The 144,179-nt window shown below is 33.2% G+C and overlaps 2 protein-coding genes across 3 annotated transcripts; one reads left to right on the top strand and one right to left on the bottom strand.

The window, feature by feature from the left end:
* The first annotated feature begins 26,235 nt into the window (after window positions 1–26,235).
* LOC124353135 (G protein pathway suppressor 2-like) lies at window positions 26,236–57,430 on the top strand. Of its 2 annotated transcripts, XR_006921570.1 has the most exons (11): window positions 26,236–26,418; window positions 29,489–29,640; window positions 31,572–31,788; window positions 34,945–35,077; window positions 39,625–39,715; window positions 48,087–48,140; window positions 48,803–49,033; window positions 51,622–51,752; window positions 53,514–53,591; window positions 54,163–57,039; window positions 57,120–57,430. XR_006921570.1 is itself a non-coding variant. In XM_046802987.1 (10 exons), exons 2-10 carry the CDS (start codon window positions 29,538–29,540, stop codon window positions 54,283–54,285), a joined length of 1,161 nt encoding a protein of 386 aa, XP_046658943.1. In that variant the 5' UTR covers window positions 26,236–26,418; window positions 29,489–29,537; the 3' UTR covers window positions 54,286–57,430. The 2 variants fall into 2 exon arrangements, 1 of the variants encoding a protein (XP_046658943.1); XM_046802987.1 differs by having other exon boundaries at window positions 54,163–57,430.
* A 6,407-nt stretch (window positions 57,431–63,837) lies between these two features.
* LOC124355138 (methionine adenosyltransferase 2 subunit beta-like) lies at window positions 63,838–134,927 on the bottom strand. The gene is made up of 6 exons (XM_046806111.1): window positions 134,760–134,927; window positions 83,778–83,905; window positions 69,509–69,696; window positions 66,436–66,588; window positions 66,033–66,223; window positions 63,838–64,323 (listed from the first exon to the last, which is right to left on the bottom strand). Exons 1-6 carry the CDS (start codon window positions 134,925–134,927, stop codon window positions 64,015–64,017), a joined length of 1,137 nt encoding a protein of 378 aa, XP_046662067.1. The 3' UTR covers window positions 63,838–64,014.
* Window positions 134,928–144,179: the final 9,252 nt, after the last annotated feature.

Raw genomic sequence — 144,179 nt, 5'->3', positions numbered from 1 at the left:
CTATTGTTTTGTATGGAGAATTGCAAAAGGAAAATCTGTCAGTGTAGCAACAGGAATACATTAGATCTATAATTTGAGAAAGATGAAGCTTATAAATGCAATAGCTTTCCTAAATTGACTATCAACAATCGGAAGTGTTACCAGAGGAAACGCATTACCGCCATCGTGGTTAGTGCGCTCACTCGCTTAGCAGTATTTATCAGTTCTTGTCAATAAGCTGTACCGTTTCTTAATTTGTGGTATATATATATATATATATATATATATATATATATATATATATATATATATATATATAATTTTCAACATACCCCATTGAATATTTATTGAGGAACTAATGAAATCTGTGTGGACATAGGTAAGAACGAATATGCCACCATGGATTAGTAAGGACGATCGCACCAAGAAAGAAACAGAGCTAGAATTGGCACCATCTGCGGTCGAATGCGGAATGCAACACTTAGACTTGGCGGTTTTATACTGTAAAATCTCTAATATTCTAAGAAATCTCTCGGGTTATGAATAAAAGTATCCTTTATTCAAACCTTCCACTTTTCAAAGTCGAGTGGACTCTAACTAGATAATAATTTAGGCAATAGAGGTTTACAGATTGTTTGGAGTCAATCTGTTTGACATGAATCCTAGAAATTCATTTTGCACTATTCACTCAGCCAAAGTATTAGTATGGCAGGGTGGTATAAGATGTCAAGTGTAGTGGTAACATCTAGAGAAGCAACTTGAACCTGACTCAACTGCGACATCCACAGAGATAAAATAAGAGCTTTTATTGCATTAATTGTGTAACTAATACAATCAAAGATAAAAGTAAGGACTTCGAGATTAGTGACTAAGGCACTGAACCGTATAGAAAACTGACTAAGGAAGGCGTTCTAAAAATAAATATAATATTCCCTTACTTTTTCTACTCTTTCTACAATGCTTATTTTAATTATTAAATATTTTACAAACTCATCGCTCAATTTGAAGTAACATATTTCACATAGCACAAAACATTGAATTTAAATTAGCCAGTATAATTTATCATATACAAACAATGCAACAATATTGATAAATCTCTCCCAATAAAAATCGTCTAGCATCGATACATCAAACAGCGAAAGATATTTTAAAAGAATGACTTATATATGATAATGCGACGCCTGCCAGTTTCAAGCCACATCATGACCTTAATGGAAATGTAAATACGTTACATTGACATGTAGATATTGCAGCCCTCACTAACCGTGGTGTGATACGTGGCCTACTTCCGCTCACAGTCACAGTTACAAAACTACCACACCACAATATCATTTGTTGATTCCGTGTTGTTATGTATTGTTCGAAATGATTTAACACATTCATAAATAGAAAAGCTGCATAATACTATGTAATGACTAAAATCGACTCAACTGCAATAAATTAATTGTAAATACACAATACTTACTGCTTTTAGAGACCACATACTGATTAAAAAACACGTCAAAAGTATAATCTAAGTCTAGTTTAATTTTTTTTTTTTTTAATTAAAACTGAATTCAATTTTGCTAGACACCACCAGACACTGAGTGCTGGGTGTTTATGAATAGTGAGTTTAATTGATGTAGATTACATTACTTGATTACATCAATCCTTATAACTTATTTGTTGGCGTCGTGTAAGTTATTAAATACGGATATGTGGTGGGATGATGAAGTCCTAATTCGATAATCTTACATCATGCTTCCTAAATCTATGACCATCGTAAGGGTAAAATGTAACATATAGTGCTCATAAAAAAATTTGTTTATGCACATTGTTAAGATATTGACATTTGAGTAGATTTACGTCACCTCAAAACTCTGTCCGCCAATTTATGATGCATTCTTACTAAAACAAACATCCCTTCCAAGTGACAGGTGAGAGGTTTGAGTCATTTATTTCGTGAGTGACTCGCGGCACGGATGGGTTTGATAAATGGTGTAAGTTTTGTTCCAGAACAGAGCAGCCAAGGCGCGGCAGCCTTCATCAGTATGTTGTCTTTAATTCTGATTTAATTTATGATGCCTATTCTGACCTATTTATTTTATAATATAAAAACTGTCAAAACTATACAGTTTAGAAACTGTGAAATTATATTACTAAGTACTTTTAAGAAATAACAATTGTAATACAACAACAATATTATCTTGAATATAGCAGCGGATAGTAGATATATATTTTAGTACAATTAAATACCATTATTTTTCCTTATTACGATAACTCTATGATATTGCTGACTTACATACATCGCTTGTTAAGGATAACATATTGTAACACAGACTGCAATATAGAACTATAATTTACTTGGAATTAAAGTCCACAATAAACCGAGATGCACGTGGGTATAAATATACGTACAAATATGGTATTTTTAATTACTCATAAATAATATAAATCGGCATTAAAGAACATTACTCTTTGTTCTTTAAATATTTTGTCTGGAAAAAAATTATGTTTTATTAGTTTTTACATTCATAATATGATTGTGTAGTTTATATTTCGTGAAAAGTAGATTAAATATCTGGATTGAATACTAATATGTTAAATGCTTGAAAAGCTTAGAAAACTTTATCTAAGACTACATATCTGAAAACATAACAGTTATATATTAAACCTAATTTATCATTTGTCAACTATTTCTTTGGAAATAAAAAATGTCTAGAATGCTAAAGAATAGACAGTTCAAGAAAAAACCAATTTGATGTGAAGAAAACAAGAATTTTTTTACTTGTTTACATAACTACAACATAACTTGCAACATAAATGCAAAATATTATTTATATATAAAATTTCAAATAGTTAAAAACCGAACAAATCCTAGCATTTTCTTCTCCCATCAATACGCGGGTAGGACATTATGGAAATGTTTCCCTGTAATTGGATCCTATTCCGATTTCCTTATAAATTGTCACCGAAAGTTTCTTTGTTACTTTTCATTACTTTTTCAACACTTCTGCAACACTGTGACGTTCATTATATACCTTACTACCCCATCACATAAATAGTATGTTTGAAATATATGGGATATATTTTATAATATATTTTATCCTATTTGTAGGTCATCCGTGAATTAACCACAACACATGTAGTAAATGATTTTGCTTTATTAAGTAGGATGTATACATTAACACATAAATCCTCTTAAAAATGTGTAGAATTGACAATATTTAAATCATTTCCGGTGCAAATATATTTTATGGGTGACATCATTTCCGCTAATAATGACTACAATGATACAGATATTTGATCTTTAGTCAAAATTTACCTATGGTAGGAGTCAGATAACTACAGTATGTTTAAAAGATTTTGAAACATAATTGATGGCAGTAATGTCTTCAATTTATAATGTTCATTTTCCATTTCTTTACTTTTCCCTCTTTTCTTTTGCGTATGTTGCTGGCTTTAAAATGAAATCATTAATCAAAACACCAAGTCTAGTAGTTGCTTCATGAAAATACAACCATACTAGCAATTACAACAGATGTTTTCTACCCTTTTGGTAAATTACTGTTTCAGCGGTAGAAATAACTTATAAGCTAAAAAATATTGTGAAGACGTTATTGCTTTCAGTATAAAATCTGCTACGTGACAACACCTCGACGCCTTCAGGTGGCATAACTTTATGCGGTGGTAGAACTCAGGAAATGCCGCCTCAAGTAATGTCTGTTTATTGGTATAGTTTAGTCACAGTCACGTTTCACATTCTTTTCAAACCTATGCGTAAAAATTAACCTCTATGTCCTTTATTAAACTTGTTACATGTACAGTGAGTGATGTTTAAATTTATTAACATTTCATAAAATAATTCTATATATAATAATAATATATCTGTGCAATATATATCTTTATTTTAAAGATATTTATATTTCACTTAGTTGACGATTGTGGTCAATATTACTGTTTCCTTTTTGTATATAAGTTCTTAATACATTAATATATATCAGTTAATAATCAATATATACAAAACTAACAATTACTCGTGGCTTGGGGGTTTATTAATTTCCTATTCAACATCAAGTACGTCATGCTCATATTCGTTTTAAAAGGCATAATGAACACTCCTAAAACAAGAAAGAATCCATGAAAAATACTCCACGTCCTCATCCACTCCAGAATAATTAGAATTTAAGTTTAAAGATAAATGTTTTTGTGTCCTGAAGCAGGAAAGTGAAACAGTTTTTTATGAGTAACAATGAAATAGGAAACCTTTCTCTGCAAAATGCCATAATATTTAAATTAATAACTCCAACTATTCCAGGCCTATTTAGGCCATACTGGGTACTAAGTACTTAGTGAAAGCACTTTTTATGTAACATTATTGAGACTATGATAATTTTGAGTCGGGGATAGACATGTTTAAGGTACCTATTATAACAGTGTAATTTTTTTAAAGATTCATGTGTTATTGATCAGGCTCTTATTGAAGGTTTAGCGAGTGAACAAGTATTTTTAGTTCGAGAGTAACCACCACATAAGAATTAATATGTAAGTACTAAAGTAAACTAGAGTAAAACTGTTATTTTTAATAAGAGTTGTTGGTGTTCACAGTAGAGTGTAGTACTATGTTACATTGCTACGTTACATAAGTATATTTACTTTGTTGATTTAGTAAAGTTCTTAGAAATAATTAGATTAATAACATAAAAACATATAATTAACATCAAATGATATAATATACTAATGATTCGTTATTAATCGAACTCAGGAACACCATGAAACACAGAATGAGGCTATAAAACATGCACTATGATATAAAATCTTATAATGATGTACTAAAAGTATTCTTTTTCCTACCAACTTCCCAGAATTATTCTTAACATAATACAGTCCAGTATTTAATGTTATCTGTCGTTTTGAGGCACCAAAATGTGCCGATTGGATTTCCTCTGTGTGCTTAGCAATATAATTTTCAGAAAAATCTATCCTCACTAATAGTTCTCCTTCTGTCAAATTAGCTTTAAGTTGCTTTAATTTTGAAGATTGCTGTATGTAATAATACACATGCTTCTTGAAAGCTATTAGTTCATTATTGAGCTCATTACGTAGTTCTGAAACATTCTGTATATTTTTCTTCTTTACAATTTTTACTATTTTCTTTCTTTTCCCCTTAATGACTTTCTCTTCTTTAACAGTTTGCCATTGATAAAACTTCACTTTAAAGTCATTGTCATATTGGTAAGATATGTGCGCATTCTCACATTTCTCACAGAGGTTCATCATACAGAACTCATTTCTTGGATCACAGGCAATGGTGTCAATTACATCATTCGCATTATTTTGGGATATAACTTTTAATTTTCTTAAAGCATTTATTTTCAGGTCTATATTTTGGTGTTTGATGCAAGCACAAGTTTCTCTGTCGGCTGCTTTTGGGGAAGTTATCCAGAACGGGCATAGTCTAGAAAATGTTGATAATGAAATATTTATGTTGCTTTCAATGACAAATCTTTTATGCAAGTTCTTCTTGTAATCCAACAAGACTCTGCGTTGTTTTTTTTTCTTTGTTTTTTATAATAAAATCTCGTTTGCCAGGACAAATACGGCTAACCGTATCGTCTTCATAAAATTGTATGACATTTCTTGCTTGTTGGTCATAAATACATTTTTTCCGCTTACGTTCGTACTTCATTTCTTCTGTTCATTTTATACGATACTAGATCTTTAAAATGGCTCTGAACTCTATACCTTTTTAAAATTTTATTCCCTATCATCTTAGTAACTAACTGGTGCTCTTTGGATTTGTTATTTACTCTAGATACCTGACTTTTTAATTGTTTTCTTAAAGCATATCCTAAAAACAACTGTTTCTTTACTTTTTGTGAAACCCTGTCTTTACCAATTAACATGTTCACTTGTTTGTTTGGCGAGGGGGAACCTAATTGAGGCATATCTTTCTGTTTGGATTTTGCCCTCCTCAGTCTCATTTTATACTTCTGAAGTTTGCTTTTTAGTTTTTTAATTTCTTCCTCCTGTATTTTTATTTTTCTATGCGCTTTGCTCCTATCTTTTCTTACTATCTTACGTCCCCTTTTCTTTTGTTCCGAGTTAGGAGGGGACATTTCAGGTACTGCTGCTAGTAATTTCCTCTTTTTGTTTAAATTTGATATTTTTTTTCCGATCACGCCATTGTTTTTTTATTCGGCGATGTTCACGAGGTGTCATGTCTTTAACTTTTTTAATTTTATTTCACTTTTTAGTTTAGCATATCGTTTTCTATCTTTACTTCTCTTTAACTCCAACTCTTCTTCAGTCATTTTCGCCCTATGCTTACGTTGTCTTTCTTTTGCTAAATCTCTCTGTCTCTTCAACGTTTCACTATCTGATGTTTTCTTTGCACGTGCCATTTCTTCATTGAGTTCAGCCTGAAAACATGCATATTACTCGAGTTGGCGCCACAAAAGCATATTGGATAAATATATTCAAATATTAAGTGCTATTATTTAAATAAATCATTTGTAGCTATTAAAATCTTAAAAAAATATGTGCCTAACAATGATTATAGCAGTTCATTTGGATTTTAACTTGAAACCCTAAGTGAGGTTAGGAAGAATTTTTACAAACAAATTAAAATTGATAATTTTATAATTTAAAATGTATAAAACACTTTGTATTTTACATATCTTTAACAATAACAAATTGCGTCTTGTAATTAATTATTGCAGTTTAGTATTTAAATCATATTAACAAGAAGTAATTCATTTTGTAGGTCATTGTAACGTTAAATATTTGTATCGGCATAATTGTAGGCCAAAATAATAATTTTCATTAAACGTAAAAGTAATGTATCTAGTAATGTATACATAGAATAATAGATATATCTAATAATATAAGTTCACTTCGGTCACTCCATTCACTTACGGTCACAACCACGTTCACATCGGTCACTCTCATTCACGCCCGGTCACGTGAGAGAAGAGAGCGTGACCGAAGTGAATATTTGTAGTTCAGATAGCGCCACTGCGCAGACAGCAAAAACCAAACCGATTTGAGTTTGAGGTTATGTTTTAATGCAGTCTCTAGTATTGAGCAATCGAATTAGTTTTATTATGTGTTTATAAGTTATTGCTTTATATAAGTGACCGAAGTAAAAGGTAATTAACATACGGCAAGTTTTTACCTGGAATTATGTAGAAATCCAAAGAAGATTGTAACAAACTAAACACAAATCACAACGTAAACAACACGTACGCTCAACTTCTTACTGACTGCAGACGAAAGTCGTGGATCGAACCGCCCGTGTCGGTTATATTGCTATTTTTAAAAATGACGCTGACTGAGAAGGAAGTGAAGGAACAGACGTTCTATGCATTAAAACAGTTTGTTATTTTACTGTCATGCGTGTGTTATACTTGTTCTCACAAGCGCTTAGTATAAACTAACTTTTACTACCTTTAATTCTTTTTTATGTCACAAAAATATATGAAATGTTCAACCCTCAAATTACGTACACTTGATGGTAACGCGTGACCGGACGGGAATATGCCAAACTAAAACGGTTACTGTAATCAAATAAGGAAAAATTTTAATAAATATATATTTCTTTATTTAAATTTAAATACTGTCACACTTGACATATTATAATATGTGTACTATAATAAACTACTAGTGTTTAATTAATACATTTTACAGATTATTTCCAGTTGAAAATGTTAGTACTACTCAGGCGATCCCTCAGTTTATTTTGATATACTTAGATCGAGTTTTGGATTCCAAAATTGTTGAGTTGTATGCACGACAAAAACTGAAGTAACCCCAATTTGGAATCAAAACGTATCTGCTTTTCAGTCATAAAGGCCCTAAAGTTTCACAGTTTTGTTTATAATAATGTATTTTAAAATGCAGTTTTTAATACTTTTTCCAAGGATCAGTTAGTGGAATTGTCAGGAGCTTCAAAATATTGCTCATTCTTTAATTGTTATTATTTCATGTGGTTTAAGACCGAGACTCACCTACTTATTCACACGATATATGCAAGTCACTAAATATAATATTAATGATTCACTTAACACGCTTTACAGCATTTTCAGTGGCAGAAGGAAATTGAAAAATATCTTTGACAGAACCTTGCAGAGACGCGATTAAAGGCAGTGTAATGAGTCAGCAACGATCCCGGCGGGTGAGCCGCAGCCTCTCCTATAATAATCTGCGGACTTCGCCTTCGCCTGTGTCTCTTCCGGCTGTCATTGCAATTGCGGTAAACTGTTGTCCTGGATTAAGAATTAGTTTTTAATATTTAATATTATTGTTCATAATTCCGCTACCAGTGCAGTGCAAAAAAGTATTTAAGCTCCAACGAGTGTACTTTTACAATATAGTGAATAAGTAACTAATTCTTACTATTCCATATTTATAAATTCTATATAGTTTTTTTTTTTTACTTTTCTATTGATAAATCTATAGTTGTTGAACTTAAAATGCAAGTAAGCAGAAGAAAAATAAATAGCATTAAATTGTCACCTAATTTATTTTGAAGAAATATCTGTATATCAGATATAACTTCCTTGAGGAAGGACAACTGTAATAATTGTGAACACATACAGAGGGTTGGTATATAAAAAGTTAGGTTTAATTTTATTTCTGACGGAATATAAATCGGTATGCTGAACAACCGCATAGTATTAAATAAAATTTCTCATATACAAGTCTATTATAACTTTCAATAGGTTCTAAACTTCATATGCATAACACGTAGTTTTAAGGAGGCTGGAGTTTGCAGTCTTCCCTAACATGGCTAATACAACATATTAGAACTATTGAGAATTATATCATACATAGTAATATACGCTGGGTATTCACAAAAAGAAGTCACAAATTGTGACAAATATTTGTAAGAAGAGACAGGAATGCTCTCTTACTCGTGCTCCGTGGTTTGATCTTACCTGGCTCTCTTTAATGAGGTTTTGATCTCATATTTCAGTGATTTAACCATCTAAATAGCTTCGGCGTATTGCAGAAAGCTTGGGGATTGCGGGAAGGCACAAGCAGTTATAAACTTGGACACACGTAAATAGTTTTACCTCACATGATGGTAGACTTAAATATCTTATTGCAATTTGTATAGTTGGGTACTACAGATATTTTTGTTTTCCTGACGTAGGCCTAGAAATTTGGTTTTCTAATACATTCTTGAACATAACTATAAGCAGACTGAACTGCTAGACATGACGGTAACCAGACTATACTACTAGTTTTAGTAACAATGCAACAAAGATTGTGTTTCCTAGAACGCGTCCAGAGTCAAACATTGCTTTGTTCATCAGGAATCATTGGGCTTCGTCAGTAAAATAAAATAATGCTTTCTTAAAAGTGAGTACTAAACATAATCAATTCATTGAGTAATTTAAAATACCAAGCATTAAAATATTTGTGAAGTCTAATTACTACTGTCAAATATTATCTTTATAATAAACTAGCTGACCCGACAGACTTCGTCCTGTCAAAAAGATTTGTAATGTGGCAGTTTTTTTGCCTACGTATTTAAAAAAATTCTCCTGAACAGAACCGTCACCCTGGTGATAGGGCGTTGTGAATAAAAAATAATTAAATAAAACATATATAAGGATTTAAAAGTAAGTAATCGCTTTATTGTTAATCATGTGAATCTTAATTATTATTATTATCATTGTAGTGCTTTGTGGTATACGATGTTTTTTGTTTGATTACCTGGCGCATAGATAAACAAATCTGATGGTTTTCCAACACGGGAACAGGCAACATACAATTGACCATGTGAGAAACATGGGTTTTCTAGATTAATACCACAAACACTTAATGATTGCCCCTGGGACTTGTTTATAGTCATAGCAAAAGCAAGCCGCACTGGAAACTGTAGTCGTTTAAACTCAAATGGCACATCAGTCGGAATCATTGGGATGCGCGGTATGAGAACATCCTCTCCTTTATACTTTCCTTGAGTATAGTTGCTTCTATCACATTGTTTAGTAAATTTTTTATCGCTAACCGTGTACCGTTGCAAAGGCGCGGTTTGGTTGATATTTCGCAACATTATAACCACCGATCCAACCTTTAATTGAAGATTGTGAGGTGGCAATCCTGGCAAATCCAGCGAGTTTAAAAATTCCGGTGGATAGTTGACTACATCATCTTGATTAGTAGCCGAATCAACTGATTTATATATCCTCAATTCGCCTGTAATTTGTTCTTGAATTTTGAAATTTAATTCATTTACATCTATGTTTTTTTGCAGCCAGTATAGCTCGTTCGCTCAACCAATCATGGTTTCTGTAATTTTGAGAAACATCTGGAAACACCTTCTGAATAAGTTCATCTTTTGATCGAGTTAACTGACAAAAACTTTGAGGAAATTTAATGCAGCCAGTCAACATGTCTATAGGAAATTTGCCATTACCAATGTCAATGAGTTGTTTAGAGAATATGTTTCCAGATTGGTCATTTTGCAACTCGACACGCATATTCTTGCTTAAATGAAGTACTTTGACATGTTTCCACAAATTGGAGGACTTTAGACATGCATTGAGTTCATCAGCTGACGTTGATCGTGAAATCACTGGCAATGTTTGACGAAAATCTCCTGCTAATAAAATCATTGCACCACCAAATCGGTTATTATTGCTCCGTAGATCTTTTAAGGTTCTGTCTAAAGCCTCCAAAGATTTTTTATGTGCCATCGTGCATTCATCCCAAACAATCAATTTACATTGCTGCAAAACCTTTGCCATTGCAGAGTTCTTCGAAACGTTGCAGGTTGGAGTTTCATTGCTTTGCATATTTAATGGCAATTTTAGTGCTGAATGGGCTGTTCGACCACCTTCAAGCAAAGTTGCTGCGATTCCCGACGAAGCGAGTGCAAGTGCAATTTTATTTTGTGAGCAAATTGTTGCTAATATTAATGAAATAAAAAAAGTTTTTCCTGTACCACCAGGTGCATCTAAGAAGTAAATCCCTCCAGTTTCATCATTTGTTACTTTCATAAGAGTTTCAAATACATACTTCTGTTGTTCATTTAACAGTGGAAGATTTGTTTGAATTAATTCTTTCAAAGCGTTGAAATCATACAGTTTTTCTCGATGCAACTCTTGGTTAAAAGCGTCATGCATTGGACGATTGGGCGCGGTCAGGCCTAATTGAATTAATAGTTTGTTTGACATTATCAAGCACATGTCCTCAATTGAAATCAATGCTTCATTGTAAATTTCTTCACTGATTTGTATATTTGGATTTCCCATTCTATTCCGTATTTGATACAAAATATCATCACACATATGATCTTTGTACTTGATCCACAAATAAATTGGGTTTGATGGGAAGCATGTAGATATGATTATAGAAAACAATGTTCGTATTTGATGAGCGTGTGATGATATTACAGCATCATTGAGAGTTTGATCTTAATGAGCGTCATTTTCAAGCAATTGCAAACGTTGACAGGCTTCTCTGTAGGATCCACACAATTCACCATCAACAGTTCGTAACTGTTGGAATGATGTTGGGCCACGTACATTGACTAATAGCAGTCGTAAATAAAAACATTCATCATTGCTTGGATGTACTGAATAAATCCGGCCAATCGCATCGGTGGAATATACATCTGTATATCCTGGAACTGGTTTTCCTTGTTTCCGTCGTATAAATCTCCTTGAGGATTGATTCCAGGTATAATATTTTGGCATTTCAGAATATAGCAATGTTTGTGCGAAATCATCGTTTTGGCATGTCTCAAAAAAACTGGTTAATGTAGTAGATGGTGGCTGAGCAGCTCTTTGTACTGCGTTCTGTGCTGTAAAATACACTCTTTGTCCATTTTTCTAAATGCACAGCTAAGTGAACAACAGAAGGGTGTCTGTCATGAATAGGAAAAGAAAATATTCGCCAAACTGCTTCATTACTACTGACATAGCGGCCCATTTGGTATTGGGTAACTTCATCATTGGAATTCTCTGCACCAATTCCAATCACAGCCATATCACTCCCTTTGGTTACATATTTGCAAATGTATTTAATAGATTTCACTGAATGGCAAGATTCAACGTTGATGTGTGCTTTGAATGTCTTTGATAAAATGGGTGAATATGGAACAATCCAACGATTATCTATTTCAATATCTTGTTGATTTAATTTGACAATTGTTGATTTTCCATTGCCTGCTGTCGATCTGCGACGATACAATGGATAACCGTCATTACCAGTAATTGTTTCCGATATTAATGTCCGTGGATATCGTTTTGAACATTTACCATCCATCATACACGGTGAATTTTGATTAAGAGTTCCACAGGGACCATGTATCATGTTTTTAATAACTACCTCATGCAATCCAGGATCTACTTGTACATTAGGGATTTCAGCTGATATCACTGCATCAACTTCATTTGGCCTTATCTTTTCAACCAACCAAATCAAAATGTGTGCATGTGGCAATCCTCGTTTCTGCCACTCCACAGAATACATCCAGCAGCGTGTCTCACCAAACACATTATGTTTTACGATGAAATCCATTCAAGATTTCAATTTTTGTCTAAAGACTCTGGCTGTAATATCATGACGATCAATGGGTGATTGCCCAGGGAATAACTCCTGCTTGATTTCTATCCATTGCGGATTGCATGTAAATGTGATGAACAAATCTGCTGTACCATAATGACGAACATACGACATGGCATCTTGAGCATATTCGTGCATATGCCGAGGGCTTCCGATGTATGTTGCTGGAAGAATAGTCATCCGACCGACATTCTGTGCATTTCCATCAGTATTAATCGCATCTCGAAGGTGAATATACTCTTCAGATCGGAGTTTGGTTTGATTCAACCTGATGAATGTTAATCTCTCCGTTTCAATTTTAACATACATGTCAACAACATATTTGTGATATAATCGCCGACATTTCAATATGTGATTTTCTTCATTTTCCCGAATCATTAGTCGGTATGAATAATAGTTCATTGAACTGACTTTTTTGTTGGTTTCAGAACCTGTAAATATATTTTGTTTTAATAAAATTCAAATATAAAATTAAATTATACATAATATAATGACTGAGATATTATCGCCATAGCTAAACTAATATTTTAGTTACCTGTAATGGGATTTATCATTTTTATTGAGAAATCGTAGCCATCTTCACCTTGCCAAAATATAATGGGATATTGCAGTGCATCATATGAGCGGTGTGTTTCCTTTATGCGTTGTAATTGATCATTCCGACGATGTAAAACAATATCACGGGATTCCAAGTTTTCTCCAACTACAACGATAGCAACTTCATCAATAGTTGGTGCATTAAAACGTCTTGTATGTTGACCTGCAGGTGTTTTATCAGCTCTGATTACAATTTTGTGATTATCGGATAGCATCAGATCCAGGGCAGTTTTAAACAATATAATCAATTGATTGTGTTGATGAAATAAAGTTTGTAATTGTTCTACAATAGACCTCTTTACTAAATTGTTATGTGCACAACGCAGATCAATTTCTTGTGGTGAATTGCCCATAAAATAAATTTGCAGGAATTTGTTGTCGCTATCTGACACTGGTAACAGTGAACCTGCTCTGTGATATATTTGCCCTTGTATCTGTAAATAAAAAAAAAATATTATGGTGTGATATAAATTAATGGATTGTCAGTGATCAAACTTAAATAATATTTGATCTTAAAAAGTATATATTTAGTTTTAACTAATATCTATCAAATATAAAATATAATAAAAGTGTCACTGAAACTGAATCACCATATAATATGATGACTAAGTGATATATAAGTGATTAAGAAATTAAAGATTAGTGACACATCTTAACTTTGGTGACAGAAAATTTTGTTCGCTAAAATAATTATGAGTAACTGCTATAATACATACCTTGAAAGTTGGCATAAAATTTTCCCGAACTACATTTGTTGTCCCAAATGAAGTAATTTGAAAGCAATTGTTATATTGTTGGATATGTGTCAAAAAGTGTATAGAATCTGTTCATATTCCTGAAACCAATGAGTACAATGGTTTCTGGTGGTGGATCCAATGGTATCAATTTTACTTTACCATTTGCGCAACACAATCCATTGGCTTCGTTTTTGTATTTTAATGCCTTACAGTGTGAGCAAACCGAGTTCATAGAACCAATAACAACACATTGGTAGTTACTGTAGTCAATTGACACATCGTAACTGAAAGCAGCTCGATTCAAACTTGCGCGATTATTAGTTGAATGTCGCGCTCGCGAACAAGAAAATATCCGAATTCTTTCACGTTCATTTCCGTCGTCACGTTCTTGTGCAGTACGATTAGATCGGTAATTAGCTTGGTTTGTAGCATTTCTGGTTCTTCTACCTAAATTGCTTCGTCTTATAGGAGGCATATCAAATATAAATTATTTTTTCACTAATCACGAACTAAACAAACACTAACTAAGTAAACACTCTGCACAAAACAAGATATACGAATTTGTTTCGTGTATCAGTTGACAAAAGAAAACTCAATAGATTAGGTCACAGATATATTAATGTTTTATTTACTATCTGCATTACACGATCACGCACTATTTATTTATTATTGGTAACATTTAAATGTAAGCAGATGTTTCAGAAAGTTTGTCGAACTATAGCTGTCAACAGCTGTTTAGTGCCAGTTTAATTTTAATTATGAAACGTACAAACTACAATTTTTCCTGAATTCCAAAATATTCCAGATATATTTTCTTAACTTTTTCTTCATAAAAACCTTCCTCGGATTTCAATGAACATTTTACAAAAAGAATTAACCGAATCCGTCCACCCGTTATCGAGTTTAGCGCTTAACCAACACATTTCGACATTCATTTTTATTTATAAGATAAATAAGCCTTGTAATAAAATAGAGAATAAGAATGAAAATAATAATAGGAATTTACGGAGGAATTTAAATATTTTAATAACCAAGTACAATATAGAATTTAAATTAATAAATCAAACTCAATAAATGAACATTGTTAGAAAAAAACATTGGATTTATTTGAATATTATAATAAAATCAAAAGCATTTCAGATTTAACTCCAAAGTCAGTGCGGTTATCATTCAATGTCAAGTGACAGTGTTTGTCTGTCTGTCTGTGTATCTGTCATTGACAAATCAATTCTGTTAGTTCTCCCTCTTGCTGGGGCATCGTCCAGAACTCTGTGGAGGTTGTATTTAAATCTAAATTTACATATAGTTACTGAATGAAATCAAATATATCATTGTAAAATCATTGTATATATCGCCAACGAAAGAATAAACAAAATAAAACTGTATAAGTTTGAAGAAGCTGCAATAAATTCCTAAACATATTGACACTACTTGTTACTTACGTACATTACCAGTAGAGTATTTTAAAATTAATTCAATGCTCTGTTTCTGCAAATTGGAGCAAAAATGTGGTCTCCATATCCAAATATTAATATCACCAACCTAAACCGAATTATTTATTTTCTCGTGGTGTAGGCTGACCGCGTACTAATCCATAGAAATAAAACTCAGTTACTTCTATTAACTACAATAATGGATTTTTTAATGCAACTGCGCCATTGAATGTATGAACGCTGTTGCTATGCAGGCTTATCCCTTCTCCTTACGACTAATTGTGATATAGTACAACACCAAAAAACTAAACATTTATATAAAATTACATCACTTTATACATTTATCTTCCACAACCTTTTATTCCAGTTCATTAATCTCTTCTTTTACACGTTGATTAAAATCCTGGTCTTACAAACAAACATTTTGTTGGAAACAATACTTCCTATTACCACCTAAGTTATCAGGCAGACTGTACAATTAATAGCATAAAGCCATTGGGATACATATTTTAAATGTAATTAAAATTTTAGCAATTAATATTTCCATGCACAAAAATAATAACCAAGTCCAAGCATTCATAACTGGCGGTTAGCTCCTTAGGCGCGAGAGAGTATCATTCTGTTAATTGGATATTGCCGTAACGAATTAATGCAGGTTTTAGACAGGAATGTTTTTAACAATTGTGAAGAAGACGTTTGGACTCTCTCCCCCACTGGTGAGGGGGACATACACGCGCGTGTAGGAAATGCACTCAACACGTGTTGTAGTAGCTAGAGTGTAGGTCAACACCTCAACGTTATTCGCTCTTCTTATGCTATGAGTTGAGAACGATGGAACTATTAAACTCCTGTATTAATAGTTGTATTACTACTAGTAAAGAAACAACATTAGGGTTTTTGCGATATTATCTGATTAAATTTAATCGCTTCAAAAAGTAGTGTAGTTTCAAATATTTTTGGGATTATTGAAATTTATTTATGTCTACAGCACTAGGTAAAAAGAAAATTAACTACAATATACAATTAACCGTCATGTTGATTTAATTCCAAAATATCTAATTTGTATTGTTATTGAATAATAAACAACTTCGGAAGTATTTTTTAACAATAAAATACGTTGAAAATGCCGTGGTATTGTGTTCAGTAGTCTTAAGTCGGTAGGTTTCTTCCTATACTGTAAAATTAATTGAATAAGGTTGAAAACACTGCATACATTATTCTCAATATACTTGTACTAGAAGTTGCAAACAAAATTACTGTTTTAAAGAATAATTAATTACTGTTTATTATGCTACAATCTTTTAATAAATAAAATTGTTTAGCTATATCTTAACCTTACCTATTTCTTCAAGGGGATCAGAAATATGCTATGTTGCGACGAAAATGTAGAAATAAATTTCGAATTTGTTCTCAAAGACCGTATATAATAGTTTTATTAATTACAAAACACTACTTTTTGAAAGAATGCAACGGTTACTACTTATATTAATTCAAGTTTTTAATAATTGTAAACATTTTACTAAAACTCATACATTGTGAGGTGCAGAGTAAAAAAGAAACCGCTTTGCATTAAAAAAAACCATCACGATTACAAAACACAAATGATCAGTTTCAGACTGTGTTCGACAAATGAACCTGTTAACGCTACATGCAATAAGCCTGAAACCACTGCAACGATATTGTAAAAGTTTGGAAACGCTCTGAAACTCTGAGTGCTCTATTCAGGGAAACTCAAGCTGAAGTGAACTATCGGTCAGAAGTAAACTTTGGTTGAGCACTTGTAACAAGTACCTCCCTTTAATGTACCTCCGGCTTCTTTTCTGGGTCCGTAGATACAATATCCTTATGAACTCAAGCTGAAGTGAACTATCGGTCAGAAGTAAACTTTGGTTGAGCACTTGTAACAAGTACCTCCCTTTAATGTACCTCCGGCTTCTTTTCTTGGTCCGTAGATACAATATCCTTATGAACTCAAGCTGAAGTGAACTATCGGTCAGAAGTAAACTTTGGTTGAGCACTTGTAACAAGTACCTCCCTTTAATGTACCTCCGGCTTCTTTTCTTGGTCCGTAGATACAATATCCTTATGAGAAACGAGCTGCAAGTAAACATACAGTGAATAATAGCTTGTTCTTGGTGTGTCTAGTTCAAAGGTAAATTTTGCATTTTTGAAATACAAGTTTCATTTATAAATTTTTTAAAATAATCAAACTAAATTTATGAATTGTATAGATCAAGACAATAACTATATTTAAACAAAAATAACACATTAATTAAAGTCTAATTTTGTGTGTGTATAATTAAAGAATTAATTAACTGTGTATGCATATGCTACAAGTTCGTTCTAAGCAAAAAAATGTACCACCTGTATATTTACTTTGATATATTTAACTATTTTTAAGTGATAATGGTTTATACTTCTCTAGTTGTCTATTTTGAATATAATTTTTGTATTTCTACAGTGTTAAACATTTTTATAATAGATAAATTTAAGTAATATGTTTTTACGTAGCAAATTATTATTACCACAATTGAATTAGAAACGCCCAATATTATTGCTAGAATTAAGTGTTACAGAGAGGACTACTGATAGTAAATAGTAAAATTCTGTTCATTTATGTTAAAAAATATATATAATATTTTAAATGATAACGAAATCACTCGTCATCGTTCATATTTCTCATTCCAGAAATACTCATATAATATTATTTTATATAAAAACTTTGTTGTTCTGTGCTTGCCGTATGTCACCGACAACAAAAATAATACTTATGTAATGCTAAATATAATAATCTCTTACATAAAAATACTTTAAAAGACGCACAGAACCGACTGTAAACACAACTTACAAGAGTGACAGATATTACACATTGGGGTGAGCCCAGCCTATTTAGATATGGAACAATACACTTTTAAATGTACATGAATGGATAAGAAGATATCTTTCCTTTAAAATGTGTATTACTTATTTCTACACCTTCAAAAGTTATATTATAATAGCAACAAACATTGAAAAATGTATGAGTTTATTTTGAATCTGAATAAAAAAAGAGCGACTCTCCTGAAAGTAAATTTTTTTAAGTAGGTACAGTAACGTAATCCCCTTCAGTAAATACAAAACCAACTAACTGTATTAACATATTCCATTGAAGTATTAGTATATTCATGAGATGAAGTGAGGAAGTAAACTTTGATTCCTATGAAATTTTAATACGTAAAAGTTTCTGCAGAACCACTTTTGGCGAAACAAAGTTGGTAACTTTGCGCAATATGGCGGCTCGGTTGATGAGTAGTTTAGTCTTTTTAAACAAAATATAAATTGTTCATCACATCCATTTTACTACGCCAATGCTACATTATGCTCAAATCCAGCATTTCTATAATGCTATCGTGCATTTAGAATGCTGTATTCTGTTCAACAATACAACACACTTGCCTAAACATTGAAATAGTACTCTTGACCTAAGAATATAAATTAAATAACTGTTTATTGTTTCATGAAATTGTTTAATGATGTTATGGAAAAAGAATATTCAGAACGTATATGCAATCCTTAATAAAATTTATGTGGTTCATACCTACATATTTACACCTAAAAATGAACTAGGTGTTGACATTTATATACTAAAAAAAAATTCTAGAGATTCTAACTATACACCTCAACTAAGAACTTCATAAATCAATTTTGTTTTCAAAATAACAGAACATAAATAACAATATATATGCATTTTTTTAATTTCATCCGATTAGCCTTATCACACGAATAGTATCTTATTATCCACGTATTAAAATTTGACTACAAAATTAATTTCAACACTGTTTTAAGTTTTGAAAGTTAATGTTTATTATACATGGTATTTACGTACTGCCATATCAACATAAAGTATACAATAAATAATAAAACGAAAGGAAATGGAGTGTTTGTTTTTAATTTAAGTAATATACTCCAATAAGAAAAAAATAGGTACAATGTACTCGGTTACTTTTAAAAATTTGTGATAATTTTACCAATCATGATGAAAATATCAAAAATCGGTAAAATAAGTTCTGCTGGTGATATACCACCCCTACATAAGTTTTATCAAAAACAATCTTTAATATGCTGTTTATGGTAATTAAAATATGGGTTATTATGAGTCATTTAAATAAGTTCCTTTAAACCATTTTATTGTTACATAAAATTACGATTCTTTGCTAAAACTGCTAGTTCTTCCTATTAAATCTAAACCATTCCTAATATTGGTATAATTTAAACGATCTACTTAAGTTAATTGTGACAAATTCATTTTCTTGGAAGCTCGTCATATATCGGCAGGTAGTCGACTCCTGCAAGAGATGGACTGTGGAAACTAGCAAATATATCTGAAAGAGGTGCTGAATGTATTAGTGCATGTGGTAAATATTTTGAGGATCAATCTCAAGTTGAGGCTGTAAACATATCATGGGTTCTTGAGAATAAGAACTGAAGAAGGATTTAGAAACTAGACGAGTTCGAGTACAAAGTCAAAAACAATGTAAGTGATGTTCTGTGACTTTTCCCCGTCTATAAAGTTTTTAGATTGTAATGTCAATAAAACGTAGCTGTAATAATATGTTTCAGGTAAAAACTTGGAGTACTTTTGATGCATATATAACTATCGCTTTAAAAATATTTGGAGACATTTTAAAAGTAGATTATCTATTGTAGATTTTGAATATAAATAATATTTTAACAGCCTGAAGTAGATTTTTATTGTAGAAAGGTATATCAATATGTATAGAGTACTTAAAGCTGTAGAAACTAAATTTTATTTTGGTAAATATAAAGGTCATCAACAAGAGGTTATATTTGCAGCATTATGTCGACATCTGTCACAATAACCACCACATTTAACTCTTGGATTGCTGTTTTATAACGAGCAGAACTTCCTATATCCTGGTAGCATCAAGAGCGACATCAATATGATGTCTGTTAGGAAATCGAACATTTCTTGGCATTGTATCCCCCTCCCTCGTTATCTCCCTGTCTAGATCAACTAGAACCTTCCTGATTGTGGCATAGGCTTGTCAGGAGCGTCTTGCCGACGAATACGTAATGTAAGCTAGTAGTAAGAGAAACAGTAGGTTGGAAGATTGATCACTAAAACGTGTTAAGAACTTCGGGGATATGATATTAATGATGAACTAAAAGACAGCATAATTTTGGAGAAAACCAATCTATGAAGAAATGCAAATACCCTGAGAACCAGATGCTTCTCCTACCTTCAGTTGATACTTAGCTCACCTACAATATAGCCTTCTGATTATTAACATGTAGGGGAGAACCTGATGAACCACTGCTCATAAAAAGCCTCCAACGTCACCATATACTGGCTTCAAACTATGAAATTAAGTTATTTGGCCCGTAGTAAAACCTCCATACTCATATAAATACTCCATTCGCAAACTCATTATTACTCTTGGTGTAAATAGGAGTAGTAATGCATTTAGAACATTGTCTTTATGGTGACATATTTAAGGTTCATTCTCTTAAACATTTAGATGTCTGATTCCTCGGAAAATGGATTAAGCATTATTTAGGTTCTTTTAAATAATTTAAAAGCAATATATTATAATTATTCATTGAAATACTTAAGTTACGGCTCAACAATAATAAAATATAACAGATTTATTATTTTAAAGACCATTGGTAAATTGGAAATTGTATTAAGAACTAAAAAAGTTGTACAAACTTCATTCCAATTTACCCACTCAATTTCTAGTCCCTCCGTAGCTTTGAATTTGTTATTTCAAATAACTCCTTGAAAGAAAAAATTAACTCTCATAGCGAAACAAGAAAACTTAATGAATTATTTGGAGATGTTAAGGCTGTTAAATATATAGCGATAGATTGTATATAACAGTGTTGAGTATTTGTGAATTCAGAGCTTAGATACATTGAAAGATACTTTATGTCTATAATAATTAAAAAACAAAGAATTGTTTTTCATGAAAAGCGTTCAATGGTTGGTTCTCCCTGAAGATCATAACCCTTGAGGTACCATAAAAGGTACCTTGAGGTACAATTATAAAAAAAGTCTAGAAAATTCGGAGGCATGATAGATATTAGAAATCAGTATTGGGATTACATTAATTTTAAAGAAATGTTATTTTCATTGTTGAAATATTATTTCAAACAATACTGATCATAGCTGAAAATAAAATTAAAAATACCAGAATGGAAATCAAACACGTGTTCTGATAATAAATTTTTTATAATTGTATATATTCATTCAAATAATGTGTCTTAACAATATAATACAACTATATTTGGTAAATAATAGTTTGTTGCTTTCAATAAAAAAGTGGAAGATGTATGCCTATTTTTAATGCAGTAGTTTATAAAGTAGTGGTATATATCCACAAGAGCAATGCCTTTTAAGTATATCCTCAGGTAGAAGTAATGACAGAATGGTGTATGAATATTTATGTCCTGTTTGGGAAGTCATCTCTATGCAGACGTCATCTAGAAGAGCTGTTTGCGAGGTAATGGGTTATATCCAGGAGATCAGGATGATCATACCTTAGTGTTTTCCCAAACTGCCAATTTACTTTTTATTTCATGGCCGTATTTTCATACTGTGAGAAATGTTTTATAATCTGGTGACTTTTGTAACATATTAGTTTGGTATAAATCCAAGTTACGACGAAGTGAAATCATTTCAATCAGTAAAGCTTTATAACAAGAACAGCGTGCCTTTTACAAACTTGACAGTAATCAAATAATATACCCTATTTAATAAAATAATGAAAAATTTTGAACGAAACAGAATTTTGATTGCATCGGTTATGTAAAAAAATAACACTGCGTTTCGAAATTTAGAGTCTATTAACTCCTTCATGTATTAAAACACTCAAAGTAAGACCAAATCAATTTGGCTGCGAACTCGTAAAATATAAAATACTCATACGAATAATTCAAACACATACCTGTAAGTGCTGAGCATTTTTTTTATATGACTCTCGCAAGCTGCGGAAACATGTAGAAACATATATTGTACGAAATCTCTTGCCTTATTTGGTATGTATAGCAAGTTTTGTGCAATGCACATTCATTGTGCAATTATATGGGTTGTGTAATCATATGGGTTGTGCTTATTCTAGACTCTCTAACTATATGAAAATATATTTTAAAATATTTTTTATACGAGACTATGGTCTTAAAATATGTGATTAATGTACCATTGGAAAATAAGCCATTCTTTGTACAGGAAATCATGGACCAAGCGCATGAAGTTTTAAAAAAAGAGCGAAGATAATGTGATTTTTTTGTTTAAAAGTTTGAAAAGGAATAAAAATCCATTTACGATGCAGGATCTCATAGTAGATAAAATAAGTCGCAAATTATTCTGTGTGTACATTCCAATACCAGGCTCTGCTTGAGTATTAACGTTTTTTTACATATGGACTAACTCATAAGAACATTTAATTACTATTTAAATATATGCCATATAAGTATATCCTAAAATTGTTCGCTGTATAAATTATCTACGGTCGAATCAAATAAGTTTCCCATTTTTCATGCTAAGTATTTATATGATGGTATTCGATGTTTTCTGTTATTAAATCCACACGGTGCCAACTAGCCTATTTATTGCGTTTTAGCAAGAACTGGATGTATAGACCTGATGTCGTTTTGGTTAAAATAAAGATTTTGTCTCGTTAAATGTTAACAAATATAAATATGATGTCGTGGAGGTTATAAAACTTAAAGTTTAAGTTTAAACTTTCTTCATTGCATTATATAATATTTACAATTGTTTTGAATTCGACGGTCGTATAGTGTAGCCTATGCATAATACGATTATGTAGTTTTTTGTTGAGAATTAAAAGTTCATTAATTTAAAGTGAAATTAAATATCATTACTTTTACAAATTAAAATTAGGTTTCTTTCTTTCCACACAGAGTTAAAAAAATATACTCGTAGTATTAATCATAGAGATTTGTCATGTACCGTCAATTGAATAAAACGCATCCGACGCTAAAATAAATTTTAAACGGTTTTTGAAACGTTTCTCTGTTGCCTATTCTTTGATAACTCCCCCCTCCCCTTCCCACCTTAGACTGTTAAATCACTTTGTGACATCAACTTGAGCGGGAAGTTGTTCAAAAGGGACAGTTGTGTGAGACTGAATTCTCAAGTTGTTCTTAATTCCCTACTATCTATGACGTCACTGTCCTATATCAACTCATATTTGTGTCGACAATACAGGGACACCGCCAGGAGATACAGGGAAGGCAAAGTCAGTAATTCCGACTTTCTGAAGAGTTATCTGCATGACTCAATTAATTTTAAATTTGCAGTACTTCTGACTGCCTTCTTTTGGACACGAAATGCTCTTTAAAATTTCAATTCTGCGCAGCCAAACCACAATTTTATTCCAAAAGGAATGTTTAGTAGCTCATAATAGGCTATTTTTGTAGCATCTTTAGAACAAAATTGTTTCTAGATCACTCACAGCAAAGATAATTTAGGTTCGTAATAGTGAAGTGGATTTATACGTCTAAACTATTAGAATGTGTACACTATATTTATCTTTGTTAAGCAATGGGGGGGGGGGGGGTGGGGGGGGGGGGGGGTGGGGGGGGGGGGGGGTGGGGGGGGGGGGGGGTGGGGGGGGGGGGGGGTGGGGGGGGGGGGGGGTGGGGGTATAATTGGTAGTAAACGTTATGGTAATCGGTGCACAAATTGACGTACATCGGTGAGTTTATTTTAGTGCTTTACTGTTTGCTTTACCGTTGTGTTGAATGTGGTTTGTTGCACTATCGTTGGTTGTAATAAACATGATCGACACCAAAAAGAACTCGGTATTAGATTTCATAGGTTTCCAAAGAACCCTTAAACGAGACGTAAGTGGATAAATGCGTGTAAACGAGCGGATTTGTTTTCTGCTGATGTAGCTCACTTACACTCAGCCTACTTCGAAGAATCCGATTACGTAAGAGATTTTAAAAGTGACCTGCTTAACCTTCCAAGGAAATTTCTTTTAAAAATCTGACGTAGTCTCTCATACGAATTTATATCGGCACTTATATGCTCCTAACTTAAGTAAAAATTGCGTCTTGTTGTGGACGAAAATTTAAAATAGAAACAAGAAATCTACACAAGGAGGCACAACAGATTTTAAAAAATATCACGTGACCAAAACATCGATGATGGAGGAAATAAAGTAAGCATATTAAAAGATGTCAACCTAACCGAGATAATACTGCCTCCTGTAAATGTAATGTTTCTGAGATTTACATAAAACTTAAATCAATACAAAATGAAAATGGTGTCTTTTTAAAAAAATTAAAAATCAAATACCGTATCTGAGTTACTGGCCTTTTAAGTGTAGTAAACAAAGAGTTGAAAGACTTATTTTTAACCTGCAACGCTAGTGAATTAATTACAACCCCCCAGAAAAGGGTGTCGAAAACGCTTAGCGCTGTTATTTTTCTGTTTAATTTCAAGGAAAATGGATACCCTCAAGCCACACCACAAGAAGGTGGACAGCCTTAGGCCACACCACAAGGAGAAACTGAGACAGTTAAACGATTGTAATGATGATGAAGACTTCACAGCTGCTGGTAGAACATTTTCAAGTCATAGAAGGTGAACGCAACATAAAGGTTTTACAGAGAATCGTGAGTTGCTAGAATTTATTACCGGTTATTTGGCATACAGAAACAAAGATTGAACCAGAAAAATTCAAGCTTAATGCGAACTTGACCAAGAAGTTTCATTTTCCGGGAAAAAACTGGCTTAATGCTTTATCAAGAGGATTGCTAATGAAACTGACAGAAGAATGTATGCAATATGTGTTAAAAATGGAGGAAGAATATATAAAGTTTCCATTGAGGTTCTGTAAATAAGGAAATAAGAGTTTTCACAACTCTGAAACATTAAATCAAGATCAGGTACCCCAAAATAGATAATTTAGTAAATAATTTGCTTTGTAAGAACACAAAAGTTTATTATAATTAAGTAACTTAATAAGCGTAGAGCCATTCAATATATTAGAGGACACAAACGTAATGAAAGTGACGAAAAAACAAACAAAAAATGAAGAAAATGGTCTAACATGTATAATTTGTGAATAAATTAAATACAGAACTTGCCTTTGAGAAGTGTGATTAATTTAAGTTAATAGAATAAAACTAATCGTTTCCTCAGAGGCTTTTATTAACATTCCACCGGCATAAATATTTACAACCAAACATTTGAACAAAGTCCAGCTAATAAGTTAGATGAAAATTGATACCTATCACCTAAATCTAACACATCAGTTATAAAAAACAATTACAAACAGATACATAAGGTTCAATTACAAGAAGAGGTTAGTATCGAACAATATCAACTTACACAGAGAGGCATAAATATATACACACACTTTAAACAAAGGCAAGCTTATTAATCAGATGAAAATTGACGTCTATCGCCTAAAACTAAAATATCTATAATTCAAACAATTACAAATAGGCATATAAAGTTCAATTAAAAGAAGAGGTTTAGTATCGAGCGACAGGAGCTTAAATAGGGCGGCAGTTGCAGAAATAAGGCGGTTGGCCTGTGCGGCGGATGCGTCGCTGATGACCGGCTGCTGTCGTGCTCCTCCGTAAATTAATGGATATAGTCTCGGCTCTCTAACTGAGAGATCACGGGTTCAAATCCCAGGGACGTCCAATCAGGCATAGACACGATTGATAGTGTACTTTGCGAATAAATACCAGTGTACTAAAATAAATATTAGTGTACATCAAAACCAGCATAGTTTAAAGCCGAGAATAAAAAAAGAAAAAAAATGGCTGACGTCATCAGTCGCTGCGGGCTGCGCGCGACCCTTGTTATGCCTTGTTACCCTTGTATCCGTGATGTATCCCTTTTGAAATGACGGTTTGCCCTTTTCCTGTGTTTAGCTTTTTTTTTTTTTTATGCTAATGTGAGTTTTGTGCTTCTAAAAAAAGATATAGGTATAATATAACCTCATTTAGGCAATTAAACTTATTTGGGATTTATTTATATGCAGTCGTTAGTGTGTCGATGTCTTTATTAAAGGTTTGCTAACTACCTAAAATCTATTATGGATAAATAAAAAAAATGACATTTCTCGGTAAGTCATACAGAGTAATTTAGATATTTTAAAATGTAATGGTCCTGTTTCTATGTCCAGCAATTGTCACAGTAATTTATTTTAAGTAACCTAGTTACACTGGATGTAATGTTTTCTAAATTAAATTAACGTAGTATATACACGTTTAATATTTACTAGCCTGTATCATTTACTTGTAGAATTTGTATTGTAGGTAGGCCTAGGCTTTTGTGATAAATGAATAGTACATTAATAGTTTCAATGGTCTAGTATACTATAAAGCCCCCTTTTAAGTTTGTTTACAAAATTAGAGAACTTGATTGTCTATATTTGTAGGACACATTCAAAATAGTAATAAAATTAAAAGTAGTCAACAGGGAAATTGGAAGTATAATCACAGCCCATGATTATTATAGTCTACTAGGCTATACTGAACTGTAAATTCCCTTAGTTTATCTGGCCATTGATAGAGAACCTATAAGAGTTTCTTCTGACTACCTAACAATCATATTTCTTTGGTAGTCAGAAAATAGCAGTGTGAAACTGCCCATAGATTCCATCCATAGAAAGAACTAATCCTATGACACAAATCGTAACTTGGTTTATGAATTACTCCTGACCTAGTTCCTGAACTACCACTAACCTACTTTCTGAACCAGTTCAATTAACAAAACTAAATTATAATGTTATTATTTGAAAACAAAAAGAACAAATAAAAAATCTATAGAATCTACTTAACTGGTTTTCATGAACAAAGTGTATTAAATTTCACTAGACAAATACAGAAATAAACAAATCTATAAATGACCGTCCTCATTCGGCTTCGGTGGCGCCTTCCTCACAATTTTGGCGAAATTGAATAGCATCCCTACAAATTGTGTTTTTTATTAATATATTTGTTTTGTTAGTTGAATCAAGAACTACATTTATTAATTCATTATTCTTTTACGTTTGTAATTAATGCAAAACATACATTGTTTTTCAGTAAAATATTGTCTACTACATTTGTTTTAAAGATTGATACTAGGCCAATAGCAGTTTTGGTACTTTGGGATTATACCGACCACACCCAGACATGAATCGTTATTTGATATTTTGCTTCTACTGATTACTAGATTAGCGTAGAACAATATTTCTTCAATATAAAACAGGAATTGTCTTATCGCAAACCCCTCCCCACCCTCAGACAGAGGTCAAAGTCGAGCGGTCTAGTAGATAACGTGATTGCAGAGTCTCGCCGCCCGTTCAGCTGGTGCGTCGCTTTGTTGTACTTCTGTGTTTTACCCCTACATTTCTCCAAACTCAACATTCATTCCATTCAACAAAAACAAACATTACCAAACTAAAACTAAACTCTTTATTGAAAAAATAAACACACAAAACTTCTTTTATTCTTGATTACACTCCGCCACCGAAAATGGGAGTGCCTCCGGCCATCGGCGCGGGCTTCGGCTGCCCCGCGCTGATGTCAACGAAAGAAAAAACATCCCTCGAGATAGTACCTATCAGTAAAATATCATATTCTAGAGGGCAATTATGTACCGTGCAAATCATGTAATGCCGCGCGGCCCTGCCGTAATCGGGATTCTCGAGAAAGATAAGATAACAGCGACAACAATAGCGATCACAATACCTGGAAATGCTTGTAAGTTTGTAATTTTGTAATTAAAGAGTTGTTTTTTCGTTCTATAATGTTTGTTTCTATAAATTTTATTTCTGTGTTCTTCATACTGGTGTGGTCGGTATAATCCCAAAGTACCACAGTTTTAAATTTTTATTTCACTGTAGGCTATTGTTTTTTTATTTATGTACATAACAATCCATTATTTTATGGCAAAATATGTTTTTAATTTTTCTTTGTGTTTAGTAAATAGTGTATAATTTTGTGAATTGATGCTGTTTTTTTTATTTGAATACTCCATGGGAAATACTACGGCAACTTTCTTTTGGGGTGCGTACTTACGTAGTGGCAGAAGAATTGAGTCAGTGTTGCGTGAGATTGTGGCACAGCACAACAAATTTAGTTACTTTGGGATTATACCGACCACACCAGTATGAAGAACACAAAAATATAAATTTATAGAAACAAACATGATAGAACGAAAAAACAACTCTTTAATTACAAAATTACAAACTTACAAGCATTTCCAGGTATTGTGATCGGTATTGTTGTCGCTGTTATCTTATCTTTCTCGAGAATCCCGATTATGGCAGGCCGCACTGCATCACATGATTATTTAAGTTTTTTGCACGGTACATAATTAATTGCCTTTCCATTACAATTAAATTTATATTTCTGATCAGCCCCTCTAGAATTTGATATTTTACTGATAGGTACTATCTCGAGGAATGTTTTTCTTTCGTTGACATCAGTGCGGGGCAGCACCGGAGGATGCTTTGACTTTGACCTGTGTCTGAGGATGGGGAGGGGTTTGCGATAAGACAATTCCTGTTTTATATTGACGGAATATTGTTCTACTACGCTAATCTAGTAATCAGTAGAAGCAAAATGTCAAATAACGATTCATGTCTGGGTGTGGTCGGTATAATCCCAAAGTACCCAAATTTACATTTTCAATGTTGAAGAAAATATTTTTTTTCAGTTAAGAAAAGTTATTCCATGTAAAATCTTATATGTGATATGTGTTAAAGACAGTGAACTAACAGAGAAACTTACTTAGGGTATAAAAGTGTTGTGTGTAGATTTTATTTTTAGTATAGCTGTTCAAACAAAATGTGAGCAAATTGCCATAAAACGTGTACTTTTGTACAAATAATGGGGCATATAATAATGTGGTAAAAAATTTTCATTTGTTAATTCTTTTTATATTTTACAGACCTTAATTGTTGGTATCTACAAACAGACATTTGTTAATATTTATTATATTGTCTGCATCTTAATTATTGATTAGAGTGGTATCTACAAACAGACATTGTTAATATTTATTATATTGTCTGCATGTTAATTATTGATTAGAGGGGTGTCCACAAACAGACATTTGTTAATATTTATTATATTGTCTGCATGTTAATTATTGATTAGAGGGGTGTCTACAGACATACATTTGTTAATTTTTATGATATTTTCCAGATCTTAACTGTTGATTAGAGTTGTAGAGTGGTGTCTACAAACAGACATAATGCCAGCTGTCGTGGTTGTAGACAGACCTCCCCAGAGGAGTGAAGCCATGTGGTTGGCTCTCAAGGCACACATAATCAGGGAACGACAAAAGAAAAAACAAGGTAAGCCAGTTTTCTTCTTTGGGTTAGACCAGCGTTTCCCAAACGGTGGGTCGCGAGTGGATTTAAGGTAGGTCGCAGCGTGACTGTCACTCGTAAGGCCATGTCACACTGCCGTGGCGTCGCGTCCGTCCATCCATAGTATGAACGTCCGCGTATGCCGCGACGGTCTCGAATCCCGTCAAACTACCAGACACACATCCGCGTCCGCGGCCAACGCCACGTATTTCTAGGAGGATGGAAGCTCAGTACACAATAAAATGTCGTTACTCACCCTTATGATTGTAGTTCACATTGCAGCTATATGTGTCCTGAGTAACTCGTAAAAACTTTGTAGCTGTAGCACAAATAGTTTTTGAGTTTTTACGGTAATGTAAAACACAGGTTTCGGAAAATCGCTGTCAAAGTTTTTTTAACACTAAATTTACATTAAAATTGTTTAAAATTTTGGTACTTTGGGATTATACCGACCACACCCAGACATGAATCGTTATTTGACATTTTGCTTCTACTGATTACTAGATTAGCGTAGAACAATATTTTGTCAATATAAAACAGGAATTGTCTTATCGCAAACCCCTCCCCTCCCTCAGACAGAGGTCAAAGTCGAGCGGTCTAGTAGATAACGTGATTGCAGAGTCTCGTCGCCCGTTCAGCTGGTGCGTCGCTTTGTTGTACTTCCGTGTTTTACCTCTACATTTCTCCAAACACAAAAATTCAACACAAACAAACATTAACAAACTAAAACTAAACTCTTTATTGAAAAAAAACACTCAAAACTTGTTTTTTATTCTTGATCACACTTCGCCACCCAAAATGCGAGTGCCTCCGGCCATCAGCGCGCTGATGTCAACGAAAGAAAAACATCCCTCGAGATAGTACCTATCAGTAAAATATCAAATTCTAGAGGGGCTGATCAGAAATATAAATTGAATTGTAATGGAAAGGTAATTATGTACCGTGCAAAAAACTTAAATAATCATGTGATGCCGCGCGGCCTGCCTGCCGTAATCGGGATTCTCTAGAAAGATAAGATAACAGCGACAACAATACCGATTGCAATACCTGGAAATGCTTGTAATTTTGTAATTAAACAGTTGTTTTTTTCGTTCTATCATGTTTGTTTCCATAAATTTATATTTTTGTGTTCTTCATACTGGTGTGGTAGGTATAATCCCAAAGTACCAACATTTTAATTTAGCATATCTAACCAGCAGCATAACACCTTCTCTTTCCTTGTCTTATTGTTCTTTTTCAATTCTTAGCTTCCTTCTTGCTCTTCTTACTTCCAGTGTTCCCAATTTTGCCTTTTTCTCCGAGTATCCCACTCTCAAGATGTCAAAATTTTCAATGAGATTCCTAATGGTTTTTTCGACAACATATCTTTGTGAGCGTGCCTTTTCAACCTTGGTTCACACCAAGAATAAGTATAAAAACAGACTGGTGGACGTTGAAAGTGATTTAGGCCTCAAAATATCTAATTTTAATCCTGACATTGAATTACTTGTTCAGTCAAAACAATGCCAGAAGTCCCACTAGTATTATAGAAAAATTATTTGTAATCTTGAATAACCAATAAACTCTTTCTATGTTTTCAATACTAAGCTGTGTACATATTTATTTACATTTTACATTTTTTTTTTCTATACACGTATATAAATATAAATCATGTGTATTTTATTTTAATGTTGTATATACATACATACATATGTACCTGTATATATAAAATCACGAGTTGCGAATGTGAAAAAACATTTGGAAGTGGGTCGCCAAACACAAAAGGTTGGGAACCACTGGGTTAGATCATAAAACTAAGTCTACAGTACTAAATGGACATTTTAGGTTTTGTTATCATTTTCTATTATTTGTTATCAGACATTGTTTTCATGCCTTGTTAATTTTTTCTGCCACGTGTTTTTAATTCACAAATGAAGAACAAGAAGCAGATGCTGAGGTGGAACGACAACGTAAAGAGAGGGAACGTCAACAGAAGCAAGACAAAATGACTCTGGGAGAGACTCGGGAACAGATTTCTCAGTTGGAGCAGAGACTGCAACAGCTGAAGGAAGAGAAACATCAGCTGTTTCTGCAGCTCAAGAAAGTATTGAATGAAGATGATAACAGGAGAAGGCAGCTTGTTAAGGAATCCAAGTAAGCATAAACCGTACGGTTATTTGAGAATGAACTGTTGTGATGAACTTTTTGTATTATAAATTCAGTTTCTCTTAGATGGGAAGAAAGGTTGAAACAGGCACTAGGAGAAGAGACTCTTAGATAACTTACACAATAAAAGAACTCTAGTCAGTGGGTACCCATGAAATTATTTTCATTAAGTGGAATATTTATAGAATAGATACAAGGTTATAGATAAGTTATAGAAGGTTACAAATTGAATCGTGTGAATATGTGTATATAAACATAATTTTGAACTAATTGTAACTAAATCAACCCCATGTTTTACAAACAAATTTAAACCCTTTTAGTGCCAACGTCCGTATATACGGACGTTTGAATAACTACCGAAGAATGCAGACGTCCGTATATACGGACGTTCGGAGTAAAAGTCATACCGCAATCATTTTTTAACTTGTTATAAATTTGTTGGTATACAAACAATCAGAATGAACCAATCTACATAAAAAAAATAATAATAGTAATATCGTAAAGTTAGTCAGGTGTTTAGCAATGATAGAAATGGCCGTGATTGTTGCATCAGACAAAGTTGTGTCAGCTGATAGTTCACATCTAACCTCTGTGTTTGGTTGTTTGTGTTGCTGCTTCCACAGTGTTTGTTTGTTGATAAATAGTTTACTAACAATGTTTTACTAACATAAAAAAGTAAACTTCAATAAAATGAAACGCTCGCGATCTCCACTTAGCGAGAATACAGTTCTTGCCGTATTAGAATCAGATGATTTGAGTGACGAGTCTGCTGAAAGTCCGCCTAACTATAATACCTATGTACAAAAGTGTGTGTAAATTTTTTTAAAATATTTTACAAAATGTACATTATTTTTTTAAGTAGAAAGTAGTTTCAGAGAATTTTTGGTTTCGTAGTGGAAAATATTATAAGCTTTATAAAGAAGCTAAATAGTGTAAATAACACAAAAAAGTAAAAATGTAACTTTCTAAAAAAAATTAACATGTTTTTTTTGGTTTTTTTCAAATATATTAACCAAAACTTTTTATGTGTTTATTCAGTTTTAATTCCTCTTTCAAGTGATAGTATGTGTTATAGTGAAATATTTTTTTTAAAGTACTATTTTTCATGTGAAACTGGAAAAATATAAAAACTGTGTGTAAAATGTCTACTATTTAAAATTTTTTTAAGTTCATTACATTTAGAAATATAATTTGCTTTATAGTTTTTTTATAAGGGAATTTATTTTACTGCAAAACAATGAAAAAATTAGGAAAATATCTCAATATTTGTAATTTTTACAATTTTTTTTAGTAAAATACTGCAAAACGGCTGAAATAGGCCTGGCATCCTTCAGTAGTATCATGTGAAAAATCACTGGCACTTCTCAGACCAACTTTTGATTTTTTTGTCTGGCACTAAAAAGGGTTAACCCTTTGTGCGCCGGCGCTCCCGCGCGCCGTCATTCGCTAGACCGCCAGACGTTTGAGCACCGCACGGATCCAATACCGCCACGGCAAAATCACCCGTTTTTTGCATGGTCACATATTAAATTAGCCTACATAACTTTCGTAAATTTTGAGCTAGCCTTTTAGTTTTGGTTTTGTTTTTGAGGGGAAGAGATGTACTTTCAGTTGATGTAATAAATTACACTTTTATTATTTTTTTTTACATTTGTTTAGTAGTATGTATGCCTGTCGTAATTAAAAAAATAAAAAATCTTAAGTTTGAGGTCCAAAAACACACTGGATAAGTAACTTGGGCTCAAATAACGTTTTTAACCTAAAAGTATGTATTGTTTTGAGCATATACTAAAAGTTACAAATATATTCCACAGAAATTGCATAAAATAATGTAATTTAAGTAAAATTCAAAAAATTTCAAAAATTCCGCTGTAGGATGAAGATACACTTGTTACTATAGAAACAAGTAAATATCAATATTTTATAGTTGAAATGAAGCAGAGCAATACAATTCAAAGTTGATATAAATATATTTAAATATATTTTATATATATTATGTTTAAACTATAAGGACAAAGACGTAAAGTTCACAGAGCCACTATAGTGGCCCGCGGCGCTCAAGGTACCGCATACAGCGAGCCACCATAGTGGCTCACGGCGGTCAAAGGGTTAAATGCTTATACATTTTTTTCATGTAAAGTTTTAAGATTTTGGAGTTTCTACATGTTTGGAAGTGTTAAGATTGTATTTACATGCCAATGTTTGAGGGATATTGTCCCTTCAGTGTTTTACCAAACAAACATCTAAACTGTACTAGATCATTTCGAGACTGAGCCGGAAGGGATATTTATAATTATAGCTCTGAATGTTTTTATCATCAAGGATATAACTTCCCGTTTCACCCAGCATTTTACAGTGAATGAGCATTTTTAAGACAAACAATATTTCGTACAATCGATATGGCACCAAGTCCTTCACTTATCGCAATAGTCAACGACAGCCGGCACTCTCTGTCAGTCACCGTTGCCGTTTGTGAACATCATTATTTTAGATCTGGCTTTGTAATAAATGGATTAAATGAAGAATACTGTTGATAGAGAAAAACACAAAATATATAAAATTGTAAATAATTTATGATTGTAAATTATAAAGTTATATGATACAATTGTATGAGAAATGACTACTAGAAAATGACATCATATTTGCATTATCTTTGCATAAACAGTTGTATTTTATAAGAAATTACTTAGAAAATTACATTGCATTTTATATAATATTCTTCAATAATTTGTAGTGTGTTGAGAATTCTTCAATATACTCTTGTGTGCTTTCCTTGTTCATGAAGACCCTGTATTTGGCTAATGCTGTGAGAGAAGTAAATGAATAACTAAAATAACTATTGAGAATCGGAAATCAAGTGATTATTCTCAGCTGTTAGAAAAGTGAAAATCTTGTATGACCAGAAAAGAAAAGAAAGGAATCAAGCTTCATATTGATACTTAGCTAACTTTTATAGAGCAAAATTCATTTTATAAAAATAAATATAAAGAAGTTTCTAACTAACAAATAATTACTCCATGACACTGTCAAGGTAAAAGCTCTCGTGATCTTGTAATTTCTGTTAAATATGAAGTTAAATTTGGTAATAGTCAATATTTTTTTATAGTTCTTTAGATAAAAACTAATAAAACATTATTTCCACAGCGATGTCATGGAGATGTACGGCTACCCAGGAGTGGCCTTGGGAAATCCACAGCTGTTCCTTCAACAGAATATTCCCCTGACCAACCGCAACCCCCTTTACAAAGTGCCACCCTCGCACACTCTACTGCAAGCGGTAAGTCATCGTTACGTCATTTACTATTTGTTAAGTAAATTAAATGTACACTGTTATGTCCATAGAATCCTCCCTTGATTACAAAAACTCATTTTTGAGAAAGTGCAAGTGCAATTAAAACCAAACAGTGTTACAAAGTTGACTCTTATCGAACTCTGGTAGTGGGAAACAGTAAAATACAACACTTGACATCTAAAAAGAAGATGTTAGTCATAATTTGGCACACAAGGGAACACAAGTCACACACAACACAAGGCACACAAGTCATAATTAGACAAGGGAACATCAACACAAACCTAAATTCTGAGACATGAAATATTTATAACAATTTATAAGATGTCAGAACCTCCAGGTGGTTAATGTTTTGTTGTGTTCTTTTTCTTTGGATATCCTGGACAATAACATTGTTTACTAACAAGACTTTACCAGTCTTATACAAATTTCATTAAATCTTGATCATATAACAGTATTAAGTTTTCCTGATTTGCTTTAAAGTTTGGCTAACTATTAGCTTTAGAGCTTCATAGAACTGCACTTGTATTATAACATTTTATTTTAATCATTAATTTGATTAATTATAGTCAGATGAAGGTATGATATAAATTTACTTATTGTTTGATGAAAACATCACTGACTGGTGTTGACTATCCTAGAACTACTTACGCAAGTGTGTTATTTACTTGTGTTTTAATTTTTAACACATTCTCTTGACCCAGAGGTTTATGAAGGAAACAGGATTTTTTCCAGACATTTGCCATCGTTCAGTGAAACAAGAAATCAGTAAAACTATGTTTCGAGACCTGCAATCTAATCTCTTACTCAGGTAAAGACCTAATGTAATACATAATAACAAACTAGGTTAAAATAAACAAATCATACAAAAGTATTGTGGCATGCCTGTCAGGAACCACAACCACCATGTTGTTTGTCAACTTCACTAACTCTAAAAACATGCACTTAATAAAAAACTATACACAACACTAATCATTAAAACTGAACTACAGAATACAGGTCAAAACACTTAGGCCTAACTCTGGATCAAGGCCTCTCCTGGAGCAATCACACCGACCAACTGTGTTCAAGGCTTAGCCCTGCAATCTTTGCAATGAAGAGGATTAAATCCATTGGTACCTCTATCGCTTTGAAAGAAAGCCGCATATCACGCTCTGTTCGAATCACATGTTCGATATGGAATAACTCTGTGGGGAAGTTCATCATCTGCCGGCAACCTTCATCGTGTCCTGGTATTACAGAAGCGGGTTATGCGGATCATGGCAGGACTACAGCCACAAGAATCTTTTGAGATACTCACAGTAGTGTCCATATACATCATCGAGGTAATCACCCACGCCTCAAGAGAAAGATTACCAAGGGTTGGTCACGTCAACAGCTACACAACAAGACGGGCAAATGATATATCCCATCCAGCGCATAGAACAACCCTTTACACCAAGAAGCCTTCCTATAGCGGTGCAAGACTCTTTAACATGCTTCCAGAAAGCTTCAAAACATGTGACTCTAAAACTCTGAAGAAAAGACTGCACAGCCTGTTGATAAACTCTACAATTTATAGTTTGAATGAGTTTTTTTAATTCTGTTAATGCTATTATTTAAGACGTGTATGTGTATGTATATGCATTCATATATTTTTCTCCTCATATATATTTTATTTAACACAGAAATGTTAGTTAATATCAAATTTTAAAGATATTTTCTCTTTGCATTTATAATAGTTTTAAACTAGTTTACCTACTTCTTGATGACATCAATTTTTACTGCATGTGTTGACTCTGTAACCATTCTTGATGAATGTGTGAATAAAGATATTATTGAATTGAATTGAATTGAATTGGTCACAATACAGGCCTGCATTCGTCTACTAACCACCTACGACTGCAGGCGTGCCACAATGCTTTGGTATGATTTGTTTATTTTAACCTAGTTTGTAATTATGTATTAGGTTAGGTCTTTACCTGAAGAAGAGATCATATTGCAGGTCTCGAAACGTAGTGTTACTGATTTCTTGTTTCACTGAACGATGGCAAATGTCCGGAAAAATCCTGTTTCCTTCACAATCCTTCCATCGTCAAAAATAACCTTCAACCAGAGGTTTAGCTCAAAACATATAGCATTAAAAAAAATGCTTAAGTCCAACATGGTTATGAGCATGTGCCATTTTGTTATGTGTTATAAAAAACAGCAAAACATATTAATTTGTCTTTAAACATGTCTCAAACAATAAATACTTCTTCTTAATTGTGATGAGGTGAGTCAAGAAACTAGTTTCATGTTGTATGGTTGAGAATGGTGAGGTTATTGTTGTTTTTCACAAGGTTGGACTTCACACTAGTTCTAACTGATTCTGTGTTCGGATTGGATCTTTTACACGCTGCTTTCAATAAACAAATGGAACACACAGCCATATTGTTTCTTCAAAGTAAGTTATGGATAATCTGTGAGCATAAGAAATATGTGGATTTGGCCAGCATGAGTGTTCCATGAGTTAATATTGTGTTGAAGACTTTTACGATAGGTGCTTGCTTTATATGTGTCACACTGAATATATGTAACCGTTAATACAACCATGTTTCATTGAGTCAAAAATGAATATAAAAATATCAATGTTTAATTTATTCCAGTAAATAGCTGATTGTAGTGAATTAATAATTAAAGGCCCACCGCAAATCAAATAAAGTAGGGCCTCGTAGCACAAGTGGCGAATGGTAGGTTGGTTCCTTTAACTGTTTCACAATAACTCATGCCTTGCTGTCAAAAGGTCTCTTGTAAAAAAATAGAAAAAAGTATTAAGTATGGATAATGTGGTTTTTAAAATTTATTGAGATTTACTATTATTATTATCAGGTAGAATAATTATAAATTTGTAAATAATCTACTATGATGTAATTTACCCTAAACACTAAACAAGTCTTAATTACATTAAAACATAAAACCAATATTTAATACTTTTTATTTTTTGTGAGGCCTTTTGATAGCAAGGCTATCTTCTTCAGACACATCACAAAAGTGAAAGTAAAATACAAAAAGTAAATTTCATTTTACTTTTTGTATTTACTTTTGTGATGTGTCTGAAGAAGATGGCCTTGCTATCAAAAGGCCTCACAAAAAATAAAAAAGTATTAAATGTTGGTTTTATGTTTTAATGTAATTAAGTTATCAGTAACCAATATAAGCTCCATCTACAACTAAACAAGTCCTCCAATTAAACAAACCATTATGTTCTTTATTTGTGGAAAAATAGGTTTTGTAATATAAAACTTTTGAATTTTTGTATAAAAAAATGCGAGTACCACTGAATAACTCAAAATCTGTACAATTACCCAGTGTTTTCTAAAATTTCAGAATAAATTTTGGAGTTTCCTTTAAAATATAAAAATAGTATATCTATAATAAAAATCTATATAAAAATAGTATATCTATAGTAAAAATATATATATAAAAATAGTAAAAAATAAACTAAAATATTTAAAATAATGATCCAATTAATTGTTGAAAGATTGTATTGCAAATACTGAATCAATGGCTTTTATACTATTTTTATCAACCAAATTTAAGCATATAGTGAAAAATGTCTGTGTGCACTTTAAGGGAGTTTTGAGATGATCTAAGAAATCACTGTTGTACTATAAATGTTAAGTGTTTTGGTGTTTATTGTCCAATTTTGTGTCAGGCTATATTTGGATGTTTTGAGGTCTTTAGTTTTTAAACCTATTATATTTCAAGAACTGTGTAGTTACTTGTTGTATTTTTGTAATAACAAAGTAAAGTATCTTAACAACCCTTGTTTTTTTTCTGTTATTTTATGCTCAAGACCGGTTTTGATGTCGAAACATCAATTATCAGTCAGGTTTTCTATAAATATAAATGATTTATCTCTTCTGTAGAGTCTTCAATGATGTTAAAATAGAGTTAATAAGACACACATATGCACAAAAATATGAAATACATCAAAATTTAAAACTGTATACTTCATTGGTCGGTCAACCATACGTAACGTAACCAATGATGTCAGGTCAACATCAGTACAGTTTTAAATTTTGACGTATTTTATATTTGTGCATGCATGTATCTTATTTTAATTCTATTTTAACATCATTGACAACTCTGCAGAGGAGATAAATCATTTATATTTTTTTGTAACGTGACCGATGATGATTTTCCAACATCGAAACCGATCTGTGGAATAAATTAACTGAAACAACAAGGAATGTTAAGTAAGTTACATTTTATCACATTATTTAAACAATGCAGAGGCTAATAACCATGAATATTTTTTGTAGATTCAATAAAAAATATTTAGATATCAAATTAAATATAACGTTGCAATAAAAACGTATTGCAGTGCCTAGTACTTAATATTTTGGTTTTTTGTTTGTCAGTGAGTCACATATATATTTAAAAAATTATAAATTGATACAGTTTACTAATAGAATTTATAATTTAAAATTGTATTGTACTCAGTAATGAATTTAAACAAAATATGAATTAGTATGTGCGTGGACACACTCAGTATAAACTTGCATGTTCAGGGAACACTGAAGAGAAGAAGAAGTCCTTCTCCTGCCAACTACCCACAATACGGCACATACAAGCCAGCCACCAGCCAGGCCACATACCAGAGTGAGTGTATAGTTTAAACTTGTACATTGAGTGAACACTGAAGTTAAACCAAATTCTTCTCCTGCCAATTGAAACCGTACATCGCCGCTCGCACACCCACAGCAAACCATCAGGGAAGCGCGCCCCCATGGTGGCGAACGGGAAGCCGGATCAAAACTAAACTAGGTAAAAATAAAGAACACCGTGGTCAGTATACTCAGGTTCATTTACTATGACCATAACATAGGCCTATCCAGCGAGAGAAAAACAAAATTTTTCAACAAAATTTCACACCAAAATGAACCTTCCTGTCAATATAAAATATATAGGCTATAAAATAAAAATAAAAAAAAAATAATAAAAAAAAAGGTGCCTGCAGTAGTATATACCTCAAACAATCCTTGTCAGGTGCACCTGCATACAAAAAATTAGAAAAGCCATAATTTGAAACAAGAAATGCCAATTCCACCCGGTATCCTTCGGCTAAGGGCGGGCTCCTAATGAAATCCAAGAAATAACTAAATAATATCTAAAACTAACTTAAAATTAAATAACAAAATATAAACTATATAAATGGCAACAATAACAATAACAAATAAATAAAGAATATGAGCAGGGTATCACAGATGTTGACTAGAAGATATTGTCCATCATGGTGGCCGTCCTTTCAGCAGAGCGCAAAAGCGAAGGTTCTCTGGGACCACGCATGATGGAGATATGACAGGAGAAAATCAACTCATCTCTTGGACCTCATCAGTGAGGGGCCGTAAAACTTAGCCGCACATGTCAGAAGGAAAACAGCTCAGTAAAACTAACAAAACAACTTAAATAAACAAAACTTTCAATCTGGAGCTACTCCTAACTTGTACACCACGGTTCGGACTCTTGACGCCACCCTCCCGGAAAGGCCAAACGCCTTCAAATGGTCAGTGGCCTCTGCAGCCAATAAACCACACACACATACACTATATAAAACACACATGAGCCGGGGAGATATAGGTATTGAACTGCTCAGGACTTCCCCCCCCAAAAGGAGGAACTCCCCTCTGTTAATTTCTTCAAAATGAAGAACCAAAACGAATTGCCTCTCCCCCCAATGGTTGAAGAATTATAAACCGGAAACCCTGAAGTCTGCAGAAGGGAAAACCAAGAAAATCCAGTTGGAGGAAGAAATCCCTCCAAGAGTTGCGTGGGTACAAAAGAAGAAAACAGGAACCTTGATCAGGAAGAAGGAGCAGAGGTAGATCAGGCCTCTGGACCTAAAACCCTCCCGCACCGACTAAAGAGAAATCACGGATGACTCCGGCAAGGCTTCAGATGGGATATGTGCGCCTTTCTGAAAATCTTCCCGGGACTGAGGATTTCCCAGTCGGGCAGTCACCGGAGTCAGAAACTTCAAGATGCGGTGGGGACCAGTCCACCTGTAGCAAAGTTTAGCAGCTCTTTTATCCACAGCCGAACTGACTGGGTGAGCCTTGCAGTAAACTAGATCCCCCCACCTGGAAGGGATTTGGCAATACGACCTCGGTTGTACTTCCTCCTTACTAACTCCCTAGCCCGAATGAGATTCCGCCTGGCTGCCTCCCAAGTGGCTTTTCACATTGGGAGTACCAGGAGGTGGCAGAAGATCGCTAATTTTCCAAAGGTTCGCCAAAGGGTTGTTTGGGCGGAAAGCCAAATAATAAACTCGAAAGGTACCGCCTTGTGACTTTCATGCTGGGCCGTATTAAAGGCAAATTGGATCCAAGGTAGTTGTTGATCCCAGGTGGTCTGATTTTCCGCATGAAAGGCAATGAGAGCAGATCGAAGATTGCGATTAAACCGTTCGGCGGTGAGAAGGCTGAGGATAGAAAGGGGAAGTAGTCACATGGCGGATTCCGTGCCCAAAGCACATTCTTTTAAAGATATATTGGAGACAAACTGTGAAACCATTATCGGAAACTAAGGTGGCGGGGATTCCAAAGTGTTGAAAAAAAAGGTTACGAAGTGCTTGCACCGTGAGCTGCGCGGTAGCACTCCGCAATGGGAACAACCAAACAAACTTGGAGAAGGCATCCACACAAACAAGTAGGAAACTTATTTTTCCGGACTTGCTACGCGGGAGAGGCCCAACATAGTCAATGAAAACCTTCTCCAAAGGTTTTTCCGCCACCTCAGATGACAAAAGACCCAACTTGGTATTTTGAGCGGGTTTGCTTAGCGAGCACAGTTCACAAGAACGTACTCGAGCTGCAATATCCCGGTCCATACCTTTCCAGATGAACTGATCCCTAATCTTCGCGATGGTCTTATGAATTCCTAGATGTCCGCCCACAGGAGAAGAATGAAAAATACTGAAAGACCATCGGTACAAGAAAGCTTGGCAGCACTAACTTAGGTTTTCTCCGCTGCTTGTCACGGCAGCATAGAGCACCTCGGTACAGAAAATAAGGAGGGTGGGCCACCTCCGTTTTTAAGCTCATTGATGATAGCAGTCAGCTCGGGATCCTTAAGTGGTGTGGAACAATGTCCGAAAATGCAGAGGAAAGTCTAGGAGCACGCCACAACATGGCGGCTCTGGTAAATTCTGGTGGTCGTTGGGTAAGTGATACATTGCGTGACAGAGTGTCCGCTATGATATTTTGGGTGCCTCGCACGTGCTGCACTGTGAACTTAAGGGCAGAAATTTGGACTACCCAGCGACCAATCTTCCCGAGCTAACGGGGGTGGGCAAGGAGCCAAGAAAGTGCCTGGTTGTCGGTTTCCAACAAAAATTCTTTATGTTCTAGGTAACGCCTGAACTTGTTAATTCCTCCAAACACGACAGCCAAACATTCCAGCTCATAAAACAGAACAACTCTTCTTCTCACAAGGGGTTAACGTGCGTGAAGCATAAGCTATGGGCTGCCGGATACCATCTACTTCTTGCGATAAAACAGCAGCAACGGCTAAGGAGGAAGCATCAGTTTGCAAGACGAACTTACGACTGAAATCAGGCATAGCCAAGACTGGAGGCTGCATCACTGCTTCTTTCAGCTGCTCAAAAAGCAGTCTGTTGCGCTTTCACCCCACTCAAACTTGGCACCCTTTTTCCTAAGAGAGTTCAGAGGGGCCGCCACCTCAGCAACATTGGGGATGAAACGACGATAAAAATTTATCATTCCCACAAAACGGGCAATCCCCTTGGCATCCTTAGGAGAGGAAACTCCCTGATTGCCTGGGTTCTCTCTGGATCAATACCAACACCTCGAGAAGAGACAAGATGACCCAGAAACGATATTTCAGGCTGAGCAAAACTCACCTTTTCAGGATTGACGGTAAGGCCAGACTCTCGCAGCCTAGTTAGAACTTCCTCTAGATGAGCCAAGTGCTCCTCATAACTCTCACTGTACACCAGCAGGTCATCCAGATAGTTGAACACGAACTTAAATTTGACATCATGAAAGATGTAGAATCCAGGAGTCTGGTGAGTGTTTGGGCCCCCACAGCCAAGCCCATTGGCACTCGGGTGAACTGGTACAAATTCCAAGGCACACAAAAGGCAGTGAGAGGTCGAGACTCGTGTTTAGAGGAATCTGATGGTATGCCTGATTAAGATCAAAAATGGAGAATGAAATACTTGGCCTTACCAAACCAGTCAAAGCAGAATGCAAATCGGGGAGAGGCACGGAGTCAATTTCTATCTGAGCATTGAGCTTTCGATAATCCAGGACCAATCTGAACTTCCCATTAGGTTTCGGCACTAGAAACGCTGGACTGAAAAATTTGAGCAAGACGGCTCGATTACCCCCACTCTTAAGTAAATCATCAATCATATTTCTCAGAATTTCCATCTTGGGCGGGAGCAAGCTTATATGGATGGGAACGTACAGGACGGGTGTCTGTAAGACGAATCTCGTATTCCAAGAGATTGGTCGTGCCCAGTTTGGTCAGTTAGGACTTCAGGAAAACTGGAACAAATCTGCCTTATGTCCTCAGCCTCTTTCGGCGTAAGATGTCCTAGTTGGTCAGGAGGAGTCAAGCTCTTATCTTCCATCTCTAAGGCAGCAGTCCCACGAGACTCGACATCTGAAAAGGAACGAGCACCCGCCTGGCGAAAGCAAAGAAAAACATGACTGGAGGCCAAATCCAAAATCATGCCAGTTTTTCCGATAAAAATCTGCTCCCAAGATGAAAGGAAATGTCAGGTCCTTAGCCACCAAAAAGCTCCAATCCCAAGAGAAATAATTAATTTTGATGTGAATCTGGGCACTACAGATATAGGTAAAGGTGTGCGTGAAGCAGTCCAGCAGATAAGTGAACTAGGCTCAACCTGCCGTATTAGCCCAGAGGATTTTAGATCTTCAAAAAAACGACAAAGAAATCAGGCTGCGTGCTGACCCCAGAATCAACCAGGCCTTCTGCACCACATTCCCCACAAGCACATCCAGTTGTGGGCAGGTTGAGCGGGCAGCCCTTACTCCCTGCGCAGCCAGAGCAGCAACCTCCCCTCTCGGCCAACGATGATAACTGTCCCAAGTCTATTTCTTTCTGTTTTCTTTCTGTTCTGTATTAAACCAGCTACCTTTTTACCATCAAATCAGGTACATATTTGCCCTCAAAATTACCTTTACGGCACGAGTCGGGCTTACTCGTCCGCAAGCTTACTAGTTTTTTTTATTAAGTGGACAAAACGGTCCTAATATGTCCCACTTGCTTGCAGCCATAACAGGTAGGAGGCTGCCTACGGGAAGGAGCAGCCGCTGGCTCAGACTGCACCGGAGCATGGACCGGCCCCGGAGGCAAGTGAGGAAGATGCCTCAACATGGCCTCCCTTTTTGATCATCCGCATCCTGAACCCCTCTAGAGATGATGGAGAGGCGGTCCAAATCCGCAAAAGATGCGGGACGGCTACAAAAAATCAAACGGGAGCGTTCTTTCAGGTTTAATGCCCTCCAAAATAAGGCTCACCAACTCCGTTTCGCTCAAGCTCAAGCGCAACACCCGGGTTACATCCCGTATCTCCCCGACAAAATGGCTCAACGTCTCGTCTGGTGCCTGAGGACGGTAAACGCGTTCCACCCGCAAACGCTCCCTAACCGAGCAGGTACAAAGAACTCCAAGATCTCGGCGTGGAACTGGTCAAAAGAGGCACCTCTCTTAAGGCAGTCTAGAAGGCGATCAAAAAGCGGCCTTAAGGAAAACTGCGCTAAAATCTGCATAAGCATGGCATCTGTCATACCAGGAAATTCTCTTAGCTTAAAAACTTCCAGAAGGAAATGGATAAGTAAGTTAGTGTCAAGCCCATCAACTCTGGGGAAGTGTTGTAAAACACTCCCAAAGGATGGGGCAGTTTGCCAAAGCTAGAAAAAGGAAGGCACAACTTATAGATGATGCCTCACCAGCCGCTTCAGGAGGGCCACTACCCATCGGAGACATAGTAACTCTGGGAGGCTCGAAAGAAAGAGCCGGTGGATGGTTAGCAAAAGTAATAGTAGTGGGAACCTCCGTTGGAGTGACAGCGGTAAATAGTACCCCCTTCTCTTTCACCGAGCGCACCTCACTCAAACCATCTAAGGCTTGTTTTAATTTGTTACTGGCCGAAAAAGCCCAACTTTTAATATCAGAGTCCAAACTAGGAGCTGACATAAGTAAAAACTATTCTGTCACGCCAATTGTAAAAGCTGAGATGTCAATCTAGCCTTTGCTGACCCGGACATGGGAAGTGACTCAAAAATTAATATCGTCTTCTAATTCTTCCATTCGGGTTTTACAAAACTCAAATTCTGTATTAATTTGGAACTCTGCATTCCAGCTGCGGTCCAACGCTATACAAGCCGTAATTGAGCTCTTAATGCCCTCACACCTCCCTCGGGCTTCTGTCCTCTCGCCAGGACCTCAAAAACCAACTCGGGCTTGCGTAGATGTTCAGGCACCAGGGAAAACGCCATACCAAACAATTAAGACAAAATAAATACAACAATAAAACAACAAAGCGTACGCAACAATTACTTAGTAACCTAAGTGGACTCAACTCACAAAGGGCTTACACTGACGAGGTCCAAAAGTGAAGAACTTAATACCTGCTACCTAATAGAAGGATACCCTGCAAATATACACTAACCCTACACCAACAAACAAAAACAACAACTGAGAGACAGCTGAGAGAGCAGCTAACCACGCTCTGCTACCATTGAAACCGTACATCGCCGCTCGCACACCCACAGCAAACCATTCAGGGAAGCGCGCCCCCATGGTGGCGAACGGGAAGCCGGATCAAAACTAAACTAGGTAAAATAAAGAACACCGTGGTCAGTATACTCAGGTTCATTTACTATGACATAACATAGGGCCTATCCAGCTGAGAGGAAAAAACAAAATTTTTCAACAAAATTTCACACCAAAATGAACCTTCCTGTCAATATAAATATATAGGCTATAAAATAAAAAAAAAAAAAAAAAATAATAAAAAAAAGGTGCCTGCAGTAGTATATACCTCAAACAATCCTTGTCAGGTGCACCTGCATACAAAAATTAGAAAAGCCATAATTTGAAACAAGAAATGCCAATTCCACCCGGTATCCTTCGGCTAAGGGCGGGCTCCTAATGAAATCCAAGAAATAACTAAATAATATCTAAAACTAACTTAAAATTAAATAACAAAATATAAACTATATAAATGGCAACAATAACAATAACAAAATAAATAAAGGAATATGAGCAGGGTATCACAGATGTTGACTAGAAGATATTGTCCATCATGGTGGCCGTCCTTCAGCAGAGCGCAAAAGCGAAGGTTCTCTGGGACCACGCATGATGGGAGATATGACAGGAGAAAATCAACTCATCTCTTGGACCTCATCAGTGAGGGGCCGTAAACTTAGCCGCACATGTCAGAAGGAAAACAGCTCAGTAAAACTAACAAAACAACTTAAATAAACAAAACTTTCAATCTGGAGCTACTCCTAACTTGTACACCACGGTGTTCGGACTCTTGACGCCACCCTCCCGGAAAAGGCCAAACGCCTTCAAATGGTCAGTGGCCTCTGCAGCCAATAAACCACACACACATACACTATATAAAACACACATGAGCCGGGGAGATATAGGTATTGAACCGGCTCACAATTACCCTCAATACAGCACTTACAAGCCAGCCACCAGCCAGGCCACATACCAGAGTGAGTGTATAGTTTAAACTTGTACATTGAGAGAACACTGAAGTTAAACCAAATTCCTCTCCTGCCAATTACCCTCAATACAGCACTTACAAGCCAGCCACCAGCCAGGCCACATACCAGAGTGAGTGTATAGTTTAAACTTGTACATTGAGTGAACACTGAAGTTAAACCAAATTCTTCTCCTGCCAATTACCCTCAATACGGCACTTACAAGCCACCCACCAGCCAGGCCACATACCAGAGTGAGTGTATAGTTTAAACTTGTACATTGAGTGAACACTGAAGTTAAACCAAATTCTTCTCCTGCCAATTACCCTCAATACGGCACTTACAAGCCACCCACCAGCCAGGCCACATACCAGAGTGAGTGTATAGTTTAAACTTGTAAGTTGAGTAAACACTGAAGTTAAACCAAATTTATCTCCTGCCAATTACCCTCAATACGGCACTTACAAGCCAGCCACCAGCCAGGCCACATACCAGAGTGAGTGTATAGTTTAAACTTGTACATTGAGTGAACACTGAAGTTAAACCAAATTCTTCTCCTGCCAATTACCCTCAATACGGCACTTACAAGCCACCCACCAGCCAGGCCACATACCAGAGTGAGTGTATAGTTTAAACTTGTAAGTTGAGTAAACACTGAAGTTAAACCAAATTTATCTCCTGCCAATTACCCTCAATACGGCACATACAAGCCAGCCACCAGCCAGGCCACATACCAAAGTGAGTGTATAGTTTAAACTTGTACGTTGAGTGAACACTGAAGGTAAACCAAATTCTTCTCCTGCCAATTACCCTCAATACGGCACTTACAAGCCAGCCACCAGCCAGGCCACATACCAGAGTGAGTGTATAGTTTAAACTTGTATGTTGAGTGAACACTGAAGTTAAACCAAATTCCTCTCCTGTCAATTACCCTCAATACAGCACTTACAAGCCAGCCACCAGCCAGGCCACATACCAGAGTGAGTGTATAGTTTAAACTTGTACGTTGAGTGAACACTGAAGTTAAACCAAATTCTTCTCCTGCCAATTACCCTCAATACGGCACTTACAAGCCACCCACCAGCCAGGTCACATACCAGAGTGATTGTATAGTTTAAACTTGTACGTTGAGTGAACACTGAAGATAAACCAAATTCTTCTCAGGTCCTTTACCCTCAATAGGGGTAGGTGATTTATGAACAGGTTGTATCGCTTTAAAATGAATGTAATATGAAAAAATATCAAATTGAATATTTGTGTTACAGAAGTGGAGGACAGAAGCAGAGGTCATGAGTACGTGCGTGCGGTTTTGTGGAATAGTAAGTGGTTTTTTAAGTTTAATTAAGTAACTTTCAATTAACTTATTAAGTTTAGAAGTTAATTATTTTTAATTAAAATAATTTTTCTCATCATGACCAAGAAAATATTGTGAGATAAACTAAAAAAAAAAACTAGTCACAGAGTAGTAAAAGCAATAGATTTCTACTTCTCAATTGTGTTTAGAATCGTATTAATTAGTGTTAATGAAGTACTCATTGTTGATTAGTCCTATCCAAAATCATAATGAAAGATTTAATGTATTTTTTAGGAGACCCAAAATCTGTTTCTTTATTGTCTCAAAAGTCTGAGCAAAAGTGTCAAACAGAATAAGGAGGAGAGTCGATACAATACAAGGTCGATGGTACTGATAATCATTGCATAGGTCACAGACAGGATTTGAACCTCCGCTATCTTTAACTTGGACCCAAAGTCTGATGTCTTAGACCGCTCAGCCGTTGGCACTCCCAAGCTGATGTATTATCTTGGACGTTAAAAATAAATTTTAAGAATAAGAACTTACACAAGGTCATCTTGATATGTAACTGTTATATTTCCGCCTGTAATATTTTCTTACAATTTAAAGTATTCCTAGTGTGAGGAATTTAGTTTGTATATTGTATAATGGTAGGAGTCAGATCAGTACAAAGACTAAATGTTTCAGAGCCCTACGGTTTGACCGAGAGTAGTCAGTATGGACCATTCTACACAACCTCCACGACCATGAGTTACTCTGCAGCCCCCGCTCCTACCCAGGCACAGACTGTGTACACGTATGGCGGACCGCAGTTTCAGGCCTCGTCTAGCAGTTCGGCTGCCCCGCCTCCGGCCACAGAGACCACCAACCCCACACCCAAACACCACTACATGGCTCAACAACGGCCCCACAACCCATGTCAGTCGCTCACTTGTTTTTCTTTGTTTATCAGTCGTTTCAACAATGTTTGTTCTCAATTTCTAAACGTGTGTTTCTTTCTAAATGTCTTCTAAAGTTATATTTCAGATATTTTATTGGTTATTATATGTACTGAAAGTGTTGTGGGAAAAGTATGCCTTGTTCACATTTAAAGAGGGAACCAACCACGTACTGTTTGAGTAACAAAAGTTCCTAAGAGAATATTAGATTTCACCAACCTTTCACACAAACAATATGGTACTTACCCTTTTACAACCCAATTAGTTGTATTTTTGATTGTAGAGCTCTCGGAATGCAATTATACAAGAAATAAGAAAAATTGTATGCAATTACTTACATTGTATTTTTAATTTCAATTGGATAAACAACTACAGTTATATTTGTGCTGTATCTATTTTTAAGAACAAAACACCAAATATATACTGATATCGTTTTGGTATCTATATAGCATTTTCTGAAACAAAGTTAAGGATATATACCTAATTTTCATGTACATGTTTCACAAAATAAGAGTAGTCTCACCTTTTTTGGTCATTTAACTGTTTTCTTGTTCTAACATAAACAAGGTCTAGATGGTAGTATTTTCAGATATAAACAGACTTTGGGAATGTAATGATCTATTTTTGCACAAAAGTATAAACTCAACAGAAGTCAGAGATAAAATTTCAAAACTCATTGGACATACCCTGAAAATGTTGAAGTACTGTGCAGACAAGCTTATATTTCTCCTTGGTGCAATTTTCAACTAATCTTTCAGAGAAGGAAAGTCTCTGTCAAAAGTAAAATTTTCCAAAGTATATCTAAAATTATAAATGGTGATAAAATGCAAATCAACAAATTAGAGAACTATTTCTTTAATATCAACATTCTCAAAGGCAGTGAAAAGTTGTTTTAAAAAGACTTTAATATAAGTAATAACCAATATGGTTTCTGCAGAGGGAAATTGACAACTTCAGTCATGATTAGGATTATTGAAACTATAGTGGAGAAAGTAGAGGCATGATTTTTGTCAACTACAATTGTCTACCTTCAATCTTGCATTTTTATTCTATATTTTTAGATTTTTTTATTTTAAATGGGATTTTCCTAAAATAAAGACAGGTTTTTAGCCTACTATAATAATAAAAAAACAACAAAATTGAATAGACTGTACTAATAAATTCAGACTTTCATGGATAAAAAGTATATGATAATGTATAAATTGGATATGACTGACAATTTTTTTTAACCCTTCCCATGCCACAGGCGGATGTATTAGAATGGTAGACTTTATCCAAAATGCCAAATACTGTTACATCCCATATTATAGATTATGTCTCTTGGAGAGTTTTTTTAATTCACAAAAGGCTTTTGAAATGCGCGGTGCATGCTCCATGATTACCGCGGTTGCGTAGGAAGTATTTATTAACGACCTTCACTCTGCGGCAGGGGAAGGCGAGCGCCCTTTGTTTAACTCCAACCACCTGCTCGTCAGTTCTGTGTCTCCTACAGAGCCATAACCAAACATATCTGTGGTGTGTATTACTGATTTCTCAGTTGTCACGAGCGCTTTTTTAAATTTAGTCAAATACTTAAAAAAATTTTTATCAGTAAATGCACTAATTTTAAGTAAATGCTTTGTTTTTTTGCTTTCACTTTTTATAATTTAGCTATAATAAAAATTAGCTTTGAACTTAAAGAAACACAATTTTTTTACTTGTCTTGGCGTTATAGGAAAGCTAATGGATTTATTAGTGGCGTGCAAAGGGTTAAGTTTTGATAAAATACCCTTGCAAAACTAGGAAATATCACTTATCATTTGATGTTATTCAATTAAAAGATGGCTTAGTGTTGTTACAACTACTACTTGTCAGCATCTTCTTGTAGGTAATTTAGTCTATTATGTATTTTACATCAGCTTTTTATAAATATTTGTATAAACTGGCGTATTACATCATTATTTTTAACTGGTTTGAACAAGACTATATGTATTGATTGGTTATAATACGTACTGAGAACAAGTCAAAACGCATTTTTAAACAGCGACATGTGATGTGATGAGTACATAAAAACTCTGAAAGGTTAGTGGTTCTCTGTATTTAGCAAAAATGATTTCCAACTTTTAGAGATGTATAATTTATTAATATTTAACATGAAGACTAATGATTGATATAGTGTTTAATTGAAGTTTCCACAGCTATGGTGTACAATTGGGATGTTCTTTTAAAAATACAAATTAAAATAAGAGCTGTTCAGATAGAAGCCTGTTATTTTATAATATTTCACAAGATAAGGATTTTATCTTTTAAACATTTTTTCACCCATCAAATTTGAAAAGGGACAAGTATAAAAAATGCTCAAAAATGTGTAATCTATGAATGTCACCAAAAGGTTTTGAATTTGTTATTGTTAGGAAAGTCAAGGGAACGTGCAAATACTATATCCAAACCCTGTTTAAGTACTGTATATAGGTTAGTAAACTGACACTGATCTCCTTAGAAAGGATGGACTCCAAACGTGTTCAATATCATTTTGATAACAAGTGACATTGTAAAGTTTACAATAAGTTGTAAAGTGTTATATTGTAGCTTATCTTCATGTGACGATTGATGCTAAACAACCTTTTCCGGAGGAGAACTTCTACTCCCCCGCTCAGATCCGGCCGGCTACTCATGTACCGTTGCATGGCGGAGCAATTCCAATACAGCAACCTCCTCAGGTACTTTACAGTGCAGATAAGTTGATTATTCTTATGAATTGTGTAGAAGAAACTAAATATTGATGTTTCAAAAGATATACGTTTAGTATGTAATTTGATTATTGTTCTGTGCATTCTGGTGAAAAAAGTACATGTACAGAAATATCAGTGCATTTTCTCTAGAAATCAAATAAATTATGTATCGATTTCAACTAAATTTGGCATTTCCCATTGATTTATAAACCCATTAATGTAATAAATTGCATTTATTTTATATTTTAGAAATATTTATATTTTAATCCAAAATATACAAATTCTATGCACCATTTTTTAGTTTAACCCTTTGAGTGCCACAGCGTCGCTAATTTTGACGGTACGAAAAGTGCATAAAGTGCCAGCGTCGCCAATTTTGACGTTTCGTATTTCGATAATATTTTATATAGTGCAAGATTATTTTGGCCAAATAATCAGATGGCTGTATTCAATAGGTTCCAAACTATCAATAAATACGAGTTTTATGTTGTTTCTCTACTATTTTATCTGTGAAACTTATGTTGTTTGGGTACTTATCAAGAAGCCACTATTTTTGAACGAGTTTTCCTTATCGGGGACAAAATAAATTACAGTATTAAAAACAACTGACTTTATTTAACCTATTTTGGAATTTACAAGTTATTACGACAATCAATTAAATAAAAAACTATAAGAACAACGTTTCATTATTCGAAAATGTCAGGTCATTCGTGTGTCTATTTGGAGACGATTTGGAGATAGGAAGTATGACTTATCGAGTATTTTTTGATTCATTATGGAAGAAGGAACGTATAATGAAGTTTATTTTGATCTCTGATAAGGAAAACTCGTCCAAAAATAGTGGGCTGTGATAATACCGAAGTACCTGTGTGATGATTCTGTCTTCCAGTCACGCAACGTAGCGGACGTAACGTGTTGCGTAACGGCCTTTCTTGTTGTTTATGTGCCGATAACCAAGCATTTGAGTAAATACAAAATAAAATAGTAACTTATACAGTATTTTACCGTATTTCTTTACAAAAAGTAATGTATGATTTGAGTTGTGTTCAAGCGAAAAACGTGAATTTTCAGTGTAAATATTATTAGGGTTATTATTACTACATCACTACATCATTACTAAGTAATTTCTAAACTCTGACAAATGAAGTACAGTTTATAAAATGTCGGTACCGGGCAGCATTTTGTTAATACATATAATGCCATGTTTTTAAAATTCTAGAATAAGATATTAAACATGGGTTTTATTTAGAATCATATGGCCTTTATCATGGTATAAAGAAGAAAAAAAATCTTAAAAATACCGTATACACACAAATTAGGTCGAAACTTAACTTTTTATAACAAAGTAAAAAACTTTTTTATAAATACTGAAATTTTTATATTTTTATAAATCAAATTTGATTTGTAACGATATTTATCATATTCTGCATTTAATAAGAAAAAATAACAACAACAAAATGATGGAAATCTGTTTGGTAGTTATTTTACAACAGCTTTTTTCCCAAAAGCTTACAAATATGCGAAAAACAGCGTGGCACTTTATGCATATGCCTTCGGAAAATACCCGTGGCACTCAAAGGTTGAAAGTCTTATAAAAGGTTTTATACAGTTATCGAAATGTTGATATATTACATACACCATATTGGATGTACAGCTTTGCAAGAACAATGCTGTTATTTTTGTTGACTATTTAAAATAGTTTTCTTTTGCACCTCATCTGTACAGATCTCTTTATCTGAACGTTTTTAGGGAGCCAAAACTGGAGGGATAACTTCAGGCTATCCGATCCGACCTCCAGCCTCCGCACCGACTGCTACCACTCCACATGTGAGTATTTCTACACGGTTGGCAAGCTTGAGTTGACCTTCATCGCTTATAACACATTTTATGAATTAATGGCTCTGTATTTTTTTTTATATAAGGAGATTTTAATGTGCGTAAACCAACAAGTTTTGTGTACTATCCACATCTGAATGAAAATAGTAAAAATTAAAAAATAAGAAAACAAGTTTGGCTGAAGTTGCACTAATCTAATCTGTTTTGTTGTTGAGGCGATAAAATCCACACCATTGGTTGTGGATCAAGATCAAATCCTTTGACTCATGATCGTGTTTAATAGACCTTCTCCTATCTTGGCATAACAACAAAGAAAATTAAACAAAGTATTCATTCACAGAGGCTGTTTGTCTTGAAAAACATTTTTTATTCATTCATTGGCGGAGAACTCTTCAGAGTTAAGCATTTATTGATTGAGTTAGCTAATGGTACAGTACATCAGTGATATTTTAGTGTAGGCCAGCGATTGTCTTAGAACTTGAGGAAGCAGCAGAACCGATTACTCAGTGAGCCAATTACTCAGTCAGTGTTCGTAACTAATGCGTTGTTGGTGTGGTTTCAGAGTGTGTACGTGAGCCAGCCGTCGAGTGGCAGTCGGCTGGTGTACAGCCAGTCGGTTACAACACAGCCAGCCGGTTTATCGAACATCCGGTACAGTGTCCCACCCATGCAGAGGGAGGCATAGACCAGGGAGCGTTCCGTAGTTTACCTGTGCACATTAAAAACGTCAGCTGTTTCTCAGAAATAAATATGACGAAACTCATTCATACTATTACTCCCAGTTCACCCCTTCATTGGTTAGTATCGGTGTAAGAAAATCGTAGTTCTTAGTGTTTAACGTAGATTCCGTCAATATGGTCATCTAGGACTTTCCTTGCAGCATAGAAACTACACACAGACCAATACCGCCCTGGAAATATATCGAAGTAATCAATGTGGAGCAATTATCTGCAATGATAAATTAGATGCTGGTATTACGGACAACAGCGTTGTTGAATAAAAGAAACATGACTTTTCAGGACTGAAACGTAAACTCTTCAACAAACGGCGATAAACACATGAAAGTCAAAGTTAAGTTCAAAAAGCTTCTTTGAAAAAAACGCCTGAACTCAGCATCACGTTAAAAGCACAAACGAATAATCATTACACAACACAGATGCACCAGTGAAATACGTGCTGCATGCATCACAGGAAAGTCTGTGACGAGGAAGTCACTTGTAGTCATGGGAGCCTGATTAGCGATTGCGACATACTATGGTATTGAAGGGGGGGGGGAGGGGAGTAAAAAATACAGCCCATTGTTTACTCATCTCTCCATATACCTTAATGTCATTATGTGCACCTATATTATTTTGAATGAGGTTTCTTTAACTTTATTGTTTTATTGTTTGTTTTAATGTCCTACTTAATCCTTTTTCTTATTATAGGTCAAGTATTGGGCTTGACTTCAACAGATCGACATTGTGATTGGTCTGCTAGTTGTATGTATGAAGGGTGAATTTTTTTGTATAACAATGTTTACTTCTTGATGTTCTCATCCCACTTCATGTAATGATTTTTAAACTAGTAATGTTTTAATTTATAATAAATAATTGACGTAAAAAAATAGATGGTAGTGGCAAACAAATGTATAAAATTTTGTTCTTCTATTGTGTCAATAACTTTTCTGAATTTCAAAATGAAATGAGAACAAAATTTAATTATGATAATGTAAGCAAGAAAATAGTATTGTAGGAATTAATTATTTTTTTACTATTTTAAAATATTTAGGTTGTGAAATTTTATTTTACAGCTAAAAATCCTGTAGTGGCAGGCTATTTTTGGTCAGTTTATGAGCACTTATTCTAAATTATCCCTACACTTCAAATACTGTTTTTATCTTTATATTAATAGTAGTTTTTTTATGTAATATCTGTAGAATTATAAAACATACTAATAAATATAATTTGTTGATATACATATTTTTCACATTAGATGAAACTTGAAATTAAAGAAATAAATTTGTTAGTAGGGAATTAGGCAACAAGTAATTGTAGGGAATTAGGCTTCATAGTTGTTTAACTATGTTTACCATTCATCACGTAATAAATCAAATTCAACCATAGAAATAAATGTTTTACTAAAAGAAAATAAGGGCACAGTAATTTTGCACTCAGTTAGAAGATGGGAACGACAACAACAAATGATCGTAAATAACAGCTGTTTAGAAGAGAGAATAAGAACAAAAAAGGGTTTTAGCTGAGAAAAAACTCTTCGTCGTTTCAGTGGTACTTAAATATCATAGCTAAACTTGATATTAAATGTTATATCAAATTAATCATTTGTCGATGTCATGATGTTCAATTTTAACGACTGCCATTACAGCAGCGGTTCATGTCGTTGAAAATTGAACGACTGCCAACTTCAAGGTTAAGAACCATCATGATTTTATTCCATAAGAACAAGATTCACCCATGTTTACATCTTTATTTTTATATAATTGGGAGATGTCTCATTTAAAAAATATAATTAAGACGCTTTATTAAAAAAAAAATGTTTTATGGCTTATTTTTAAACATATCTCAAATTGTATTTTTATGATTTGCATTAAACTAGAATAAAATGATTTGTATTCCCTTTTTTATGTTGGATGTCTCCTTGCGTGTATATATTTTTGTTATGTGGTACCGTAATTTTAATTTTGTGTTCAGTTTTTAACAATTTTGACAACCAATTTGTGAACGGGACAATATTCCTGGAACTAGTCTCCCCAGTAAAAGAAATTTAATTTATAACTGTAAAGGAATGAGACATCTTCCTTAACTCTATGAGAAAAAATAAACCTGTAAATGCGTTTTGAGATTTAACTGTGTTCTTATGGAGTAAAACTCAAGACAACTGGTGAGCTGCTCTTCTGCAAATGTCTCATGAATTTTATAATGTCCCTATAGTCTGTATAATCAATAGTACCATTTCTTGTGATTTATTTATGTGAGTAAGATATTTGTATGTATTTAATACATTACAAACTTTTCAACTTAGTTTTTCAGCAATTTTTTGTGTACAAAAATGAATGCTATTAATTGGTTTCTCTGGATATTTGATTACATTTTATGAAATGTATGTTTTGACATTAAATATGAGGCACGTCCAGGAAGTAAGTGTACTGGTACTCTCACAGCTGCAGGGAATACATTTTTGACATGTTGGCAATACTGCCGCGTAGCCTGAATCCTCCACTTCAAAACGAGACCAATCCGAAGTTAGAGTGTTGAAAACTCCTGACACAGTAACATCTCTCGCGAAAAATGTCGATTGTATCTCCCGCCAAGTGTGAAATCCGCGCCGACATTGTCTCAATTGAAGTTTTCTAGCCTGAAAACTTGTCTCAATTGAAAAAAACATGCATCCTTACAATTCCCCTAAGAGGGGATAATTTTCGGCTGGTTTATATCTGCTTGTAAAACCTACATTGAGTACTGCAAAAGTTGATGTATCACCTACATTTACTCACAGACCGAGGATGACATGAGGCTGAAGCAGAGTTAGTGCTTCTTCCAAGGTGATATGATGGAGATTGTGTCCACCTCAAGGTGGGAATAATCTGTCCACAATTTTGAAAAAATCTGACATTAAAAAATGTAAATGGTTTAATAAATATTTTGATTGATAAGTTGAATTAAATACATTTGACAATTTTATTATTGTTTAGGTACAATTCGTTTATTAATTTTGTGTTAATTTAGATGGAAGAAAATGTAGTGCAGTTAGTTTTAGTTACTTTTATAACCTCGATTCAAATGTTTTACTGTGTTTATGTTGATTAAAGTGATTTGTATCTGAATATGGGATCTTGGCAGAAGGAGTTTCTTTCCCCAACCTTACCCTTCCTGTCACTCTAAGTCCTTTTAGGATAAAGTGAAATTAAAGGTTCGCTCAGCTTCTTGTCCTAACATAAAAAGGTTTTTAAAATTAAGAGTTGTCAGGGTATTGTCTGTGTTTTATATTATTTTAAAGTGTCCAAAGTATTTCAGTTATAAGTTAAAGAATTAACACATTATTCATTATGAATTAAAGGAGACTTACTCACCAAGTGGAGCTTAAGAAAGTAAATACTAAAACTCAGCTGGGTTTAGTTGAATTGAATAAAAAATTAACTTTTTAATATACCACTTTCTCATAGTAGCAATACTTTGTTTATATGTGTAAATACATCGTACACATAAATATATTGTTATGGGCTGGTAGAAAAATTTTGCCCAAGCCCCAAACTCCTGAATCTGACACTGGTAATGATATACTACAGGATATATTTGTAAATGTTTATCCAATTGGACAATATATATATATATATATATATATATATATATATATATATATATATATATATATATATATTTATTGTCGGTATTTTGAGTGTTAGTTTTGAGTTGCCGAAGCATGTACATTTTTCGACAAGAAATATTGATATTTCAATATATGTATTAAAAAAAAAGTACGTTTTATACTCTTTTCAATAATATACAACATTATATACCTTTGAAGTTGATAAATTGCCATAATGAACATTTTCTTTCCACGGTTCCCAAACATCATTCTCGACAATGCTGAGAGCGCGGCATGCCATTCTCGTCTGTATCAAAATTACATGGCTGTATTTTCATATAATTATAACACTTCTTCACAGTGATTTTCCATTTAAGTTTCCTATGTTGGTAGTCCTAGTAGCATTGGTTTTATTTGATGTGATGCAGACAGCTGTATAGTTCTTGACAATGTTTATACGGTAAAACTCAATCCATGCAAACGTAACAATAGTATAATTTGGAACAGACTTCCAAAGACTACTTTTGTAGGTATTCAAACACTAAAACTAGGAACTAGTGATGAAGTTCTGTGTTTTTATAAATGTCCTGCAGCCAAAGTGAATGTTTTTTAATTACGCATCAAACAGGGACGTTTTATGATTGAATGACTTCAATCATAAAATCGACCAAAATAGAATAAATAAGTCTTACAAAGAGATCCAAGAGGAGAACAAGAAAAGAGTAAAGATGAGGCTAGTAAAGAAGGGTAACAATGAATATGAATAATGTCCTGGTGGTTTTTAGTCAAATTGTTATAGTAACAGTGTATGTAGGGTAGGCCTGACTTTAATTTTGATTTCCCAAAAGTACTGTTTTTGGGACATTTAGTAAAATTTTTTGAAAAAATTAATGGACTTGCATACTTTAAAATTTACACAGTTTTTTTTAAAAGTAGTTGACGAGTACATTCATGCATGTTTATTAATAAGTTATGTTACATTTTTCTATATTTAAAATAAATACAAAAATTTAAAATTGATATTTTTTATGTAGGATTTAAAATATAAGTTTTTATACTAACTGAGATATTTATAATGCATGAATTTGAAGCCCTATTCAAATATAGAGCAAATCCCAAAAATTTGAAGCCTTGTTAAAGGAGAGGTAGTTGGAGCATAAAATAAAATGCCTTTATCTGCATAAAAAGACAAAAGAGCAGTTAGACTCATCGCAAGGAACAAGATTGACATGTTCCAAATGCTGAACTAAACAAAAAGAAGGAACCAATTTTAAAACCTGAAGTTATTGTAACTTATAATTACAAAAAAAGAGTTGATTATTCTGACCAAATGTCTTGCTATTTTTATTCCTCTTTCGCGAACCTTATAATGGTTTCATAATGCCGGCTTTAAACTTCTGTTAGGCACATATTTGATAAATGCACTGGCTGTATAATATAAAGAAAAAACTGGTAAATTCATCGTTATTTTTTTAATCAAGGGATGGACTGGAACAGACATGTCGGTAATTATCATATTAACGGCGGGAGCGGAAAAATACGAGTTTTGCGTTATTAACTTATTGGAATCGTCCTATAGAACAAAAAAAGTATAAGGTTTGATGGGGTAGAAATGAGAAATAACGAATTTCTAGAACATAAAAATTTAAACAACTATTCACGCGCGGAGTAATATTTCCATGTTCTACATCCACGTCGATGGTCATGTGACCTTTTGTGACCATAATTCAACCTCGTGATGACGTCATCGGATGCGCCGCCATCTTTGCAAACGTAAATGAAAAATAATACTGAAATGAGCAGTATTTTGATCCAAATGAACAATGTTTTTGTTAATTTCGAGCTACAAATTAATTACTTGTTATCGAAATGAGACGAGTGCCTCCGGCCATCACCGAAGGTGCTGCCGAAGCCCGCGCTGATGTCAATGAAAGAAAAACATCCCTCGAGATAATACCTATCAGTAAAATATCAAATTCTAGAGGGGCTGATCAGAAATATAAATTGAAATGTAATGCAGAGGAAATTATGTAAAGTGAAAAAAACTTAATAAATCATGAAAAACTCTAACATAAATATATAGATGGATATTAACAGAGAACACTTACCATTAGTGTGTTGGAGGATATAGCTGAGCAGCAGCAACAAAAAAGTGGATTTTTAAAAATTGCAACATTTAAACTTTTTTTTACTAACGTACTTTTTCTAATTTTACCATCTCAATGAAACAACAAAGTCTCCCTGTTTAAAAACAACACGCGACTGCATGACGAACAAATACTCATTATTAAAAATTCCATGCTCAATTAATAAGGAAATAATTTCGTTTAGGTTAAAACGCAAACTCTTTACGTGCCCTACTAAACACTCCGACACACACAATTCACTAGGGTTGGTCGAACCATGGTTGATTCATAATTGTAACGCACTCACTCAATCCAACCTACTGAACATGATATCTTGTGAAACACTGACTCATGCCCTGGAGAACTCAGATAACAGATACGTTATCAGGCTGCTATCAGTCCCAGCTGCAGATAATATTCAAGTAAACAGATTATCCAGACACAACACACAAACTGAACATTAAAACATTAGAAACTTAACTACTTATGAGTATACCCCCTAAATTCATGTTATTTGTCATTTGCACCCCCTAGTTATATTTTTTGTTCAGGAGGGTGAGCAGAATACGTTGATAACGTCAAATTCGTGATTTGCCGCCTCGGCCTTATCTTATAGCTACCGACATGTCCTATTTCATACTCAACACCCAAAAGAAAAATTCTCAACATTAGCAAATGATATTTGACTTAAGAAGTGATAATGGCAGACAAAAGAAGGTATTTTAGTGTGTATTGTAACTCTTTAGATCATGAATAACATGCTAAGAAAAATGCCTAAACAAGTTTCAATGTTCTATGACTCATGCCATGATCAAATACCTAGTTTTTGTAATGAGGTTTTCAATAAAATCTCTAACAAACACAAGAACAGAAAATGTTAAAACATAATCCTGCACATAATTTTTATTATTTTGATGTTTTTCTTGATTTAATATTTATTTTGTCCTCTAATAAAGCTAAAGTTAATAACTGGAGTCGTTTTTAAACTTACATTCTAGAACTTATGAGGGTTTTAGTTGGAACACACCACTTATATATAACAAAGAAACACAATGTTCTGAGAGCACAAGAATGTCAGGAAAAAATCCCTAATTGATTGTGAAAAGGGTATGACTAGTAGTGATATTTTGGGGACAAATGGGACTGGAGGACAATCTTTTAAAATACATGCAAGGGACCTGTGTTATCTAGGGAATTGGAAAAAAAAAACAATTGAATCCATAATATTTTTTATTAAACATATAAAACCAAGATCGTCAAACAAGCCATTGTCATGCAGGTAGAAAAATATTTCTTTAACAATATAACAGTTACAATGTGTAAAAATATCACAGACAAATCTACATCACAATAAAAAAGTTGGAATATTTATTGCACGTAAAATTAGATCAACAAACTTTAGATGATACACTTTGAGTTATTTTGTAAATAGACTAGAAATAAACAAAAATTTCCAATGGTGAAGCCTAGTGGGCACAGTGGACATTGCAAGATAAGTGACCGCTGAGCAAGTATGTCCTTGCAAGAAGCCATCTCCAAGCCGTTGGTCCCAATTATAGGTTTTTTATCCCTAACTTCACCTGGTAATCCAACAACTACTATATAAAATCAATATTTATAATTTTTTTTAATGTCAACAATATTTTAACATTATTTTATTGAGGAAAACAGGATTTTTCCGGACATTTGCCATCGTTCAGGGATTAAAAAAATCAGTAACACTACATTTCGAGATCTGCAATCTGATCTCTTCTTCAGGTAAATAACTAACCTAACACATAATTATGGCAAATTTCCGGAAAAATCCTGTTTCCTCCACAATCCTTCCATCGTAAAAAATAAACTTCAAACAAAGAATTATTTGATTACTTTTAAATCATTACAAATGAAAAAAAAAAAAACTTATATGACTATTGTATTGATTGTTACATGATACCTTCATTTTCTCCTAATTTGAATAAAATAAGAATCCTAGTTACACATATAACCAGTCATTACTAGTAAAAATTATTGCAAGTTCTAAAAAAATAATCACCAACGATAACTAAACTTTAGCTTTAAGCACATAGAAAAGTAATTTATTCTTTAAAACAGAAAAAAATTTGTATAATGAATTTAGCCAGTATTTATAGTTTATTCTAATATGGTAATAAGTGCATGTTTCATTATGTCATAGGAATTTGAAAATAGGTTTTGAGTTGCCATCTTGTGAACAACCTCATTTATCCAGATTAATTGGGACTGCAAGTGATCGGGATGAATGAATGTCCAGATAAACTGGGAATAGAATGGTAACATAGTAAAATTCAGATACTAAAGAATTTATGTAATAGTAAAAGTGGGCCAATTTATTATTTTATTTCACAGAGATTAATTTACAGAAAACAAATAAAATAAATGTTTACTGTTTTGTAAAAATTCAGTAGTTGTGTTTAACTTTGGCGCTCTAAGATAAACGAGCTTGAACTGTGATTGTTCACAAATCCAATTTAAGCACAAAATTCAGTTGTAAGCCAAGTTATTTATGCCCCTTCCCTTCCTTCCATAAAACTAGAATAAGATGAGAAAAAAACCCCTAACATTTAGTAAAGGTATTAATGTACGAGGTCCAATCAAAAAAGTATCCGACCTCGTCGTGTATCGCGGCTTCTGCTGCCAATAATGAGATAAGATTTGTTGCGACAATAGTTCCTACTATGATAAGGAAAGGTACAAAGTCTTATCTTGATCCCCCGACTGGTTCGCCGGAGACGGGTCAGTATGTACTGATAAGTCAAGTGCGCGTATCGTTTTTCTCTAACTGTGAAGATGACGGAAAAAGTGGAACAACGTTATTGCATTAAATTTTGCGTGAAACTCGGAGAAAAACAAAGTGAGACCATTTGGAAAATTCAGCTAGCATTCGAAAATGAGGCAATGAGTGTTACGCAGATTAAAGAGTGGTATAACCGATTCAAAAGTGGTCGAACCTTGGCAGAATGTGACGCGCGTTCGGGCCGACCAAAAACAAGTCGAACTCCGGAAATCATCGAGAAAGCAAAAGTTTTGATCTGTGAAAATCGTCGAATGACTGTGGAGGAAGTAAGTACTGAGTTAGATGTCAGTTTCGGATCAGCTGAAGCAATTTTAACGGATGACTTGGGATTGCGCCGGGTAGCCGCAAAATTTGTGCCAAAATTGCTGACAGACGAGCAGAAGCAACGGCGATTGGATGTTGCCGAGGACATGCTGCAATGTTGTGAGGATGATGCGGACTTTTTGACATCGATAATAACTGGAGACGAAAGTTGGGTCTATGGATATGACCCTGAGACCAAATTTCAGTCATCACAATGGCAGTCTCCCCAGGATCCTCGGCCAAAAAAAGCAAGGCAAGTTCGAAGCAATGTCAAAGTGATGCTTACTGTTTTTTTCGACCACCGTGGAGTTGTGCACCATGAATATGCCCCTGAGGGTCAAACTGTGAATGCACAGTACTATTTAAGTGTCCAACGTCGTCTCCGATATGCGATTCGCCGCAAAAGACCTGACTTGTGGGCGTCTCAAAATTGGCGGCTACACCACGACAATGCGCCAGCTCATTCAAACTTTTTTGGCGAAACACGGCACTCCGCAAGTTCCTCAGCCTCCGTACTCTCCAGATATGGCTCCATGCGATTTTTGGCTCTTCCCCCACCTCAAAAAACCATTGAAAGGCACCAGATTTGAAAGTCGAGAAGCAATTATGAAAAAAACGACGGCTGATCTCATGGCGATGCCGAAAAGTGATTTTCAAGACTGCTTCCAGAAGTGGAAACGTCGCTGGAATCGTTGTGTTGCTTGTGCTTATTTTGAAGAAAATTAACGCCAGCTTTTTTCAGGTAACTTCAGTTTTACGTTGCACCAAAAGGTAGGATACTTTTTGATTGGACCTCGTATAACCTATTAACTAAATCACTAGTTGAAATTGGTCTTAGAAACCGGTAAAATGCTGAACCAACATTCTACGGTTTGTTTGTGGGAACCGTGTAAGGTCGTATATCAGGCACTACGTGGATGTTAAGAGACACCCAGGAACACAGAACATCATATATTCCTTTGGCGAACGGAGTATGCTGCCCAAAACCCAACTGCTTGAGCCGGGAACAGTCCAACTGTGGGTCCAAAGGTCTGGTGGCACTCGCTCCCAACTTCATCTCCGGCTTCACGTGGGAATGTGGGATACTAAATACCTCCGCCATCTTCAACACCATCTGATACTTGGTCATCTTCTCCTCTCCGCACCACTGGAATATTCCGCTTACTGTTTTGTCCTACAGAACATGAAACAGCAGTTGACTTCTTGTAATCTAACTAATGAACATTAATAAGGTTAACAGAGTTATGAGGCCAAGCAGTTTGTTATTGGTAGTTCAAGATAGGTATAGAATAATGTAAATTCTTATGTTTTTGGAGAAGGCATGTTGTGAGGCTATCTTATCAGATATCAAATCCATATCACTGTCTCATTCACGATAAACATCAGGCTTTTGCTATCAGTATAGGAAGTCTCCAAAGTGGTACTACTTTTTCCCAAACCTAATATGCAGTACCAATTGTAAATTTTCAGAATAACATGGTTTGTGTAAAAACGTTTTATTCTTTATTGACACTTTGAATTATAATTTTCTCAGTATATGCATCGAACATTTTATAAAAATTAAAATAGGTTAATTAGAGTACAGCAGATGATTTATCCTTTTACTTTTATTATTGAAGTTTATTAAAATTTATCTTATAACGGTGAAGGAGTGATGTTCATCCATATAAATAGTTTAAGCTGTTTATTTTACATAAATAACCTAAATCTACCTGAACATAAGTCTTACTATTCTATTCATATCCAAATTGTGAAGTTTTTCTTGGAGGAATAATGCATCTGCTTACTGTGCTATTCTGTGCATTATCGACTGTATATCGACATGCATTACAGAATAAGTGATATGGCCTGCTGCATTACAATGACCCTATTACACCAAATTCAAATTTTAAATATTATACAATTTTTTGGATGGGAACAGTGCGATTTTCAGTTCTGCTACCTAAAGATGTTTCATCTTTGCTACAGATAGACAAGGTGAAAGAAATGGTTATGACTTGTTATTCTCACATGAGGTATCTATGATTTCAGCATACAAATGTACAAACTTTAAGATGAATTTAATACCATTCAATACTAGTGAGTTACAACACAATTCAAAGAACACTTTTCATACATAAAAAATATGGATGAACTGAAAAATCTGCTATTACGAAATCCCATACTGAATCTGGACACATTATCCCTAATAAAAATTATTAAAAAAAGTTACAAATATAACACACTTGAATGCTTGGGAAACATTTACATAAACAAAAATCAAGAAAATCTTATTAATAATGAAAACGGACCTATTGAAAATTCAATTCTACACTCTCATTACAATTCATAAAAAAAATGAAAATGTAATTACATTTAAATATTTTATACTGGATAACAATTTTTCTAAATCCTTTACGATATGTTATTTTTGTACATATTGTTTATAAAATTGTAAATATTTATTCATTTGTGAAGTTGTCTGACGGTGGAATCCTCGATTCTGAAAGGCCTCGCAAAATTAAATTAATATTGGAAAATGTGTTGTAATTCACTAGTGGTATTAAATAAAAATATTTCCAATGCTCCAAGAATATTCATTTAAGACGAATTTTTAAATATAAATAGAAGCAAAGAAAAATATAAGAAGATGTAATTCCTTCCATCAAAAATATTTTTGAAAGAACCCATGATGATTTACTTTTTATAAGAAATTGGACCTTTGTTACTGGATATGACATGTTTTGTCCAAAATAAAACATTACATCTCATTATCTAATGACTTTCTTGAAAAAGTTGTATTTACCAGTCATGGTCTTGCTTATTCTTATGCTTATTACAGAACTTGTAATAAAAAAAGAGTTAAAAAAGAGCATAAACTGAAAGATTTGAATGTAAATGCACCTTTCTAGCATTAGCCAACTGAAGGCAGACGAGAGCAACGTCATCAACGTGAGAGGGACATCTGCGTTCCAGATGAGAGACGTACGCAACTTTGGTTGTCATCAGGAGAGGTTGTAAGAGACAAGTAACTGCAGATTCCTTCAGATCCAGGACAGGTCCATAGAGGACTGGTATTCTCAGCACACTGTTTTCTGAAAATACCCGACCTTAGTGAGTATGTCTAATAAATTTGTAAATATCTACTAATGTGATCATTTTTAATTCTTTTACTTAGAATGTTTACAAAACACTCAAAATGACTACTACAAGTATTGGGTTACTTAATATTTGAATGGGTTATGAAAATACAAACAATAAAATACACTCTAATAGAGTGTGCGTGTAGCGTTATATTATTTTTCACCTGGACATTTTAGTGTGACAACCTCTCCCTCCAGTTTGGTTTGCCCATACAAATTGATGGGATTAGGCTTGTCGTGGACAGTATAAGCAGTTTCCCCTTTCCCGTCAAACACATAGTCAGTGCTGATGTAGAGGACAGGAGCTCCAACTTTGGCTGCAACACATTAACAGTGAGTAAATATTATTACTATTCATATCTAGAATAGAATAGAAAATATTTATTTTTCACAAGTAATTACAATTCATCACAACTAAAATAATATGGTACAAATTTAACAAAAATATATGGTGACGGCATTAATTTTCAATGACTCTTAAACTTAATACTGCAATTAAGCTATACAACAATATCACAAATTATCATAATTATATAACATAAAAAATAAATAAAAGTTTAAATGTAATACATTCATTCTAGTATATAAACATATCCTACTAATATTATAAATGCGAGAGTTTTAATGTTTGGATATTTGGATGTTTGTCAACGAATCACGTTGAAACTGCTATACGGATTGTGCTGAAATTTGGAACAGGTATAGCTTTTGGTCTGAATTAACATTTAGAGTGCTTTTTACCACCCATAAACGCATTCATTTCACCAAATAAAGTCGAATTCAAATTGAAAAATTAGTTTGTTTACATTTGAATGTTATGATAAGATAATATTAATATTTATGACACATAATCCAAAGTTAACTGACCCTAAACAGCTGTTGGCACTTTCAGCTGAAGTTCATCAGTGGCAGAAACATATGTTTACATTTAAATTTTAGACAATCTTATAAATAAAAATAATTCGAAAAATGTGTTGCTAAGCGCAAATCTTGATAACGGCTGGACCAATTCGGTTAATTCTATTTGTAAAATGTCCATTGAAATCCGAGGAAGGTTTTTATGAAGAAAAAGTTAAGAAAAGTTACAGTGCTTGATCGGTAGTGTAATGCAGATAGTAAATAAGACATTAATATATCAATTTTACTCCAGATTGCGCCAGTGACAAATTAAAATCATCTAATGCATTAAATACTGTTATAAAACTAACCTTAATGAACAAAGGTATGAATATTTTCACATAAGTTACTTTAAAACTGGTGGACTTCCGTGACATTATGATATTACATTTTAACGATGGTCTATGGAAAAAACAGAGAAATGAATACTAACATGCCTCAACGATTCATTCTTTCCCTGGCTACAGTCCAAAACCTTGTTGCATAACCTTAATAAGGATTTCCCCCTTATACTGGAAGTAGTACATAAGAAGTAGGTAGGACTTCCCCCTAGGTCGTAATAGGCTTTTCAGTCCTAGCAAACTCAAATATGCCAACACGATTTTGACCAAAATAGATTTACGAGAACTATATAATTGAACGTATATAGTATTTTAATCAAGGCAACATGGCAAGCTAACCTGTGACATAGTAGGTAAGTAAATTTAAACGGTCTTAAGTAGGCACTTTTTAACCGAAGTAGGCATGTCGGTCCTACGTAAGTATATATATATTTTTTTTTTTTCTTCGTTAGAACAACAAGGCAAACTCTACTATGGTACTGGAAATATTTTAGGTACTGGAAATATTTTAGACCTGAAATATACGACAAAGACTGGAAATATACACTTTTTGACCGAAGTAAGTTTCCGAGACCTGTGTTATCCGAGATTTGTGTTTTCTTGATCGGGATGACAAGGCAGATTCAGCTGTGATGTTATGTATATAATTAATTGGAACCAGAAATGCTCCTACACGTGCCAAACATGATATAATAATTAAGTTAAACTCTGATACTATTTACCATGAACTTAAATAATATCTGATGTGTGCCTACTTACGTTTTAAAATTTGTATAGGACTCCCATCATATTAGATCATAATTGCTTTTACTAAGTAATATAAGGATTTCGGTAATAAACATTGCGTGCGAAGCCGCGGGTAACAGCTAGTTTGTATATATATATCCTATATATATATTTACTTAAAAAAAACATAGGGCCTGAAGGCAAAGCCTGTGTAGAGGTTAAAATAATTTTTTTTTTATTTAACCACATAAAAATACCACTAATAAAATACAATTGTGACAATACAACTTCAAAAAACCTAGCCTCTTAAAATAATTTCTTTATTTAAGATATAGATACAGAATTTTTAAATTTGTATATTAATAAGGTCATTATTATCCAAATATTTTTTCAAAAGCCAAAACTTCAATACATTCACTTCAATATCTTCACAAATTAACTAAACCTGTTAACTAAAATTACCCTGAATTCATCGTTCTAGAAATTCTACATTTCATTAACAAATATCTCAGTTGTTTTATCAGTGTATATATTTTTCTCTTACATAGGTTCTCTTAAAAGTAATTTTTTAGAGATTCATTTTAAAGTGTGGAATGATGAAAAACTTAAATAAATAATAAAAATAGTTAATTAAAAATATATTATTTTCACAGCCATCTGTTTTGCACAAGTTGTCACTTTGAGGTGTAAAGAGACTGACTTGATTATTTTTCTAGTAGCTTTTGAAGACTTTCACACTGTCGATGTCGGTGCAGAATTCCTTCTAAACTTATTTTTTGGGTGTACAAAATTTCCCGTTCATGATTGGTATGTTCTGATTATTATTGTCTTTAACGATCCAATGTTAATATTCAAGAAAAATTTAAAAAAATTGTTTTGACCTTTTTTGTAAGCACCAGTAGTAGACAGTCAATATGATATTTTACCTTAACCAATAAACTTCAGTTTATCATAAAACTATCCTTGTAATGCTGTTATGAAGATCATAATTTCAGAAGGATATTTTCCAAGTAGATCATAAGGTGCCTGTACTGTTTTCCCAAGTAGGAGGCAAATTATAGCAGCACATCATCTTGTTACATCGGCTATGGCAATAGATCAAAGAGTAAATAACACTCTTTTGATAAATGAATTATTTATGGCCAGAAAAAAAGTTTCCCAGCACAACACAATTCTGGATATTTTAGGCTATACTCATCAGTAGTTATTGGACTATGATGATCTTAACTAATGGAACTTGCTGAAAAATGAAGGGAGAAGAACGATGAATAACCTGCTGCATCCACAACGTAGCCTGTAGCGTCGACATTCAAGCGTCTCGCAGCATCAGGATCTGAGTCCACTTTATCTGGGAACCGCTGAGCTGCTGCATGAATCACAAAGTCAGGCCGGAACTCTGTAATCACCCTCTCAACATCATCCTTCTTGGTAATGTCCAGCTCGTGCAAACCTTCCTGAACCCTGAAAAAGTTAATGAGATTAAAAATGTAAAACAAAATTTACTTCACTGATATCGATATCCTTAGCCAATGGCGTAGCATAGCGGGTACAACGGTTATTGCAAGATAACTGCATCAAGCAACGTGCATCATGGCTGCTGCTTGGATGGGTGACCGCTAAGCGATCCTGTCCTTGCAAAGCAGTCCACCTGCCCGGTTATTGGTGGTGGTTTGAAAGTCACCTTCAAGCCGTTGGTCCCCAGGTTAAGTGCTGCAGAGGGCTTCTTAGCCCTAACTTTGTCTGGTAAAATAAGACTACTTTACTTTTGAACTCATTACATAAAGTAAAAAGTCAAGTAAAGTACAAATTTCATTTCAGAATAAAATAAATATCTATAAATAAATTCTGATTGACTATTCTACAATTTATCAAAGTTTTGTACGTCTGATGTCTTAATGATGGCTTACTATGGATTAATATTTCTATACCTGTCGTACGGAATTTCTCTGTGGGGCAGTTGTGCCATATCAAACTTGGAAAGAGTATTCAGACTGCAGAAAAAAGCTGTTCGAATCATCGCAAAATTGAACAACAGAGAGTCATGTCGAAGTGCCTTCAGGGAGCTCAACTTGCTAACTCTACCCAGCTTGTATATTTTAGAGACTTCATTTTACTGTCGATTTCAGTGTATATTGTTGCAGGGCAGTGATATACACAAATACGAGACAAGAGCTCGGGGGCGCTTTCGAGCCCGACAGCATAGAACAGCAGCATTTGAACGCCTCCCTTCTCAAGCTGGGATCAAATTCATTAACAATCTCCCTGAAACACTAAATTTAGAAACAAATTCAAAAAAATTTAAAACCCAATTAAAACACTACCTGGTGTCTTGTGCTTTTTACTCAGTTGGTGAGTTTATGGAGCACACTTGGGATTGATATTCGCGGCAGTGTTGCAATCCTGGGGGTTGATCCCACGAATTATAAATTTTGTTTTTTTGTATGTGTATGAATGTGTGCCTGTGTGCAACTGTATGGAAAGTCGAGTGAATGGATTTAGTTTTTAAGATAAATACCGTAAAAAATTGGTATTATTGACTATTGCAATACAATGTAATATATATTGTCAACGCAATAAAATATGATTCTATTCTATTCTACATTACTAAATTAAAAATTATTAAAAAAACCCAAAAACCCACTAATGCACAATCAAGTATAGGTAATATGATGTGTAACACACTGGAACAGTGTTCTAGTACCTCTATGAATATATAAGCATAGTTGATTTGTACCAGAAACTTTCCCCTTCGTTACTGAAATGTATAAAAACATCGTTGAGAACTTATATTTTCAAAATGTTTTGGAGGATGCTTCCAGACTCCCTTTTCTTCTGAGAGTATTCATATCCCTCAAACTCCCAGAAGTTAAAGTTCCATCACCTCCAGTTCTAGAGATTTGAGTACTTATTGTATAAATTTTTGTAGTGATGTGGGCCAAGAATATTCCCAGTGGGAGGGAACTTATGAAATGGTAATATTGTCAGAAATATATATTTGGCCTGGGAGATTCCCAAAAATTGGAAATTTATTTAAATTTTTAGATTTGAAGTTTTTTTTAATTATAAAGCTTTTTTCATGGTGGAGGTTGAGAGGTACTTGTGACATGGCAGATGTAGCCATGAGTATTGGGAGCACCAGTGGCTTCTGGTGTCCACAGAGCATATATTTAGTATGTTTTCTTTGATACATTACAAGAAAAGAAACCGTCTTTTGCCTGAACGAGCAATGAAACTGAAATTCTTTCTTACAACTGGTTATCTTGAAATTAGGTACTACAGTACTAGTATTATATTTATGATAAACTAATCTAAACCTACTTATACAGCCTTATAAATAGTAGTAGGGAACGTGTAGCCTCCTTCTCGCTGACAAAGCTTTCTTTTGGGAAGCAGAAAACAAGAAATGATTGTCATAATGACGTGTAATTTTCATAGTAAGTAAATAAAGCCCGTTCTTTCTAATAATGTAGTTTTATTAGGTCCCTGGTAACAAAACTACCAAAAATAGTGGCCTTCAGATAATACAAAGTGACTATTAATTTGATTTTTATAACATTTTAAATTCAAGATTTTTTTTTGATGTTTTTATTAAATCAATAATAATATTTTTTAAACGTACAAGAGTGTTGGTATTTTATTTTCGTATACATTCACCATATTGACTTATTAACTTTTGCAAATTCACTTTTAAGTTAAAAATTCCCAGGAAACTCTTTATTTAAAAAACACTCAAAACTTTTTTATTCTTGATCACACTCCGCCACCCAAAATGGGAGTGCCTCCGGCCATCGGCACGGGCTTCGGCTGCCCCGCGCTGATGTCGACGAAAGAAAAACATCCCTCGAGATAGTACCTATCAGTAAAATATCAAATTCTAGAGGAGCTGATCAGAAATATAAATTGAATTGTAATGGAAAGGCAATTATGTACTGTGCAAATCATGTGATGCCGCACGGCCTGCCGTAATCGGGATTCTCGAGAAAGATAAGATAACAGCGACAACGATACCGATCACAATACCTGGAAACACTTGTAAGTTTGTAATTTTATAATTAAACAGTTGTTTTTTCGTTCTATCATGTTTGTTTCTATAAATTTATATTTCTGTGTCCTTCATACTGGTGTGGTCGGTATAATCCCAAAGTACCATAATTTTACTTAAAAATATATTTCATTTTTTAAGTTTTGTTTTACCATTACTGCTTTTACCTATTAATTTACAGTTTTTTTTTTAGCTATCTTGGTAATTAACCATAAACTGTTCAGAACTTATAGATATTCCCTGAGAATATTCCTCATTTCGAGGAATTTTACATCACTACAGTTTTGTGATCAACAGCTTCCCAAATTACTGTATTCACTAACTTAATTTTACAATCTTAACAGTTCAAACCAATTTATTATTAAAATCACTTACAAGTCGGTTTTTAAAATAATGTAAACAATATACTTTTATGAACCTGGCGGCCAAAAGGCCTCATGAAATAAAGAGCCTAAGTTATAATATTAGTTTTTGTAATTAAAAAATTTAGTGATATGTTACCATTGTAACCTTTTGTCATCAATATTAAGTTATTTATCAACATTATATTGTTGTTACACAAAAACACCTGGTGTGTTTTATTTTACTGCAAAAAATACTCTGCAAATACATACATACACAAGCAATGATCAGAAGTTATTTACCTTACAAATGCAGTGCCATAAATATCCCATCCTTCAGATTCAAAACTTTTTGTAGAGTGCTCTACCCAGCAATCCTGAAGCTCCCGTCAAAAATAGTTTGTTTTTTTGTTGACTGGTCATTGTGCTTTTGATGCAACTCCAAAATCCAATACAATCCTGTAAAAATTGTGTTATTAGACTTATTTACATTTTTAAACAAAAGTGGGGAGATGCTCAATTGAAGAATCTCCTAGAACTTCTACATACTGGTTGTTATTATTTGCTCAAAGGATGTCTCCAAAGAGAAGAAAATGATTGAGTGCTAAAATCATGGCCATTGTACAGAGAGGGATAAAATCAATAAACATCGGATTCTGGGACATTACCAATAATCTAAAACCGTCTTTAAATTATTCTTGACGGTGTATGCTGTCTTCAGCACCACAAATGTTAGTGCTGAAATTATTGAGAAGTATAAAAGAAGTAATATTAACAATCACAATTTAGTCACATGCTCACTTAAATTTAACAATGAAGGGAATGGAAGTGAATATATTCGATTTACAACCACCTTTAAAATATTCCTAATGACATAAACTTTAACTAGCACATCACATTTTAGTATAGAAACTAATTTAAAGTGTTCGGCAGTAGTCAAACACATCAAAACTCCAGGGATCTGTTCATGAATATCTGGACTGCGGCAGCACCTTTGATTTAAGACTGTTATCAGTGTCCCAAAGCCCAAATATAAACTGAAAAATAGTTTATTGGTTTAGTTACATGGTAGTTTTTTTAGGTACTAAGACTGAAAGTGTTTAAAATTTTACGTTCATAAAAATAATAGTTGTTCAGTCCCTACAAATGGGTAGCAATTCAATTTTCTTATATGCTGCCAATTACATATTAATCACTAGCTGTGGAAGTTGTGTAATTGGCATTACCATGAATCCAGCATGTATTCTGAAAAAATAAATATTCCCCTATCACTTAAAAAAAATCGTACAACTGGAAAGAAGAACTAAGTTATATCTTCAACGGTTTTGATTCATCTGTATTCATTAAAAATTGAAAGGTGTCCAGTAACTCAGAATAGAACCACGTTTTTTTTTACTTGGTTGTTGTCCTCATCAATTAAAACGATCTAAAACAAATGTAGGCTACATGGTAAATATTTTCAAGTCGTACTTCACAAGATTTACTGATTTTTTTTAAGTTTCGAAAGTACTTAAAATGTTACGGATAGCAATATTAAAAATAAAATCAATATTGAGGGAGAAATTCCCTCAATGCATGTTAATTCATTACCTGGTTGTATTAGTGTCAACCCTTTCAACTAGGTGTACTAGCCTAGTTCCTTTTCACGAATTGTTAACACAAAAGACTTTGTTGGCTGCAGTATAATAAGTGGCCACCACGACAATCAAAATCACCAATATTCACGATTTTTTAATCACCGATATTCATGAATAATGAATCCCAGCTGTTACTACTGAAACCAAATTACATTATATGTATTTCAAGTTATAGTTTAGTTTGACTGTTTTAATATCTTAAAAAATTAATATATTAATGATGAAAAAAACTATCTCGGTTATGTATATTTACAAAATGTAACAAACGAAATGCAGTAATATTTAGACACTTTTTACTATTTTGAAGGATAAACGTTTCTTGACACCTTGTAACATATAATACATGTACACCACCATTGTACGGCTGCAGTATGATAAGCGTACATCACTCGAATGATCAAATCAGCATTTGATTAAAACGATTTCAATGGCGTATATTTCTTTGATATATAAAAATATAACTTAACAATAATATTCTTAAAAGTCTATAAATAATGTAATTCAGTTCAATATTATTGTTAAAAAAAATTGGCTTGTAATGCTCCCTATTTAGTTTCAAGGCATTTCCTAACCTATTTGAAAAATCAACAAATAATTGGAAGTGTGTAGAGTAAATACAAGTTTGTCTTTATTTACACTCACTTGCATTTTTTTAACTTGTTTTTTTTTTCATTGCCTAAGTTTGAAATACATTTTCAAAGATCTTCATATCCAGTAGAGATATATACAACTGAGTCAACAGAAAACTAACTAGCCTCTTCTAGTAAAGATTGTTCTAAAACTTTGGGACCACTCTGCATAAAATTAATGAATAATAGTGTAAACTTAATACTTACTTGAATTTATTTACAGGTTATCAAATTGAAAAATGTTCTTGACAGTATATACTGGTTGTTTTGAATTTGAAATAATTACGAAACACAATTCATGTATTGAAATAGTGCGATAAATAAATACATTTACAAGAATTCAAGGTTAATAATATTATTAGGTTACAATAATAGAGGTTATGTTGGTTTATTTGTTTTTTTTCCGGTTTACTTATAAAAGAGGACTTTGATAATACCATGAAGCTCCGAAGTGCAGTCTTTGGTTGTTTCTGTACAATGTGAGTTGTATGGATACACTGTTCAGTTTTTTACGGATAAAGATGGAGGGATGGAACTCGGGACACCTTTCTAGGAAGTAGAAGTGAACTTTTTAGTCACTGTTACAACTTTGCCTATTTTCCCAAAATAGGATTTTCTGAGGGGGGAAGGAGGCTCAATATTTTTAAATGTAAATTTTTAGATTCATTAAGTGACACATCACTTAAAAGCTCTTGATAAAAGAAGAAGAACAGTGGAAAATAGACCTATGTATCTCAACCCAGAACAAAATGGCAGCTCACTGAAATTATTTAAGTTAAATGCATTTATAGATCCTGCTCAACCTTCAATGGACAAAGATAGAAAAATGAAATTTAGAATACACCTCTAGGAAAGAAAGCGAACCATATCCCCAAAATGGGCTTTTTTGAGGGGCAGTTTACAATAATTGTTAAATGTAAAGTTACAGCAGCACTATACGAAAAACCACAAGAGAGTGCAGTTGAGGGAGGAGCCTATTTTGCCCGTGACTTTGGAGCGGCCAACGAGAACTGAGTGACGTTGCCAAACTTGTTCCCCGCTGTAACCACAAGCCACGCGAGTCCAGCATTCTTAAAATACTTAACCGTTACGCTCGAAAGAAATGTTAGAGCTGTCTTGAATTAATTAACTACGTATTACAAAATGTAATTTTACGGTCATTTCTAAAAAAAGTACATCTCTGTAGCTTATTTCCATGTTGAGTTAAATGGATTGAAATAAATTATTGTATTATATTACTCATATACGAAGATCGTGTGATTAAAATCTTTAGCCGAAATATAAATTAAAAAGAAAACATAAAAATACTGCAAAAAATGTTAATTTCCCGTATTTAACAGTTAGATAATGCCATTATCACTGATATATAATAAGGCATTACATGTTTGCATAGTATAATCATGTTATGTTAAATGGATTTTCAATTTGGTAAGAAAGTTATCAAATACATCTGAAATATATATTCTTTTGCATAAATATACTTATTCAGTACATAACGGTGGGAATTGTTGCCGCAACGGTTTTTTTACGCACTTCGGTACTCATAAATTTATAACCATTAGAAAGCATTTTTCCTACCTGGCTATTAATAGTCTTGAATCTGTGTTATGTAAAATTGTTTTCACACGTGGGTGATTTAAATATTTAAACTGGCTATAGTTGAAAAATCATACAGCACAAGTTTTTTTTATAATATGAATGCACTTTCTTATAAAATTCTAAAGTAACGGTTTTCTATAACATCCAATGAAATTTGAACACAGTACATAATAGATGATGTCAGACGAGTGAAAATGTGGAGGAAACGGGTGAAGTACCTGTAAACAAAAGCCGCACCAGCCAGCAGTGGTGGTAATACCAGACGGATGAGTCATACTGTTTCCAAGAAACACCCCCTTCCTCCTTCCGGTCTCTGACCGTCAGTCAGTGCCTATTGTCGCTTAATCACTGGCGGTTGAAAATACTGCATTCTCTTCAATTCCAGTACGCGTATATTATTTTGTGCTGAATTTTACTGTTGGTGAACGTTTTCGTGTTTTTAAGTGTTGTTTATTGGTAGCTATTATAAGTGTACCGATTATTTTCTGTGTAAATTGTAATATACTTGTTATTGTGATTCCTTATTTGGACAAAATGGAGTGTGGTGATGTTTGTTCAAGTGCACAGCCATCCGGAAGTAAGAGCGGTAGTGAAAAAACCCTATGTAGTGGAGAACGACGTATTATTTACAACGTTTACAACTTTTTCAAAAAACTGTCTTTGACAAATTTCCGTCATACAGTGTCCAATATAAGCAACATGTATATTAATTGTGTGTGTGTTTAGTAATCGTTTAAAATCACTGAAAAGATTGTTGTATCGTATGGAAATAAGCAAGTACTTTACTCTGACTAACTGACGGGACGATTTGTTTGTTTTAATCGATAGTTAGTTTGTAATAACATTAATAAACTATACAAGTAATTTAAATATAGCAAACTGTCAACGCATTTTAAATATTGTTTTTCAATTATACTGATAAGTTTTAAATGTTCAGTATCAGTGTTAGTTGTGACAGCGCAGCGGTTTATCAGCCACAATGCGCCAGCCGTGCCGCGCGGCAGCGGCAGTTGTGTGGCAACGTCGCGCAGGCCAGTCCATTCTATTGGTCGCCGCCAACTGCACTCTCTGGCGGTTCCTTGTATAGTAATAAATTACAATTACGTTAAGGAATAAAACGGCTAAAACCTACTAACCTGTGTTTTTTTATATCAGATGTCCCAGGGCAGTTTGACAATGTCCAACCCTGTTGTAAAAACTTGAAAAGGTACGCTGTATGGATTCACGCACGATTTTTTCCGCTACTATTCTTTCCCTAAGGTCATTATTCCATTGGGTTTTTTTATAGACGTTTTTAATAAGACCACACAAAGTAGTCAAGTGGAGATAGATCTGGCAATCTTGGTGGCCACTCGATACTTCCTCTTCTGCCTATTCAGCGATTTGGAATAATATTGTTTAAATACTCGCGCGCACGCAGGCCATAGTGTGCTGGAACAAAAGTTCATTACAGTTGTTGGCTGCTACTTGGATAGCTAGATAAACAAGATTTTATAAGATTTCCTGGTATATCTCAGAATTAAGGTTTCCATCAATAAAACGAGCACAACACTGAGCCCGAAACCCAAAAAATGGCCTCACAATGCCAAGCCAAAAGTTTAATTTTTAGCTGTGTGAATTTTGTAAAATAATGATGCGGACCATTGATAATAATACAATTAGATTAAACAACACTGCATTCACAGAGGAAGCAACTTTCATGTTAAACGATAACGTTAACATACACAATGCTCGTTATTGGACTGATGTTAACCCTCATTGGAGGAGAGAGCAGCATATTCATCAACCTGTGTGATTAGTACTCAGTCAGTAGTATGAATTTGAACTGCAGTAGATAACACAGTTTAATTATTTTTTTGCATTATAGTGCAATATTTTTTTGAATCAGGAACAATTTAATAATAATTCCACGTCAAATTTACGTATACAGCGTATACACTTTCTCTATTACATATCTAAACACAAACACAAATATATATGCAAAATTGAAGTCTATACTGGTATATAGTACTATACACATACATATAAGGTTTAATCGTTTGCGTATATCCCTTTATCAGTATGTACCAAATATACAGAATGACTTCAACTAGTCTTTTGTTCAATTGTGGTCTACAATCTTGGATTTTACGTGTCATAAAAGTTAACACGTTGACTGCCATGAGGACTACCGGTGGGTCTCACCCAGATTCTAATTCAGTGCCACCCACTGTTGCCAGGAAACGTCATATTTTTAGAAAATTAAATTAACAAAAAAAAAAAAAAAAAAATAAATAAAACAAATAATTTCTCTCAAGGGCTTGAGCCAGTTTGCAAAAACAATAGTTGTTAACTGGTGATATGATTTAGATATATTATATAACCGAATCGAACAAACAAATAAAATAATAAATACTAAATAAATAAAATTTGAAGAAGAAGAATTGGAATAATCAGGTAGTGTAAAGGAAAAGGAAAGATTAGTGTACAAATCAGTAAAGGATTGCTTTTTTGAAGCTTGTATCAAACATATTGAAGAGACCAATGTAGCTAGGAAGTTGGTTCGCCATACGTTTAATTCGGTAAAAAACACAATTGCAGGAGTGAACACGTATATCCTAGCAAAATGTTTTCTACAACGTAACTGACTTAAAGTTCAATTTCCTTAAGAAAGAACGGGAGTCGATTTCAGAAACTGTCTTATTCCGTATAAAATGAAGATTTAACAGTTAATATACAATGAAGCATGCATGAAAAGGAGACGATTAAGCTGGCGTCTAATTTCCTGAACAGACCCATGTATTCATAACCGAGTTTCAATCACACTAAGTGGATGGTTGATGAATTTGGTTTGAATTGGATTTAGTGAACTTTCAAATCCAATCGGATAGGAAAACATGAAAACAGTGCTCTAGTAAAGGATGGATAAGCTGCACGTAATGTTTGAAGAGCTTGAGCGGAAATCGACTAAACTTGATAATGAATACTACGAGAGCGTTAGCTCTGTAGCAGACAGATAGATAAAAGGCTCTCGACGCCAGGGTTTGGTGCTCCAGTCACACCGATATCCTTAAGCGGATTTGTCGAGATTTGAACCTTCCAGTGCTATTATAAAAATATACTGTTTTACATTCGAGAATAGCTTTTTGTATTGAAAATTGCATGCTCCAATGTAAGTTGTTTATGTCTTGATCCAACTACGAGTTCAGTGCATTGCATTTAAGACGTAATATACTAACAGCAAACGATATTGCCTTAATTATGTTATTCACGTACACACAACTACTTCTAACACTAGAAAGTGTTGACTTAGTAAAGAAATTACCGATGTAAATTAACAAATTATGGTTCTATTACCAATGTTGATTATAATATCGCATGACACATTTACGAACAGGAGGGTTGTGATTTACTTGGAGATTTCTTTCATCATTTTACAATTAGCTTACCTTTATAACGAATAGAATTCTTCGAAGATTACAACTGTGGAACACCTTAGAGCGTAACACAACAATTTTAAAAATAAAAATAGTAAAATCGATCAAAACTTGTATTATACAATTTAACTTACTTTTTTATTGTTTAATGCGACAGTTAAAATAAAATAATATTACAATATTTTAAATTTTACACAACGAATAATTAGTCTTAGAGTTATGTTTATTTTGTGGTAATGGAATCGAAATGATATACTCGTATGTTTAAATTATATAAAAAGAAACAGAAAAATTAATTCAATTTCGAAAATAAAATTCTTTAAATTTTTAGATTAATTAGCTTTTATTACGCAATGAAAAGATCAGTAGTATATGTATAGTAAAACATTAATTTGTATGGAAATCGAAAATCGAAATGAAAATTGAAACGATTAAAGTTTTACTGCTCTAAAGTTAATATAACAATAACAGCACCAATAAGATGTTTACGATTGGTTCTAAAATTAGATATTAATGGAGAAAACTATAAATGTATGTTTGCACCAATGTATTGGAGCACCCTTAAAACACACCAGAATGATCTAGATGCAACGATAGCCCATTGTATTGCTTATTGCTTTTGGCTTTATTTCAGCAATTTCAAGCTCCAAACGTGACCTAATAACAGTTTCCTCTGTCTTCCCATAGCTCTTCAAATTGTTTTTGAGATTTCATTTCATGGCATATCAACTCTACATTAAATACAGTTGAATCCAATAATGATAACACACACACACACACACACCACACACACATATAATGTAAATAGTTTGTGTTAAATCCAATTAAATGACTATTTAATGATTAAATTAATAGTCGTTAGAATGTATATAACGATATTACTCGATTTGGTTCTTGTATTATTTCAAAATAAACTTTTATTTTTGAATTTTGTATTAATGTTTTCTTATTTATTTTAATGGCAGCCTCAAACTTATGTAGGTGCATCATATGGCTAAAAACTGTGTTGGAAAAAGAAAACATTATTAATTGAATATACTGTATAATAAAATCGGTTATATGTAAGAAAGTATACATCTAAATAATCAATTATGAGCTTATAAAATGTTACTTTTTAAATAAATTTATCTGTATGACGTCTAATACAATTCATATAATACGCTAATGTCTTTTAAAGGAATTAAAATCTTATAAATCAGCTAATTTATATTAAAAATACCATGAATTAGTCCCATATTGCTTTAATTACTTGTTATTCAATGGTTTATTGTAACCCCTGGCTATGGTCTCAAATATATTGATTGTTTTATTTGAATAAAACTGACAAGCTTTTAATATGAAAGTAGACATAGCACGTTTTCAACGTGAACATACAACATATGTTTTATATAAAGTAAAAATTCTAGATTAACCTAAAGCAATGCATAGTTTGTACAACACTATTTCAGGGTGTTTGTGGAGGTTTTCCAGGAGGTTAATTTATAATAATTTCATGTAATTCAGTGTAGTATTGAAATAGAAAATATTGAAAAGAATAATGGTTCATATAGTTTTTAAACTTATGCAGTGTTGTACGAGGTTTTTAGTCTTAAAAATAAATTTAATATATAGAATTTAAACTTGTTTCAACGCGTTGTTACGCTTGAGTTTTCCACTTTGAACAGCTGTCTTGGGGTCAATACTTTGACATAAATCACGCCAAAGCACAGATAAATCGAATACAAACTATATTTAATATAGGTATTAAATGTATAGAGATAAACTCATTATCCTTCAACGCATATTTTATAGAATAGAGGCTGGAAATGTTATCGTTTGTCTGTGTAATCATCCGATAAACCTGAGAGTCCAGGTCTATTCAGCATTGAATATCAAATGTTCTGGAGAGTTTCCTTGTTTTATATGTGAAGAGGAAGAAGCATTATTGGGTGTTAGGTTGGTTTATTGGAGGTTAGAGTTCAGTCTACACTCTCTTTCTCTTCCAGCTTATATTTATTGCATTAAAAAAAAACTTGAAATTAACAATACTAAATGCTTATTTACAAAAACAGTTTCAATTTACATTTCCATGTCAATTTCAAAGACATCATTATACGTAAGGCTATAGAAAACCGATCTGATGTGCTGCTATTCTCATAATATATAGATTATAATATCGTGTCCATGGCCAATCTCTTCCTGGAGAACGATTAGTATCACGCTCCACAATGACCTTCACAGGCCCAAATATCTTTGTAGTGGATCTCAGAAGACAGTTCAACAGTCTACTTCCGGTGGGAAACACGACATATAGGACGTTTTTTATTGTCTTTATAATCCGAGTTGCTATTACGTCTATATGGGAAAAGACACAACGAGCCGAAGAAAATCTGACAAGACAAGTGTTGCGTGTATGAAAGGTACAAATGTAACTGTATCCAAGGGCAGGGCAGTTTAAATCTTCACGGACTGTGCCAATAATTCTACAACACATAAACAATATAAAAACAACTGAAAACTTCCAACATCGACCACCACCACTAAAGGTTAGCATAAGATTACAAGTATTTGTTCAAAAGTGCAATTTCACCTCCTGAGGAATATATTATAACAGTGTACAGAGAGTTAATTCGTGATTTCTCACTGGCACAGCTGATAGTGTGGTGTCAGCTGAAGATGTACTTGTATAATAACAAACACTTCGCTGTAAGATAAATAATGTAATGTTTAATGTACGTGCAAATGTGGTGTTTAAATATTTTGTATTTGATTGTATCATGGCAAATGGCCTAAGCAAGAGACAATGTTCTTATCATCTAAATAAAACAATATTTTATAAGTTATAAAAATATATTCTCCTGACAAAGCTCACAAATGTCCAAAACTACTCGTGTTCTATTGGAAACTTGACTTCTCGGTTCTATACTTGCTTACGTTATTGGCTGTAACCATAACTGTAAGACAGCTGACTAATTGACTTTAGTGTTACGGTGCTATTAACCTACATTCTGCCGTTAACTTGCTTAAAAGCGCTGTAACTTTGACATAACTAACTCGTCCACAGTCGTCTACAGCATTGGCTGTAACTATACCTGTAAGACAGCTGACTAATTGACTTTAGTGTTACGGTGCTATTAACCTACATTCTGCCGTTAACTTGCTTAAAAGCGCTGTAACTTTGACATAACTAACTCGTCCACAGTCGTCTACAGCATTGGCTGTAACTATACCTGTGAGACAGCTGACTAATTGAATATAGTGTTAGGCCTAAGTTGCTATTAACCTACATCCTGCCGTTAACTTGCTTAAAAGCTCCATAACTTTGACACCACTTGCTAGTGCACAGTCGTATACAGTATTGGCTGTACCTAAACTTGTAAGAGACCTGATTAATTGTTACGTTGCTAGTAAGCTACATTCTGCCGTTAACTTGCTTAAAAGTTCCATAAATTTGACATAACTTACTCGTCCACAGTAGTCTACAATTTGCTGTAACTAGACCTGCAAGTTTATTACCAATTTGCTTTAATGTTACGGTGCTATTACTTCTACCCTTAACTTGCTTAAAAGCTCCATAACTTGTTAAAAGCTGATATATTGTTGGTTCGCAGTTGCCTACAATATTGTTTATAGCTAAACCTCTGAGTTACGTTAGTAATTAACTCTAATGCTGCGGTGCTATTAACCTACTCATATATTCTATCTTCAACTTTCATAAAAGCTCCATAATTTTAACATCAGTTTCTCATCCACTGTTAACTACATTATTCTAAAACTGGAAATTCCAGGGATCTTCCAGCTATTCTGCCTATACAATTCTCTTTAACTATTTTATTTTCCCTCCTAACACTTTTCCTTATCTTATTCATAAGAGACGTTGTCTTAAGATTAATCTGTACCTTCGAGGATGACACTTTGGGAATGCCCAACGTCTGGGAGAATTCTGGAACCTCTTCTGGCGAAGGGCTGTGTGAATTTGTTCTGCCGATGGATCACTGCGGCGGAGGTCCTTCCGTGTATTGCGGGACTGGCAAACGAAGACCAAGGCATTTTATTATCTGGATATTTTCTTACTCTGTAGTCAACAGCGTTTGAAAAAAGTTTGAATTAAGAAGTTTTCCTACTATCAAGCTTACTCTACGCTTTCCTTCTATAGTATGAAATGTAAGCAAACTGACAATATTGGTTAAATTAATTAAACATATGGTTGTGCTGCCATAAAACAATGTTTACACAGAACAGTTGATGACATATAACAAGCTCTTTCAATAATTTAATAATACTTGTTTACAAATTTAGACCCCATTTTGGCTCAGCCCGGAGGGATTTTTGAAAATAAGAATATACCTATATTAACATACGGACCCTAAGAATGTATATGTAAAGTTTCAGTACTACCGGTTGAATAGGTCACGTGTGAAAGAATGCAAACCAATAAACTTCTTTCGCATTTATAACATTATTAAGATTAGGATAACATAGGTGTTATATTAATTTTTGTATGTGTTACCGTACTGCCATGAATGTTTAAAGTTCTATAAAGAGTCTAAACAAGATTCATTGCTGTTTGAAAAGAAAATTAAAGTGTAACCCAGTTGGACACATCTCACAGACACAATAATGTCAGAACAGTTTTAGCAAGACTGCAGCCCGCAAAGTGAGATGTTTAAAACTAATTTCATACTCAATGAGGTTTCCTCTTCTTAGTTGTTGGTAACAGTGGAATGAAACTATGAGATTAGATTCAATCTGCTAAAGTTACAAAGGAGACAGCTTTTCCCACTATAAGTGGATAGCGCGGTTGCTGTTTGAGATTGCTTGGTAATACGATGTTAGTTGATACAAGCCACAATGTAGTTGCAGTGATAAACAGTAAACAATAGCTTTAGTATACTCGTACTTCAAGTGTTATGTTATACTCGTATACACGAGTGTTATGGCGGCGTATTCTCGGATACCATGAAGCTAAAATTCCATAAAATACTATGGACTATGGACCTGCTTATTAAACTAAATATGGATGTCTGAGTTTGAAACTGCACATTTATTCTTTTGAGTTGTGACAGTTGGCACCTCTTGTGGTTTTAATATTAAGGAAATGTTTTGATCAAGAATGTCAGGATACACATATGTGTTAACTTTATGAATGGGTGCCCCCATATGCAAACCGAAACAATTGAATCAGATCGGGAATTTGAGCAGATCAGTTCGGAAAAAACCTAGGTTATTATCTCTACAACACTTATGGCTACGTTTATTGATTGTATTGTTTTCTATGCACGCATACATCCTCTGTGTATATTCAAACTGGGAGTTTTCGGAATGTGATGCCGCATGCAAGATTCATTCGTTTTACGTAGGTTTCAGTTTATCTTTTATATGTTTGTGGTGATTTGGTCTGGGTTGATACGGAGATGATTGAGAGGTTTTCCACCTTTATACTTGATGAAAAGGGGTCTTAATTGACGAATAAATTCAGTCTTTTTGCTGGTGATAATCTCCAGAACTGAAATGGTTGAACAGCATGATGAAACTTAAACTATTTAAGCCAGATAAAAGAAGTGTTTGTTTCATTCAGGTCACAAGCTCTGCATTTAGTTAGTGTAACAGCCTTGGTTGAAAATTAGTTGACGTTAGTTGTATAATTTTGGATAAAATAAATCACTGCACTATCGAAAGCACTGTAAATTCGATTTAGAGGAGTTTGTGAATCATTTGAATTGTAGAATAATAAGAAAAGTCCCTTGAACCTGAGGGATTGGGCTGATAAATCCATTCTAAACTAATACTGCAGAGAGTGTGTTAATAAAATTAAGTTTTGATTCGTGCAGAATTAATCAAATTTGTAATTTCATGACATCCCTCGAATTTTTATGTTTTTCTGATTAAACGGGGTTAAAGAGAAAGAGAGAAGGTAGACCATTCTTTCCAACTAACGATAGTTGAGTTTGAGACTTCCTATATGGACAATACCATATAGGTACCAGTACGGACAATACCACATAACCCAGATCTTCATGTGAACGTACCAGATTAAAAATTACCAAGCACTGTTAGTAAATATGTAACTAAAGATATACACCTCTTTATCCCAGAGACTACTTGCTTATCTTAGGTGTAACCGGGTTTTAGTTAAAAGGACACACGAGATTTTGTTCTTAGCTCATGATACAAAGAAATACAGTTGGTAACCAAAATATTTATCATGAACACAGTGATGTTTCGTTTGGGATTTGAACGACACAGAAGTAATTAAAAATCAGTATTGTTTAATAATAGTCATGTTTGATAAATTCAAAAGCTAATTTAAGTTTTTTACTTAAAAAGTTTTCTAAGAAATCGTTAAATAAGGCTAAAGTTCCAGTAGCAATTCGTCTGAAAGACAGCGCAGACAATTTACTTGATCTCGCCAACGCAAACATTGGCGTGAAGTAATAACCGAGCTGATAGCGCGCAATGTTGTCGCGTTGGAAATGTGGAAACAAGTATTGCTTCTGCTATTGCTCTCATCCCGAGACGGGCAAACTTTTGTTGTAGTTTCTTCAACAAGTTTTAATTGCAATAACTTCGAGTTTGTCACCAAGTCAGAAGAGGTTGTTACAGTTTCATTATTAAAAAATTTCCAACATTAAAAAATGGTGAAAACAATTGAACTTTGTTGGAAACATTTTACTGTTCTGAAGTTAGCATGCATATATGGATGAAGAGAAAAAATTTGAATCTCTTTTATAAAAATTGTAAATGACTAAAATATAATGATACGATAAAAAAAAATCAATACCAATTGAAGATAGAACGCCATCTGTAAAGCTACATTAAAACAATATAGTTTACGTAAAACATGGTCTTATGAGTTTAATCCTATAATTGAATTACTTCGCCCGTAAGTTATATTGCGTACTTAGTTATATTCATAATTTATTATTTCATAGAGGACATAACTTCTTATATACATATAAACAGTACAATAATATTCACTAAATATCGGCAGTTACCTACAGGTTACCTGTATCGATATTTAAATATAGAATTCTTTATTTCTATGGAGTACAGTACTAAACTGCTTGACTGTTTCCTTTTGTTGTTTATGGAACCACTTTATCGATAGACTGCAAAAAGAGAGCAATGTCTATGTAACTTATAACTAAGGTCTAAAACAAATTATTCTTAAAATTTGGACTACCTTCAAATATTGACTGGTATCGACATCTAACTTTTGTTCAATCATATGAAAATTATTTTTTTAAACTTTTTAGTTCCTTAATTTTTCTTTCAACAGTTTTAAAAAGATTTAAATTCGATTAATTTTTTATATAAAAAAATATGCATTATTAGACCATGGTAACCACCTAATGTAGCTATTAAGCAGATAATTATTGATACGGTATCTGGGGATTTCAAACAGTAACTTTTCAAATTTTAAACTTTTAGATCACGTAAAAGTTGAAATATTGCTCGATTTCACCTTAAGATTGTAATCACCTTTGAACAATGTTGAAAACTGAAGGTGTGATAGAACACCTTTGAAATATGAGGTCTACACTATTTGTAGAGATCCAAAGTAGATTGAAACAGCAAGTACCTTCTAGAACGAATGATGAAAATAGTAATAATTTCTTAGTGGCTATTATCTTGATCCTTGAATGCATTACAACCAACTGGGTCAATAATTAATGGTCCAAGCCATGAGTTATAACTTGAGCTCATATCACAGCCAGGCGGCGATAAGACGTTCTAAACGTATGTACTTGTAAGTGACACGGACTGTACGGCGACTGTCTGTACTCCCTCACTAAGTGAGTTGTAGTATTGAGGCTACCCTCTTTCTCGCTACAGGGAACTGATGGGTTGTCCGTCTTCCTGTACATTGTGTCCCATTACTGCATAGTTACTTCAAGCAAATATCAGAGACGCAGGTGTACCATCAACTGTACACAGCCATCTCTTGCAGTATGGGCTTTCTAGCGGAAGGTAAAATCGAACAAAATTTAAACTTTTACATTGAACACCTTTCCCACGAAATACTCTGGTTATTCCAGCCTTTCTGGCAATATTTTGTTTTCTGTATTAAACATTCATACAGATGAGAAAAATTTTTACTATGAGAAATACTACACAGTTCCTTTATTTTATTTCGTTTAACAATGTCTCGGATTGCGGAGTGTGGTAGGCCGCCAAACTTTATTATTTATTTCGTATAATAATAGATAATAAATAAATAAATTTAATATGGCAATTTACAATATTACATGTTAATGGCATACGAAAAATGTCATATCATTTTTATTTTTACGCTATTTTAATAAATCAGACTCCGTTCGTTTTAGTATCAAATAAAGAAATACAATGCTTTAAAACTTTTATGAAATGTTAATTTTCTGGATTTGACATAATTTTTTTAACAAACCACAATATTGTACTTCAAATTCGACGTTAAAAACGAAGTCTTTGCACTGTTTCAACATCAGAGACACCTAGTCTGAAAAATCAATTAAATCTAGATTAAGAGATGTTCTTATTGTCTCATCAGGCGTACAATTAAGAGATCTCCAATGTTTTAGAAACGATTTAAAAGCACGCGGTACAACAAAGGTTTCTACAAATAATGTAGCTATAATAATGTTGGAAAGGGTCAATTTAATGCTCAGAGCCGAAGGTAAAATGTAGTTAAATTCGACATTTGCATTGAATCACCTTAGGTATGTTCTAGCTAGAGCTCAGTTGCAGCTAAGCATTAGATAAACCTTTGCTTTGGTACATAAATGTTGTAAATTGCACTGGTGTACCACAGTGCAACTGAAGCTTAATTCATAGTGATTGTAAGTACATATTAAGCATCAAAAGGTTTGCTTTGGAGTACACTGTTTCTGAATATATACTGACTACTAAATACGTAACTGACTGGGAGTCGTTCGGTACACATATATTAATGTATCAAACAAAATTAATAGCTAACGATAATTGCATAGTTGATAAGTGTGTTGATTGATTTTGAACAAAGAAATGTTATCCTAATACATTTTAATTGTAAGAAAATAATTTAATTTAAGTAAAATTAGATCTTTTAATCTAACTAATTGCTTGGCATTCAAGAAGCTGAACCATTATTACTTTCTGAGACGGCGCCATTTTAATAAAGTCTGCTCAGAGTTTCACTTCCGCCTTTAATGGAGAGAAGGCTAATAGTTCGTACAAAGTGGCTCATTATGAGATTATGAAAAATATTAACCACAGGAAAGCTGTCTGAAACATTCAGTTTCATATTCTTATAACGACTGCTCGAAATTTCACTTCAGCAGTTCATGGAGAGAAGAAGGCTACTAGTTTATACAACGTGGCTCATTATGAGATTATGAAACATATTCACCACAGGAAAGCTGTCTGAAACATTCAGTTTGATAGTTTTATAACGACTGCTAGAAATTTCACTTCAGCAGTTCATGGAGAGAAGAAGGCTACTAGTTTATACAACGTGGCTCATTATGAGATTATGAAAAATATTCCCCACAGGAAGCTGTCTGGAACATTCAGTTTGATATTTTTATAACGACTGCTAGAAATTTCACTTCAGCATTTCATGGAGAGAAGGCTACTATATAGTTTATACAACGTGGCTCATTAAGGGATTATGAAAAATATTCACCACAGGAAAGCTGTCCGAAACATTTAGTTTGATATTTTTATAACCACTGCTCGAAATTTCACTTCAGCAGTTCATGGAGAGAAGAAGGAAGGCTACTAGTTTATACAACGTGGCTCATTATGAGATTATGAAAAATATTCACCACAGGAAAGCTGTCTGAAACATTCAGTTTGATATTTTATTCATCCTGGTGAAACTACATACTACATTATCGCTCGGTTGTTCTGTTCAAACCCTGTCCTAGTCTTTAATTATTACATTTATTATATAGTAAGATGAATTCGTATATGAGCTAGTACTTTTATAGTCCAAAACGTTTGTTTACAAAAATGCTCATGCTATGATTTTTTTGGTGAAGAAATAAAGGTTCCATCAAACAAATGGAATGCTAAAATATAATTTTTTTTTCCATTCATGTCTTTCATTTTTCCAAACACTATCATAAATGAATTAGTACATTACCTAACTGTTGTGTTTTATAAGTTAAAAATTGAAGCTCTGAAGCTTATTACTGGGTGTAAGGTAATATTCATACCTATTTGATCCACTTGGATCATAAGTAATTAGAAGTTATTCTTTTCACAAGTATTATAAATCTTTCCATTACTTGCATACGACATTTGAAACTAGAACATTATAGGTATGTTTTGATTTGTTATACAGGGTCTGTTATATTTATCTATCAAATAAATCACGTCAAATATATCTTCAGCATTAAAAGTTGCACTAGCGACCAAAAAGTTTCTTACCCATTTGTCAGTTTCAATATTTCCTTCGTAAGTCAGTGAAGCTCCAACTTTCTGACGTATGTTGGGAAGCAGAGAAGTACGATTTCTGGATGAGCAAAATAACGATTCATTTGAATAAATAATGATCTAAGGTTGCTTCAGTGTTTCAGATAATTAGTACATATTAGTTTAAGCTAATAATAAACCACTAGTTGTTCCCTCATAACATATTCTTTCATCACTCTGTATTTCCACAACATCGAAAACATACTCTAACTTATTTGATGCCAATTTATATAGCTTCTTACAACTATTCACATGGAAATTTGAAGCTAAATGTTATGTACAGAAGGTGAAACCTGAACAAAGATCTCTAATTTCCATTGCACTTCCTTCAGACAAACAATCCAATCTCATTCTTTTTAATAGAAAACGTTACTATGACACACATTGTAACTATGATCTATTTATATAACCGTTGTAGGCTTGTATACACGAAAATCAAACTCAACCAAACGTTTTAATTTGCATCGTACTTCCTTTAGAGAAATAATCAAGTTTCAATCATATGAAGAGGTCTTGCCGGTTGTAGATATCGGCTATGAGAATGTTTTAAATATTGATCATGTGCTGACATTGATTGATATTGATAATTTGTGACACATAGTTATTTTGAAAGTGCATATTTAATCATGGAGTTATTTTTATGAAATTAGTTTGATTCGTACCAATATATAAAATAATATGGTTAGTCAAATATTTTCTAAATATATCATATAATAAATAATAAGATAAAAATTATATGTAATGACAAATGATTTATTGTTTGTTTCTTGTAACTATGTTTTAAGCAGTATATCCCATAGTTCAAAAATGTATATTTCTAATACTTGATCTCTCTCTCTCTCTCTTATGTATATATATATATATATATATATACATTAAATTGTATAAATGGCAATAGCCTTATTTAATTTCAATAAACATTGAATCACAAAAAGTACTTGCTCCGCCGGGAGTCGAACCCGGATCTCTCACTTGCCGGGTGAAATGTGCTACCATTAGACCACAGAGCACTTACTTTTTCCGATTCAATTATTTTGTATTTGGCCGTATCTGTCACATATGCGTTTAAATAACCGAACTAACATATATTATCGGAAGACCAAATACCTGTCAAATGACTTTTATTTGCATTAAATTTGTATAAGTGGCAATAGCCTTATTTAATTTCAATAAACAATAAGAATTGAGAGATCCGGGTTCGAGTCCCGGCGGAGCAAGTACTTTTTGCGATTCAATGTTTATCGAAATTAAATAAGGCTGTTGCCACTTATACAATTTTATATATATATAATGTAATATAATATATATATATATATATATATATATATATATATATGAAGCTAATTTATTCATTTATTAGTTTAAGCGTGGTAGAAAGAAATAAAGTACAGTAGTTAAATACTTATACAGTTTTAGACATTTTATTAAGATTTATAATGTACAATATTATTTTTATCACACATAGAAATTGAAACTCCAGGACTGAATAGTTTACTAAATTAAAAACAATTAAGCATGTATTAGTACTTATTTTATTATATAAACACGTGTTATGCTTCACTTACGTTATCCTTATAATGAGTAAATTAATATTAGATTGGCTACGTGAATAAATGATTTAATCGTTTATATATTTGTGAACGTTGTCTGCGTCAATCAAATCAATTCATAACATGCCTTTTATTTTCAAACGTTTCTCAGTTTATATTTAGCTTTTCAGTTTAAATTTAATTATAATGTGAATAAATACATGAAAAGACTTAAAACAGAAAAATAATCTGAAAAAGTTCAACAAATTAAATTAACTAATAATAGTTTAAAGTAATATTGTTAACATAAATTTAACTTGATACTTTATTATTAAGTAAACGTAATGGTAGTATTTATACAATGGCAAATTTATCTGTGAGTGAAGTCAAACTGTGCTGCTACAAATGTTAGTTATGATTTAGATTTAGTTAAGACACTGTTAAGGAAATTCAAGTAACATCAAACAGTAAGGATATACACTGAGGGTATATAAATTTTCATAATAAAAATCTTTTATCATTGAAACGAGCTACATTTAAAACAATTTATTTACAACTGTCTTTGAACAAATGGAAAATATCTCCTGATTAGTAAATTTCTCCCTTTCTGACGGAGGACAGTTAACATTAACTCTGACAGGCAATTAGAGCTGAGTCAAGTGTTCGGACGGCAAGAAAAGAGAGGGATTAGGAAAGTTACATTAAGAAATTAAGTGTTTCATGGAGGAGATGGCTTTATTGTTTATGATGTTTGCATTTTATAATAATACTGATGGAGTAACGAAAAAAGTGTGCTGTATTTAAAATATCTGAGAGGTAACGAGTTGAAAATTCATTATTTGCTGAAATGGGTCGCAGGTTTAAAATATACTCGTATTTAAAGCCATGATACAGGCTTAGCATTTTGCATTTGGGAATAAGAGAACGTTTTTGCACGCAGAGAAGTCAATAACCGATTTTCTTTTAAGCTGATTTATTCTTCTATGTTGCTCAGAATATAACATGTTAGGTATATTTGCTTGATAGTGATCCGGAGATAGCGTATAGATTTATAAAACTGAGATCTGCAGACCTGCGACATCTGCAGACAAGTAGGCAAAAAAATAAAAAATAAAATGAAATATGTCTTTATTCTTTGAGGCGGAGTTAGGGCTGTACGTGAGTTGCTAAGCGTTTTTATTGTGTATTTTCATCCCTCACAAATCAAATCGTTGATAACGTACCGTGGAAACCCATTTTTAAGAAAACCAAAATGATTTGACTATGAGAAAGAAAACTTAAGAAGTTCTAACATGGTTATAAAACAAAGTTATTTCACAAAATTCTAAGCTGTAGAAGTTATCCTGGTGTTTAGTTATCAGTGACTTTTCATACGATAGTAGTAAAAGATCATTTCAGAATTAAAAGAAATCAATAATTTTTTACCACCAAAACACGTATTTTCGGTGTTTTTTTATACCTTACGGCATAATAATAAGTGTGTTTATAATAAGTAGACAGGGCGAAATAAAGCTGTATATTTTGCTCTTTATAATTAATTATTAATTCCTCACATTGCAATGCAGAGAATTAATTTATGTTTCATTAAACAATTACACTTTTATTTCATGCTGTAGTTCTGTAGAGAGCACACAGATAGCACCATTATGTGGTCGGTAATACTTTCCAGCTCATTCTTTCCCACATTTATTCACATTTCGTTACAGTGACTAAGAGATATTGATGCGTTTTATTAAAACAAGGGAAACCTTTTGCTAACTAATTTTAAACAGATTCCTTTGGTTTATATGATAAAAATATAAATCAAAACCTTTACTTTATGTAGAAGCAAGTCCTATTTTGTTGATCCATATACTCTAAAGTAAATCAGGTGGTTGTAGAAAAAATATGTAAGAATCTAATACAGTATTTCAAAATTTTGTAATACTTCAGAACTTTTGAATTTGGCTCAGCTTAGTAAATCCTCGCAACAATAAATTGCAATGCTAGTGTGTAGACCCATGTGACAGTAAACATTAACATTTTTCTGTCAAACGTATATTTTGTGCAATGATACACAAAATTTAGCACATAAATTTCACTAGTAAATAAAAAACACAAGTTTTTATATACAATTCCCAATTAGAACTAAAATAGCAGAGCCTCTGGATAAAAAGTACTGTTCCAGCAATTGTACGAGTCTTATTAATGAAGTGATCTCAACAAACCTTAACCTTATGGTTTTATCGGTTGATACAGTTTTATCAAGGCCCGACATCCGCAAAAGGAGGTTTAGAAATTAGTCAAGCGATTGGAGTTATGTTACTGATAGGATCTTATATAAATTCGGCCTGTTATTAATTTTACAGAGAATTCAATAAGCGACAGAAAGTTGCTATATTGTTATATACGGTTGTCCCAAAAGTCCCACCCCCCTTCTAACTTTTGAACGGAATTAAACAAACCAATATCCTTTGGGGGGTAGTTATATAATGACAAATGATGATTTCTGCGCTACATGAGAACTTACTCCCTTAACCAAAAATGGGGGGTTGGGGGTCAAGTCAAAATTTTTAAATGCAAACCCCAATCAATTGAATTTATAAGCTCAAAGTAAATGCCCAAAATTGCCCCAACAAGCCATTGATTCGTACTGGATTGAGATAGAGACCTTTAGTCTGTGGCATTGTTCTTCTTTTATAAAGACCTTTAAAATGAAGTGTCATTTGATGGGGTTTGCATTTAAAAATTTTGACTTGACCCCCCAACCCCCCATTTTGGGTTGAGGGGATAAGTTCTCGTGTAGCGCAAAAATCATCATTTGTAATTATATAACTAACCCCCAAAGGATATTGGTTTGTTTAATTCCGTTCAAAAGTTAGAAGGGGGGGGGGGTGGGACTTTTGGGACACCCGGTATATTGTTAACCACTGCAAACGTGTCCGAAAAAAATAATTTTGTTATAATTTTACTACGAATACAGTAGATGGAATATTAGTAATTGGCATTTATACAAGAAGTGTCCATAATGACGAGTTTGAAAGCTTGACAGGAGTCTATAATGAAATAAATCTTAGCTCTAACGCCCATTTATTTCGTTGCTAGTTGAAGTCTTGTGAGGAGCTAGAGTGTTATTGAAAAATTGGCACCTACATGAACAGAAACATCTAGAGAACATAAATCTCTACTCACCAGTATAGGGCTATAGAAAGGAGTTCGATGGAAAGTTGAAAAGGTGGGTTTAAAGTGACGGAAATTCCCTTTAGTCGTGTGTGCAATAAGCGTGACTTGAAACCGTTGTAACTAGGAATTATATAACCCATTTAAATAAAATAGTCTGCTATACAAACAAAACTTCTGACTTTAATTTACTCAGAATCTGGGACATAATAATTTTTAAAGGTTTTATCCTCTAATATATTGATTATCCTGTATGAAAACCGTCATACGGAGTTATAAACTCTAGGCTATGTCTGAATAGTTATTTTTGCGAAGCTTTATATAATACTAAACATGCAATATCGGTGGATATGGTTTATAAAGAAACGTGAAATGAACATAATTTTGAATATTGCACATTAATCATTAATATTAACTTCACTTTACAACAAAAACTCATTTAACTGTACATACATTTTTAACGATTCATTTGCAAAGAGAGTTACAAGAATAGGAATGTATCAATTATGTTATTCGTTCATTCATGTAATAATATGAGCTGTTATAATTTTAAGGGTCCATGATTTTTTCATATTTACTAACGTTTTATTGATTTTAACGTGTTCACTCGGCCTGTTTTGGAAAGAATTGTCGTATTTTAAGATATTTAAACAACTGATATGCCATCTTTATGGATAGTTTTATTATTTAAATACACGAAACGTAATGTACAGTGTTCAGGCTACAATAACTGTTTAGAAGCAATTTGGGAGCAGATGACAAACTATCCAGATTTTCCCTTTCATGAGGCTAAGTACAGTGTGGCGTGAAGCCGCAATTTGTTGTAGCGCTACTTCCTTATCGTTGTTCTCAGGAGAGTGGGTAGTTCCGATAAAACACTGCAGCTTCATAAACCTGGATACTGTATTTTTGGGTACAACAGAGTAGATGACAAACTATCCACATTTTCCTTCTCATGAGGCTAAGTACAGTGTGGCGTGAAGCCGCAATTTGTTGTAGCGCTACTGCCTTATCGTTGTTCTCAGGAGAGTGGGTAGTTCCGATAAAACACTGCAGCTTCGTAAACTTGGATACTGTATTTTTTGGAACAACATAGAAAATGACAAACTATCCACATTTTCCTTCTCATGAAGCTAAGTACAGTGTGGCGTGAAGCAGCAATTTGTTGTAGCGCTACTGCCTTATCGTTGTTCTCAGGAGAGTGGGTAGTTCCGATAAAACACTGCAGCTTCGCAAACCCGGATACTGTATTTTTGGGTAAAAACAGAGCAGGTGACAAAATATCCACATTTTACTTCTCATGAGGCTAAGTACAGTGTGGCGTAAAGCCGCAATTTGTTGTAGCGCTACTTCCTTATCGTTGTTTCTCAGGAGAGTGGGTAGTTCCGATAAAACACTGCAGCTTCTTAAACCTGGATACTGTATTTTTGGGTACAACAGAGTAGATGACAAACTATCCACATTTTCCTTCTCATGAGGCTAAGTACAGTGTGGCGTGAAGCCGCAATTTGTTCTAGCGCTACTGCCTTATCGTTGTTCTCAGGAGAGTGGGTAGTTCCGATAAAACACTGCAGCTTCGTAAACTTGGATACTGTATTTTTTGGAACAACATAGAAAATGACAAACTATCCACATTTTCCTTCTCATGAAGCTAAGTACAGTGTGGCGTGAAGCAGCAATTTGTTGTAGCGCTACTGCCTTATCGTTGTTCTCAGGAGAGTGGGTAGTTCCGATAAAACACTGCAGCTTCGCAAACCCGGATACTGTATTTTTGGGTAAAACAGAGCAGGTGACAAACTATCCACATTTTCCTTCTCATGAAGCTAAGTACAGTGTGGCGTGAAGCCGCAATTTGTTGTAGCGCTACTGCCTTATCGTTGTTCTCAGGAGAGTGGGTAGTTCCGATAAAACACTGCAGCTTCGTAAACTTGGATACTGTATTTTTTGGAACAACATAGAAAATGACAAACTATCCACATTTTCCTTCTCATGAAGCTAAGTACAGTGTGGCGTGAAGCAGCAATTTGTTTGTAGCGCTACTGCCTTATCGTTGTTCTCAGGAGAGTGGGTAGTTCCGATAAAACACTGCAGCTTCGTAAACTTGGATACTGTATTTTTTGGAACAACATAGAAAATGACAAACTATCCACATTTTCCTTCTCATGAAGCTAAGTACAGTGTGGCGTGAAGCAGCAATTTGTTGTAGCGCTACTGCCTTATCGTTGTTCTCAGGAGAGTGGGTAGTTCCGATAAAACACTGCAGCTTCGCAAACCCGGATACTGTATTTTTGGGTTATGTAAAACAGAGCAGGTGACAAACTATCCACATTTTCCTTCTCATGAGGCTAAGTACAGTGTGGCGTGAAGCCGCAATTTGTTGTAGCGCTACTGCCTTATCGTTGTTCTCAGGAGAGTGGGTAGTTCTGATAAAACACTGCAGCTTCGTAAACCTGGATACTGTATTTTTGGGTACAGCAGAGCAGGTGACAAACTATCCACATTTTCCTTCTCATGAGGCTAAGTACAGTGTGGCGTGAAGCCGCAATTTGTTGTAGCGCTACTGCCTTATCGTTGTTCTCAGGAGAGTGGGTAGTTCCGATAAAACACTGCAGCTTCGTAAACTTGGATACTGTATTTTTTGGAACAACATAGAAAATGACAAACTATCCACATTTTCCTTCTCATGAAGCTAAGTACAGTGTGGCGTGAAGCAGCAATTTGTTGTAGCGCTACTGCCTTATCGTTGTTCTCAGGAGAGTGGGTAGTTCCGATAAAACACTGCAGCTTCGCAAACCCGGATACTGTATTTTTGGGTAAAACAGAGCAGGTGACAAACTATCCACATTTTCCTTCTCATGAAGCTAAGTACAGTGTGGCGTGAAGCCGCAATTTGTTGTAGCGCTACTGCCTTATCGTTGTTCTCAGGAGAGTGGGTAGTTCCGATAAAACACTGCAGCTTCGCAAACCCGGATACTGTATTTTTGGGTAAAACAGAGCAGGTGACAAACTATCCACATTTTCCTTCTCATGAGGCTAAGTACAGTGTGGCGTGAAGCCGCAATTTGTTGTAGCGCTACTGCCTTATCGTTGTTCTCAGGAGAGTGGGTAGTTCCGATAAAACACTGCAGCTTCGCAAACCTGGATACTGTATTTTTGGGTACGACACAGCTTCGAAAATAATATTAACACTTTTTTGCTCATGTCTGTATCTAAAAGATACACACTAATGCTCTTTTCATAACCATAAATAATTGTATTTACTAACTAAGACGTTACAAGCTGAAAATTCACATTTAAACTAATATATTACCGATAACTAAAACACATTCCTCGGTTTCTGCTAGTTTTTATTTTTGTTTTCGCAGGTGTTTATTCTATAATTATTGCTTTCACTATATGAAAGGTTTTCTTTGCATTATTTCTTCTTATTGTGTACGTTTTTCTCTCGCTATGTAATTTGTACATTGATTCCAAAATTTAATTCGTTTAAATAATAAAATTTAACCTTAAATCCCACTAAACGATTTTTAGGAGAAAATTCTTTATTTTAATTAATATTTCTCGTTTTTTTTGAAGTGAAAACTTCTTTAGGCGCGTTGAGCGTTTTGGTAGAGGGTAAAGTGTATAGTGCGGCCTTGGTAAAATCCTCGGTTCGCGTCACCGACATGCTAATGATAATAGTAGACTTGGCCGCGGACTACTAACCTGCATGAAAAAGTCAGTCTCGCTGTGTTTTTTAACCGTAGACTTGGCCGCGGACTACTAACCTGCATGAAAAAGTCAGTCTCGCTGTGTTTAAAACTGTCCCGGCGGAGTATGAAAACAGACTGCGAAAATCAGTGACCTTTGCGGCTTCCTCTCGCGATTTAAAAGTGAAGCCAATGTCGTACAATTCTGTAAGATGCGTCAAATTAAAGCTATTAATATTGGCAATCTATTGGTTACATTTTTAAATATTAAAAAAAATTTCGAAATAATTTTGATTATTGTTTACATTTTACATAGCGTTTACAATGACAAGAAAAAAGTAGTAAGCGAAGATTTTTTTTTTATTTTTTGGTCAGACAAAATTTTGTCAGCGAGAAAGTTGTGTGAAAATAGATGAATATTTTTTTGTAATTTATCATTTTTTTATAGGAAGTTTAGTTTAGCCTGTAGTAGCGTATGAAGTGATGAGTGAACGTTTCTGCCGGAACTGTAGTTGGCGCATTGGCTCACTGATACCGTATTAACTCAATAAATTAGTTTATTGTGCAATAAAAATACCTTTACGAAAGAACCAAGTTAATTTAACTAATTTATTAGTCTTAAAAATATTGTGGGTTTAATTGTTATTGCAATTATATACTTTATCCGTAGTTATACAGATAAATGAATAATGAAAACAAGGAATATATTTTTAAACATTTTTAATATTTGTACGAACATTTGTATTTAAAATTTAGCATTATTCATTTTAATTATGTTTTTAATATTTAACCTCTTTATCATGAAATGAGTATTATTACGGTATAAGATTTATCTTACTAGCGTGGTAAAATAGATTTCTAGTTTTTGTATTAATGGATCATTTGTTTTTGTTAATCTCGCGGATGATTAGGCAAGCCCATAAGCAAGGTGTCTTTGTACCGACCATCCACCCAGATGAGGAAAAGTTATCAAAGTAAAGCCACTTTGCAGGTTAAGTTCTTCTCGCAAGTCAACTAATCCCATGGAAAGGACAAACCACACCTTAAGTTCCAGCAACTGTTATCACTTTTAAAGTAAGATTTTCCGAGCCTTCTGAGCCCTAATTACACTATCAAGAACCTCACTGTCTCGTGTTTTTTTCTACACATTTAGACTCGTCCGTACTCCCACTGTTTTGAAGGAGCAAACTAAATAACACTCTTGGCTGATTTGATTTAGTTGGAAAATTGCGCTCCGTCCAGTAATTACCCTACCAAACTGACACGAGACATAAATACCGATCGAGGATACCTCTAACGAACATCCAACGGCAGAGCAAGGATCTTTGGACACTCCAATCAGATGACTTCTAGAGATTGTGTGGGACGTCTTAAGAATTGCTACGCCCGTGTAGAGACCGAAGGCCATCGAACTTTACTGAAGATTAAATATCTCCTCCTGCCACTTCAAGTTCTCACGATTAAAATAATAGGTACTGTATAAATAATATGGTCTCTTTTCTCACCTTCAAAGCATAAGCACCTTTTTAAGAGTTCATACCATAGGCCCACCTGGGCTTGATTTGCTTCGCTTACTCCATCTGTATGTGCTCTTCTACACTAGCCGAATTTCTATTGTGAAAATTTTATTAGCAGTCTACAGGACCAGGAAGCATCGTACATAAGTATGCTAAGGTTTGAAATTGATCAAATTTGTGTGGAAAATTAGGAAAGAAGTCGGCGGAGGAATCAGAATCATCTGTGACACCACCTCCTTATTGATTTGTTTTCATCCCAAACAGAACGGACTAATGAAAGAGAGACTTTGGGATAGTTAGGTAAACCACCGCTTAGACATAAGAAAGTGTTATTAGTGTAGAAATATTTTACAGAATTTTAATTTAAATATATGTTAAAACCTTAACAAAATAAACTTCTGTGCTAAAAGATTGTGTGTGGCTTGAAAATAAAGAAGCTTTTCTACTTTTTATTAGTTGAATTGTCGAAGTAACTGTTTAAAGGTCTTGTTACCTTACTTTGTTATGACTACATCATTATTTCAGAAATAATAAGATAATTTACGTAACAACCAAAAGGAAACAGAGACAATTACTGATTGTGCTTTGAATGACTGTGATTAGAACAATAAGTAAGGATCACGATATACTTCCCCTCTCTAAACCTACTGTAATCAACACTCGAGGATATTTCAAGTAATGGATCACCTAACAATAGGTTTGTTAGATTACATCTGATTTTTGTAAACATTTTTCATTTAAAAGTTTTTTTATTTAAGATTTCCTATTATTTTTCTTACATTTCTGACACAGTATTTCAATTTATCAAACTATTTTCCAAACTGAATAACTCTTTAAATTATTATATTTTGAGTAACGAGAAAAATACATAGTTCTTTTACTAAGCACAATCACTTGTATACTGTCCTCAGGGAGAGAGAGAGAATAACTATATTTTAAAACCATCAAGAATTGAAATGGGCTTTAAACTTTACAATATTTCACAATAACAACTTGTAGTAGTCAAGATAAAATTGTCATAAATATTAAACAATTATAAGGAATATTTAACCAATAATGCGGGGCTCTGTCTGGGTTGACCTTCCATTCCCTAGCTTCTCGTGGGAACAACATGAAAAGAAACAAAAACAAAAATCAAAACCAACCAACCCTTGAAACAGTTCCTGAAGCTGTTTCTAACCTACCTCTTCCTGCTGAGGTAGCTCCTGAAGCTACCTCGCACATACCACCACCTGGCAACACAACTCAAGAGGTTGTTATGCCAACATCCCTACCTTCTCTTCAACAAAGTGCCTTAGGAACACAGGAGGTTCCATTGCACACTGAAGCTCCCATACATGGCAAGGCTTTATCTGAGGAAGGCAGTACAAGCGCTGAGGAAGCAAAATCCCTTCAAGATGTAGAAGATCAGCTCCTCAACAGCCCAAGCACTCCCATGTCTACAGGTACGCTGGATGATGCCACAGAGCAACTCGGCAACCTCAGAATGAAGAGGCCCAATCTCACCACTGCTCAAAGAAGAGAAGCACTAAAGGCTAAACTTCTTGAAAAGGGTGAAGCTTTTGACCCTTCCAAGTGGAGGAGGGGGAAAAAAGAAGAAGAAAAAGAATCCAGAACGGCAGGAGGTCTCAACTCCGGGCCCAACTTCGGGTACCAAGGCGGGGGTGGGGGTCGGCCAAACGCCCCAGAGGCACCTTGGTCACCCCGCCCTCCGCTGAGGGACCCGCAAAGAAGGCTAGGAGGGAAACCCAAAAGCCCGAAGCCCACGATCCCGAGGCCTCTGGTAGCACACCCAAGGCTACCTACAGAGAGGTCGCAGCGATCAAAATGGCCATAGCCCTCGAAGGCTACCCGGAAGCGAAGCTTAGTGCAGAGCAAGGAGAAGCCATCGAGGACGCAATTATGGAAGAAATCCAACCCCTGGAGGATGGTTCCGTTCCATCGTTTTGCGGGCACCTACCTAGAGAAAGGTGTTTTAATTGCTTCCTGCATCAACGAGCACACCAAACGTTGGCTGGAAGAAGTTATTCAAAGAATAAAACCTCTGGGAGATGACATCTCTCTGAGAGTGGGTCTGCGTAAGGACATCTTGAGGTCCACTAGGGTGTTTTTCAGAGCTCCACCCGAAGCTTCTGAGGAAGACACCTGAAAAGGTACTTGAGATGTTCAATAAGCAGAACCCCAACCTGAATGTAAACGAGTGGAAAATCCTTCCACCCAAGCCAGACCCGAAAGGTTACGGATTCGTCTGCTTCCTGGACGAGGTCTGCTACAAGGCTGTGAAGGCTTCCAACTGTAGAGCCAACTTAGGACTCTGGCAGGTCTCAATTGTCTCCTCGACAGTCAAGGACAATGCCACGAGTTTCTACAAATCAACCTCCAGCACAGTAGGGCTGCCTCGGCAGCCTTCTGCCAGTTCTTCCTCCAGGAGGGATTTGATCTGGCATTGATTCAAGAACCATGGCTTCACCAAGGGAGAGTGGCGGGCCTAAATGAAACCAAAGGTAAGTTAATTTACTGTACCTCTCTAAGGAATGTCAGAACCTGCATCCTGTTGAAGAGAGGCTTGGATTTTCTAACCCTCAACGAATTCTGCTCCAGAGATCTCACTGTGGGCACACTGACCTGGAAGAATGGAGGCATAGTGCAGAGCACAATTGTAGGCTCCGTATACTTGCCATATGATGCCAGGGAACTCCCTCCATCAAGAGACCTAGAGCTCCTGGTGGAAGAAGCACAAGCCAGATGTCAACAACTTCTTCTAGGTTGTGACGCCAACGCCCATCACTCTGCTGGATGGGGCAGCACCAACACTAACCCCAGAGGTGAGGCACTTTTACAATTTCTTCTAAGTAGGGACCTATTTATATGTAATAAAGGTAACCGCCCTACGTTCGCAACACGAATTAGACAAGAAGTTATTGACATAAACAATCTGCACACAAGGTATACTTGGAATGGTTGATAAGTGGCACGTAAGCGAAGAGGCCTCATTATCGGATCACAGGTATATCCGCTTTAACTTGCAAGATGAGGCTGCAGAGGTCCTCTATCGCAATCCCAGGAGGACTGACTGGTTGGGATATAAGTCTGACCTTCAGTCACAGTTGGGATCGGTAGGCGGAAGGGTGCGATGCTTCACAGACATAGATCAGATAGCTTCTGACCTGCAGAATGCTATAATCAATAGCTTCTACGACAATTGCCCATTGCGACGGGGAAGAGTCGAATCAATACTAAGTGGTGGACTGCGGACCTCTCTCGCAAAAGGGCTAATGTCAGGAAGCTGTACAATCAATGCAAAAGGAGCCGTATCTGGGGGTCCTATCATAGAGCTCTAACAGAATACAGCCTAGCAATTAAAAAAGCAAAACAAAGTTCCTGGAGGCAGTTTACACAGAAGGTAAATGAGTTAAGCGCGGCAGCTAGACTGCTACGCTTACTAGCCTCAAGTCCAAACCGGTCACTTGGGATCTTTAAGGTCCCAGGGAGGTCAACACACTTCCGGGTCTAGTGATAGCCTCAAACTTCTCCTTGAGACTCACTTCCCTGATTGTATCTTTGAGAATGACGACACTGGAACGTCTGGTAACCACGAGGCAGGCTCACGGCCAAGAGCTTGTCGTGGTAGCTGGGCCATTGCCAGAAGGATTGTCACTCTCTCTAAAGCCAAATGGGCAATTTCTAAATTTGCCCCTTTCAAATCTGCAGGAGGGGATGGAATCTTTCCGGCCCTGCTTCAACAAGGGCCGGAGAATCTCCTTACCCTTCTATGTGAACTATTCAGGGCGAGCCTAGCCTATGGGTACATACCACAAGTCTGGCGTCTCAACAGGGTGGTCTTCATCCCTAAAAAAGGGAGAGCGGACTACTCTGTCCCTAAATCTTTTCGTCCCATCAGTTTATCTTCGTTTCTACTGAAAACATTAGAAAAGACTGGTGGAGAGGCACCTGAGAAAGGGAGTTCTCTCAGACACTCCCCTTCATCGCAACCAACATGCATACCAGCAAGGCAAATCCTGTGAATCAGCACTGCACCAACTAGTCAGTAGGATTGAGGATAGCCTGTCCGCCAAGGAATTGGCATTGTGCACCTTCATAGACATTGAAGGAGCTTTCGACAATGCCAAATTCACTGCAATGGTAAGTGGAGCACAGCGACGTGGCCCTCGAGCCAGCTCTGTGCCGGTGGCTTAGGGCCATGCTGTGCTCCAGACGGATCAGGGCCGATCTCAATGAAGTATCGCTTGTGATCGCACCCACAAGGGGATGTCCTCAAGGAGGCATCCTGTCACCTCTACTGTGGAATCTAGTAGTAGATGGTCTACTTGAGGACCTTACTAACAACGGAATCTATGTCCAAGGATATGCAGACGACATAGTCCTTATGGTACAGGGAAAATATACAAAATGTTGTTGTTTGATATCATGAATACCAACCTTCAACATGTACACAACTGGTGTCAGGGAGAGGGACTGAAAGTAAATCCCTCTAAGACAGTAGTTGTACCATTCACTAGAAAAAAGAACCTAGAGTCTCTTTCTAGGCTGAAACTCGCATCCACTCAGCTGGAGTGGTCAAAGACAGTCAAATATTTAGGACTGACTCTAGACCATAAGCTTACGTGGAATGATCATCTTAATAATATCCTGCACAAAGCAAAGTGGGCGCTCATGACGTCCAGGAGACTTGCAGGAATCTCATGGGGCGTAAAACCCCATATAGCACTATGGCTTTACAAAGCAGTTGTAAAGGCCTCAAATCACTTATGGTTCATTAGTCTGGTGGACAAAGGTGAATCAGGTAACTGCCAAAGCCAAGCTTGAAAGCTTACAAAGGCTTGGCACAATCTTTGTAACCGGAGCATTCAGGAGCAGTCCCTCAGCGACCCTCGAGGTGGCTTTAGGACTTCTACCTCTTGATGTCCATATAAAAGCTGAAGCGCGTAAGTCAGCTTATCGGCTGATGGTTTGCTGGGCTTGTGGAGGAATGGCGCGTCTAACGCGAGCCATGGCGCCATCACTGAAGCTGTAAAACCCAAGCGCTATTCTCGAAATGGTCTCCGACACAATGAGAAACGGAGTTCGTATTCAATAAGCCATTCTCTGTTGACTTCTACTCCAGAGATGAGTGGAAATCGCAAGATAACATCCCAACAATAAGAAAGAGCTTTGTCTGGCACACGGATGGCTCCGCTTATTAAGGGTAGAACTGGATATGGAGTGTTTAGTCAATCCTCTAGAACTGCCCTTAGCGGCAGTTTGGGTCGGAACTGCTCCATATTTCAAGCCGAAATCTATGGTATCCTAGCCTGTGCCAACCTAGGCCTCACCAGAAGGTACCAGGGAATGAACATCTGTATAATGTCAGACAGTCAGGCAGCTCTTAAAGCTCTTGACTCCAACAGCATTTCATCCAGGCTTGTGTGGGAATGCTTTAACACTCTCTGCAAGCTTGGATCACGCAACTGTGTGCGTCTTGGTTGGGTACCGGGCCACACAGGCATAGGTGGCAACGAATGCGCCGACAGGCTTGCCAAAAGCGGAGCAAGCATGCCATAACACCGGTCCAGAACCAAGTTGTGGTATAAGCAAGTCAGCCGCTTACCAAAGTATAAACAAATGGTCCAGGAAGACACACCGCTTGCGGTGGCAGAGTCACCAAGGACAAGCACTCGGCAAAAGACTGCTTGCCGATTCTAGCTCCGGATTCACCAGATGGCTGATGGGGCTGGGCAGGGATCGGGTTAAGCAAGTGATTGCCTTGATCACTGGACACGGCCACTTCAGGAAACACCTAAACACTCTAGGTTTACGAAATGAGGACTCGGAGTGTAAGACTCTGCAAGTCTGAAGAGACTGCAAAACACATAATACTGGACTGTGAGAGACTGGGAGCAAGGAGAAGGGCTCTTTTCGGTGATAAACAACCAGGCGACGAACCAGATGCTAGTATCGGGGAAAAGCTTCTTAGCCTAATTAAGGGCACGAAGATAGGCTTACCCCTCTAACATCAAAGAGGCACACAATAAGCTCAGGTTGACGTGTGAGGATCTAAGAATCCACCCCAATATCCCAAAGAAAAAAAAAACCAATAATTAAATTGGCTTTGGTCATTATTTTAGCCTGGAAATAAGTTTTAGTATTAGGAACATTTAGTAAGAAGGAGAAGAAAAAACTGGGGAAAATAAAATAGAGTGAAAGGAAAGGAAAGTAACCTGCCATATAAGTCCTAAGATATGTCCCGAGAGTGGAGGAGGGATCACGGGTCCAACTCTGTATCCCTGTTTTTACTTGTCTTCGGGATGTTATTGTGTCAGTTTTATTTATTATTTATTTACATACAATGTTGAAATATTGGATCAGAATATGAAATACACACAAGGGTTTGTAACTGAGTATACACTATACAGTAGGTGTTGGATCAATATGAGGTAAGTTAGTAATTCACTAGATTATAAATACTCTATGACTTCCAATTACGTGATTGCTTTTCCTGTATTGTCGAGGGATAAGTAGTCTGGAACACTGTGTCAATATTAGTTATACAAGCTAGATCCGGATTATTATTAGCAAAAGTAGGCCTAAGGTTGACCTATTCAAAATAAGGATTCTAAACCAACACAGCAACACAACATTTATAATTTCTTAATTCATCACAACACAGCAACACAATATTCTAATTTCTTACTCAAACAGAGACACGTTTATAGTTAAGAACACATTTTGTTCAATGTATTTATCTGAATCTCATTAAACATTTATTTTCATTATTTTATGTGACTTTTTAAGTAATATTATTATTAAACTTTAAACTCGTAAAATGTGTGAAAAACTAATATAACCGCCTTATTGATAGCTTTAATTCCAAACAATGACAACAAAAGTGTAAACAATTGTATTCAAAGCTATAAGTCACTCTCCTAACTTATGGTTTCTTAACAAAATAAAATATGTAATAATAATTTACCTAAATAATTTTTTGTTTCTAGTAATAAATATTGTTTCGATTGATGCAATTAATAATAAAGTATATAATTATTTATAAACGATGAACTTAAACTACATAAACCCTACTAACTACACTTATTTGTGTGCAAGTATTTATTCTAAAACTAAAATGTATCCAGCATTTTCCTTATGTCAAGTTGTATTTGAGGTTGTTAGCAATGCAGATTGGCCGTTTGCAATGCCATCTGAGATTAATTCAAGATGTAAATGTCTTTGTACAATAGCTTTGACTGACCATGTTAATTGTTTTGTTTTCCTAATGGCTTACTTTTAACATTCTAGGTATACAACTACCCCTGTTCACTGTCCTCAAATTTATTTATTGCACAAAACTGTGTTAGTTATGGTAAGAGGGTGAAATGGGAGGGATTGAATAGGTTAAAAATATAAAGCGATAACACTAATCATTAACCTAGTAAATCGAATATTAAAATAAGCATGTCATGATCATACGCAGTCCCATTTGGAAAATATTTTGTAACTCTCCGTACTTTTTCATCTAGTTGGCACTGAACAATTATAACTATTTTTTAAATTGTGTCTGTGAAAGTTTGGTTTTTTAAATATGAAAAAAATATGATCTGAGAAAAAGTTATCATTTCTTATTTTTAACCCTTTCGATTTCCTCTCATAACGACCCTCCATTTTTATTGGCTTAGCGTGGCGGACAATATTTTTTCTTTCTCAGAATAAGCTCCTCTGTAGATATTAATAAAAACCAAGTTGTCCGCTTGTACTTGTGGGGCGAAATTAGCTCGTTCTGCAAAAAAGGACTATAAAGTTTAATGAACAATTTTTAATCATGAACCATGAAGCTCAGAATATCCTAGGTTGGTTATCCTTACGAACTAGAAGCTAAAAAAAACGCGAGTCCCAATAATAATATTTTTCATAGTTATGACTAGCCTTTTTCCGAAATCAATCATTTCACCACTCAGGCGACTCATCAAAAACAGAAAATGAGTTTGTTTTCCAGGTCTGACTTGTAGTTATTGTTTAAAAAGTAGATTTTAACTTGAATAAGAAAACTTTCCTTTATCTTGACAATTAAGGATGGTCACGCCGAAGGGATATGATTTGGATACTTAATTTTTATTTTGCCTTTGAATATCAATGATCGGCTGAGGGTGGATCTATACCAAAGTGTAAGGGAAGCCTTAATAAGAATAAACTATAAAAATGTTACACTGGCTTATGATATTTATGGTTAAATTAGGTATATTTAAATTCAATTTTTAATTCGATTATAAAACAGTTAACATGATTTTTCCGGACATTTGGCATTCACTAAGTTGATACAAAATCGGTACGTTTTTTAAGGTCTGAAATCTAATCTCTTCCTCCGTTGGATTACATAACCTTAGAAATTTAGGTTTTTAAATAAACAAATCAATGACAAAGACTAAGCGTTGTAACTCTGCTTTATGTTAAGAATCACAACTACAAAATATATTGTATGCCATCTCAATGGTGTGTCCATCTCCGGAACGATTGTAATTTTAAACAAAAAACACTCAAATGCTCTGAATCATGATCAATTCAATTCAATTCAATTCAATTCAATTCAATTCCAATAATATCCTTGTTAATTCCACACCATTCAATCAAGAATGGGTTTACAGGAGTCAACACATGCAGTAAAAAATTGGATGTCATCACGAAGTAGGTAAACTATTATAAATGCAAAGGAGAAAATATCTTTAAAAATTTTGATAATCAAACTAACATTTCGTTTAAAAATAAAAGTATATATGAGGAGAAAATATATGAATGCATATACATACTCAACGTCTTAAATAATAGCATTAGACCAGGAAATTAAAAAAACCTCATTCAAACTATAAATTTGGTAGAGCTTTTAATCAACAGGCTGTGCATCTATTTCTTCAGAGTTTTAGAGTCACATGTTTTGAAGTTTTCTGGAAGCATTGTTAAAGAGTTCTTGCACCGATATAGGAAGGCTTCTTGGTGTAAAGGGTTGTTCTATGCGCTGGAAGGGATATATCATTTGCCCGTCTTGTTGTGTAGCTGTTGACGTCACCAACCCTTGGTAATCTTTCTCGTTGAGGCGTGGGTGATTACCTCGATGATGTATTAATGGACACTACTGTGAGTATCTCAAAAGATTTAAAAGCCTCTCTACAAGATTCTTTGTGGCTGTAAGTCCTGCCATGAATCCGCATAACCCGCTTTCTTGTAATACCAGGACAGCGAATGAAGGTAGCCGGCAGATGAACTTCCCCACAGGAGTTATTCCATATCGAACATGTGATTCGAACAGAAGCGTGGATATGCGGCTTTCCAAAGCCGATTAGAGGTACCAATGGATTTTAATCCTCTTCCATTGCAAAGATTGCAGAGCTAAGAAGCTTGAACACAGTTGGTCGGTTTGTGATTGCTCCATGAAAGGCCTTGATCCCAGAGTTAGGCCTAAGTGTTTTGTGTTGTCAACTCTGGGTGGGGGGGGGGGGGGGTGGGGGGGGGGGGGGGTGGGGGGGGGGGGGGGTGGGGGGGGGGGGGGGTGGGGGGGGGGGGGGGTGGGGGGGGGGGGGGGGTTACAAGTTTTTATAATAGAGGGGGAAATTTTTATAAAAGATTAGTTTGTAGAGATTGAAATTTTAATTTGAAACAAAAAGCCCAACCCTAAAAATTTCGAAAAAAATTTAAACATTTTTAAATAATCTGCTTATAAAATTACAAAGGAGACAAAAGAAACAAAATTTTTTACAGATTTAGAAAACAGAATAAAAATTTTTACTTACTTTGGAACCATTGCAAAATTTTTTTTCCTTTTTCAAAGATACTTTGGGTTTGTGGGTTTAAATACACACGTTTTTTATGAAAAGATATTACCTGATTTTTTATTTCTGGATGTTGAATTTGTTTTTTGATTTTAAATAAAAAATCCCGATGTTTTATATACTTTGGAGAAATTAAACGAAGAACCCCTTGAAAAGAATGCGGTTTTACTCACATTTCCCCGACTTCTCGAGTGTTTGTTAGAAAAATTTCATTTTTTTCCGTTTATAGTTTTTTCATTAAGTTTCCGGTTTTTTTTATTAAAACAGCTTATAAATGAGAAGCCTACCTGAAAAAGTAAAACAGCTATAATTGGGTTATTTTCCATTCGGGGGTTTTCCTGTTAGATTTTTTAGATTTTTTAGGGTTCAAGGGACAGTATTTACATTATTTCTGACTGCCCAAAAGTGAGCCAAATGGCATATTCTATCTACTTATATATATATATATATATAATAATATAATATATAAAAAAATTTTAACCCTGTAAATTACCTTTTTAAATACCAGGAATTTTTAAAAGGTTTTTCAAAAAATGGGATATAATTGGGTTTTAATCCATTAAAATATTTAATTTTTTGTTATTTAAATTTGGTTATAGATTTTTTTCAAACAATGGAAATTTTTTTTAAATAATTCAGGGTTTTTTATTCGGTATTTTACTTTCGCCTCCTGACGATAGCAACAGCCTTGGGGCAGCATGATCTGTAAAAGGGCCGGACTCTCACAAACAGCGGGGAGAGGAGGTCAAAGCATGACGGGAGGTGGTGCAAATATCGATCAAACCTGGACATGGATATCAAATTTAGAATGCAGGTAAAAAAGTTTTTTTTTTTCTACCCGAAAAATTTTGTTTTAAATTCGTGTGTTGGTAAATATTTTACTCTGCAAATGCGTAAACGAAATTTAAGATAAGTGGTCAAAAAAAAAAAGAAAATTTTAAAAATTTTTTGTTTTAAAAATTGTTGAAATTTTAAAACAAAAATTTAAAATTAAAGGGGAAATATGTTAGATTTTTTGTTTTATAGGCCCCAAATTTATACTTATATAGCCAATACATTAAATTTTCATACTATCTTTTACTAATAATACTAAATTACTTATACCAAGGTTAGTAAAAATACCAATAAGTAGTTTTTTTTAACTTAAATTTTATTTCTTTTTTTCTTGAAAAAATAGTTTTTTAAATTACAGTTTTTATTAAATAAAATAATTTGTGTTCAAAAGTAAAAAATTTTTTTAAACCTCTCAAAAATTTTTTTAATTTTTATGGGCTTCACAAGAACACATGCAAAATATTTTTTTTATTGTTCGTTTTTTTAATAGTTAATCCCTTTTTTTTCCAAAACCCTTTTCTAAATTTGGGCCTTACACAGGGGCAATTTAAAAATATGAAAAGTTGGTCGTCCAGGGGTTTCGCGACGTCGTTTTTCACCAAAAAAGCAATGCAGTCAAAGCATAAAAGTACCAGCGTTCTTTAGTGGTGAGTACGTATTATAACATTTCATGATAAGGGTGGGAAACAAAAAAAAACCTTTTAAACATTTACAAACCTTGTTTTTAAAAGAAACGCTATACTTTCTGGGTTTTGGGATACCTTTCTCTTTTTAATTTTTTTAAAAGTTACTTTTTAACACAATGAAACATATATTTAAATTTTGAAAAAAAAGGGCCCTTAAGGGGCCAAAAAGTTATCGTCCATAAAAACGTTGATAATTTGGTTAATTACGGGGAAAGATATTGTCAAACGCAATCCTTTCGTGTCAAACTTTTGCTTTTTTTATTATTCCACTGCCTTAAAGTATGGATAACAAAATCACCGAATATCTTTATTACTTTATAAACCCGTTTACATTTGTGTTGCATATTACAGGTCGACCCATGCGTTTTGAAAAAAACCCACGTCTGTGTTCCCCGTTTGAAGGAAAGCCAACCCGATCAGAAAGGTTTCGCCCCCCAGGCCTAGTGCTAGACTTTTTGGGCCCGAAAAGAGGTGACGAGGTGAAAAATTCTTTTAATTAAAATCTTTTTATTTTGACCTTCTACTATTCTAATTGGTATGAAGGGGATGGTTTTTTCCGCATGATAAGAAAACTAGGGTGGGGTAATTATTAAAAAATGGATTTATTTGTATATAAAAAATTTAATGTTTTGGGAAAAAAAAAATTTTAAAGAGAAATTTTGTTTTATCCTTGAGACAAATTCACTCTTTCATCATTTCATTTTAAAGTTGTGTTCCCCTAAAATAAAAATAACTGTATTGAATTTAAATGCGAATTACATCAATAGAAGTTCCTAAATTTTTTGTTTTTCCTTTGCGGTTTTAAAAAAAGGTGGTCAGGCGACAAAAGAGGGGGAGGGACGAGGAACGAAAATAAAATCCCAATGCAGCAGAGTTAGATGGGGAATTAGAGCTAATCAGGGGAAGAAAGAAATGTAATCTGAACGTAAATAAAAGTCTATATATTTTAATACAAACATGTAAAATTTAAGATGTTATTACCAATTTAGTCGACATTTTTTAGTTTAACTGCAAATAGGGTTTAATTGACATTTGACAACACTATGTCATAAATAACTAAATTTTGTTAGTTATCATTAATTTGTTAAATTTTTACTTACATCGTGGATTAAAAAAAAATGTGCAATCAGTTAAAAATTTCAAAATCCCGTTTTGTTGCTTAGGTTTAAATATCTTTTTCCGAAATTATTATTAATTTAGCAGTTGAAATTTATTTTTTATGTTATATAACTTTTTAAAATAGATATAATTGTCTAAACATTTTTGTGTAAAAACCCTTGTAGATATAAAAATTTGATAAAATTTTTAACATGATTCTGTTTTCAACTTTGGTTAGCTTAAGTGAAATTTTTGAAGTACTTTTCATTGCCAATAATTTTTTCATTTTTAATAGGTAAATAATTGATTTTAAATTATTTAGTATTTTTTTAATTAGAAATTATAACTTACGTAAAACAATTTTTAAAATTTTCACATATATCTACTAAATAACATTTGGGCCATTATTATTTACTTAGATTTTTTTTAATTTCATGTTTTTTTTGATACGGATAATTGTTTTAACATTTTTTAAAATAATTATAAGAAATCTTTTACATTTAAAAAACCCGAAAATACTTTTGTGGGTGCATATTATAATGTTCAATAACTAAAAAAATTTATTTTTTAAACCCTAAAATTTTAAACCCGCAATGAAGAGTACCTTAAGGGAAAAATATTTATTTCAGAAAATTATTTGCTAGACAACGTGTATTTATTTATTTGTTAGTCATGTATTGTTCTTTTTTAGGTCGGGTTGTTTTTTGAAGTTCGCAAATGGCTTTTTATTTGTGTTTGTAATTGTACTTTAGCTTTTGTTTATTATATAACAACTCTTTTGACAGTTCAAGATTTATTAAATTGTTTGCATGTACAATTTCATTTATATTAAAACGCTCACTAAAGTAAAATACAAAATTCATGGTGTATAACTCCCTAAAACATTTTTAAAATGTAATAGAATAATTTTTATTTGTTTCAAATATATTGTTTTATTTACTTTTTGACAAAAAATGTATTGTAATAATCCTGTATTCCTTTTTGTTTTAGATTAAAAAGAGGTGTCTCATATTTAGAAAAATTAAAAATTTAAAAAAAGGTTTTTTCAAACTTGTTGTTACTTTTACCTTGTGTGTATTTTATATAAGGGGTGAGCTTTTTCCCAAAAAGAAAATTCAGGTATTTTTGAAATTTGAAAATTTATACGCTTGTTCTTAAATATTTTTTAAAAACGAAAAATTTTTTTTAAAATTAAAAATTTTTATTTTATTCTCATTGTATTTCCAATCTAAAGAATGGTCTTTTTTGGCAAATAAAATTGACACCAAAAAAAAAAATTTGTATTTAAAAATAGGTTCTTTTTAAGATATTACGTATTTTAATAAGTATTATGATAAGATATAAGAAAATTTTAAAGAAAAAAAATTAGGTACCATTTAAAACCATTTTGAGAGTAAATATAAAATTTCATCCCATTAAATAATTCTAAACATTTTGACAAACATAAATACGTTGAAACAACCTTGGCTGTTACGAAAAAATTTTGGATTAATTTCTATTACTATGTTTGGGTTAAAAATACTTTTTAAAACTGTATGGATCAACATATACTTTTTAATATTATTTGTAAAAAATGGTTATTTTATTTTGTTAAGAAAAAATTAAATTTAAAAAAATTTAATAGTAATTTAGTTTTTTTTTTAACATCGGGGAAAAACCATAAAGGGGGGAAAAGCCTTCTTAAACAAAACCCGAAAAAAGAACATAATATAATTGCTTATTTCCACCAATAAAACCAATTTTGTATTATGTTGATGTCTCACTCCAGGGAATTTGGTAAATTGAGAAATCGTTTATATAAGGGTTTTATGGGTACCTATGAGGGCATTTCTTGAACCCCGATAGCGGAGAACCGTTAGAGCATTTGAATTTGAAAAAATCGTTAGCGGACTGACATACCCCCACCCGCGAATTTCATGGTAAAAAATTCCTGTTTAAAATTAAACCCCGTCAATTTAAATAATCTGATAAAGGTATTTTTTATTTTTTTTTTACACTTAACAATTCCCCAAGCTGGCCGGGGCGTATTTTCCCCCAATATTTACTGCCTAACCAGGGGTGAGTTCAAACCCGACAGCAAACCCTACTTCAATTTTTTAAAATTGTATAAAAAAGTTCCAATTTATTAACCCCCGGTAACACTAACCCCCCATGGGTTTTCCCTTTCCATGATAAAAACCCTCCTGGAAAAAAAAACCCCCCTATGTTTTTCCCCCTGTAAATTTTCCTGGCATGCTACATTAAACCCCTGAGAAATTTAAACCCCCTAAAAAAAATTTAAAAAATACTTAAGATAGTATGTATTATATTTATCTAAAAAAAATCACGATGCTGCCCAGTGAACTTTCCTTCCCATCCCTTTTTTCCCGGGACTAAACCAAGCTCGTAACTCAAATCTGAGCCACAATCGCAAGTGAAAATTAAATTTCCGACAGGAAAGGTTCATGACTTTTTCTCGTATCTCCAACGGTTAAACCACAAAACCCCCAAACTAAAAAGTTTTGGTTTTAAAATTAAACACTCCATTTTTACTTCCTGGCAAACCTAATCTCGGACTGTATTTGTCGCCAAAACAGACAAAAAGGTAGCGCTCCTGGGGTTATTTTTTCCATTTGGTTACCGCCCCCGCACCCTTCCTGGAATTAAGGGGATTTATATAACCAGTCAAGTGTGTGTGGTCTTTGGGTACAAAGTTAACAGTAATCTGGAGGGATTTATTGCACAGATGTCAGTCAAATTTCAGAGTATGTTCACCTACACAAAATATTTTTAACTTAAATTTTTTTTTTTATAATACGATTAAAGACTAGTGAACAGAAGTTTTGTCTTGAAAGTATTAGCAACTGCTAAAAAAATGCAAAACACATTTTTAGGCATTTTAGAAAGTATTTGGCTGTATATTTTCAATGTATTACAGAAGAATGACAAGTTTGGAGTACACTTGTGTTTTCCGGGAAATTATCAATTTCAATTCTTTTCCCTTTATTTATCGAGTTTTACGCTTCAGAATACAGCAACAAATTTAGAAAGACCGCTAACCAAATTCCAGATATTTCTAGATTCTATCCCTCAAAAACGGCAGTTGTTAATAACATTTAAAAAAAGGGTTTTTTAAAATTAAAAAAGTAACTCTTTTGTTGTTGATATCCAATTATGTATTGATGACATTGCGTACTTAAATTTATTTGCCATAAGTTTTGTTAAAAATATAATTTTTTTTTGAATTTAAATTTTTTTATCGAATAAATTTAACGTCATCAGTTTTTTTAAAAAAATTTATAAAAAAATAAAATCAAAAAACTTACTATTTGTAAACAAATTTTTTTTAAACAGTTTAAAATAATATTTTAAATTATATTAGGATAGCTTGCAGCTATAACAAAGTTTTAGAGTAATTAATAACTTTAAAGATATTTAAATAAATAAATATGTTGCTGTATGAAGCTGTAAGCCCCATAGGGTGTAGCCCGAAAAAGTTTTTTTTAAATATAATAACCCTTTATGTTAAGAAAGGGGGCCCTTAATAATTGATATACAATTTTTAGCATACAGGGACTACTGTTAAATTTTTTTAATAGTAAAAAACGTTAATATTATTATTAACCATCACGAGTTTTAGCGAATGGATGAAAATGGTTCCATAGTGGCAAATTGACATTATATTGTCGTTAAACATACTTTTGATAAACAGTCATATGGTAGAAAGGCAACCTACCCCCAATTTTCTTTACCTTTCTACCAGAAAAGTCCTTTTTTTGTATATTGAATAATTAATTTTTTATTATTTATTATAATTTTAAAATTTATCAAACAAAATAAATTAAAAAAATTATTATATTTGGATTTTTAAACAAATTAAATTACTTTTATTAAACTAGATCAAAGGGAAAATAAATAGATTTTATTTTCTGTTTTTTTACAATATCCCCTTTTATAATTTACGGTCCCCAGTTTTTTTAAATTTTTCATGATACAAAAAAATTTCCCTATCAAGTAGGAAAAAATAATTGACCATAATTAAACTTTTTAAAATTATGTAGTAGAATAATTAGTTTATTTGAAAAATTTTTAATCTACAAATATAAACAAAAAACCAAAACAATAGAAATTTCCCCACCACCACAATCCTATGTGCCGGGGGGGAGGGGGAAAACTTTTTTTTCTCGTTGCGTGACGTCCGGCTGGGATCGCGGCCTTTTGTCTTCTAGTTAAAGCCCCCAAACTCCATTTCTTCATACGTTGTTTGGAACCGTCTATAGGTTCTTGTGCAATGGTCGTTTTGGCTCCCTTTAAAGATTTGATTTTTTTTGTCGTTAGATATTAAAATACTGTTAAAAGTTATTTATTGTTATCAATACTGTTTATATAGTTATGGAAAAGCTAGAAATGATTTTGGACACAAAATTTAAAAAAGGCGGGAATTTAAGAACAAGCCGGGGTGGGGGAGGCCCCATGGAAGAAAAGAGGGGTAGATTTAGTTCAGCAGCGAAAAATCCCTATTTCAGTAAGTACATTTGTATGTAACAATTTTTTAAAAAGAATTACAAAAACCCCTTTCCCATTTTTTTGTGATCCGAAAATCAATAAAAAAAATTTTTAACGTTTAAGCAAATGGTAAAATTAGGTTAAATATAGAAATAAAATTTTTTGAAGTCTTGGGGGTGTAAATAAAAATAATAGGGCTACGTTAATACAAATTTTTGTTTAGTTCGGTTAAACAAAATTTGTTTTTTTATTATTTTTTTATTGTTAGGTTTTTTAAAAAAAAGAAATTTTAAATAAACATTAAAAATTTTCCCCTCACGTTTTAAAATGATATTTTTAGCCAAACTAAAACATTTTTTTAGCAAAATACAGTTTGCTTAGGCGTAGATTTTCCCTTTTTTTTTCGTCGAGCAATAGCGTATTGGCCAAATACAAAATAATTGAATCGTAAAATGAAAAGGGTCTGTGGGAAATTTGGTACACATTCCCCAAAAGTGAAGACCCGGGTTCGAGCCCCGGCGGGGGGTACTCTTTGCGTTTTCAAGTTTTTTTGGAAAAAAAATTAAATTAGGCTATTGCCTTTACAAAAATTTGATTAATGTTTAATATATTAATTTTATACCTTAAATTTCCTGTATACTCACGGAAATTTAAAAGGGTTTTTAAAAAAAAGGGATACAAAGTTGGGGTTTTTCCCATTAAATATTTAATTTTGTCTATTTTAAAATTTTTAGTGCTTAAGAGCTTTCAAACAATGGAAATTTTTTTTAAATAATTCACGGTTTTATCGTGTATTTACTTCAGCCTCCTGACGATAGCAACCCCCCTTGGCAGCATGTCTTATAAGGGCCCGGGACTCTCTACAACACAGGGACAGGAGGTCTAAGCATGAAGGGGTGGTGAACACTGTCGACTCAAACCGGGACTATGGGTATAAAAATTCAGAATGGGTAAAAAAATTTTTTTTTCATATCCAATACAATTTGTTTTTAAATTGTGTGTGGTGAAATATTTTACTTGCTAAATGCTGTAAAGAATTAAGTATAGTGGTCAAAAAAAAAAAGAATATTATTGTTGTATATATTTTGCAATTTTAAAAACAAAATTTTAAAATTAAAGGCGAAATGTTAATTTTTGTTAATAGGCCCCAATTTTTACATTAAAACCTATCATTCATTTCTACTATTTTTTATACTAAAAAAACTCAAATTACATTATACCAAGGTTAGTAAAATCCCAATAATAGCTTTTTTACCCCAACTTTTGAGTTTTTTCTTTATTCTTGTAAAATAGATTTTAAATTCAGCTTTATGAAAATTAAAATACTTTGTTTCATAAAGTAAAAAATTTTTTTTAAAACCTCTCAAAAATTTTATTAATTTTTATGGTGCATTCAAAAAGAACACATCCCCAATATTTATATTTTGTTCAGTTTTTTAATAGTTAATCCCTTTTTTCCAGAAATCTTCTAAAAACGGTCCCTTACACAGTAAAAACGGTTAATTATGAAAGTCGGGCTCCAGGGGTTCAGCGTACTTCGTTTTTCACCAAAAAGCAATCAGCAAAGCTATGAAACAGTAAAAACAGGGTTCCTTTAGGGGTGATACGTAGTATAACAGTTAGTTTCATGATAATGGGTGGGGGAATCAAAAAAAAACCATTTTAAACATTTACTCCCTTTTGTTTAAAAGAAACGTATACATTTCCCGGATTTGGAATCCTCTTTCTTTTTTTAATTTTTTTAAAAAAGTTCATTTGAAAACTGAAAACAATTTTATTTAATTTGAACAAAAAGGTTTTAAGGCCCAATAAGTTATCGTCCATAAAAAGTTGATAATTTTTTTTAATTACGTGCTGAAGATAGGGGTCTAACGCAATCCTTCTGTGTAAAAACCCTGTTTGAATGTTATTATTCACACGCCTTAAAGTAGTGGATAACATAAACACCGAATATCTTTATTACGTTTATAAACCCGTTTACATTTTGTGTTGCATATTTTACAGTGCCCCAAATGCAGTTTGAAAAAACCCCCGATTTGGTTTTAAAGGAGCAAGCCAACCGAGTCAAAAAGGCTTCCCCCGCGGGCCTAGTGCTAACTTTTTTGGCCGCAAAGATGGTGGACGGGTGAAAAAATTCTTTTATTAAATTTTTTACTTTGACCTTTTTCTATTCTATATTGGTTTAAAGGGGATAGGTTTCCGCATAACAAGAAAACTAGGTGGTAATTATTAAAAATAGGATTTACTTGTATATAAAAGAATTAATGTTTGGGAAAAAAAACTTTAAGATGTAAATTTGCCCCTTATCCTTGATGAAAATTCATCATTTTCATTCCAATTAAAGTTGTGTTCCCCCTAAAATAATAAATAACGTTTTAAAAGTTAATGCAAAATTACTAATGAAGTTCGCTAAATTTTGATATTTTTTTTGCAGGTTTCAAAAGGTGGTCATGGCGACAAAAGAGGTATGGCGGGGAAACGAAAAATAAAATCCCCAACTGCACAGGTTAGATGGGGAATTAGATGCGTACTCAGCGAAAAAAGTAATGTAACTGAACGTAAATAATCTATATATTGTTAATAAAAACAGTCCCCTTTTATAATTTATTACCAATTTTTAGCGACAATTTGTAGTTTAACAGAAAAAATAGGTTTAATATGTACTTTTGAAAACACTTGTAAATAAAAAAACTCAATTTTGTTAGCTTATTTTTTAATTTTTTTGAATTTTACTCTCCGGTGATTGAAAAAATGTGCAATCAGTTCAAATTCAAAATCCCTTTTTTTTTGCTTATTTTTTAAAATATCATTTTCCGAAATTATTATTAATTATAGCGTCTAAAGTATATTTTTTAGTAAAATTACATTGTTTAAATGGATATAATTGTTTAAACTATTTTTGTGAAAAAAAACCCTTGTAGTTTTAAAAATGAAAAACATTTTTTTAACATGTTTGCTGTTTTTCGAATTTGGTTGCTTAAGTGAAATATTTGAATTATTTTTTCATGTCCAGAAAATTTTTATTCTATTATTAATGGGTATAATTTTTTTTAATTATTATAGATCACTTTTTAATTAGCATTAAAACTTACGTAGAACAATATATTAAATTTACCATTATATCTAAAAAATAACATGTTGGGCCATTTATTATTTACTTAGATTTTTTACATTCAATGTTTTTTTTGATAGGGATAATTGATTTTTAAACAGATTTAAAAAAATTTATAAGAAATCTGTTACATTTAAAAAACCGAAAAATCTTTTGTGTGTGATATTTAAAATGTTAAATAACTAAAAAAATTTTATTTTTTTAAATACAATTTGAACCGCAATGAAGTATCCCTTAATGGAAATATTTTATTTACAGAAAATTATCTTGCTAGACAACGTGTATTTTTTTTTATTTGTTAGTCATGTATTTTTCCCTTTATAGGATACTTGTTCTGAAGTTCGCTAAGGGTTTTTTTATGTGTGTTTGAAATTTGACGTTTAGCGTTTGTTTATTATGAAACAACCTTTTGACAGTTAAGATTTATTATACATTTTATGCATTACAATTTCATTTTAATATACGAACGTCAGCTAAATGTTAAAATTTTACGAAATTCATGGTGTTTTAACCCACTAAAACATGTATATATGACATAAAATAATTTTTTTTTGTTTCAAATCATATTGTTTTATTACTGTTTTGACAAAAATGATTGAAATAATCCTTATTTCAAAATTTTGTTTTTAATTAAAAGAGTGTCTATATTAAAAAAAATTAAAAAATTTAAAAAAAGTTTTTATCTAAACTGTGTTGTTATTTTTCCCTTGGTGTTTTTTTATATAAGGGGTGAGCACTTTCAATTGATAATATCGGGTATTTTTAAAATTTTGAAAATTTTTTAAACTGTTGTTTTAAATATTTTTTTTCAAACGTAAAAATTTATTTTAAATTGAAAATTTTATTTTATTCTCATTGTATTATCCAATCTAAAAAACTGGTACTTTTTTTGGGACAAATATAATTGACATCAAAAAATAAAAATTTGTATTTAAAAATATGGTTCTATTTTAAGATATTACGTATTTTAATAAGATATATGATAAGAATAAAAAATTTTAAAGAAATTAAATTAGGGTATCCATTTAATACGCATTTTGGATAATATATGAAAATTCTTTCCTTTTAAATAATTCTAAACATTTGACAAACATAAAACTTTTGTACAACCTTGGCTGTTACGAGAAAAATATATTAATTTCTATTACTATGCTTGGTTAAAATACATTTTAAGACTGTAGGACTCAAATATACTTTTAATATTTTTTGTAAAGAAAGGGTTATTTTATTTTGTTAAGTAAAAGTTAAATTTTAAAAAATTTAATATAATTTATTTTTTTTGGTTGAACATCGGGAAAACCAAAAGGGGGTGGAAAGGCCTGCATTAACAAAATTTTAAAAAAAGAACATAACATACATTGCTTTTTTCCACACAATGAACATCAAGTTGTTTAGTTGCATGTCTCACCCATGGAATTTATAAAGTGGCAATCTTTTTTTATAAAGGTTTTTGGGTATCTATGACGGCATTTCTTTAAAACCCCGATAGCGGGAAAACCCGTTAGAGCTACTTGAATTTGAAAAAAAAAAAATCGTTAGTCGGGACTAAATACCCCCCCATCCCGCGAATTTCATGGTAAGAAGAATTCCTATTAAATTAAAACCCCCCAAAACTTAATAATTGATAAAGGTGTTTTTTATTTTGTTTACATTTAAAACAATTCACCATACTGGGCCATGCTTTTTTCTAAGCATTTACTCCCAAAACCAAGGTCGTAGTTCAAACCCGCACAGAACCAACTTAAATTTTTAAATTGTATACAAAAATTCCCAAATTTTTAACCCCCGGTAAAAAAACCCCCCATGGGAATTTCCTTTCCCTGACTAGATAACCCCTGGGGAAAATTAAAACCCCCCCTGATGTCTTAACCCCCCTGTGAATTTCCTGGCTGACTACATTAACCCTGACAAATAAACCTCCAAAAAAAACTTAAAAAAATACGACTTGTAGGTATTATTTATTTATACTAAAAAAAATCACGATGTGACCAGTGCGATTTTCCCTTCCATGTTTTTTACCGACAAAACCCAAGCCGAAACCAAAATCTGAGGCCCCAAAATCGCAAGGGGAAATTTAAATTTTTCCGACGGAAAGGTTCAGTGATTTTTTTCTCGTACCCCCAACTTTTAAACCCACAAAACCCCTCAAACCAAAAGTTTTTTTTAAAAATTAAACACTCCTTTTCTATTTCCTGGAAAAACCTAATCTGGACTGTATTGTCCCCAAAAACCCGAAAAAAACGGTAGCGGTTTCCTGGGTGTTTTGTTCTCATTTGGTTACCGCGCCGCACCCTTCCGGGAATCTAAGGGGATTTTAAAACCTTTCAGTGGTGTGGTACTTTGGGGTACAAAGTTAGACGAAAACGGGAGGGATTTATTGCCAATGTCTGTTAAATTTCAGAGTATGTCCCCTACACAAAATATTTTTAACTTAAATTGTTTTTTTATAAAAACTTAAAGACTAATGAACGAGAGACAGTTTTTCTTAAAAGTTTTTGCAATGCTAAAAAAATGTAAAAACCATTTTTAGGCATTTTAGAAATATTTAGGCTGTATTATTTTCAATTGATTACAGAAAGCATGACAATTTGGACGTACTACTTTGTTTTCCGGAAATTATAAATTTCAATTCGTTTTTATCTTTATCGATTTTTACGCTTCAGAATCACAGAAAAAATTTTTTAAAAAAGACTCCCCAGACCAAATTCCCAGTATTTCTAGTTTTATCCCTCAAACGGCGTTTGAAATAACATTTTACAATTTTTAAAAGAAAAAGAACTCTGTTTGGTTGTTGATATCCACATTACGTATTGACTGGCATTGCGTCTTAATTATTTGCCAAAAAGTATTGTTAAAAATATAATTTTTCTTTGAATTTAAAATTTTTTTTATTAATAAATTTTAAAACGCTCATCATTATTTTAAAAAAAAATTTATAAAAAAAAAAAAACCCCAAAAAACTTACTATTTGAAAACTAAATTTTAAACAGATTATAAAAATGTTTAATTTATTAGGATAGCTATGCGCTATAACAATAGTTTTACTGAGAAATTTAAATAACTTAACGGAATTTCAATAAATAAGATTTTTTTTGCTGTAGTAAAGCTTTAAAAGGACCGTGGTGGCCCAAAGAAGTTTTTTTAAATATGAATCCCTTTTTATTTTAAAAAGCAAGGGGCCTTAATAATGTGTATATAAATGGGTTAGAAAAACCGGACAACTGTTATAATTTTTTAATTTACCGTTTTAATTTTTAAAAATATTAACCATCAGAATTTTAGCGAATGGGAGTAAGGGTCCAATGGAAAATTGACATTTATTGCTTTAAAACACGTACTTTTTTATAAACATGCAATGGTAGAAAGGGCAACACTACCACCAATATTATTTAAAACCTTTTCTACCGAAAATAGCCCTGTTTTGTATATTGAAATAATTTATTTTTATTATTTTTTATATTATATTTATCAAACAGAGAAAAAATTTTAAAATAATATGTACTATTTGTGTTTTTTTAAACAAATTAAATTACATTTATTAAACTAATCAAATGGAGAAAAAATAGATTTATATTCTATATTTTTTTACAATATAAAACCTTTAAAACTTAGGTCCCCAGTTTTCTTAAATTTTTATGATCAAAAAAATTGCCTAAAAAGTGGAATAAAAAATATGCCCACTACATTAACACATTTAAATTATGTGAAATTAATTAGTTTATTTGCTTAAAATTAAAAATATATAACACAAAAAACCATACAATAGAAATGTCCACCCCACAGATCTCTATTGCACGGGTGGAGGGGGAAAACTGGTTTTTCTCGAGGTGACTCACGGCTGGGATGCGCGCGCCATCTTGTCTTCTAGTTCCCGCCACTCAACCCCCATTTTCTTCTACGGCTTGGAACTGTCAAAAGTTCTTTTCTAATGGTCTTTTGTTAGCCCCCTTAAAGTTTGATTGTTTTTTGGTTAAATATTAGAATATTCAAGTTTTGTTTTGTTATCGGATATGTTTTTTTAAAGTGATGGTAAGTAGAAAGGGGTTTGGACGCATATTAAAACAGAGCGGGAATTAGAACAACCCAGGGGTGGTGGGGGACCCTGAGAAGAAAGGGAAGGTATTTTTTGTTCACACGGAACTCCCAATTTCAATAAGTCACTTTGTATTAAAGATTTTTAAAAGAAAAGAATTATAGACTACCTTCCTTTTTATATATGTATCCGTAACAATTAAGAAAATTTTAACGTTTAAGACAAGGGTGATAAATATTAGGCTTAAAAATAGAAAAAAAAAATATTTTAAAGTCTGGCGAGTCGTAAAAAAAAAAATAGTGGGGCTAGTTAATACAATTTTTTTTAGTTCGGTTGACAAAATTTGTTTTTTTTATTTTTACTTTTACTTTAAATAAAGTAAATTAAATAAACATAAACTATTGTCTCTACTTTTTATAAAGATATTTTAGCCTAAATAAAACGTGGTTTTAGCACAATACAGTTGGCTATAGGCGTAGATTTTCCTATTTTTTCAGTCGACAGATAGGTATTGGCCAAATAAAAAATTTAATTAATGTAAAATGAAAGGCTCTTGGGTAATGGTAACATTCCCCTGAAAGTGAGGACCCGGGGTTCGAGCCCCGGCGGAGAGGTACTCTTGCGATTCAATTTTATTAAAAAAAAAATTAATTTTTGCATTCCCATTTACACAAATTTGTTAATTTATATATATATATTTATCCCGAAAATTTACCTGTTACAACACAGGAATATTAAAGGTTTTCAAAAAGAAGGGGTTATATATTTTGAGGTTATACCATTAAATAGTTTAATTTTGTCTATCTTAAATTTTGTGCTTATAGATGCTTTTCAAAAAAGGGAAAATTTTTTTTTAATTTTTCCGGGTTTTATTCGTGATTTACTTTCGCCCCCCTGACGATAGCAACCCTTTGGGCAGCATGATCTGTAAATGGGCGGCCCTTCTACAAACAGCGGGGGGGCAAAAGGTCTAAGCGCAGGAGGTGGTGCAACATATCGACTCAAACCGGGACTATGGAAAACAAATCGACAAGGAAAAAAAATTTTATATTTATATCCGAATACAATTTGTTTTTAAATTAGGGGTTGTGTGAAATATTTTACTCTGCAAATGCGTAAAGAAAAAATATAGCTGGTCAAAACAAAAGAAAATTATTGTTTGAATACTTTTTTTGCAACTTTAAAAAAAAATTTAAAATTTTTAAAAGGAATATTTTAATTTTTTGTTATATAGGCCCCCAATTATTCATTTATACCCTAACTTCATATTTCATATATCTTTAAATAAAATACGTCAAATTAATTTCCAAGGCTTAGAAAAAAGTCCAATAAGTAGCTTTTTTACCCCAACATTTGATTTTTCTTCTTTTCTTGTAAAAAAAATTTTTAAATTACATTTATGTAAATTAAAAAATTTGTGTTATAAATTTTAAAAATTTTTAAACCCTCTAAATTTAATTTTATTACTTTTTAGGTCATTCACAAAACACATCACATATTTTTTATTGTTCGTAGTTTTAAATATTATACCTTTTTCCAAAACTCTTCTCAGAATCGGTCCCCCAAATAAAGTGCAAGGGTTTTAATTATGACAAGTTGGTCCCCTCCAGGGGGTTCACGTAGTCGTATTTCATGAAAAGCAGATGAGTAAAGCTATGAAACATAAACACGTTTTCCTTTAGATGGTGAGTAAGATGTATAACAGTTAGTTTCATGCTATAAGGGGTAGGGAATAAAAGAAAAACCTTTTAAAACATTTATTTACCGTTGTATACAAGAAAGCTTACTTTTCTGGGATTTATATCCTCTTTCTTTTTTTAATTTGTTTAAAGTTCACTTGTAACAATGAATAAATTTAAATTTAATTTGAACAAAAAGGCTTAAGGCCAAAAATTTTATCGCCCAAAAAACTTGAAATTTGGTAATTACTGCTGAAGATATGTGTCTAACGAATCCTTTCGTGTCAAACCCTGTTTGCATGTTATTTTTCACACTGCCTTAAAGTAGGGGATAAAAAAATCCCCCAAATATCTTTATTACGTTATAAACCCTTTTACAATTGTGTTGCATATTTCAGGTGCCCCCTGAGATTGAAATAACCACGTCTGATGTTCCCGTTATGGGGAGCAACCAAACCGAGTCAAAAAGGTTTTCCCCCGCAGCCTATGTAGACTTTTGGGCCCGCAAAGATGGTGGGACGGGTGAGAAAATTTTTTAATTAAAATCTTTTTACTTTGAACATCTATATTCATTTTTGGTAGAAGGGGAAGGTTTTCCCATAACTAATAAAACTGGGTAGGTAATTATAAAAATAGGATTTATTTGTATATAAAAGTTTTTAATGTTTGGGAAAAAAAATTTTTAAGATGTAAATTTGTCTTGTCCTTGATGACAAATTCACTCATTTCATCATTCTCATATTAAAGTTGTGTTCCCTTAAATAAAAAATAACTTATGAAGTTAATGCGAATTACATCAATAGAAGTTCGTCAATTTTTATTTTTTCCCTGGCAGGTTTCAAAAGGGGTGGTCATGGCGACGAAAGGGGTGATGGACAGGAACAAAAAATAAAACCCCAACTGCAGCAGAGTTAGATGCGGAATTAGATGCGTACATCAGCGAAGAAAGTAATGTAACTAACGTAAAGAAGTCTATTTTGTTTACAAACATGTACAATTTATGATGTTTTACCAATTTAGTCGACATATTTGTAGTTTAACATCCAAATAGGGGTTTATATATTACTTTTGACAACACATGTCAATAAATAACTCAATTTGTTAGCTTTTTCTTTAAATTTGTTGAATTTACTCTACATCGGTGGATTGAAAAAATTGGCAATCATTCAAATTAAAAATCCCGTTTTTGCTTATGGTTTAAATATCATTTCCGAAATTTTTTTAATTTAGCGTCTAAAAGTATATTTTTTATGTAATATACACTTGTTAAATAAATTTATAATTGTCTAGACTATTTTTTTTAAAAAACCTTGTAGAAAAAATATGATAAACAGTTTTTAACAGATTGCTGTTGTTCGAACTTTGGGTTTTCTTAATGAAATATTTAAAATTACTTTTTATTGCCAATAATTTATTTCTATTATTAATGGGTTAAAAAGATTTAATTATTATAGTCATTTTTTTAATTAGCTTTATAACTTATAAACAATATGTTAATTTACACATTAACTACTAAAAAATGTTGTGGCCATTATTATTTATTTTAGATTGTTACGATGTTTTTGTTGATACGGAAAAATTGATATTAACGTTTTTTAAAATAATTATAAAAAACTGTTACTTTTAAAAAAAACCGAAAATACTTTTGTGTGTGATATTAAAAGTTCAATAACAAATAAATTTTGTTTAAACTACAATTTGAACCCGAAATGAAGTAGTCCTTTAATGGAAATTTTTTATTTACAGAAAATTATCTTGACTAGACAACGTGTAGTTTTTTTTTATTTATTTGTTTAGTCCATGTATTGTTTCCTTTATAGGAATACGGGTTTTGTTCTTGAAGTTCGCTAAATGCTTTTTATGTGTGTTTGTAATTGTACATTATCGTTTGTTTATTATAGTAAAAACTCTTAGACAGTTCAAAGATTTATTATACATTGTTATGCTTGTACATATTTCATTTTATATATACGAACGCTCAGCTAACATGTTAAAAATACGAAATTTCATCGCGTGTATAACTCCAACTAAAACATGTGGATATGTACATAGAATAATTTTATTTGTTTCAAATCCATATTGTTTTATTTACTGTTTTGAACAAAAAAAGTATTGTATAAATCCTAGTAATTTCACAATTTGTTTGTTAATAGATTAAAATAGAGTCTCATATTTAGAAAAACTTAAATAATAAAAAAAAGGTTTTATCTAAACTGTGTTGTACTTTTACCTTGTTTGGTATTTTTATATAAGGGGTGAGCAGTTTCCAAATTTAAATAATATCAGGTATTTTTGAAATTTGAAAATTTATTACTGCTTGTTCTTAAAATAGTTTTTCAAACGTACAAATTTATTTTTAAATATGAAACTTTTATTATTAATTCTCATTGTATTATCCAATCTAAAGAACGTGGTACTTAATTTTGGACAAATATAATTGACATCTTAAAATCAAAATTTGTATTAAAAATATGGTTCTATATTAAGATATTACGAATTTTAATAAGTATAGTATATAAGATATAAGAAAATTTTAATGAAATTAAATTAATGGTATCCATTTAATAACGCATTAGAGAGTAATAAATGAAAATTTACATACCTTAAATAAAATAATTCTAAACATCTTGACAAGTAACATAAATACGTTTGTACAACCCCTTGGGCTGTTACGAGAACAAATATGATTTAATTTCTTTACTCATGCTTGGTTCAAAATACATTTTTAAGACTGTATGGACTCAACATATACTTTTTTAATGTTATTTGGAAAAAGTAAATGGTTATTTTATTTTGTTAAGATAAAAGTTAAATTTAAAAAATTTAAATAGTAATTTAGTTTTATGGTTGAACATCAGGAAAAACCATACAGGGGGTGGAAAAGCCTGTCATCTAACAAAATCTTGAAAAAAGAACATAACTATACAAGTGCTTAATTTCACCCAATGAACATCAAGTTGTATTATGTAGCATTGTCTCACTCCATGGAATTTGGATAAATGTGAGCAATCGAGTTTATATAATGGTTTTATGGGTAATCTATGACGGCATTTCTTTGAAGCCCGATAGCGGGAGAAACCGTTAGAGCTAGCTTGAATTTGAGAAAAAATCGTTAGTCGGAGACTGAACCTACAGCCCCATCACCGCGAATTTCATGGTAGAAAAATTCCCTGATTTAAATTTAAAACCCCCTATCAACTTAATAATCTTGATAAAGGTAGTTTTTATTTTGTTTACACTTAACAATTCACCATAGCTGTCCAGTGCAGTATTTTCCTCCCAAGCTATTTACTGCCTAAAACCAGAGTCCGTAGATCCAAACCCGACAGCAGAATCCTACTTCAATTTTAAATTGTACTACAAGAAAGTTCCAATTTATTAAGTCCCCCTGATAAACACTAACCCCCCCCAATGGGAATTTCCTTCCAAGAACTAGATAACCCTCCTGAGGAAATTAAACCCCCCTGATTTCTTATTCCCCCCTGGAAAATTTCCCCTTGGCATGACTACATTAACTTCCCTGAGCAAATTTTAAAACCCTCCCTAAAAAAACTTAAAAATCCTGAACTTAAGATAGGAGTATTATATTTATTTAAAAACTAAAAAAAATCACGATGCTGACCAGTGCAGACTTTCCCCTTCCATGCTTCTTTCAAAAAACCGACTAAACCAGAGCCTCGAAACTCAAATCTGAGGCCCCATAACAATCGCAAGTGAAAATTAAATTTTTTCCGACAGAGAAAAGGGTTTTCAGTGACTTTTTCTCGTAACTTTCCAACGGTTAAAACCCCACAAAACGCCCTCAACTCCAAAGTTTGGTTAAAATTAAACACTCCATTTTCCTACTACCTGGCAAACCTAATCTCGGACTGTAGTTAGTCGCCAAAAACCAGACAAAACGGTAGCGGCACCTCGGGGTGAGTAATTGTTTTCTCAATTTGGTTACCGCGCCGCACCCTTCCTGGAATCATAACGGGACTGTATATAACCATCAAGTGTGTGTGGTACTTTTTTGGGTACAAAGTTAGACAGATAATCTGGATGGGAAAATTTTATTGACAGATGTCAATGTCCTAAATTTCAGAGTATGTTCACCTACACAAACTATTTTTTTAACTTAAATTGGTATTATATAATACGATTAAGAGCTAAGTAACGAGAGACAGTTTTGTCTGAAAAGGGTTATAGCAACTGCTAAATAAATGCAAAACACATTTTTAGGCATTTTAGAAAGTATTTAGGCTGTATTATTTTTCAATGTGATTACAGAAGAGCATGACAATTTTGGGACGTACTACTTTGTGTTTTCCCCGGAAAAAATTAGTCAATTAATCAATTCGTTTCTTGATACATTTATCGATGTTTTACTGCTTCAAGAATCACAGCAACAAATTTTTTATGAAAGACTCTGCTAACCAAATTCCAGATATTTCTAGATTCTATCCCTCCTAAAACGGCAGTTTGTGATAAGAACATTTATACAAGGTTTATAAAAGTTTTAAAAAGTAACGTCTGTTTGTTGTTGAATATCCACATTACTGATTGACTGACATTGCGTACTTATTTATCTTGCCATAACGTAATTTTAAAAATATAAAATTTTTCTTGAATTTTAAAAAATTTTGTTATCTGAATAAATTTAACGCTCATCATATATTTTAAAGAAATTATAAATAATAAAATCACCAAACTTACATTTGTACAACTAATATTTTAAACAATTTAATAATAGTTTTTAATATTAGATAGCAATGCAGCTATTAAAACAATAGTTTTTTACTGAGTAATTAATAACATTAACCAGGATATTTCAATTTAAATAAATATGTTAGCTTAGTGAAGCAGTAAACACCAGTAGGTGGTATCCCGAAGAAGTAATTTTTTTAATATGAATACATCTTTTATGTTAAGCAAGGGTCTTAAAATAATTGTATAATACAATCGGTTTTCGACAACACTACATACGTTCATATTTTTTAATAGTATTCTGACGCTTTAATATTATTATTAAAACCATCACGAAAATTTTAGCGAATGGGACTGTAATGGATCTATGGAAAATTGGCAATATTGAAATTATATTTCGTTAAACACGTACACTTTGATAAACAATGTGTGCATATGTAACGTAAGGCAACACTACCACCAATATTAATTTACCATTTTTACCAAGAAATATTCTGTATTTGTAATATTGAAAATTATTATATATTTTATTATTTTAAATTATATATATCATATATCTTATATCAAATCATAGATAAAATTTAAAAATAATATGTACTATTTTGTGATTTTTTTAAACGAATTAAAATTACCATTTATTAAACTAGATCAAATGAGGAATAAATAATTTTATATTCTGATATATTTTTTACCCCAATCAACCAGTATATACTTACCGGTTTTCCCCAGTTTTCTTTAAAATTTATCATGAGTACAAAAAAAAATTGCCTATCAAGTAGGAATAAATAATATGACCACTACATTAACACATTAATAAAATTTTATGTAGTAGAATAATTAGTTTTATATGCTATAATAATCTACACACTCATAAAACACAAAATTACCGATACAATACAATGGTCCAACCACCACAGATCTCTACGTGCACGGGTGGAGGGGGAAAACTGTTTTTTTTCGATGCGTGACGTCACGGCAGTGGATGGGCTCGCGCCATCTTTGTCTTCTAGTTCCGCCACTCAACTCCATTTCCTTCATCCGTTGCTTGGAACTCCGTCTGAGTAAGTTCTTTGTTGCTGATAGCTCGTTGTTGGCTGCCTTTAAGATTTGATTTGTTTTTTGGGCGTTAGACTATTAGAATACTGTTCAAGCTTTATTTGTATTGTTATCAGAATAATGTTTATATATCTTGTGATGAATATGATTAGAAATGGAGTTTTTGGACGACATAATTAACCAGGATCGAGGAATTTAAGAAAACAAAGCAGTGGTGTGGAGGACCCATGAGAAGCCAAGAGAGGTAGATTTAGTTTCAGCAGCGAGAATTCCCAAAATTTTCTCAAGTAAGTACACTTTGTATGTAACAGACTTATGTAGAAAGAATTACTAGACTACCTTCCTATTTAAAAATGTTTATCAACGTCATCAATAAAGAAAATTTTAAAACGTTTTTAAGAAACCTTTAAAAGTTGTGATAAAATTATAGGCTTTTTAAATATAGAAAATAAAATATTTTGAAGTCATGGCGAGTCGTAATAAAAATAGATAGGGCTACGATTAATAAGCAAAATATGTTTAGTTCGGTTTTGACTAAAATTTGTTTTTTATTATTATGTTTTAACCCTATTGTTAGGCCTTTAATGAAAGTTTAAATTATCTAAATAATTTTAAACTATTATCTCTACGTATTATAATGATATTATTAGCCTAAACTAAACATGGGGTTTTAGCTAACATAACAGTTCTGCTATAGGCGTAGATATTCCTAGTTTTTCTCAGTCTGAGCAGAAATAGCGTATTGGCAAATAAAAACAAAATAATTGAATCGAAAATGGTAAAGGCTCTGTTGTGTAAAGGTAGCACATTCACTTCACCCTGAAAAGTTGAGAGAATCCGGTTCGAGGTCCCGCGGAGCAGGTACTCTTCGCGATTCAATGTATATTGGAAAAAATTAAATTAGGCTATTGCCATTTACCACAAATTTTGATTAAAGTAATATATTTATAACCTGTAAAAATTTACCTGTATACCATACAAAGAATATTTCAAAGGTTTTCAAGAATGGGATACTATAGTTGAGGTATATCCATTAAATTAGTTTTTAACTTTGAGTCTATTTAAAATTTTAGTGCTTATAATGCTTTTCAAACATGGAAATTTTTTTAAATAATTCACGGTATTTATTCGTGTATTTACTTCAGCCTCCTGACGATAGCAACAGCCGTTTGGCAAAGCAAAGACTTTATAATTTGCCCGGACTCTCTAAAACAGCAGGGGGAAAGCAGGAGGTCTAAGCATGACAGGAGGTCCGTGCAACACAGACGTATCAAACCTGGACAATGGAGAAACAAATTCAGACAAGCAGTAAAAAAAGTTTTATATTTATCATATCCGAATACAATTGGTTTTTAAATCCGTTTGTGTGTGTAAATTTTACTCTGCTAAATGCTGTAAACGAATTAGATAAGCTGGTCCAAAACAAAAGAATATTATGTTTATACTATTTTTTTGCAACTTTAAAAAACCAAATTTGAAATTGAAAGGCGAATATGTTAGATTAGTATGTTATATTAGGCCCCAAACTTATTACATTATATGCCTATACATTCATATTCATACTATATTTATACTAATAATACGTCAAATTACATTATACCAAGGCTAGTAAAAGTACAATAAGAGCTTTTTAACACCAGAAACAAGACATTTGAGTTTCCCCCTTTCTTTATTCTTTAAAAGTAATTTTTTAAATTACAGCTTTATGTAAATTAAAATACATTTGTTGGTTCATAAAGTTAATAATACTTCTTATTAAACCCTCTCAATTATTTTATTACTGTTTTATAGGTGGGCTCACAAGAACAACATGCACATAATTTTTTATATTATTGTTCGTAGTTTTAATAGTTAATCCCTTATTTCCAGAAAACTCTATCTCAGAATCTGGTCCTCTACACAGTGCAAACGGTTAATTATGACAAGTCTGGTCGCTCCATGGGTTCAGCGAACTTCGTATTTCACTGATAAGCCCCAGATGCAGTCAAAGCTATAAACAGTACAAACAGCGTTTCCCCCTTTAGATGGCTGAATACAGTATGTTATAACATTAAAGTTTCATGCTATAATGGGGAGAATCAAAGAAAAACCATTTATAAACCATTTTTACTACCGTGGGGTATTGTTATTTTTGTATTAGACAAGAAACGCTATACATTTTCCTCGGATTGGTGATATCTCTTTCTCTTTTTTAAATTTGTTTTAAAAAGTTTCACTTTTGTAACACAATGAAAACATATTATTTAAATTTGAACAAAAGGCTTAAAGGGCCCAAAATAAGTTATCGTCCCATAAAAAACCGTTGGATAATTTTGGGTTTAAAAAATTACGTTGGCATGAAGATATGTGTCTAACGCAATCCTTTTCTCGTGTCAAATCCCCTTTGTTTGCATTGTTATTAAATTCCACACTGCCTTTAAAAATTAGTGGATAACATAATCACCGAATATCTTTATTACGTAAAAAACCCGTTTACATATTGTGTTGCATATTTTACAGGTCGACCAATGCAGATTGAAATAACCATTCTGATGTTGCCGTTATGAAATGAGCAAGCCAACCGAGTCAGAAAAAGGCTTCGCCCGACAGGCCCCTCAGAGCTAGAACGTTTTGGCCGCAAAGCATGGTGGACGAGGTGAAGAAAATTTCTTTTAATTAAAATCTTTTTACTTTGAACATCTACTATTTACATATTGGTATGAAGGGGGATAGGTTTCCGCATAACAATGAAAAACTACGGTAGGTTAATTATTAAAAATAGGATTTACTTGTATATAAACAAGAATTAATGATAGGGGAAAAAAAACTTTTAAGATGGTAAATTGTTCTTGTCCTTGATGACAATTCACTCATTCATCATTCTCATATTAAAGTTGTGTTCCCTTAACGGTAATTATATATAAATATACATGCTTTATTTTCAAAGTGTAGTATATAGTACGCAATTTTAAATATTTTTAAGAATCAAAACGTTAGTTTTTTTAAAAACAGGTATATGTAAAATTAGGTTCGTTCAAAGTTGTTGACAACTTGTATGGGAGTTAGGTGTGTAGCATTGATTTTACCTACCTTGAAATGGATGTTCCTTGAACAAAATCTTGCGGGCTTCAGGCGTATTTCTCCCAGCTCTTGGAAGAACGAAGGCGACTTTTCAGTCTCCACCACATCCTGAAACCCACTCTCTGGAAGTAGGAATGTCTTCCCAATCCTCTGCAGCGGCAGCGGCTGCTCCAACATCTTCGTCTCGGGCCCCCCTGTAATGGCAATAACTCACGGTAAACTAATAAATATTACTTAATTTTGCTACACATGTATAATAAAAAATACCATGTTTTCATTTAACTCAAGCACATGGGAAATTTAAAAAGATATTCCTGATATTCCATTTGTGACAATAAAGTATTGATTAATTGTAACTTATATATATATCACAACATAGGAATGAATGTTAACAGTAGAGAATATTAATTTTTTTTTATATATAAAGTAGTAAAAAATAATAATAACAATATAATTAATAACTATTAATTCTTACCCAAGTCGTAGTGTTCGTCGGGAGTAATAAATCATCAAGGGTAACGTTCGCCAGAACAACAGGATTTGGGGAAAATGTCAGGTTTCATGCGAACCTGCCTTCTCAGATTCCCCCAACGGCTCACCGCCAATCTTCTAACTACACTGACAGAAGAGGCTGATCCAGTCAAACGTGGAGAATAAACAGTTAACAAATTGTTTATCAACTACATTTAGGATCTAAAGTTAAAAAATGACTCATATATGTGTTTATTTGTTGAAAAACTTAAAGTACTAATTATTTTATCCATAACTGGAATTTTTTATTTTTTCCCGGACTTTTGGTTACTGTTTCTATGATCATAATAATGTTTGTTTATAATAATATTTCAACACTAATTATTTTATGTGACCCATTATTTACCTTTAAATATTTTCAAAGACAAAATTTAACACTTCATTATTTTAAAAGCCGCTAATTTTTAAAATTCAAAGCGTAATATTAAAAATTATTACTTCATCTGAAATATTATTATTTATACTTCAAACACTAAAACAGCACAGTGTTTATTATTATTCATGTCACAGACAATTTTTCGTTCATAATAATATTTTAGTTTATTATTCTTTTTTATTTGTTACATGTGAACGTCAAGTTTTCAAAACAAAAAAAATTTAAAACATCTGTTGAATTAAAAATTTTTTTTTTATCTGTAATTTTAACATCAAGTCCTGATCAAACTTTCTCGCACATTTATCTATTTAACTGTATTCACTAGAAATCAAGTAAAAGTGCTAATTTTATCTATTCAAAAACAAAAAATTAAATTTTTCATTTAAAAAATAACTTTTATAATATCTTTCTATCTTTATATTATATAAGAAATAAAATTTAATATATACATATGTCCGTTCTTAAAGAGTAACATCATACGTGAAAACAACTATAATAATGAGTATAAAACCGTTATCTTTTTATAACGCAGTAAAATGTTCGATAGATATCATAATTTTTGTTTAACTAAGGGGTTACATTAAACAATCTAATAACAATCAACATTTCAATCTGATAGAAAATTGATATAAAACATAATAACAACCGTAAGTTTATTATTTTCTAACAAGACAAGAAAGTAAAATAAAGCGTATTATTACTTACTAGTTAATACTTTTCGAACATCAAGAACAATATATTTACAGCGATATAAAAAACTTATATATTTCCACGCCGGAGTTTTTAAATTATTTCACTTTTATTTTTGTTAGTATTACTTGATTTTAATCATTTACTATTCACTAACATATAAAAAAGTTATATTATTACCACGCCATGTTTATTGAATATAGAAATTTATAAAACTTACTGTAACAACCCTCATTCTATATTAATAAAAATTTTACTCACCTCCGCAACTTTCTAAATTTTGAAGCGTTTGCCCGCCTGAATCAAGTTGTTGGTGACCGCATGGTCTTCGCTGTTTAAAACTCGTACGACAACACAGTATCACTCCCTCAAGAGAGACTGACCAAAGGGTTCGGCGTGGTCTCTGAGGTCTCGCTGCCGATGGTGGGGTGTAATAGAGTGGGGGCGGGGCAATTATGTAGTGGGGGATAGCCTGGAGTGGAGGTTAACGTTACATATTATCAGGGGGGTTCCAGGAAATACAGAGCAGTAGAATAAGATTAGTAATTAGATTTGCCTAAAATAACTATATAAAATCCCTATGACAATACCCAGAATTTTTAAGTTACTTACGTAAAAAAATTTAATTGGGTCAAAAAAACATATAAATAAAGGTGTATTTGCCGATTTAATTTGTGCCTGTTATAATACGAAACATTTACATCAATAACTTTATTATTTTGGGGGATTAAATTCAATATTAGAGCGCTTAACACATTATTTATTTTATATCTTGCAAATATAGCAATTACTTTTTTTCTTTACCTACCGAATTCATCAGCAATCAATTTAAGTCAAGAAAGCTACATATGTTGAATGGATACATAAATCTGATTTTAATATTTACGATGGCTAGAACGTGTACATTAATAAAATAGTACCTAACTAGCAATAATTTCCCATTTTAAATTAGCATCCTTTAAAAGTTATATAGGCCCTTCATTTATATATTAATAAATTATAATACATATAACTTGACACACTAAATTGGTATTACTGTGGCTGAGGAAAAAAAATTTACTATAAAGTTTCCCCAATGTCGGAGAGAGTCAGCTGTATGAGAGGGGGTGAAAAATGATTAACAAGATTATTGTAATAAGTTAAAATCCTGTCTATCAGGCAACTACAAAAAACATAGAAAGTTATTTTTGGGGAAGAATAACATTAGTTACATTTCCTCTATCTATATTTCTGCCTTATATGAGCGGTTTTGCGCATTAACGATAGTTAGGTAATTCAAATTAGATACGACATCTTTAACACATTTGGGTCTGAAATTGTACTGGTACTTCTCATAAGGAACACTATAAAAGTTGCCCCAGACTGCCTCTAAAGGCAAATTTTTTATTAATTTCAATCTTAACTATACTATCATTGTAAAAGTTATTAAAGAATACCCTTTTTACAGTTTTTAAACATCTATGTTTGTTGTAGTTGTAAGTAATAGGTATCTATTTCTCCCCGGGTTATTTACAATAGTTTATGATAGAGAATTTTATGAAGAATTTTTAAAAATTATAATGAATCTTCAAATGTCATTAAATAATATTTCTTATTGTATGGTTTTTTTTGTTTTGTATCAGTAATAGTTCAAATTATTGAAATTACTTCAATTATTATTTTCCCCCTGTAGAGTTGGACTATTTAAAGATCAATTTGAACTTAAAAGAAAATTATATTGACTCTAGGTACTACTAAACGAAAACAATATTTTATCAATATATAAATAAGTTTATGATACAAATTGTTTTTATATTTTTAAAATAAACATTGATTAGCAAAACATACTTGATCCACTTATTGAACCCACTACTCTCACTTATTGGGTATATTTTGAAATTTATATTTTTAAAAACCCAAACCTACTATGTAAAAAAAAAAAAACCCCCCCCTTTTTTGTTCCTATGTATAAGTATGAACAATACTGAAATCCATAAAGAAATGTATGTTAATTTCATATTTAAATGTATGACGAAAATGTAGCTTAAAATCTTTGAAAATTCTTAACTTCCATTAAACGCAAGGGTTTTTTTAAAATACATAATATAAAAACCAAATGAAATTTGAAAACACACAAATAACTAGAATTACTTATTTTTGACCATAAAAAAGAATGTTTTTTATCGTTCCCCTCTATGTTCGCTCTTTAAACATCTGTTTTAGTGTTTTTTTAAAACATAGCAAAAACTAATTTGTGGATAATCTCGACTAAATGTAGGCAACAATTACAGTGAGAATGTTTTTAATGATTTGTTGATTATAATAGAGAGCAAACTCGAAATGTCTTCGACATTTCCTGTTTTATTTCTAAATACAGTAATCATTGACAGTTTTATTTTAAGATACGATTAAAAAAAATATTTAGTTATTTTGTGTTTGGACTCGGTTTTGCAAGAAATAAAATGCAGATTTCATAGTTTTAAGAAATATTTAACCAACAATAAACATAACAAAATATAACAATATCAATGTTGCCGAGTTAAGCTCAACTATGTGAGTCATCACAGTCAGGTGTAGGTAGGGTGGGCTAGCCCTAATCACGGTGCGCGCGCATCTCGGTGTAAATGTCGCCTTGTAATCCTCTGGGATAGCGGGCAAACTATACTTCCAAGAAGGTCGCCCGGTACCTGGCATGACCATCGGGTACTGACCTCTTTAGGTTGGAAAATTCCAGAACCGAAAAGGTCTACTAGACCCTTGCCGACATCAAAATTCATACTTTTGGCGTTCTGTAAGAATGGCAGACTCCTCCTTTTTATAAATTCTTAAAATAGTAAATAGAACCGCACTCAACAAGTCTGTCTAACCTGTTCACGTATTGCAACATTAAGTTACCCAAATATGTTCAGACCTACCCAGGGAAAAGAAATGCTGATTTCAGAATCACAAACAAGTTTCGGTAGTAAATTATCATATATAGTGAAAATTTATGATTCATCGATTTACGTTGTATTTGCAAATCCCTGGAAATCATCAAACCTATATTTACATATATCTCTTTCATACGAGGTTTTTAAACTCAGATATGAAGGTTTTATATGTTGCTTTATTAAAATTTTCCAAATTTCCTAGTGCAATGTTACTATATCCAACAACTATTTAAAACTTTCACGGGCCGCCTAGAATTGAACTATTATATTGATGTGATTATGTTAGGTAATTATATTGTGTCAAAAAAAACTTAAAAAAAAAAAAATGCTTACGGGTAAACGTTTGCGTAATTTGACAGTTAAAATTAGTTTGTACAATTGTTCCTCCAACCTGAATTTGTAATTATCGGTTAAACTTACATAAAGACGTTACTCTCTTTACTAGTCTTCTTGGCTAGCCACAAAACGGAGGCACATTTATAAACTTTAAAATATGCTGTATTGGTGATTATACGTAACATACATAGGTGAATATACTTCCAATGAAAGTATGTTTTAAAGCAATCTATGTATCACATAACAGCATTATTAGAATGCAGTGTTTTGTTTTACTATTTGTTTTAAATTACAAATGGAAATAAAGTTAATTTAAAATAGAAGATTGAATTGTAAGAATGTGCGTTAAGCGATTTTTAATAGAAACCCCTCGATTTCCACGTGACATGTTTTTTGGTTTCATTGTACAATATGAAGGCTCTGGTGTAAATTTCAGAGACTAATACATGAAGGTGCAAATTATAGATTATATTGCTTTGCAAAACTGCACTGTACTGTCTTTTTTAAATATAGTAGTTAAAAAATTTTAACACAATTCAGTCAGATTTTTAAAATTTCATTCAGATAGCATACATTGCGTTAATTAAGTTTGTTGTAGGTCAGATTTCGTTATATGCCCCCCCAATGCTTAAATTTTTTTTCAATAAACTAGAACGTTATAAAACGATGTAGTTGAGTAACAGAAACAACACTATGCCCCAACGCTAATTTTCATTACGATGATTATAATGAATTACAATTGGTTAACTAAAATAAATGGGCTCTTTAGGTCTGATAAAAATGTAACTTTAACCACTGATCACACAAACACATTGAAATTTAATTTGATATATACTATTTCTAAATCCCTTTGAAAAATACCATACGGCCCCCACCTAATATAGACCTTCATCATAAACACTATCATAAAGGAAGAAAAGCATTGTTAAAAAGTAAATGTTTTAAAAAGAAATCACATTTGAAATATCCTTTATAAGGTAATAAACATATGAACAGGCACAGTGGTCTTTTCTCTAAGGAATATATGAAATCCAGACAACAAGTAAAGCGTGGTCCTTTTAAAGCGCAGAAAAATATTTTTATATAATTTTATTTTTTTAAAACTTTATGGATGTAAAAATACTCTTATTGATGTAAAAAAACAATGAACTTAGAAACGTTTATAACATCGATGTAGATTTGAGTGACAGAACACTATGGCCCAACTAACGCTAATGTTTTCATTCACGGTAATGATTATAATGATTAAAGACAATTGGTTACTAACTAAGAAATTTCTCCAAACCCAACAATTCACAAAAACAAACATTACAAACAAAACCAATAACTCATTTTATTGAAAAAAAAAACACACGACACTTGTTTTTATTCTTTGATCACACTCCGGGGGGGGACCACCCAAAATGCGAGTGCCTCCGCCATCAGCAGCGCGGGGCCAGCACCGAAAGGTTGATTGAAAATTAAATAATTAAATATGACTCTAGACTCTAATAAGCGAGTATATTAATATATCAATTAAATTCATTTATTTGATATCTCACCACTAGGAAAGAGATATCTGGTGTTTTATTCCAAATAATATTAATACATTTAAATCTAAACCATAATTTCTCTACCTAACTGTTTGAGATATCAGTTTTCAACTATTACTAATAGTTTAGTATGAATTAATATAGCGTACAATTATTTTCAACTTATTCCTATCTTACTGCAAAATGTCTAAACATTTTCTGTAAGACATAATTTTTAGAATATAGTTCTCTTAATTGTTATAGTTTTTTTTTTATCTCATATGCATGAACATATCCAAGTGTAACTGATGAGTCCAAATACCTGAGACTCTTATAAATCTAATTTTTTCAGTGCCTTTTGGTTATAGGAGACAATTAAAACAGACCCCTTTCATGTATTATTCCAAAAAGTACAAATGAATTGTTGTATTATGATAATCTCCATACACAATCATAAAATTTAGGAACAATACAACATTAATATAACACCTAGGTTTAAAAAAAAAATAGCTTTATTTCCAAGGTAAACTGAATGTAATTATTTGCCTCAAGTAGAATAGACGAGACAATTTTAAACCTTTCCACAACACAAAGAGCTCTCTCGTGGTAGGGTTTTAGTATCTAACTGAATGAGTACAAATATTATAGACTAGATTTTTCTTGAAAAGCTGTTCATTACTGCATATAAAATTGATTATTTTTAACAGTTTAAACCAGATAATTCTAAACTCAGTGTTTCAGACTAGTCATCCCTTCAACAATACAGAAAAGGCAATCAAGTAATTGGAAGTCATAGAGCGTCTTAGTGAATTACTAACCAACCTCATATTGATCCAACACACTACTGTATTGTATACTCAGTTGCAAACCCTTGTGTGTATTTCATATTCTGATCCAATATTTTCAACATTGAATGTAAATAAATAATACATAAAACTGACAGAATAAACATCCCGAAGACAAGTAAAAAACATGGATACAGAGTTGGAAACGAAGCCCTTGAGATCCCTCCTCCACTCTCGGGACATATCTTAGACTTATATGGCAGGTCACTTTCCTTTCACTATATTTTTGTTTCTCCCAGTTTTTCTTCTTCTGGTTATTATTTAAATTTTCCTCATACTGAAACTATTTTCCAGTATATAATCATGGCCAAAGGCTGATAATTATTACTTATAAGTGACTGATATTTTTGAAAAAAGTATCTTGACTTTTCGAAGTTCATATTTTAAATTATTGTAAACTTTTGAGACCATTTTCAATTCTTGATAATTAAAAAATATCAATTCTCTCTCTCTCTCTTATTACCAATACACAACTCTTGTTTTCCTTTGTTTTTATAATATATCCTTTTTCGATCGTCTATGCTTTGACCCAGTGCTAGGATCATTTATTATCAGTCAAACTATATATTCTGAGATTTTTCCTCAAAGCCCTCCGTTTACAACTCAAAAATTGTATACGTATAGGAGAGCAATATCTTATTTCCCTATATTTCTTCATCTGATATCTGGAACGTAGTGTATGTCTATTTTCTGTTTCGTTTTTACATTCCTATCCTTTCCACCTATCCACTATACTCTCCTAGATTCTTACTCTTTCCCTTATCTATTTCTACTTCTCTGTCTTTTTTTATCTTTTCTTCTTTCAAAATAGTGTAACCAAATATCTCAAACTATTAAGACTCATGCAGTACAATGTTTACTTTAAAAAAAACACTTAGCATTATTTTTTGTTATTTCACTAATTTTGACACTTTTCCAGTTTCTCTCCATAGTTTTATGGGATAAATGAAATATTATCAAATCTAGTGGCCCTGCAGCATGTATAATCTTATGAAGTTTTCATACATCCTTTATTAACTTTCAACAGTTTATATTTTTCTCACAAACACCTTTAAACTGCCCATTTCCCATGCAACATAATAATCGAAATTCTCTCCTTTCCTGTTAAGTATTTTAAGGAGCGTGTTTAATCTTAACTTGGTATTATTATTTCACTTATAAAACAAGCATTAGCATTTATACTATTATTTTCCTACAACAGAAAATCACCCTATTTTTTTCGAAAGGTTCTATCACACCTATACAAACCAGTTTAGCTCATAAAATACTTTTCACCAGTAAAGTAACATTTTAACACAAGCTCTTGATATTTTAAACGGCAAGACAAAAGGAATTAATGGAATACAATGTTTTATTTATAACAGGGTTCTTTTTAGACAACAATTTTTTTATCATTTCCATCCCTTAATAATTTACTGCTATAAATTTTTACTCCTTCCCGCAAAATCTATAATAGTGCTGTTGAATATAAATAAATAATAATATGAAAAATAATAAGGAGTTCATATGAGGAAATTAATGAACTAAAAAAAGAAAAAGTGAAGGAACTAGTGCAAGAAGAAGGGGAAGTAATGACCTATAAACTCTCGAAGGGTTAGATAAACGTTCTACCGGGAAGAGGAAAACGAACAAAGTAGTAAAAACGAAACTGAGCAAAAGGAGAGTGGCCTGCAAGTTTAAGATTTGCTCCAAAGATGGAAAAGTGAACAAAGGCTTCGTTCTAACACTTGAATCTATCGTTTTTATTTTGTTTTAAGAAATTTGTTCTACCTACTTGTTTCATGAAATACTTATAAAAATTCTACATGGCATATTTACTTAAATTCAAAATGTTGGATCATGTGTTGGATTTAACTAAAATAGTGACGTAAGGCATCATATAGCAACTAGAAACAATTTTACAATTTTATTTTTGTAAGTATATTAAAACAAAACTTTTTTGTTATGTAAACCTTTTATTATGGTTAAGTATAAAAGGTTAAGTATAGGTTAAGTACTACTAAGGTTTAAGTATAGTTCTGGATATACAAACGCCACATGGAGCCACATTTCAGATCGAGGTTCAAATTAAAGTCTCCGAAAAAATAAAGAAAGAATAACACTTTCGGTACCAGACACAGTTGGTTTATTTTATGTATAATGTAGACTATACTTATAAGAAAAAGAAAAGTAAAATATAAACAGGATTTGTCTTATGTAAGGTTTGTACTTGAGTTTGTTAGCATTGCAGA

This window comes from Homalodisca vitripennis, chromosome 1 (assembly GCF_021130785.1).
Source record: "Homalodisca vitripennis isolate AUS2020 chromosome 1, UT_GWSS_2.1, whole genome shotgun sequence".
NCBI lineage: Eukaryota > Metazoa > Arthropoda > Insecta > Hemiptera > Cicadellidae > Homalodisca > Homalodisca vitripennis.
The sequence above is the reverse complement of the archived record's forward strand: the minus strand, read 5'-3'. Positions and strand labels throughout refer to the sequence as shown.

Coding starts and splice junctions, on each gene's coding strand:
- LOC124353135 (XM_046802987.1), top strand. CDS start 29,538: ATGCCAGCTGTCGTGGTTGTAGACAGACCTCCCCAGAGGAGTGAAGCC. Junction 29,641..31,571: donor ACGACAAAAGAAAAAACAAG/GTAAGCCAGTTT, acceptor TCACAAATGAAG/AACAAGAAGCAGATGCTGAG. Junction 35,078..39,624: donor CGCACACTCTACTGCAAGCG/GTAAGTCATCGT, acceptor TTGCATGTTCAG/GGAACACTGAAGAGAAGAAG.
- LOC124355138 (XM_046806111.1), bottom strand. CDS start 134,927: ATGTTGGAGCAGCCGCTGCCGCTGCAGAGGATTGGGAAGACATTCCTA. Junction 83,906..134,759: donor CAAGGAACATCCATTTCAAG/GTAGGTAAAATC, acceptor TTCGTTTGCCAG/TCCCGCAATACACGGAAGGA. Junction 64,324..66,032: donor AGTTGGCTAATGCTAGAAAG/GTGCATTTACAT, acceptor CATGTTCTGTAG/GACAAAACAGTAAGCGGAAT.